Here is a 144179-nt window from a genome sequence, read left to right as displayed (position 1 = left end):
GTGTCCTGCAATTGGTTTGATTGCAATTGCAGTTATTATCGGGGAGGCAGGACTATATTTCTGTGGTCCTTTTATTTTACTAGAGTTTTGGGTGGTAACGATCAGATAAAAGTACGGTAATCAAAATCAGAACTAATACCCTAAAAATGGCCAAAAAACCTTCTTGCTATAAAAAACTACTACTATTGCCATCTAAAAGGTATCTATGTACGGCCTTCTAAAATTCATGCAATCGCAATCCCCCGGCAAAATTAAAAGGATATTTTCGCTAGTCAAACAAATGATTTCTGAGTTATTGAATCGACGCCCTTTGTATTATAGATTAAAAATGTCACCAAACGGAAGTATAATTTGTATTGTTGTTGAAATAATAATTAAGTCCTGATCAGTCAAGAGCTTAAAGCTGGATGAAACAATTTTTGTCGAAAAGAATTTTACTTTTTTTTTTTTTTTTTTTTTTTTTTTTTTTTTTTTTTTTTTTTTTTTTTTTTTTTTTTTTTTGTATCGCGCAGTGATGTTTTCTGATGTCTGGCGTTTAATTTTTATATTTAGATGTAAAGTTAAGATGTTAAGTTTAGATATATTTTTCAGAAAAAACTGATTTCTTTATGTCTAGCTTCTTTTTTTAATTATCAAATTGAAAACGCCGTAACTTTGATCGTTAAATATGAGTAAAACTGCAGCCAAGCCATCCAATATTTCTTGGCAATTTTTCACGAAAGCCTTTGGTCTTTCATTATTATTGATGCTTTTATTTTAGGCTTTAGATGCAACCCATCGTGCCGCAGTTGCCAATATGATTCATGAGCTATCAGGTGAAGCACAGTTTATTACAACTACTTTCAGACCAGAGCTCCTCCTACATGCTAACAAGTTTTATGGCGTTCGTTTCAGAAACAAGGTAAATCGTAGCTTTGGTTGGAACAGAAATTTTTCTGTTTCGAGGATTTCGAGAACCCCTCGTAAAGGACGCCACAGAAAAACTGACGTCATCTTTGAGAAGTTTCAGGCTCTTTTCTTAATTCCTGCAATTTCTTTTTCAAATTAACATTTTACTATTAATGCTAACGTAAATACCAATTACAATTCCTGGATCAGTTACAAATGGCAATTTTTCTCAGTAGACAGTCTTTTAAGGAACGTAATCTAAAATTTTTAGGGACTGCAGCTGTTTTGAGCCCTTTTAACCCCTTTAAGGGCTCAAAACGGAATTTTCCCCTGAAGCGATAATTGAGTTTGGAAAGAGCTTAAAAAAGATATCAAGTGACGTATTCATTTTCTTCCTAACTAAATTATATGAATACGTATATATTCACCAACAAAGCTTTCATACAATACATGGTGTTAATACTGACAAAAACGTGAATTTTTCTTTCTCCGCTCGTATTTCTTTTGACGTTTCGGATTTTTTTTTTTTTTTTTTTTTTTTGAGGATTTCGAGAACCCCTCGTAAAGGACGTTACAACACAACTAAGGTCATTTTTCAGGGATTTCAGGCTCTTTTTTAAAATTCCTGCAATTTTCTTTATCCAATTAACATTTTACTATTAATGGTAATGAAAAAACTAATTACCCTTCCTGGATCAGCTACAAATGGCAATATTTCCCAGTAGACAGTTTTTTTTGTTTTTTTTAAACACACTTTTAAACTTTTAGCGACTACAGCTGTTTTGAGCCCTTTTAACCCCTTTAAGGGCTCAAAACGGAATTTTATCCCGAAACGATCATTAAATTTGGAAATTAAATTTCATATTTGAATAGAACTTGTGTTTTTTTTGTTATGTAGAAAAATTTTTGCATGCAATATAATTTAAAAAAACAAGTCATTGATCATGAAATTTTATTTGTTTTCCTACAAAACTAGTGAAAGAACTGTATATAAGGAGTATAGACCTGTTTTGATAGTCATCAACGGCAATAATAAAAAAAAAGAGTATCATTAAGGAGAAAAAATGTTTTGCGTAAAAAAATGTTTCTGCTTTCTCTTTTTTTTGGGGGGGGGGGGCTCATATATGCCTTACAACCGTAGCAAAAAGATGAAGAAATTTACAAAACCGTTCTACAAGGGCAAAACCAGCTTTCTCATAGTTAGTCTAAGGTACTTTTGTTTTTAAGTATGCATTTTAAATTGGAACGTTTCAAAGCGCGGTTCAGTCGGTCTCGATATATATATATATATATATATATATATATATATATATATATATATATATATATATATATATATATATATATATATATATATATATATATATATATATATATATATATATATATGTATATATATATATATATATATATATATATATATATATATATATATATATATATATATATATATATATATATATATATATATATCTGACACCTGCCACGTGTTGCTGGGGATTTGATCTTATCATTATATAACAAGTGCTATGGTTTTCAAGAAGTTTTCACGAATGACTGCACGCAGACAGGTATATAGGGGACGGTTGTAGGGTGTAGCCCAATCTCTGAATAATTATGACTTTCACAATCTGTTCTATTCACTCCTTCTCCTAAATGTATTCTCTCCCTAGGCTTTTTCAATGATAAATGACGATAATTTAAAAAGACAAACAAAAAATACTTTGTCTATAGACGCGCAGCTGTTAGAACCTAAAAATACGCCCATAGTCAATTTTGTTTAGCACTGTGACATAGACGTGTTAAAGCATCTTCGTAAAGTGGTTTTACTCTATTCTGGTTTTAGAATAAAGGAGCTAGTTGATACACAGCATTTAATTGAGAGGATCAGTTGCATTTTCTAAGAAGAAAAAAAGCAACTAATTTTATCTGGTTCTTGATTGACTTTTCTCTTTAAATTTGTGCTTTTAGTATCTGCTTGATTTTTTTTCACAGCTTTACGACTCTTCTTGCCTGCCTCTTTTGTCTATTTGAAAGTCTTCCTCTTCCTCTCTTCCCTCCCACCCTCTCTCTCTCTCTCTCTCTCTCTCTCTCTTTCTCTCTCTCTCTCTCTCTCTCTCTCTCTCTCTCTCTCTCTCTCTCTCTCTCTTTCTCTCTGTCTCACTCACAATCCTTGGAAAGATTGGAATTGAAATCTTTTTTTATGATTTTGCCCTTTCAAGTTTCTTGGTTTTTATGCCTTTTTGATGTATTTTTCAGGTGAGCCACATCGACTGTGTAACACGAGAGGAGGCATATGATTTCGTCGAAGATGACCAAACTCATGGTTAATCTTCTATTTGGATTAAGTTTCTGTCTTTTTGTTTCTTTTTTTACAATTCTTTGATCTTTTTTTTTGTGCAGTTCTGAAATCGGTATAAATTTTGTACATGATGTATGACTTCTATTCAATACATGAATTTTTTATTATAGTAGTCTTGATATTTCATCTTAATAACAGTTCTTCGATTTTTCTGGGGGGGGAGGGGGTACCGAGGAGACGACTAATAGCACGTCAATGCGTAACCTTGCAACAACCAATGGGTTTGACAACTACAAAAGTCTAGTTTAAAAAAAAAAAGAATAAAACGACTAATGAAGAAACTTTAGTGCAAGATCCTAATAAAGTCAGCTTTCCCTTGCCTGTTTGTATGAATCCTTTGTTCTCTGTTGAAAATTGAAAAATTAAAGATGAATCCTTTGACCTCCATCTTCGAAACCATTCCAGGTTCCAGTAGCAATAGTAGTCAAAAATCTATCTTAGGAATCCCTGTAACGCGTCATGACAAAACCGGTTCGAATGAACCCCTCTGGTTCCTGCAAAAAAACTTTTATTTGTTAAACAGTAAAAGAACACAACTGGTAAAAGTTGTATTACTTCAACTTCATGCTACAAGACAGGACATATAATCTACTTTTAAAAAACCCATCAGCTTTGAAAAATATTCCAGTACAATTGTTCGTGGGCTTGGAGATCGATAGAACTCCTGCTATGGTAGATGATGAGAAATTATTCGCTACTTTATGTCGTAAAGACAGCAGCTTCTTAGAAATGTCTCTCTTACCGTTGTATACTACACCAATAGTCATTATGTGAAATGTTTTGAGTACGAACAAGCTGATGAAAACAGTCGTTAAAATTGAAAGTAAGAGCTCATGCAGTTCAAAAGCGTCTGTTCAGGACTCTGACTGGAGCGATACAGTAAAAGTATGGTGATGCAGGGTTTTCCAATGGTCCAAAAAGTTACTTCCTGGTTTGGTAGAATTTATTAGAACAAGATTTATCTGAGGTAGACGATCCGGCTTGATTTCGAGATTTGGTTTTCTTGTAGATATAATCGAAAAGCTTAATATCCTTAACTTTCAGCTTCAAGGCTAAGAATAGGTGGGGCCATTTCAGATATCTTATCAATCACATAAAAGCTAGAACTGTTGGGAAAACACTATCCAGTTAATACAAACACTTGGCTTGGTTGAAGCAGACACTTGACAAGAAAGGACCTTCACTGCGTTCTTATAGCAATAAAGAACATACTGCAATTCTTTCATACTTGAAGGAACTATTCAATCAGCGCCATCAAGACTTAAAAAAAATCGATTGTAGCACAGTTTGTGACATCTCCTTTTGGAGATATTTCTGCTGAAGAAATCCCTGCTTGTGTCGTGAAGTTTCTTTAAGAAATTGCTAGGTCTAAGCGATAATTTTAACGGATTAGTATTAAAGGGTGATTTGAGACTGACTAGTGTAGAATAAAATAGATTAATAAGCATGATTAGGCATTTGGAGAAAGTGGTGCCTACAAGATGATAGGCTATTAAAGGCAGTATACCATTTGGGATCTGGACCCTTGCCTTGCTATTGCAGCCATAACCGTAAGACTCTCCAAGCTTGAAATAAAACGAAGTCCAGCAGTAAAATCAGGAATAGACATTGATTGATACAAGCTGAATTATGATTTCGCTCTAAGTACTTTAGAGCGATACTGTACTTTTTTTTAATTTTAAAGGGAGGGCGTAGATTTTGCGGTTATCATGACCTATTTTTTTCATGGTTTTAAAATAGCCTATGAAACTTCGACTTTCTAACATATTTTGAACAAATTTCAATAACTTTTTTGTCTCTTAATGACTTTTTGCCCTGGTCTACAAATCAACGGCTTTTTTTCTTGTATCAGAAGAATCGAAGACTATTGTAAGCAAGGGCACCAGCAGAAAATTTTCCAGGGGGAGGTGGACAAACGCCAAAATATCAGTAGTGGTTGGGTGACAGGGAATATATTTCAGGAAATTTTTCGGTAGGAATAAGTTTATTTTTAAATAACTTTTACGAAAAAACTCCCCAAAAAAGGAGGTATTAAATTGCATGCAAAATGAAACAAAACACAGTAAATTTTAAACGACATGGATTCCTGCAAAGGGATCAATTTATTTCACCAATAACATATTTAATTATTATGCATTTATCTAAAAAAAAAAAAAATCAAACTCAAACCAAAATTGTAGAAAGAATTTTTACTTCCTTAGGTTATAACAGATGTAGACTTGTCTTTATATAATTTTCTATGCCTTAGAATAGTTTACAGAAGGAGTAGAGATACTCAAAAATAATCCTGCCTGCATAGATACCACGTTTTAATTTTATAACGGCCACGTAAAATATACATCCTTCAAAACAGGACAATTCCTCTCCCCTTTCGAATTTAAATCCCTTATATATTCAGATATTAAAAAAATAGAATAGCGAAAGAAAAACGAAGTTTAAACTTACCACCCGGCTGTCAAATTAACCCTCTTTGTTTTTATTGTCCTATTCAACTAAATAAAATGAAATGGTTTTAAAAAATCGTCAAAAGAGAATCTTATTAAATAGTTTGTGATAAAAAAAAAAATTTGAAGTAAAAAGTGACTTGGACCAATATTCACCAAAGCTAAAAACTAAATTCTCATGACAATAGCTACACCGGCAGTATTGGCTGTTTATGTTGATTCTAAATATATAGAATTCTTTCAGTTTATTGTTACCAATTGACTGCCTGAGAAAATTTATTTTAGGCTTCCCAGTTGTCAAAGAAGTAATGCCACACGGTGTCAGTACTAGATTCAACCAAGTTGTTCGCTTTATTTGTAATGAAATTAGGCAATGTTTGGTGATTGTAATTGCGTATCAGCTATAATAAGAGAGGGTGAATAATTTTTTAGATTAAGAGGGGTAGATTCCCAAGAAGCACATTTTAATGGACAAACTGCTTACTCTTTATGATGTTTCAGATAAATGTTGGAAGGGGTAGGGCAGGAGTAGGAATGAATTAAATTGCTTCTCTATACAGCTAAAATGTTACCTTCCCATATCTACCAGCACAGAGGTGGAAAAAGCAGGTCATCATCAGCTCCGCCAGAAAACTTCTTTGGGATGGTAAATACTGATAGTAACTTAGTTTTGATTAATTTAAAGTATGAGGTACTTTAATGTATTTAAAGAAATGTATGTAATGTATTTATCAATAAAAAAATCCTCTCGTAGACGTAGTGATGGCTTTAGTTATGCAGAAGAGCAAAAGTCTCACAGAATTTCCATCCGTATTAACAATAATACTCATTTCCATCTAACCGAAATTCTTTAGTAGAACGGAATTCTTTAGTTAACCAAAATTACTATTCGCCGCTAATTTTTTAAGTGCATTCCATTTTATCCAAAATTGATATTGCAAATCTAAATGTAGGACGGTTCTAATCAACGTACAATTACTGATTTACACATTTTAAAAGCAATTAATCAGGGATTTAAGGGAACGGTGCCTCAAACTATGTCTTGATTAGGCCTGGGTAGGATTTGGAAAACAATCAGAAATTAAATAAAAAAAGACCTTTTTAAATAAAAGCAAGGAACAAATTTGAAAGATATTTGAAAAGATTTTTCTTTATATGGAGGGGTTGGTCTCCTCTTTAGTTCCTAACGCTTTCTGTGACGTTTGGCTTTTTTCAAATTTTTTGGGAAAATTTGAAATGAAAGATTTTTCAAAGCACTAAAAGACTTTTGTGTAATGAGCAAGGTGTTGAGAAGGGGTCAGTCCCCCTTATACACAGGGTAATTTATATTTGTTCTAAGTTCTTAACTAGCTCTTTACTTTATATGAAAAACCTTTTCTATTTGTTTAATTTCATATAACGAATCTGTAAGGTTTTATGAATACAATACTTTTGGTTGCGCAGAAAAAACGATCAATATTTTAATAATCTCTGTTTGGATTTTGATGGGTAATCAAACAGTTCGTGGTAATCAAACAGTTCGTGGTAACGAAGTGTAGTAAGGAGCGAAGTCTTGCAGTAAATATCCAGCTGTCAAGCAGTGGTATGATATCAAAATCCACAACAAATTCTTTCCATGATTAGGGTATAACTGAGACTCCCATTTATCCTGCCCACCACGTCCACTCCAAGAAGTATCGCCTTCCCCCAATCAAATCAGAAAGAGATAGGTTCTCAATCAGATACCAGATTCCTCATACTGTTAATAAACTTAATTTAGCAGAAATGTCCTCAAGTTTCAAGATTGATTTTCTTTGAAAAACATATTTCAAAAATAGTTCTTTGTGTGGATTGATGAATAATAGATTTTAGTATGAATTTTGTTGTGGTGTTCTCGCTCTGAGGTGGCCTCCTCTGTTATCCCCTACCTTGTATGTTTTATTTCTTATCTTTTTTTGTTATTTTGACATTTTCATATCTCTGTTTTATGACAACAAATATAAATCACACACGTCAATAGTACAAAAGATCAAACAGTTGATCCTAAACAAATCTTAGCTTAACGTAACTACTGTTGGCTGTAAAACAACAACAAGATCATCGATGCGCATGATTAAAAAAAAAATATCAATTTAACAATAACATAAAATCCAGTCAAGAAGTCAAAACAAGGAGGGTCTTAATGAAAACACTTTGGATTCTCATCACCAGCCTGATGCCAGCAATGATTCAATAGCGAAAGAAAAACAAATTTTAAAGCTTATCCTAAACAATCCCAAGCTTAACAGAACAACTATTGGCTGTAACATAACAACATAATCACCGATGAGCAAGATACAAAAACAAATATAAATCTGACGTTAAGATCAAAAGCCAGTTAAGAATTCATAACAAGGAAAGTCCTAATGGCAATGCTTCAGATTGTCATCACCAGCCTGATACCAGCAATAGCTTAATTACGAAACAAAAACAAATCAAAGAGCTGATTCTTAAAAAATCAGAGCTTAACAGAACTACTGTTGGCTGTTGAAGAACTACATGTTCATTGATGAGCAAGATTCAAAAACAAATATCAATCTAACGATAAAATCGAAAGCTAGTCAAGAAGTCAAAACAAGGAGGGTCTTAATGACAACACTTCCTGTTCTCATAACCAAACTGATATCAGCAATGACCCGAAAGCGAAACAAAATCAAATTGATGAGCGAAAAACCTTGCATGGTTTTTAATTTTTGTTTGATATTTCGACATTTTCCTACCTCTGTTTCATTGTCGACACAACGAGCCCTGCTCCCCGTCGTCCGGTTTAGAAAATTTTTACTATGTAATTTGGTCAATAAATAGTTGATCTTAAACAAATCCAAGCTTAACAGAACTACTGTTTGTTGTAAAAGAACAATGTGATCATCGATGAGCAAGATTCAAAACAACTATCAATCTAACAATAAGATCAGAAGCCAGTCAAGAAGTCAAATAAAGGAGGTTCTTAATGAAAACACTTCAGATTCTCATGACCAGACTGATGCCAGCAATTACCCAAGAGCGAAACAAAAAAAATCGAAGAGCTGATCCAAAGCAATCCCGAGATTAACAGAACTACTGTTGGCTGTAGTAGAACTATATGAATATCGACGAGTAAGATTCAAAAACAAATATCAATCTAACTATAAAATCAAAAGCCAGTCAAGAAGTCAAAACAAGGAGGTTCTTAATGAAAAAACTTCGGATTCTCATCACCAGACTAGTGTCAGTAATTATCCGATAGCGAAAAAAAAATAAATCGAAGAGTTGATCATAAAAAAAACCCGAGCTTAACACAACTACTGTTGGCTGTAGAAGTACTACATGATCATCGAAGAGCAAGATTCAAAAACGAATATCAACCTAACTATAAAATCAAAAGCCAGTCAAGAAGTCAAAACAAGAGGGTTTTAATGAAAGAACTTCGGATTCTCATCACCAGTCTAATGTCAGTAATAACCCGATAGCGAAAAAAAAAACAAATCGAAGAGCTGATCTTAAACAAATCCGAGCTTAACAGAACTACTGTTTGCTGTAAAAGAACAACATGATCGTCCATGAGCAAGATTTAAAAACAAATATCAATCTAATGATAAGATAAGAAGCAAGTCAAGAAGTCAAATAAAGGAGGGTCTTAATGAAAACCCTTCGGATTCTCATCACCAGCCTGATGCCAGCAATTACCCAATAGCGAAACAAAAATGAATTGAAGACCTGATCTTAAGCAAACATAAGCTTAACAGAACTACTGCTGGCTTTAAGAACAACATGATCATCGGTGAGCAAAATTCAAAAAACAAATATCAATCTAATGATAAGATCGAAAGCCAGTGAAGAAGTCAAAACAAAGAGGTTCTTTATGAAAACACTACGGTGAAAAAGGTAAAAGCAAAAACCCCATCTTTGTTGGTTGATAAAATGGCGAAAGCAATGAAATCTTTGAATAAATGGTTTGCAGGTAACTATGTAGCTTCGAACTTCACTAAAACTGAATTTATGATTTTCAGATGGTCACACCAGGTGGTAAATAAAATTACCATAGATGAGTTAATTGTAAATCAAAGTAGGATAAAAAGTGTAAATTCATTTCGTTACCTTGGGATTATTCTCGATGAGCTTCTGGTTATTTGAAATTGAAACTTGCCCATAACTTAGGTTGTCTTCATAGGTTGAAACATGCGTTTCCTTTTTCCATCCTTAAAATATTATACCATTCTCTAATTGAATCATATCTTACTTATTGCCCTGTAATTTTTATCTCAAAACATTCATGGTCCATCTGCAACCTCTTCAGACAATTCAAAATAAGACAAATATAATTCTGGGTACTTTTGCTCATCACCCTTTGAGGCTTAAAAATCTGTCAGAATCCGAAACTCCGTGCATAAAGCAAAGTGGTATTATGATATACAAATCCTCATCAAATTATCTGAGGCCAACACACCTATATTTTATGAAGAAAATATCTGAAAATGTTTAAGGTATAGGATGAGTGATTCATTCACAACTTTCAGTCATGATTCATTGTTCAACCAGTTAAGACCATGGTGCTTGCTATTTCCTACTTTATGATTGACGCAATGAAATGAAATAAGTTTTTTATTGCTGAATTATCTGTATCCTGTGATACAATGCAGACTTTATATAAGCTGATAAAACACTATTTGAAAATACAACCGGTTTCCTAAACATAACTCAAGAACGGAAATCATTAGCTATTTTTCCTTCAAAGTGATTTAAAGCTGAAACTATTCAGGATACGGGATTAAAGCAACAGTGCAGAGGGAAAATGGAATAGTAGAAAAATAAGGACTGATAAAGGGCTGGGGAATTTCTTTTTTCCAGCAAGTCAATTTTAGCTATTCCAAAGTTAAGATGAGCAAGGAAAAAAACAAAAGGAGCCATCCAGATACTGATTCTACCGAGGGTGTTGCTAAAAGTATCCCAAATATGTCAGGAAATATGGATATTCAGAAGCCAGTGACAACTCAGGTTTCGTTACTGAGTCTTCCAGAGGACTTTCTAAAGATGACTGACATTATGCGATAAACTCGTAACTCAGTCCAATCAATTGAACAGCAATTTATTGTAGTAGAAATTAGAATACAAGCAATTTAATCGGAGCAAATAACCTTACGGTCAGAATTCTTCGGCATAAAGTCTTGTACATATGCTGTAGAAAATGACGTTTCTTTATTGAAAAATGATAATTTTAACATGTAGTCATAAGTGAGGTATTTTAAAGAAAAGACCATGTGTATGTCTGATAGGCTTATGGCTGAAGAGTAATCACCCTAACGAAAATAATGTGGTTGTATGGAATGCATTCTACGAGGGTGAATATCAAGCTAAACGTATAGTTACCGAGATATAAACGGATTATGTGAAGGAAGATACCCCATTTTCTTTGAGAGAGGCAAGAAAAAAAACTATATGTAAGAAGTTGTTTCTTAAAACGATGGGTTTCATTTCATAGGTATCAAACAAAGTTCATACTTATTTTCATTTTGAACGTCCGGGTGGTCTGAAAGTGAGATTTACGTGTGACGAACAGATTGAGGAACTAGCTCATAGCCCCCCCCCCCCATAGCCTCTAGAAGTGTTAGTAAATGAGCGTTTTATTGAATGTGTTTAGTTTAGTTGTTGATTAATTGTCTACTCTTTTTCTCCTGGTTTAATAAAATAAATACAGAAAAGCTGACAAAATGAATTTGAGATGTTTGGGTCAATGCTGTTTTTATTTGTAGGTAAATCATTTTGTATTTCTGTTAATGAAGAAAATCTGTGAGTGGGTGGTAGCTAACTGATGTCTTTTTGAATTGTTTTGCTTTGTGTCATGAAGCTTTCATTACTATATTTTTTTAAATTGAATGTCCGCTTTGACGAAATATATTTCGTTATTTTTTTTTTGTGTTTGTCTAAGTCTAGATATCTATTTAGTTGATAATGATTTTTGTTGCCACCACCACCCTATACTATCACATGCATTAACTTTTGTTGTTGCTTTTGTTTGGGGTTTGACGCGTTCGACCAATAGGTCATATGCGTCCGAAACACTCAGTTGTACAGTGTCTTCTGTAATCATTAGCTTGCTTAGGTGTCACTTCAGTCAATATTCACTGGACCAGAACAGTATCACTTAATTTTCTAATGAAGAGGGGTTATTCGACTGCAGCAACTGCCTGCGTTGAGAAACAGGAATCAAAATACTGAAACTATGCATTATGAAACAATAATTAAAATACATATACAACACAATTATAATAAATAATACCATTTTACACATTATAACCAGTCGCATAAAAAAAATTAAAAATTTAACTAGATAAAATATATCTAAAGTGATAAACAGGATAACTCAAAAGTCAACTATTAAATAGGTGGAAAAAAACTTGGAGGGAATGAACCAAACCATTAGTATCAACAAATCTACCTAAAAGCTTGTGCTTAGTCGTCTAGGCTAACAAGGAGACATGTGGTGTCCCCAAATAGAACGTATTGTGAATGCATCAAATACCATCTTACAGCAAATTCTTAGTACTTCTCTCACTTTTTCATATTTTCTACAGATAAAGAAGATGTGACGTATGTCTTCATACACTCCAAACAAGTTGCAGTTTGGAGATAGGGCCATTTTCTACTAGAATAGTGTTGACTTTTGGAGTTCTTTTCTTTTGGCTTGGTTGAATCCCTGGATATTTAATTGAAACGCTGAAATATTGGTTTCAGCGTTCCAATTGGAACGCTAGACATTGGTGTGTGAGGGGGCTAACCTGGGTCTCTGTAGCTTATTACCATTACCTTCTGGGCTAGATATAGCCTCCTTTTCTTTAGGTTTTCTTTCAACTTTGCCAGGGTTACTCGTTTAGGGAGGGTCATTACTGGTTTTAGGGCATGATTCAATTCTGTTCAGGTCTTCAGCAATGTTGGTCAGGCTGATGGCAGCGCTTTCAAGACCAGCTGGGAGTATCTTTGAGACCAGCTTGCAGAGCAATGTTATTATCTGGGTCAAATCAGAGATCTGTATTACCACATCTTCATACATGGTCATATACTTCTTGTTTAGGTCCTCAACTGGATGGAGGTTGGGTGTCAAAGGGGGGAAGGGGTCTTTATGGGCCATAGGGACATGTTTTATTTGTGTTGGAAGTCCCTTCTTCAAGGCCTCAGCAGCAGCCCTTATGGGGAGATTATTGGTGAAACAGTAAATTACAATTGCTTTCTTCTCCATGAAAACTGGGCACTCCTTGGCATTAGCATCATGCTTACCAATACAGTTAGGCACTTGAGAACCTGATCTTGCTTTACTATTTTGGATTGGGGACATTCATATGGGTGTGTTGTCCACTACGTTGTAGGTGTCTTCTGCCTCTGCGGCAATTTGAAGCCATGTGGCCAAAACCTTGGCAATTGAAAGCACTGTATTGCTCGGGGGATAAACTGCTTAACTGTATATCTTGCACCCCAAACAGAGATTTTCAGAGGGAACTGAACATCTAGATTAAAGGTGCAAACCGAAGAGATAACTCATGGGCTTGGGTTTTTAAAGGCCAATATCACTTGTTTTATTCTGTTGTCAACTTGGACCTTCTTGATAAAAATCATCCAGACGGGTGACCTCCTTAGATGGGATAGAAACAAAACCTTATCTATTTCTGATTGAAGCAGGGCGGAGCTAGGACTAAACACAATCTTTACTTTACATCCACCTACTGCTACATCTGAAATAGAAAGTATAGCAGTAGCTACTGATTGGTTTGCAGCTATTATGATAATGGAGCCAGCTGGTCCAAGTCTTTCTAACATTGAACCATAATGGCCCCTACACTCACGATTTTGGAGGTGTTCAAACAGTTTTCTTGCAATAACTGTTTTGCTACCTAATGTCAGCAACCTATTGGTCTCATTTGGATCTTCAACACCTAAAGCCAAAATCCTAACACTAGAGTTATTTGGATCAGGTGTGACAGGACTACTTACTGTCCTGTCAGTCATCACAAATAAAAAAAAAACTCAATGGGTTAAAAATAAACAGGTAAAACAACAAAACCAAATAACAAAAGGTAGTCAAATGTCAAATAAGCAAAACAAAAAGGTACACGCAGAGGGGGAGCCCTCAGTCAATAATAAATTAAGCGAGCAAAATAAATCAAAATCAGGCGCAGTACTAAAATTCCTAGCAGGGTGAAAAGGGGGTTTATAAGAACTCTCAAGCAATTTGGTAGATACAATATGCAGGAGTCTGGGAAAATTATGCATCAGGCAAAATACCAGTCAAAGCAAGCCAAAGGCCAAAAATGCACAACAAAACGAGTTTACTGGCGTCAAGGACCCCAAATGCAGAGCCCCTTGGTATTTAATCAACAAACCGTGGCACAGAGCTATCCCTACTTGAGAAATAGTAATTTTGAATATATTTCAACTATTTATTCTACGGCTTTTGTGATTCTGGGGTCATTCTTAATGAATTGGGACAAAATCTAAGCTTTAGTGTAAAGAGCGAGGATCTGACAAGGGGGCGAACCCCCTCATATATGTAATAAAAATATGAGAATACAAAAGTTCTTTACGTAAGCTAATTTATAAGATACGTAAATCTTTTACTAATAAAAATATTCGTAAAAAATTAAAAGTTCTAGTTGCCTTTTTAATTAACCAAAAAATCGGAGGGCAACTAGGCTTCCTCCCCCGCTCTTTTTTCTCAAAATCATTCGATCGAAATTATGAGAAAGCCATTTAGCCAAAAAAAAAAAAAATGCAAATTTCGTTTTAATTATTCCTCTGCGGAGAGCCAAAATCAAAACATGCATTGATTCAAAACGTTTAGAAATTAAATAAAAACAAATTAAATAAAAAAGTTTTTTTTAACTGAAAGTAAGGAGCGACATTAAAACTTAAAACGAACAGAAATTACTTTGTATATGAAAGAGGCTGCTTCCTCATCAACGCCCAGCTCTTTACGCTAAAGTTTTTTACTGTTTTAAAAAGAAGAATGGAGAGAAAGAGTCAAACTTTAGCGTAAAGAGCGGGGCGTTGATGAGGAAGCAGCCTCTTTCATATACGAAGTAATTTCTGTTCGTTTTAAGTTTTAATGTCGCTCCTTACTTTCAGTTAAAAAAACTTGTTTTTTTTTTATTTTAACTTTATGGACCTATTTGAAGAACAATGAATGAAACTCCCGAATAACTCTATGCCATGTTTTGTTATGTTTTATTATAAAGTCTTATTTCATTATGCCATGTTTAATATAAAGCCTTATAGATCAGCCATCTGCTAGCACTGAATTATAGAAGTTTTGTTTAATAGGTTTCATCCTTGCATGAATATCCCAAGAAGATTTACGGAAGTATCAGCTAAGCTTCTGGACAATATCCTTTCTTTGTGAGCTAGAGTCTTCCCAGGATCCTTATCATCGATCTATCTGACCACTTTAGAGTTTCAGCTAGCTTTAAAACTGCAACAAAGAAGGCTAAGGGCAAAAAATCCGGTGTTCCAGTGATCAACCAAAATTCAAACAAAAAATCAAACAAAATTAATATGAGGTTCTAGGCAAAGTTCAGGATGCAAATTCAAGGTTTTGTTTTATTTTATGAAGTGTCAGAGTCTTATAAGTCAAGAAGTCACATTAAAGCCGTTCAATAAACAACACTCGAGTAAAAAAGCTTGGATTAGTCCTGTGATTTTGAAGCAAATAAATGTAGATCAATTGCTTAGAACTCAAATAATTAATCCAAAACAAAAGATAACCAATTATATAAAATTTATCGAAATAGGTTAAAATTTTAAGAAATGAAAAAAAAAATATTTTGAGAAAAATTTTAAGGTGGAAGGACGCCCTAAAAAACCTGGGGATTAATAAGAGAATTAATTAGACTAAGAATAAATATTGTAGCTGATGATGTAATTAATGCAATGGGAGGGACTTTGAAGATTGAAAATGATATATGTTATGAAATTTAGAGTTATTTTTCGCGGTCCGAATCTAGCTATGTCAGTTGTACCTGATAGTAGCGATCCGGGGTTCGAGCCCTTCCTGAGGGACTCGATTGATGTATCTCTTCACCTTAGACTGTAACGGTTGATGAAATTCAATAAACTTATATATGGATTGCTTCGTAATTCATCTGGTAGCGATCACAATACTTTAAAACACTTAAATGTATTTGCCCTGTTACATCTGAAGTTTTATGTGGATTAATTAATGAGTGTTTTCGTCAAGGAGAATACCCAGATTGTTTTAAAGTTGCCCGTGTAACCCCAATTCATAAGGGTAGTATTCAAAACGACCCAGAAAACTATAGACTGGTATCTGTTAACGCATCATTTACCGTGTTTTAGAGTAAAGTTTGAACAAAAAAAACTAAAGTTTTTTTAGCATCAGAATGATGAATATTTTTGGAAGATCAAAAGTTACTGGTTTTGAGAAAAACCAGTATTAAAAAGTTACTGGTTACGGATCTCAATTTGAGATCCGTAGAAAAGGACAACGGAATAGGCGATGATTTATTTGGCAACTATTATTAATGGTATAAGAGATAATTTTTGCTACACAATAAACGAACTAAAGGTAAAGCCGACTTATGGAACAGTTTCACTTTTTGCTGATGACAAAACAGCCATTAGCACAAGCTAAGTTAGCGGAGTTGCTGCAGATTTCCATGAAGGAACCAGATAATAGAATTGTAATATGGCTGAGGGTAAATAAAATAAGAATTGATATGGCTAAGTTTAATTTTATTATTTTTTCGCGATTACTGGACTGATGAATTAGGAATTAGATATGGTTCAAGGACTTGGATATGTCCAATGGCGTAATAAAATGGACTGCGTCTTTGAGATACCTTGGGTTTGTAATAGATGAAACTTTATCTTTTAAGCAACATATAAATTTCACTAGAAAAATTCTGGTAAGAAATCTGGGTATGATGAAACTCCAACATTGTTTTCCTAAATCTGTCCTTCACCGTCTTTAGTTTTCTTTAAGACACCTGTGTATACTTTATTGTTCGAGTATTTGGTCCTCTACTTTTCCTTCTATCCTAAAAGCCAATAAGAGATCTACAAAATCATGCAGTAAGGATTTTAGTTGGCATATCTCCACGTAAGCCTGTTCGAGAAGTTCACCCAACTTTATAAATTTTGCCGACTACTGGCCTTCGTGAATTCTACGTATTGTGGTTTATTTTTGGACTGCAGCAGGATATTCAGCCTCATTGTTTTGGTTATTTATTGTCCATTAAGTCTACTGTTCATTCTCCCTATACAAGAGGCAATATTGACTTCTATGTACTTAGAGATATTTCTTCCCATTCATGTTTTTTTTTTTTTTTGTATAGAGGTACAAAGAAGTAGAATAGTTTAACTTGTGATATTGAGGATATTGGAATCCCCAATATATTTAGATAAACTATTAAGGAACTTATTTTTGCTGAATATGAGTTTTGATTGATTGATTGATTTATTGTGGGAGTTTAGTTAGTATGATGTTCCCGAAGAAAAAGCATAATATATGATATTCTGTTGTATTTATTGTTTAGTGTGATGGTATTAGTGGTGTCGGTGGTCAAGTGTTCTTTTTGTTTTAAGCATTTTATATTTCTACGTCCCCCACGGACAATACTTGCTTTTTAGGGGAAGTAGCAAAAATTTTTGTTTATATGTTTGGTCAATAGATCCTACTCTCTCTCTCTAAGAAAATGACACGAAATAAAACAAGAGAATACAACTACTACTAACAGTTCTCCGCAACACCAAGACGCCTGAGGCCAAAACTGCTACGTTTTATCAAGATCGTAGAATTTGAAAAGGGTCGATCGAGAAAAGTACGATTAATAATGAAAATGAAATAGAATTTGAATAGGATTGATCGGTAAAAGTGCCAAGAACAGAGAAATGAATGGCTTTCAAAAAACACTAAAAGCATTAATACTAACAAATCACCGTAACACCAATTCACCTAGAATAGGACAGATCTGTAAAAGTATTAAGAACAGAGAACCGAATGGTTTGCAAAAACACAAGAATAGTACTACTACTAACAACTCACCGCAGCTGCAAGTCACAGAGCTTAGTGTTATCCACAAAAACATCTGAAAATGTTTAAGGTATGCATGCTTGTGAAAACATGAAAATACTACTGTTACTACTAACAAGTCAATGCACTACCACTAAGCCAACTGAGGTCGACACAGCTGCGTTTTATTAAGGAAATATTTGAAAATGTTTAAGTTATATTATGAATGGTTTGCGAAAACACCAAATTGTACTACTATTGACAACTCACCACCAGTATGAATGGCTTGCAAAAAAACAAAAAAATTCTACTGCTAGTAAGAACTCAAAGCACCATGAAGCCACCTGAGGCCATCACAGTTACGCTTTACTAAGAAAATATCTGAAAATGTATAATGTATAGTAGGAATGGTTTGAAAAAAAAGGAAAATACTACTACTAGTAATTACTCACTGCACCACCAAGCCACCTAAGGTCGACATAGGTACATTTCTTATCAGGAAATATATAAAAGTGTTTAAGGTATTGTTTAAATGGCATACAAAAAATAAAATAAAAATACAACTATTACTAACAACTCACCGCTGAACCAAACTATCTGTGGCTAAAGCTACTGTTTTGTCAAAACAGTGGGATCTGAATAGGTTCGATCAAGAAAAGTACGAAGAATAATCAAATGAAATGGGACTAGAATAGGATTGATCGGTTAAAGTACCAAGAACAGAGAAATGATTGGCTTGCAAAAAATATAAAATGGTGTTACTACTAACAACTCACATAAGCACCGAGTCACCTGATGGCAACACAGCTAAGTTTTGTCAAGAAAAATATCTGAAAATGTTCAAGGTGTAGTTCATAGGGCTTGTAAAAAAAAGACACGAAAATACTACTAGTAACACCTCACAGTAGCACAAAGCCACACGAGTCCACAGCTACGTTTTAATAAGAAAATATCTGAAAATATTGAAGAAACAGTATGAATGGATTGCAAAACATGAAAGTGCCACTACTAGTAAAACCTCAGTCCACCACCAAGTCATCTGAGTTTGAAACAGCTGTGTTTTATTAAGAAAATATCTGAAAGTATTTAAAGTATAGTATGAATGAATTTTTATCTAAGGGTCGCTCTAAAAAAAAATTCTTACATATGACGTGACATTTTCCGTGGGCAGAGGGGCGAAAAATGTAGTCCGTCAGTCTCATTCACGTAACACATCAGTCTCGTTATTTTAGATCATCAGTCTCGACGACTAGTTTTTTTTTTTATATTGGTCCTTCATCTGTACAACACAGTCTAGTAATCGTAACCTTTATAAATTGAGCTAAAATTGATCGTAAAACCTTAAACAAAATTCTCATGGCGTTTCCTCTACACTTACAGTGAATTTCTCAGATTTTATGTAGACGATCCTCGATTGAATGACTTCATAGAGGAAACCACCCTTTTTACCTGTATAACATTGATTTCAGTGCCTTGGGAATAAAGTGTTTAACGTTTGTAAATTTATTTATTAATAATATCTGTACAATAAACGATTTTGGCTTGTTGTTTTATATTTTGGAAACAATCGTAAACATTTTAATAATAGTTTTACTATAAAATTTTGGAGTGACTGAGAAGGGAAATACCATTCAAATAAATGGGTTAAAAATCATTTTAAATTTGACCATCTATTTGACTGAAGCTATCCTGAACAAAAACACGTTATATGTACCCAATAAGATCATTAACACACTCTTGCGTAAGCCGAGCAACGGAAAAACCTACCTAGCTACTTGTATCCATGAGACTGTTGTGTGGCGAAGCGTAAAACCCTACAGAAAAACAAACCCTCGTGTAGACCAAGTAACGAGAAATATCCAGGGCTTGTATCCATGAGAATTCTTGAGCAAAAATAACCCTTGTGTAAGCCTTACCAAAACTAATGACGTTGAATCTAAGAACCCCTTGTTGTCAGAATACAAAGATTTTCGGAAGCAAAAGAAGTGTCAACCTGCCTGAGACTATAGGTAGGTATTCCTCTCCAAAACCTAACACACAAGTATTTGTCCGATTTGAGAGTTTTAGCTATTCCCACCGTTTGTCCATGCTGTTTACCGAAACATTTGGAAAACTATGGGTCTCCCCTTATGCCTACGAGTCCAGGGGATTTGTTGATAATGTTTAAATCCCAAGATAAAGTAGTCTCCAGGGCTCTGGGGGACCTTACTGGCACCCTCATTCGCATACCGTTCCTTTTTTACTCTTTTTTTAATTATACTTGTCAATTTGATTTCAAATTTTCTTTCATAGGCATATATTTTGGGGGTGATACCTGACGCGGGGATGCCATGGATATTCTGTGGTAGCCACAACACTGTGCTGGGTAGAGAATTTAGAGTGGCAAAACCCTATATAGGCCAGTGTATTCTCCTTATGAGCCCTTATGTTGGGTGTTGCCTCTGAATTATTTGTCTATATTATTTTTTCTATTGTTTGGTAAATGACGACTTATACTTATTGACGACATGACTGCCTGTCCATGGATTAATCTTTATGGTTGATTGTGTGTGGCTATGCTGTTTGACCTATGTGATTGTATGGATGAGTAGGGTTAAGGCCTCATTCAAGTGCTGGTCTATATTAATCACTAATTTAGAAAAACAGTCTTCTTTTTCTCCTTCTGTCTCTCTCTTTTTTTTTCTTTTTTTTTGTGTTTATGCTGTTGCATTGGTGATTTCATGATGTTATTATTCAGAAAAAGTACTATTGAATACTTGATTAAGATATATTTGATCAAGATGATTAAGATTGATTAAGATTGATTGAGTGGTAGAGAAAATGAAAAAGAATTGAGCCCTTTTTTTAATTTTTTTTTTAAATGATTGCTATTGTGCTTAGTTTTTTCTTTTTTTCCTTTTATTTTTTCCTTTTTTCAGTTTTTTCTTTTTTTAGTTTTTTCTTTTTTCTTTCTTTTTCTTAGCTTTTGTCTTTTTTACTTTTTTATTCTTTCTTTATTATTTTTTAAGTTTTTAGTTTTTTTTCTTTTTTAGTTTTTTTTCTTTTTAGTTTTTTCTTTTTTCTTTTTTTTAATTTTTTGATTTTTTTAGGTTTTTCAGTTTATCTTTTTTCTTTTTTTTTTCGTTTTTGTTTTTTTCTTTTTTAGATTTTTGCTGTTTTTTCAGTTTTTCTGTTATTTTAGTTTTTCTTTTTTTTCTTCTTTTTTAATTTGTTTTCTTTATTAGGTTTTTCCTTTTTTTTTTTTTTTTTTTTTTTTAATTTCTTTCTCATTTCATGGTTTTTCTCTTTTGTTTTCTCTTTTTTAGTTTTTTTCTTTTTTCTTTTTTTAGTTTCTTATTTTTTTAGTTTTCTTTTGTTAGTTTTTTCTTTTTAGTTTTTCTTTTTTTTCTATTTAGTTTTTTTTGCTTTTTCAGTTTTTTGTTTTTTGTCTAGTTTTTTTTTAGTTTTTTAACTTTTTTAGTTTTTTTTCTTTTTTTTCTTTTGTAACGGTAATAACGTGTAACGGTGTAACGTAAAGATAGTGTAACAGACGGACATACATACAACTCATTTTTATATATAGATAGACTAGCTGGGATCAGGCGACTTCACCGCCTAGTCCCATCTAGCGGCACGCGGCAGGCTTATATATATGGATTCTCATATGTATATACAACGGATATGTGCTAAATTGTAACTGCGTAAAACTTGTGGATATACAACATTTTTCGCTGTTCCATTGTCTGTGCATATACATAGATTGTCCGGTTTACTGACTTTTGAGCATGCAACATATAATTGTCCCTGGGAAAAACAATCCGTATTAAGATCTATACCGCATTTATCTAGTGATTGCCCTACAGCTTTGTTCATGGCGATTGCAAATGCTAATCCAAATGGGAATTGCAATCTTTTAAATTGAAAAGGCAGATCCGTTGGAATTATGAGAATGCGAAACATAAGAACAGCCTCACCCTCGGAAGGCTCTTTCAAAATTGTTGCCTCTATTACGTTTTACATTATTTTTTTTTTACGGCAAGTCGCGTGCCGTCGCAAAGGTTTGGTGGGTTAATATTTTGCAACAGTATTATTGGTTTGCCTATTTTTAGTTGTAGCATGTGTGGTGGAAACCCTGGGAGATCCAGGGAATTTAAAAATTCTGATGGATAGTTAACCGCTTCATTTGATTTCAGACCTGTGTCGATTGACTTGTAAATGACTACCTGGTCTCGAATCTTGGCCAGAATAATAATGTTGATTTCGTGGATGTCTTTGTTCTTGGCTGCCAGAATAGCTCGTTCACTTAGCCATTTATGATTTTTATAATTGGTTAGAATATTTGGAAATAACTTTTCAACCAAATCATTTTTTGACGTCACTAAATTACAGAATTCAGTAGGCAGTTGTATACGTCCTGAAATTGATACAACTGGGAGCTTTCCGTTTCCAATTGCTAGCAACTGATCTGAAAATATTTCACCAGAGTGATTGTTTTGTAATCGGACTCGCATATTTATAGTTAATTTTAATCTCTTTGCGTGTACCCATAAATTAAAATTTTTCAGGCAAGCATTCATTTCATCCGCAGGTGTAGATCTAGGAATAACAGGTAATGTTTGCCTGAAATCTCCCGCAAGCAATATTAATGTGCTGCCAAAGGGTTTGAAATTTCCTCAAAAATCTTGCAATGATCGGTAAAGCTTTCGAGCGAATTTTTGTGTGCCATTGTGCACTCGTCCCAAACAATAAGTTTGCATTGTTGCAATACATTATCCATCCCAGATGATTCGGAAATGTTTCACGTGGGAGTTTCTGTAGATTGCATATTCAGAGGCAATTTCAAAGCGGAATGAGCAATTCTACCACCAGGCAGCAACGTTGCGGCTATTCCGGACGATGCAAGGGCCAACACTGTGTCATTTTTGGATCGAATTGATGCCAGAATCAATCTTATTAGAAAAGTTTTGCCAGTACCTCTTGGCGCATCCAAGAAGAAAATCTTTCAGTTTTGTTTGTTTTTATATTATTTTAGTCTTTTTTTAGGTTTTTTTCTTATCATCGCTATCACTTTCAATTTGTTTGTTTTGTTTTACCTTGGCTTGTCTTTCGTCATTATGAAATACATATCGCCGAACCTTTGTTTTTTTTAACTGAAATCTGGTAGGCATTGATAACCTTATCCAAGTCTATGGCCCCAACCCAATCATCATCGCTATCATTTTCAGTTTTGATACGTTTTGATTCTTGCTGTCCAGGTTGATTTTCTTCTAACTGCACGGTTTTGTGTTGCTCCAGTGTTTCTTCCTGGTGTTCAATTTTTGGTAACATTTGAAATTTGACATTCGGTAACATTTGAAACTAATTGAAATTTGGACAAAATTTCTTTGTGTACCTGGCACTCTAAAGCTCAACAATTTCTTATAAACCTTGAACTTTTGGGTTTCTGTTTTAAGGTTTTCGAATTAATTTAATCCATTGTAAAAATATATAAGCCTCAATTTTTTTGAATAATTATTATTCAGAAAAAGTATTTTTGAATACTTGATTAAGATAAATTTGATCAAGATGATTAAGATTGATTAAGATTGATTGAGTGGCAGAGAAAATGAAAAAGAATTGAGCCCTTTTTTTAGTTTTTTTTTTAAATGATTACTATTGTGCTTAGTTTTTTCTTTTTTTCCTTTTTTCAATTTTTCTTTTTTTAGTTTTTCTTTCTTTTTCTTAGCTTTTGTCTTTTTTACTTTTTTATTCTTTCTTTATTATTTTTTAGGTTTTTAGTTTTTTTCTTTTTTAGTTTTTTTCCTTTTTAGTTTTTTTTTTTTAGTTTTTTGATTTTTTAGTTTTCTCAGTTTATCTTTTTTCTTTTTTTCGTTATTGTTTTTTTCTTTTTTTTAGATTTTTGCTGTTTTTCATTTTTTCTGTTATTTTAGTTTTTCTTCTTTTTTTATTTTCTTCTTTTTTAATTTGTATTCTTTTCTAGTTTTTTCCTCTATTTTTATTTTTTTTTTAATTTCTTTCTCATTTCTTGGTTTTTCTCTTTAGTTTTCTCTTTTTTAGTTTTTTTTCTTTTTTCTTTTTTTTTAGTTTCTTATTTTTTTAGTTTTCTGTTTTTAATTTTTTCTTTTTTAGTTTTTCTTTTTTTTTCTATTTAGTTATTTTTTTCTTTTTTAGTTTTTTCTTCTTTACACTGTTTTCTTTTTCAGCTTTTTCAGTTTTTTGTTTTTTCTTTTTAGTATTTTTTTTAGTTTTTTATCTTTTTTAGTTTTTTTTCTTTTTTCTTTTGTAACGGTAATAACATGTAACGGTGTAACGGTAAAGATAGTGTAACAGACGGACATACATACAACTTATTTTTATATATAGATAGACTAGCTGGGATCAGGCGACTTCGCCGCCTAGCCCCATCTAGCGGCACGTGGCAGGCTTCTATATATGGATTCTCTTATGTATATACAACGGATATGTGCTAATTTGTAACTGCGTAAAACTTGTGGATATACAACATTCTTAGCTGTTCCATTGTCTGTGCATATAAACAGATTTTCCGGTTTACCGACTCTTGAGCATGCAATATATAATTATCCCTGGGAAAAACAATCCGTATTAAGATGAATACCGCATTTATCTAGTGATTGCCCTTGAGCTTTGTTCATGGTGATTGCAAATGGTAATCCAAATGGGAATTGCAATCTTTTAAATTGAAAAGGCAGATCCGTTGGAATTATGAGAATGCGAAACATAAGAACAGCCTCACCCTCGGAAGGCTCTTTCAAAATTGTTGCCTCTATTACGTTTTACATTGTTTTTTTTTACGGCAAGTCGCGTGCCGTCGCAAAGATTGGGTGGGTTAATATTTAGCAACAGTATTATTGGTTTTGCAATCGGACTTATAGTTAATTTTAATGTCTTTGCGTGTACCCATAAATTAGAAATTTTCAGGCAAGCATTCATTTCATCCGTAGGTGTAGATCTAGGAATAACAGGTAATGTTTGCCAGAAATCTCCCACAAGCAATATTAATGTGCTGCCAAAGGGTTTGAAATTTCCTCACAAATCTTGCAATGATCGGTCAAGCTTTCGAGCGATTTTTTGTGTGCCATTGTGCACTCGTCCCAAACAATAAGTTTGCATTGCTGCAATACTTTACCCATCCCAGATGATTCGGAAATGTTTCACGTGGGAGTTTCTGTAGATTGCATATTCAGAGGCAATTTCAAAGCGGAATGAGCAGTTCTACCACCAGGCAGCAACTTTGCGGCTATCCTGGACGATGCAAGGGCCAACACTGTGTCATTTTTGGATCGAATTGATGCCAGAATCAATCTTATTAGAAAAGTTTTGCCAGTACCTCCTGGTGCATCCAAGAAGAACATTTCTCAATTTTGTTTGCTTTTATATTTTTTTAGTCTTTTTTGGATCATTGGATACTACAATATTCAGCGTGTTTATTTTTATTAATGTAACCCTTATTAGTTTCAGTTCGCATTCAGCAGTCAATGGATAAACTTGTCTGACTGCTTTTGCCCGGATACAACGGTTGCTATGCCATGTTGTAGACTTATGTGAATAATAGCGTGATAATTGCTTAAATTAATTGTTCCAATATAATCTTGGATATAAAGGAGTGAGTTCTACGTTCGAGCTAGTTCCTGAGGAATCCTGATGTGGTGTTAGCCGTGCCCTTTTAACGGTTTATGCAAATTGCACGCTGTAAACTAGCGTGGGTAAAAAATAAGTTTTTGTAAAGGTAGGTGACATATTATTTTGATAAAGTCAGGATGGGAAAGAAAGCCAGACCCAAACGCAACCGGATAGAAGCTGAGCTATCGGATCCGGTTATGAATTCTACTAGTAATTCGGATACGAGTGTTAATGCGGACTGCCAGAAAACGAATGCAGAGAATATCATTAAAATTTTGGAAATGGTCCAATCTATAAATGTGAACATGGAAACCCTAAAGCAGAGTGTATTTGAAATTCAGAACGATTTGGGTACAGTTAAAAGTCATGTTATGGTGCTTGAAAATAAAAGTAATGCAACGGACAATGAAATTGCAACAGTGAAGTCGGAATTTCTAACTCTACAAAGTATTGTAAAAGCCCAGTCACAGCTGATTAAGAAATGCAATGAGGAAATGAATGTGGTCGTGTCCCAGTCTCTTGTTGATGAAAATCGGGACAAGTTGCATAATTTGTTGTTTTGGGGCCTTAATGATGTACCCTTGAATGAGGCTGCATCTCGGGTTTCAGAGGTGATTGTAGCTGGTTTGTCACTCCCACCTGACAAGTTGCCACCATTCACTGTGGTTCACTGTTCCAAGAATTTTGTTAAAATTAGGGTGGAAAGTGTCTGTTAAAAAGGACAACCGTGTTATTAAAGTGCCTTGGTACAATGCTAAGAGTTTGTTGGATTCTTAATTTTTTTTAATTTTTCTTTTTTGCAGTTGTTAGAATTAGTGAGTGTTTATTTGTTATTGAAAAGAATAATTAAAAAAAAATAATAACAAAATTTAATAAAAAAAATAAAACTTACTATTTTGTCGCAATAATTATGGTTGTGTGATTGTAGGAATTAGTAGCCGTTGTATTTGGTAACTTGTACATTGGTTCGTTACGGGTTAACGAAATACGGCCTGTTTCTTTTTGTGTTTGTTTTTTTCTAAGATGGAAAGTGTCATTCTTTTGTTGTTTCTTATATTCTATTTTGTTCTTGTTTAGTTCTTTTTCTTTTCTTTTTTGTTTTGTTGTGGAGATGAGGCCAAATTACTTTGTTGTAAAACTGTATAAATATGGTTGATGATGATTGTGGCACCCTGGGCAACAGCCGTCTTAAAATTATGGACGCTTCATTTGTGGATTTTGGTAGTATGTTTACGGAGCAGCTCCACCGGAATTATGATATTGGGATTGCTGGTCAATATGTTTCTTGTAATTCAAAGTACTTATTTAAGGATGGTTTGAGGTCCGTGAATGGTGGTGGTGATTCTGAAGATCTCAGAGTTTTCCATCTTAACTGCCAAGGTTTGAACTCATCTTTTAATTTTATAAGCGAGATATGTGAACTTTCCATTTTAAGGTTATTGGTCTCACAGAAACATGGCTAAATGAGCATAACTCTGCTCTCTTGGATATTCCAGGGTATACATTTTATCATAGGAATCGTCAATTTCGTCAATATGGAGGTATTGGAGCTTATATACGGAGCGATATCGAGGTTTTGGTAAGAAGTGATCTAGTGCTGTTTCACGAGATGTTATTTGAGCCACTTATCCTTCAGCTCAGGCTTAAGCCAAAAGATGTTTATGTTGTTGTACTATATAGACCACCATCTGGGTCTATACCGGCCTTTTTTGATATTTTGGAGGAACAGTTGGATAAACTACCTACTGGTTCGCACCCATTCTTCATGCTCGGGGACTTTAATATTGACCTTAATGATATGAATTCGAATACTCCTATAGATTTCCTACAGCTTTGCATGTCATATAGTTTATTTCCCACTATCAATATTTGTACGCGTGTTACCACTTTAACGGCAAAGCTACTTGATAATATTCTTTCTAATTCTAAATTTTCAGATCCAGGGGTTACTGTTACTGATGTTTCTGACCATTTTGGGATTTCGGCAAGTTTTAAAGTTTGTTTTCCGAGGCTGCAAGGTTCTAGACTGAAAATGAGTATGTTACCTGTGCTCAACCAGGGTAACTTAGAAAAGTTTAAACAAGAGATTTCTAATGTTGATTGGAATAATAAAGTTGAAAATCTAGATGATATAAATATAAGTTTTCAAAGATTTTATGATACATTGATCTCTATTTTGAGTAAAACTTGTGTAGTGAATCGGACAAGGTCAAGGAAAAAGATGCCCAAAAAGCCGTGGGTGTCACCTAGTCTTCTGCGGTGCATAAATAAGAAAGACCAGTTATATAGGGATTCAATAAGGAATGAAAATGATCCAGTTTGCACAAGAATTTATAAAAATTATAAAAATGCTCTTAACAAACTTTTGAAAAACGCGAAGAAAAAATATTTTGAGTGTAAATTTAAAGATGCTAGTGGTAACCCAGCTAAAACTTGGAAAATTATTAAAAGTGTTATATCTTCAACAGATCCGGTTCTGCCTGACGAAGTTACTACAAGTGATGGGTTAAAATCGAATGAGCCTGCTGTAATCTGTAATGCCCTTTCGGAACATTTTGCAACTGTTGGGGCTCGATTTTCTCGTGCTACAGTAGCTTCTGATAATGATCCTCCGCTTGAGACTTTTATGGGTACTTCTGTCGATGTATCAATGTATCTGAGACCTGTCACTCATGATGAAGTTCGTAAAATTGTTTTTGAGATGAAAAGTTCTTCGGCTGGGAGTGATTCCATTAACCTTCTTGTTTTAAAATCCGTGTTTCCAAGCATTTCACATATATTAACGTCCCTTATTAATGCTTGCTTTAAGCAAGGGAAGTTCCCCAATTGTCTTAAAATTGCAAGAATAACGACTGTGTTTAAGGGTGGTAATAAGAATGATCCGGGGAATTATAGACCAATTTCATTATTACCTGTTGTTTCACGGGTTTTAGAAAAATGTATTTATATCAGAATTTATGAGCATTTGGAGCGTCATAAACTTCTACATACCAATCAATTTGGTTTCAGGAAGGGCAGAACAACTGAAATGGCGATTTCATTTATTACTACTATAATTAATGATGCTCTTGATAAAAAGCTTAGGGTAGCTGGTGTTTTTTTGGACTTAATTAAGGCGTTTGACACTGTTGACCATCGAGTATTATCAAAAAAATGTGAATTTTATGGATTAAGGGGTGCTACATTGAGTTTGCTGTGGAGTTATCTTCAAAGTAGACACCAGTATGTCAATTTACAAGGATTTTTGTCTAGTAAAAATGTTGTTAATTGGGGGGTTCCCCAAGGATCCGTACTGGGTCCGACTCTGTTTTTAATTTTTATTAATGATCTACCACATGTTGTGAAAGCTCTGCCCAGAATTGACGACTTTGTTGACAATGGTACGAGTAAGACCCAGCTTACTATGCCCTTACTTGCTGATGATACAACCTTGGTGTGTGTTGCCCCTACAGAAGAACTGCTCATGTCAACGATAAATGCAGCAATGAGCAGGATATGTACATGGCTTAAAATAAACCACCTTGACCTGAATATAGATAAGTCAAATTTTGTTATTTTCTCTCGATCTCCGAATTTTTACACTTGGTTTACGGAAATAATTTTGGAGCGGGGAATTATTAAACGAACAAGATTCACCAAATACCTCGGAATCAATGTTGATGAAACCCTATCATTTAAAGATCATGTGAAGTCAGTTTCGAAAATATTGTCACGTAACTTAGGTATGATGCGCAAATTAGAACATATTTTCCCCCCAAATGTTCTACGATTGTTATATTTTTCCCTGATTCACCCGTACATTTGTATTGCTCGTCGATTTGGCTTGGTACTTTCCCTTCGATAATTCATCCAATCCGTGTGATCCAGAATAATGCTGTCCGAGTTTTTTGTGGTGTTGGGAATCAGGAGTCTTTGAGGTCTATGTATAGTGATTTAAATATAATGCCCGCAGCTGGATTACGTGATTTTTATACGTTGATTTTTATATATAGGTATTACAGAGGTAGCCTTCCTGATTGTTTTACAGGAATATTTTGTGAGAGGTCTGATGTTCACCACCACAATACTCGGATACGAGGTAATACTGAGGTTCCTCGATTAGTTTCAAGTAGGTCTTCTTTTTCACTTATTTACAGAGCTTCAAAACTTTGGAATAAACTGAGTATAGATATCCAGGAAATAGGTAGCCTTGACCAGTTTAAGTCTGATTTACGTGTGGAGTTGCTCGGTAGGTATGCTTTTGAAACTGATTAACTAATATAAATTTTACATAGCTTATTCATTTGTAATATTTATGTGTTTTTTTTGTTTTTTTGCTGTTGTCTTGGGGTCACGCAAGGGAGTGTATTGTTTATGTTTTTTTTTGTTTTTTGTTGATCTCGGTATATGGTCTCATTCTCCTTAACTTCTTATTCTCCATATTGTCTCTTTTTTTTCTTTGAATTTAGCACAGCCTCGCAAGCTTCGCTTATGTTGTGCTATTGATTAAGAAATTTTTTTTTCTAATAAAATTGTTCTACTGCTACTACTGCTACTACTACTACTACTACTTACATTCTTACCCAATCTCTTCATAGACTTCACGTGCTACACAGTCAATTTCACTCTCATTTTATTAAATTTTTTCTTTCGGAAAACTCCATGTTAACCCTGATTCAAACCATTTTACAAGAAATATTTTTTCGAATCTACCATTAATCAAAGCACATCCATACCTGGATTTTTTCCTGCAATAATGCAATCTTATATATATAAAAATAAGTTGTATGTATGTCCGTGTGTTACACTATCTTTATCATTACACCGTTACACGTTATCTATATATATATATATATATATATATATATATATATATATATATATATATATATATATATATATATATATATATATATATATATATATATATATATATATATATATATATATATATATATATATATATATATATATATATATATATATATATATATATATATATATATATATATATATATATAAACTAGATGTTGGGGGGGGGGGGCGTTTCGCGCCACACCAACACCTAGTTGGTGGGGGCGTTTCGCAACCCCCCAGCCCCCCCCGTGCTTACGTCGTTACGCGCCATATTAGTTACGCGCCATTGTAGTTGTGTCCCTGTGTCCCACATGTGAATATAAATATATATATATATATATATATATATATATATATATATATATATATATATACATATATATATATATATATATATATATATATATATATATATATATATATATATATATATATATATATACATATATATATATATATATATATATATATATATATATATATATATATATATATATATATATATATATATATATATATATATATATATATATATATATATATATATATATATATATATATATATGTTTTTAACTATGAAAAAACTTGCAAATATACAACATTCTTCGCTGTCCCATTGTCTTTGCATATAAATAGATTGTCAGGTTTACCGACTCTTGAACATGCAACGTATAATTGTCCATGGGAAAACAATCCGTATTCAGATCTATACCTCATGATTCTAATGATTGCCCTTGAGCTTTGTTGATGGTGATTGCTAATCGACCATTCCCTGTGTCACCGTCGTCATCTATATATCTCCCTGTGCCCCCCGGCAACCCCGTTGCAGTTGTGTCCCTGTGTCCCGGTCGTCATTTATATTCCCTGTGTCCCGGTCGTCATTTGTGTCCCGGTGTCCCAGTCTGTATATACATTCGTTTTTGAATTGTTATATGACGAACTAAATTTTGTGTTTTTTCCCTTTTTTTTGGTTTTTACTTTTTTTTTAGTTTTTTTAGTTTTTTTTCTTTTTTCTTTTTAATTTTTTTTTAGTTTTTACCTTTTTAGTTTTTTTTATTTTTATTTTTATTTTTTTTTGGTTTTGTTTTTCTCCTTTATTTTTCAGTTTTTTTCTTTTTTTTATTTTTTTTCATTTTTTAGTTTTCTTAGTTTTTTTTTTAGCTTTTTTAGTATTTTTATTAGTTTTTAGTTTTTTTTTCTTTTTAGTTTTTTTTTGTAGTTTTTACCTTTTTTTTAGTTTTTTTAGTTTTTTTTTACTTATGTCCTGGTCATCATTTATGTTCCCTCTGTCCCGGTCGTCATTTATGTCCCGGTGCTTTGTTGATGGTGATTGCTAATCGAACATTCCTTGTGTCCCGGTCGCTTTCTCTTTGAGTGTCCCGGTCGTCATTTATATTCCCTACTAGCTGTTGGGGTGGCGCTTCGCGCCACCCCAACACCTAGTTGGTGGGGGCGCTTCAAACCCCCCCCCCAAGCCCCCCCGCGCGCATAACAACTTATTACAACGCGCATTACAACTTATTTTTATATATATAAGATTGCATTATTGCAGGAAAAAATCCAGGTATGGATGTGCTTTGATTAATGGTAGATTCGAAAAAATATTTCTTGTAAAATGGTTTGAATCAGGGTTAACATGGAGTTTTCCGAAAGAAAAAATTTAATAAAATGAGAGTGAAATTGACTGGGTAGCACGTGAAGTCTATGAAGAGATTGGGTAAAAATGTAAGTAGTAGTAGTAGTAGTAGTAGTAGTAGCAGTAGAACAATTTTATTAGAAAAAAACATTTCTTAATCAATAGCACAACATAAGCGAAGCTTGCGAGGCTGTGCTAAATTCAAAGAAAAAAAAGAGACAATATGGAGAATAAGAAGTTAAGGAGAATGAGACCATATACCGAGATCAACAAAAAACAAAAAAAAACATAAACAATACACTCCCTTGCGTGACCCCAAGACAACAGCAAAAAAACAAAAAAAAATACATAAATATTACAAATGAATAAGCTATGTAAAATTTATATTAGTTAATCAGTTTCAAAAGCATACCTACCGAGCAACTCCACACGTAAATCAGACTTAAACTGGTCAAGGCTACCTATTTCCTGGATATCTATACTCAGTTTATTCCAAAGTTTTGAAGCTCTGTAAATAAGTGAAGAAGAAGACCTACTTGAAACTAATCGAGGAACCTCAGTATTACCTCGTATCCGAGTATTGTGGTGGTGAACATCAGACTTCTCACAAAATATTCCTGTAAAACAATCGGGAAGGCTACCTCTGTAATACCTATATATAAAAATCAACGTATAAAAATCACGTAATCCAGCTGCGGGCATTATATTTAAATCACTATACATAGACCTCAAAGACTCCTGATTCCCAACACCACAAAAAACTCGGACAGCATTATTCTGGATCACACGGATTGGATGAACTATCGAAGGGAAAGTACCAAGCCAAATCGACGAGCAATACAAAATGTACGGGTGAATCAGGGAAAAATATAACAATCGTAGAACATTTGGGGGGAAAATATGTTCTAATTTGCGCATCATACCTAAGTTACGTGACAATATTTTCGAAACTGACTTCACATGATCTTTAAATGATAGGGTTTCATCAACATTGATTCCGAGGCATTTGGTGAATCTTGTTCGTTTAATAATTCCCCGCTCCGAAATTATTTCCGTAAACCAAGGGTAAAAATTCGGAGATCGAGAGAAAATAACAAAATTTGACTTATCTATATTCAGGTCAAGGTGGTTTATTTTAAGCCATGTACATATCCTGCTCATTGCTGCATTTATCGTTGACATGAGCAGTTCTTCTGTAGGGGCAACACACACCAAGGTTGTATCATCAGCAAATAAGGGCATAGTAAGCTGGGTCTTACTCGTACCATTGTCAACAAAGTCGTCAATTCTGGGCAGAGCTTTCACAACATGTGGTAGATCATTAATAAAAATTAAAAACAGAGTCGGACCCAGTACGGATCCTTGGGGAACCCCCCAATTAACAACATTTTTACTAGACAAAAATCCTTGTAAATTGACATACTGCTGTCTATTTTGAAGATAACTCCACAGCAAACTCAATGTAGCACCCCTTAATCCATAAAATTCACATTTTTTAAATAATATTCGATGGTCAACAGTGTCAAACGCCTTAATTAAGTCCAAAAAAACACCAGCTACCCTAAGCTTTTTATCCTGAGCATCATTAATTATAGTAGTAATAAATGAAATCGCCATTTCAGTTGTTCTGCCCTTCCTGAAACCAAATTGATTGGTATGTAGAAGTTTATGACGCTCCAAATGCTCATAAATTCTAATATTAATACATTTTTCTAAAACCCGTGAAACAACAGGTAATAATGAAATTGGTCTATAATTCCCCAGATCATTCTTATTACCACCCTTAAACACAGTAGTTATTCTTGCAATTTTAAGACAATTGGAGAACTTCCCTTGCTTAAAGCAAGCATTAATAAGGGACGTTAATATATGTGAAATGCTTGGAAACACGGATTTTAAAACAAGAAGGTTAATGGAATCACTCCCAGCCGAAGAACTTTTCATCTCAAAAATAATTTTACGAACTTCATCATGAGTGTCAGGTCTCAGATACATTGATACATCGACAGAAGTACCCATAAAAGTCTCAAGCGGAGGATCATTATCAGAAGCTACTGTAGCACGAGAAAATCGAGCCCCAACAGTTGCAAAATGTTCCGAAAGGGCATTACAGATTACAGTAGGCTCATTCGATTTTAACCCATCACTTGTAGTAACTTCGTCAGGCAGAACCGGATCTGTCGAAGATATAACACTTTTAATAATTTTCCAAGTTTTAGCTGGGTTACCACTAGCATCTTTAAATTTACACTCAAAATATTTTTTCTTCGCGTTTCTCAAAAGTTTATTAAGAGCATTTTTATAATCTTTTTAAATTCTTGTGCAAACTGGATCATTTTCATTCCTTATTGAATCCCTATATAACTGGTCTTTCTTATTTATGCACCGCAGAAGACTAGGTGACACCCACGGCTTTTTGGGCATCTTTTTCCTTGACCTTGTCCGATTCACTACACAAGTTTTACTCAAAATAGAGATCAATGTATCATAAAATCTTTGAAAACTTATATTTATATCATCTAGATTTTCAACTTTATTATTCCAATCAACATTAGAAATCTCTTGTTTAAACTTTTCTAAGTTACCCTGGTTGAGCACAGGTAACATACTCATTTTCAGTCTAGAACCTTGCAGCCTCGGAAAACAAACTTTAAAACTTGCCGAAATCCCAAAATGGTCAGAAACATCAGTAACAGTAACCCCTGGATCTGAAAATTTAGAATTGGAAAGAATATTATCAAGTAGCTTTGCCGTTAAAGTGGTAACACGCGTACAAATATTGATAGTGGGAAATAAACTATATGACATGCATAGCTGTAGGAAATCTATAGGAGTATTCGAATTCATATCATTAAGGTCAATATTAAAGTCCCCAAGCATGAAGAATGGGTGCAAACCAGTAGGTAGTTTATCCAACTGTTCCTCTAAAATATCAAAAAAGGCCGGTATAGACCCAGATGGTGGTCTATATAGTACAACAACATAAACATCTTTTGGCTTAAGCCTGAGCTGAAGGATAAGTGGCTCAAATAACATCTCGTGAAACAGCACTAGATCACTTCTTACCAAAACCTCGATATCGCTCCGTATATAAGCTCCAATACCTCCATGTTGACGAAATTGACGATTCCTATGATAAAATGTATAACCTGGAATATCCAAGAGAGCAGAGTCATGCTCATTTAGCCATGTTTCTGTGAAATGAGCGTGGGAGGGGGCCTAGGTGCCCTCCAGTTTTTGGGTTACTTAAAAAGGGCACTAGAACTTTTCATTTCCTTTAGAATGAGCCCTCATGCGACATTCTAGGACCACTTGGTCGATACGATGACCCCTGGGAAAAACAATACAAAAAACAAACAAATAAACACGCACCCGTGATTTGTCTTCTCTATTCACAGGTAGGACACAGGGACACAACTACAATGGCGTGTAACTAATATGGCGCGTAACGACTTACGCGCACGGGGGGGCTTGGGGGGGGGGGCGCGAAGCGCCCCACCAACTAGGTGTTATATAAAAATAAGCTGTTTGTCTGTGTGTCTGTCTACTGACGTCATGTTTGTGTGTCGACTGAAGTCATGTTTGTCCACTGACGTATCTATCTATATATATATATAAAAATAAGTTGTCAGTGTGTCTGTCGAGTGACGTCATGTTTGTGTGTCGACTGACGAAATTACAGACCGGGACGTCGGGACACAAATGACGACCGGGACACCGGCACATCTATCTATCTATCTATCTTCTATATATATAAAAATAAGTTGTCTGTCTGTGGATGGATCAGGTGACGTCACCTGAAAAAACTGGATCAGGTGACGTCAAAACTGAAAAAACTAAAAAAAAGGCAAAAACTACAAAAAAAACTAAAAACTAATAAAAAAATAAAAAAGCTAAAAAACTAAAAAAACTAAAAAAAGGCAAAAACTACAAAAAAAACTAAAAACTAATAAAAAAGCTAAAAAACTAAAAAAACTAAAAAAAGGCAAAAACTACAAAAAAAAATAAAAACTAATAAAAAAAATAAAAAAGCTAAAAAAAGAAAAACTAAAAAAACTAAAAAAAGGTAAAAAACTAAAAAAACTAAAAACTAAAAAAAACTAAAAAAAAAGGAAAAAACTGAAAAATAAGCTAAAATAAAGGTAAAAACCAATAAAAAACTAAAAAAAAAACTGAAAAAACTAAAAAAAGGCAAAAACTACAAAAAAAAAACTAAAAACTAATAAAAAAAGTAAAAAAGCTAAAAAACTAAAAAAACTAAAAAAAATAAAAAAAGGTAAAAAACTAAAAAAAATTAAAAATAAAAAAAAACTAAAAAAAAGGAAAAAACTGAAAAATAAGCTAAAATAAAGGTAAAAACCAATAAAAAACTAAAAAGAAAAAAAGGAAAAAACTAAAAAAAATTTTCATCTAAAAAACTAAAAAAAACTAAAAAAGGTAAAAACTAAAAGAACTAAAAAAGAAAAAAATAAATGACGAAACTCAAAGAGAAAGCGACCAGGACAAAAGGAATGTTCGATTAGCAATCAACAAAGCACCGGGACACAGGGAGTATAAATGACGACCAGGACATAAGTAAAAAAAAAACTATCTATATATATAAAAATAAGTTGTCTGTGGATCTGTGGATCGTGGATCAGGTGACGTCACCTGAAAAAACTGGATCAGGTGACGTCAAAACTGAAAAAACTAAAAAAAGGCAAAAACTACAAAAAAAACTAAAAACTAATAAAAAAAATAAAAAAGCTAAAAAACTAAAAAAACTAAAAAAAGGCAAAAACTACAAAAAAAAACTAAAAACTAATAAAAAAGCTAAAAAACTAAAAAAACTAAAAAAAAGGCAAAAACTACAAAAAAAACTAAAAACTAATAAAAAAAATAAAAAAGCTAAAAAACTAAAAAAACTAAAAAAACTAAAAAAAGGCAAAAAACTAAAAAAACTAAAAACTAAAAAAAAATAAAAAATAGGAAAAAACTGAAAAATAAGCTAAAATAAAGGTAAAAACCAATAAAAAACTAAAAAAAAAAACTGAAAAAACTAAAAAAAGGCAAAAACTACAAAAAAACTAAAAACTAATAAAAAAAGTAAAAAAGCTAAAAAACTAAAAAAACTAAAAAAACTAAAAAAACTAAAAAAAGGTAAAAAACTAAAAAAAAATAAAAAATAAAAAAAAACTAAAAAAAAGGAAAAACTGAAAAATAAGCTAACATAAAGGTAAAAACCAATAAAAAACTAAAAAGAAAAAAAGGAAAAAACTAAAAAAAATTTTCATCTAAAAAACTAAAAAAAAATAAAAAAGGTAAAAACTAAAAGAACTAAAAAAGAAAAAAATAAATGACGACACTCAAAGAGAAAGCGACCAGGACAAAAGGAATGTTCGATTAGCAATCAACAAAGCACCGGGACACAGGGAGTATAAATGACGACCAGGACATAAGTAAAAAAAAAAATTAACAAAACTAAAAAGAAGGTAAAAACTACAAAAAAACTAAAAAGAAAAAAAAACTAAAAACTAATAAAAAAACTAAAAAATCTAAAAATCTAAATAAACTAAAAAAGAAAAAAAAAGGAAAAAAATAAAGGAGAAAAACAAAACTAAAAAACGAATGTATATACAGACCGGTACACCGGGATACAAATGACGACCGGGACACAGGGAATATAAATGACGACCGGGACACAGGGACACAACTACAACGGGGACACCGGGGGAAACAGGGGGATATAAATGACGACCGGGACAAAAAAACTAAAAAGAAAAAAAAACTAAAAACTAATAAAAAAACTAAAAAATCTAAAAATCTAAATAAGCTAAAAAAGAAAAAAAAGGAAAAAAATAAAGGAGAAAAACAAAACTAAAAAACGAATGTATATACAGACCGGGACACCGGGATACAAATGATGACCGGGACCCGGGACACAGGGAATATAAATGACGACCGGGACACAGGGACACAACTACAACGGGGACACCGGGGGAAACAGGGGGATGTAAATGACGACCGGGACACCGGGACAGGGAATGGTCGATTAGCAATCACCATCAACAAAGCTCAAGGGCAATCATTAGAATCATGAGGTATAGATCTGAATACAGATTGTTTTCCCATGGACCATTATATGTTGCATGTTCAAGAGTCGGTAAACCTGACAATCTATTTATATGCAAAGACAATGGGACAGCAAAGAATGTTGTATATTCGCAAGTTTTACGTAGTTAAAACCATATATATATATATATATATATCTATATTCACAGGTGGGACATAGGGACACAACTACAATGGCGCGTAACTATTATGGCGCGTAACGACTTACGCGCGCGGGGGGGCTTGGGGGGGGGCGCGAAGCGCCCCCACCAACTAGGTGTTGGGGTGGCGCGAAGCGCCACCCCAACAGCTAGTCTATATATATAAAAATAAGTTGTCTGTCTGTGGATGGATGGATGGATGGGTCAGGTGACGTCACCTGAAAAAACTGGATCAGGTGACGTCAAAACTGAAAAAACTAAAAAAGGCAAAAACTACAAAAAAACTAAAAACTAATAAAAAAAAATAAAAAAGCTAAAAAACTAAAAAAACTAAAAAAAGGCAAAAACTACAAAAAAAACTAAAAAAAAAACTGAAAAAACTAAAATAAGGCAAAAACTACAAAAAAAAACTAAAAACTAATAAAAAAAGTAAAAAAGCTAAAAAACTAAAAAAACTAAAAAAACTAAAAAAAGGTAAAAAACTAAAAAAAATAAAAAATAAAAAAAAACTAAAAAAAGGAAAAAACTGAAAAATAAGCTAAAATAAAGGTAAAAACCAATAAAAAACTAAAAAGAAAAAAAGGAAAAAACTAATAAATGACGACACTCAAAGAGAAAGCGACCAGGACAAAAGGAATGTTCGATTAGCAATCAACAAAGCACCGGGACACAGGGAGTATAAATGACGACCAGGACATACTATATATATAAAAATAAGTTGTCTGTCTGTGGATGGATGGATCAGGTGACGTCACCTGAAAAAACTGGATCAGGTGACGTCAAAACTGAAAAAACTAAAAGAAGGCAAAAACTACAAAAAAAAACTAAAAACTAATAAAAAAAATAAAAAAGCTAACAAACTAAAAAAACTATAAAGGTAAAAACCAATAAAAAACTAAAAAAAAAACTGAAAAAAACTAAAATAAGGCAAAAACTACAAAAAAAAAACTAAAAAAAGTAAAAAAGCTAAAAAACTAAAAAAAACTAAAAAAACTAAAAAAAGGTAAAAAACTAAAAAAAATAAAAAATAAAAAAAAAAATAAAAAAAAGGAAAAAACTGAAAAATAAGCTAAAATAAAGGTAAAAAAACTAAAAAGAAAAAAAAACTAAAAACTAATAAAAAAACTAAAAAATCTAAAAATCTAAATAAGCTAAAAAAGAAAAAAAAAAGGAAAAAAATAAAGGAGAAAAACAAAACTAAAAAACGAATGTATATACAGACCGGGACACCGGGATACAAATGACGACCAGGACACAGGGAATATAAATGACGACCGGGACACAACTACAACGGGGACACCGGGGAAACAGGGGGATGTAAATGACGACCGGGACACCGGGACAGGGAATGGTCGATTAGCAATAACCATCAACAAAGCTCAAGGGCAATCATTAGAATCATGAAGTATAGATCTGAATACAGATTGTTTTCCCATGGACCATTATATGTTGCATGTTCAAGAGTCGGTAAACCTGACAATCTATTTATATGCAAAGACAATGGGACAGCAAAGAATGTTGTATATTCGCAAGTTTTACGTAGTTAAAACCATATATATATATCTATCTATATTCACAGGTGGGACATAGGGACACAACTACAATGGCGCGTAACTATTATGGCGCGTAACGACTTACGCGCGCGGGGGGGCTTGGGGGGGGGCGCGAAGCGCCCCCCACCAACTAGGTGTTTGGGGTGGCGCGAAGCGCCACCCCAACAGCTAGTTTATATATATATATATATATATATATATATATATATATGTATATTCACAGGTGGGACATAGGGACACAACTACAATGGCGCGTAGTTGTATATATATATATATATATATATACTAGCTGACCCCTGCCACGCGTATATGCGGAAATATGAGGAGGAACTATTGCAAAGACGGACAAGACGCATAATAGTTTCTATATCCAGTGTTTTATAGTCCATATGGTCAATATTTTCTTCTAATTTTCTTTGAAGAACCAGTTCACATTGTTTTATATCACAAGATGTACACATAGAAATGGAATCAAAACTGGCCAAAATTGTATCGTTTTTATATCAAGGTGTTTTAAATTTTCGACAAGGTGAACTGAATTTTTAATGTATGAAGTTTGTGTTTGCATAAGGGCGCGAAAAAGGGTTGACAACCATTTTCCCAATCTGGCAGTTGGAGAGCTATAAGAAGCCATAATTAGGCGTAGAGGAACGCCACCTTTGGGGATTTTCGAAAGAACGTAAAATATGTGTGACAACAAGCATCACAACGAATCAGAAATGAAAATGTCGACAATGAAATCATTGGTTGAAAGACAAGTGACAGCGAGGATCACATCGAATCACAAAGCAAATGACATGCAACGGGTGAGAATCACCAGGAATCGTAGACGAAAAACTGAATTTTGTGACGAAGTTATTAAAATTAAAATAATTAGTGGAGAAAACATTGGAAAAGAAGTCGCATTAAAAATTCTGTGAAGGATATATATATACATTGTCGTAATGTATTGTGGGATAGAGAACCACTAATTTGAAACGAAATGGCTGGCTAAAAAACAAAGCCAAAGTTTAAATCTCGTAAATCTTTTGTTTGAAAAGCTAACTAAAGGTGGGTACTACAATTTCCGCTTTCCAGGCAAAGTAAATCTAATCCTTTTTTTTAGTTTATCTTTCCGCTCGTTTTGGCGTGAACCCTTATGTAAACTAATTTTCCTCTCGTTTTTATGTTTCAAGTTTGGTCTTAAGTTTTCATGGAAACACATTTTTAATTAATTTACATGGCGCTTTGACACAGTTAAGCGTATTATGTTATTTTTTTTTCAAGGAAAAAAGAATCCTTTTGCCCATCATGCACAATGTTGAAGGATGCCCCAATGCAGTACATTACCTTAACCGAAGTTTTCGATTCTATGTCTGCAAATACATTTAATTCTTTTTCAGGACTGTTTACTATACATATGTGGCACAAAACTTGACTTGGTAAATGAAAACAAATATTTGAGGAGAGTGAAACAGCATAAAGCACAAGACTTTGCCTCGGGTAAGTCTTTTATGTTTTCGAGGAGGTTGTTTTACCAAGCGAAAAATTGTTTGTAATGAGAAATCAAAATCTGCTTAGTGAATTAAATTATTGATGTAATGAATTTCTTGTTATAGAGGTCTTTCAAAATGGAATATAATTTTGCTCTATAATTTATTTTGCTCTATAATTTTTGCTATAATTTACCCCTTTGCTGAGGGGTAACACTAAAGCCCCCGTACTAAATATTGCCTAGCTTTTTGTACGTAGACTTATGTAATGGTAAGTTGTTGTTTTAATTACGATTTTTTGTTTATAAAAGATGAGGTTGTAATAGCATATGGTGTATAGAATACTATTCAATGAGCATTCAATGGAAATAGTTGTCAGATCGATGAGTGGATGTGTTCAGTTCGAGACAGACCTAGAATGCTCTGTTAGCTCCAAAATTAGCTCAGGTAAGCTTCTGTGTTTCGAGTTACTTCCATAAATTACTTTTTGTATTTGGTGATGCCATTGGCATTACCATGTAATTCTTAGTTAGATATTTCTGTACCAACTTTGTATTTACCGCTAGATAGTACCGTCGGCCATATCTGTCAAGCCTCATAATAAAAGACCCAGAAACTTCCCTCCAGGAAAATGTGGATAAAAGCAGGATTTTTTATAAGGACTGGGAAATAGATAAATTCGCAGTGCATTGTGTCTTCTGTCAAGGTTGGGTAACGATCGAGAGCCTGGACATTGAACAGTTCCATAAAGAGCTCTACACTAAAATATTAGGAAGGTTTACTCTCAATGCATCTATAGATACTATCGAAGATGTGCTAGAGGAGTTGGAAACAACTTGAAACTGAAATCCGCAACGAGCCCAACGTTATGATGAAGCATATTAAAGGCAAGATGAAGTTGCTAAAGAGGGAAGTTGCTTCCAAGTGCGTGAAGTGCGATATCAAAAAGTGTTAGTTAAGAACTCGAGAAGCTGGACGAGAATATAGCGGATATTTTTGAGATTGCTACTCAGAGTGGAGCTGCTGAGGAACGAGCAGTCGACTTACTTACTGACTTTGCAAGCACAAAGAACAATTCGATGGTGTTTGGGATACTCAACAATTGATCTCGTGAAACGAAGCGCGATCAAAGTTAGTTTGATCTGAAGTTCATAAATTTTCCGCTTCAGTCTAAGGTATCAGTGAAGTCAACCTTTTTGGTCAGGATCATCGAATGGCGAAGTGAGTGGCTGCGTCCCGTATAACTAAATTTAGAAAAGGCAGTTAACATTGACATTGCATCACTCTACTTAACTGCCAAACGTGTAGAAATACAAGGCCAGTTCAAAAATTCCAGTTGCAGCATGATCAAATAGAACCAGAACTTCTATAGAAATAAAAATTGGACAAATTGAAGCAGAAAATAGCTGACAGAGCTGCAGTTTGAGACGGTGACCGGCATATTGGAAGCGGTAAGAAGGGCTTTGATATTGTGAGCAAGCAGTTCTTTCGGGCAAAAAAGAGACTCGCACCTCCATTGAGTGTTTTGTCATGTACACAAATGCACAATTTTCTGGCAATTAAACACGGTGAACTACAGAAAGTCATCCTATATCGAACCCAGCCATAGTAGTTGTGACTGAATTTTCAAAAATATCGTTTTCAAAAATATCGTATAACTGAAGTGTAAGCCTTCACAAACTGGTCGGATATAATGCTGCCTACTATGCCATTGGCAGGGGAATAGCAACATATATTTGTTTTGAGTTTAAGTATCAAGAGGTTGAGTTACTTGATACATATAAAGCAGTCTAAAGGCTGTGCGCTTACCCAGGCTTACTTACCTGGCTCTTCATCGGCTTTTCGAATTCGTTTTTTAGTTTGAAGTCCGTCGTCTTCTCTGAAAATTAATAAAAATGGCCTGTTGCTTAATGTGTCTAGACTAAATAGAAAAATTTCGATTGTGAGAGACCTTAGCTTATCTGGCATTGATTGGTCTTTTCCAGAACGTATTATGCAGTAATCTTCGATGCTAAATTCTTAGAAACCGTACAGGATAATTACCTGTTCCAGTATGCGGAAGAACCAACGTTGGGACGTGGAGGCCAATCGTACTTTATGCCTTAGACATGATAACCAAGAAACATTATTAAACCTCTGCACAAGAAAGATAAAAATTCAGAGTTTAAAAATTATAGAGTCATAGAAAATGCTTCTCTCCTTTGCAGAATTTTTAGGAAGATATTAGTAACCTGCGTTCAAAATTATTTTGAATCTAATAATATACTGAGTATTGCTCAACTCATACTTGTAAGAAAACATTCATTTAATAGTTACCATAGATTTTCAAAACAATGAATGACTTTCATAAAGTGGCAATATGGACTATTTTTTTATTGTACTTTTCTATAGCATTCGAAAAATACGCATAGAAATGTTGATTTGTTAGTGTGAGAAGCATAAAATTGGACCTTGAGCTCTATCGTGGATCCACGATTATCTTGCTGGAAGAAACCACTGAGTCATAGTAGGTAGTAATGTGTCACCACCGATTCAGGTAGAAAGTGCAGTTCCTCATGGGAGCTGGTTAGGTCCCATGCTGTTTGGTATTCAATATATGACCTTTTAGCTTTTATTAAACATTCAGCTATAAAGCCTTTCGCAGATGATGCTGAACTATATAGTCATGTACTGCACGAATGGCGTGTCAGAATTCAAAATTTGTGAACATCGAATAAACTGTGTTGTCACTTCATTTGAATATATGCGCAAGATTACACGCATAACACTTGGTTAAGAATGATTTATGCAGTAGTAATAGTGAAAGACCATTGTGTCTAATTTGACAATAGGCTAGAACTTGATCAATATAAAGTGCTTATATCAAAAAGCTTAAAGTCTTGTCTCTATGTTCTGGAAATTACATTTCACAGCTCAATTTGCTCAGCTTTAAAACATTATATAAAGCATTAGGGAGGTCTATTGAGATTTCCTGGGTGGTATCCGTAAAATCTCTCTGACTAGCAGTGAGTGGAATCTGCACAGAGGTGTGTGACAAGGTTAGCTCAACATCTGAAGCAATTATCTTATCAACTAGCCTTTGATCCAGGCTCATGTTTCAGCTTGATCATGGCAGCCTCTTAGATCACTACTACATAGCCTAGGCACTAACATCACCAATTAAACCACTAGATCAAATAAAAAAAACCCTCGGCTCTGGAAGTAATAAAAACAGCAGTATTGAGCAATGACACTTGTCAAATTTGCAAGGGCGCAAATTTTTGAAGATTAGAGTGTAGAAATGGGAAAACGCTTTGGAAATCTAAAGAAAAAGAGAAAATTCTTTCCAGAAAGTTATGATACGTTTTGGCAGAAAACTCTTGGGGACTTTAGAGGCAACGGACAAGTTTCGCCCATATATAAAAAAAAACTCCTAGTAAAATTTTCTAGTAAAAATCCTCGAGGTAAGAAGGCTCATCTCTTCAGTTTTTGGTAGGGTGGCTATGGCAAGTAAAAGTAAATTGAAAGTCAATTGCCGTTAAAAGCCCAAATTATTAACATTTTGAGCAATAAATGTCATCAGAAACAGTAAGAAGCAACAGAATGATGTAAATGTAGTAAGAAATTGCAAGCTCTTTAAATCGTTTTCTTATTTTATACCATCGACTTTGAATTCAACTGTGAGTGGATAGGCAGCGCTAACACACTTCCAGGAAAACGGTCGAAGGTGTGCTATAATCTGGAAAGGAAATGCATTAGGGAGAAGTAAAAAGTTAAAGAATGTTTTAAATACGTTAAAAAATAAGAAAAAAACCTCTTAAAATTTGTCTGATCGATGCAGTTTATCTGGTTTCCTAGGGATGTTAAGACATATTTTTCAAAATCCAGTGGGGGGGGGAGTTTGCTACAAAAAGGGTATTTTCATAATTCATGGAGGGGGGGGGTCAATTCAGGCGCAACAAAATCAAAATTTTCTTCCTGTGGAGTGGCGAAACATGTTCAGTGAACAGTAGAGAATGAAGCTGTGAGACAATTGATCATTTTGACTCAAAATCCAAAAAAAAAAACAATTCTTTGTATTTAAGGAATATAGGAAGGAAGTAATCTTGATACTAAGCCGTCGACTTTGAATTCAACTGTGGGCAGATATGCAAGGCTAAATCAAACACTTGCAGGAAAGCGGTCGAAGGTTTGCGATAATTTGGCAAGGAAAAGTCTTATGGAGAAGTAAAAAGTAAAAGAATGTTTAAAATACGTTACGAAATAAGAAAAAAACCTCTTAAATTTTAGTTAATCGATGCAGTTTATCTGGTTTTCCAGGGATGTTAAGACATATTTTTCAAAATCCAGTGGGGGGGGGGAGTTTGCTACAAAAAGGGTATTTTCATGATTCATGGAGGGGGGTCAATTCAGGCGCAACAAAATCGAAATTTTCTTCCTGTGGAGTGGCAAAACATGTTCAGTGAATAGTAGAGAATGAAGCTGTGAGACAATTGATCATTTTGACTCAAAATCCAAAAAATAATTTTTTGTATTTAAGGAATATAGGAAGGAGGTAATCGTGATACTAAGCCGTCGACTTTGAATTCAACTGTCGGCAGATATGCAAGGCTAGATCAAACACACTTGCAGGAAAGCGGTCAAAGGTTTGCGATAATTTGGCAAGGAAATGTCTTATGGAAAAGTAAAATGTAAAAGAATGTTTAAAATGCGTTACAAAATAAGTAAAAAACCTCTTGAATTTTATTTGATCGCTACAGTTTATCTGGTTTTCCAGGGATGTTAAGACATGTTTTTCAAAATTTAGTGGGGGGGGGCAAATTTACTACAAAAAGAGTATTTTGATAATTCAAATTCGAAATTTTCTTCCTGTGGAGTGGCGAAACATGTTCAGTGAATAGTAGAGAATGAAGCTGCGTGACAATTGATCATTTTGACTCAAAATCCAAAAACAATTTTTTGTATATAGAAAGGTGGTAATCTGGATACTTGCTTGATCATATCCAACATTGTGTATCAGAAATTGAATTGGCTCTAATATTTTAGTACTAGCTAATAATAGTTAATAGGCTGTACTAGTTACTGATATTTTTATTTCTACTCAATTAAAACAGCTAAAAGCCTCAAAGACTGACTACAAAAAGAAAAAAAAATTGAAGAAAAAAAAAAGGTCGTTCAGAATAAGTCTTACTGATCTAAAAAGTGGAAATTCTTTGTGACCAGCGAGCTTGGAAATGCCATTACCGTCAACAACGCTTTTTGTTAAGTGAATAACTCTACTTTTACAAGAAATCTAAGCCTTTCGTACGTTTCAACAACATTTTCTGTCTGTATAGCCTATTTGCTGTGGGCTTCTTAACGCTGTTTATTTTCAACTGTTGTTAATTATTGTAGACCAACAGATAGTCCTGTTTTTGATTATTTATTTTAATCTTGCCTTGAAGTTGACCTAGTATTTGTGGTTTACGCTAAGCTAGAGCCCTAAACTAGTAGACCAGTGGTTTCCAACCTATGGGGTGTTCCCCCCGGGGGGTGCGAGACTGTCGCAAGGGGGCATGCAACTATTTCAAAAAAATATCATTTTCTAATACAAATCGAAAAAGTCGAATAGGTGTCAAAAAATTGAATCAGCAGTATACGTAATCCACACGTTTTGGCTACGAGTAAGGGACGATTTTACCTACTTCGACAAACAAAGCTTCAGAAATTTTATTGCCATTTGTAACATCTTACCTATGTGAAAGTAGTCTTTCTACAGTACCTGTCTTAAAAACAAAGTATCGTTGCTTAATGATTGAAAAGGAACTGAGAACCATGATTTCTTCAATGATACCACGGTTTGAGAAAATTTGAGCTGAAAAACAAGCTCAACCGTCGCATTAAATTTTATGTTATAGTAGCATTAATTATATATTCTTTTTTTCTTTGTTATTATATTTCTTATAATAAGTATATTATATTCTTACACAATACTGTATATTATTTTGTAGCCCATTAAATAAATCATAATATCAGTTTATTACTTATGAAATTGGATCTAAAGATAAATTAACGGGACACAACAATTTTTTGTTAAAGGGGAGCGCACCAATTTTTTTTATAGGAGGGCGCCTTTACAAAAAGGTTGGAAACCACTGTAGTAACCTGAAGAAAGAATATATTTATTTGTCTTTCTTACGAGCTCTGTATTCTATAGTTTTTCTTTGCGGAAGGTTCTGTAGTGTTTTGACTCACTTGATGTTTCATCAGGCAATATTCTGTCCAAAGACACGGCGAAATTGTAGTTGAGTGGACGAATAGTCTAATGTCATCATTTCTAATAGTTGACTTACCTAATTTCATTTTGAGTGCTGTAAGAGCTATTTCTTCTAATTGGTTACCCTTTACCATCGCAGCTGAGGGATAGTCACTGCTGCCCCTACTAATGTCTCTTACAATGGTGCCTGTCTTGGTAAATTGTTTCCCAGAAGGAACCCAAAGAAAATAAGAACTTTACATTTTTCGCTTCTTTCATAAATCAATTGTTCATTCAAAGATTGTCCCTTTGTCTTCTCATTCATCTACCATAAAGTAGTTTGATCGTTTATAGTCTTGTTGTATACATGAGTCCTTCCTCCAGACTCATATCAGGCCTGTTGTACTTGGGTCCATAATGAGGGTCTCCAGAACAGCGTTGATGGTTTTTCTTTTAGTCCAATAACTGTCACTCGTTAAAGCATAGCACTTCTTTAGATTCGTACGTGGATAGTATTTCCAGCATTTTGAACTGGCTATTTTCTTTCCACCGTTCTATTACAATATTCTCCCTCACACTATTTTCTAAAAAAAAGAAACTAAAAAAAAAAAAAAATCGCAGCTACTGCAGTATCTCTGATGTTCTGCTGACGACTTCAGGGCCTGAGTAATATCTTGTAAAACTTTCCTCGAAACGCTTCTCCGCCGATTTTAAACTAAGCTTCTTCGAGTAACCCAACTTTCTTTTGACAAGCATCTTCATATTTTGCATGAGTCTCAAGATATGATTGTGGCCCCTTCGGAGCAGGTATCTCAGCTCGACAATTGTACCTTGGTCTTCTAGGGTTTTCTTTATTGTTCCAAGAAGATTCTTTGTAAGTTTCTGGATTGCATCAATTGCTAATATTTTAGCATGCGTTCCTTTTCTTGCTTCGACAACTCTTTGGGGGTATCTTGTTTAATTTCTGTAACATCGATCGTAAATTCTTCTTTTTCAGCAGAGGAGCCGTACGGGATGGTTTGCTATAATCTGTAAAACACTCTAGAATCTTCATCACCATTATAGGCTACCAAAATACGATAACCCGTGCATTTCTCTACAATTTGAAAACATTCATCGAGAATGCCTATCTCCATACATTAATTGTCGCATTTGCTTTTTTTCTACCTTTTTCTCCTTGGCAATTACTAGTGGCACAGAAGCTACAACTGGGAGATGACCAGAACATGGGAATATCAGAACATTAGCAGCACTAGATTTCAGGTACTTCGAACTAACAAAAATGTTATCTATTATAGCTTCTGAATGACTAATTATACGTGTCGAGACCCCAACAAGGGGAAATAAATCATTTGAAACCATCAAATTTAAAAATCAAGATTAATAGCATGTAAATCATACAAATCAAAATTAAAATCTCTCATACAAATAAAATCTAACTGGCTAGGTACCGCAGCTCTCATTAATATCTCAAATCCTTCCGTGAAATCCTCCAAACAAGCACTTGGTGGCTTATAAACCTCACTTGCAATAAATTTTTTTTGAATTAATAGCCAGTTCAAGAGTGAACGATTCAACCTTACCCTCTATCCAAATGTAATTAATAAATCTGGACGACCATGGAGACGAACATACGCAATAGCATCTTGAGCATATTCATGCATATGAAGGGGACAGCCAGCATGTGACGAATCGTTAATCTTCTAACGTTTGTGGTATTACCGTCATTTACAACTGAATCTCGCAAATGAATGTATTGTTCAGAGCTGAGCTTGGTCTGATTCAGACGGATAAATAGCAAACGTTCTGATTCAATTTTTGCATACATATCAAGGATGTATTGAAACAATTGACGGCATTTTTAAATATAGTTGTCTTCATCCTGCCGAATCATTAGTCAATAGGAATAATAATGCATTGCGCTGCATTTCTTATCCGTTTGTTTGTTAGTGGATGGATCTTGCAATTTATTATTAAAGTGATAGCCGTCGGCTCCATCCCAAATAATTATAGGATATTGTAGGGCATCCTAGCATCGATGAGTTTCAGCAATTCTTACCAACTGAGCGTTTCGCTTATGAAAAATAAAATCTCGAGGTAAAACTGATCACTAACCATAACGATTGCCACTTCGTCGATATTTGGAGCATTGTATCTACGCACATGTTGGCCAGTAGGCGTTTTGTCAGCGGAAATAACAATTTTATGCGTATCAGTAGGCATCAAATCGATGGCTGTTTTGAACAGACGCACTAAATTATTATTTTCGTGGAAAAGATTTTGCAATTGGGAAACAATAGTCCTTTCAACGTCGGGAGAAATTTTGCAACGTGCATTCAATTCAGAATTTCTATCACTGATGAAGTATAGTCGTAAAAATTTATGATTCTCGCCTGAGAATTGTAGAAGGGACCCTGCGCTATGATAAATTTGCCTCTTTAATTTGAAAGTAGGCATAATTTGATCTTGATTTTCGATTTGGGCACCAAACGATGTGATTTGGAAACATGAGTTATATTTTCTGATGTTTGACAAAAAACTCTTAGATTAGAACGCTGACTTAGTTCCAGTAAGCAAAGTCTTCAATGGCTCTGGTGGTGCAGCCAGTTGAGGAAGTTTAAAGTTTCCTGAGGTGCAACACATTCCCATTGTTTCACCATTAGATTTCAAGGCCTTGCAAAAGGGACAAATTTTTAGACAGGGTCCCGAGTTTAACACATCTACTCAAACTATAATCATCGACTCGGCTGTACCTGAATGCCAGGCGAAAATTTTCAGGTTGTTTTTGTGATTCCTCGGAACGCTTTGTTTTGGTGATTTCTCTTTGAGACGCAAGCCTGTTTTCACGCTGTTGTTGTGATTCCTCGGCACGCTTTCTTTTCATACTTTTTCTATTAGCCTGTGATTCCTCGGCACGCTTTTTTTTTCATACTTTCTCTATTAGCCTGTGATTCCTCGGCACGTTTTCTTTTCATACTTTTTCTATTAGCCGCAAGCCTTTTGGTATTGACTCTTTGAGCAGCTTCCTCGGCTGTTGCCATTGTAGGTTCTTCTGTCATTTTAACATATACATTAAAAATTTCCCTTTGAAAGGCCTTCTTAAATACTTATAATGACGTCATATATAAATCCTTTGACCCACAAAAATGTGGGTCAAATGTTTGACCACAAAAATAACGTGAGTCGAAGGACAACTTCATGACGGCATAATGCTCAATCCTTATAATGACGTCAGTCGATAAACATGCATGACGTCAGTCATATATATATATATAGCTGTTGTGGTGGCGCTTCGCGCCACCCCATCACCTAGTTGGTGGGGGCGCTTCGTGCCCCCTCCAAGCCCTCCGCGCGCGTAAGTCGTTACGTGCCATATTAGTTACGTGCCATTGTAGTAGTGTCCCTGTGTCCCACCTGTGAATATATATATATATATATATATATATATATACTAGCTGTTGGGGTGGCGCTTCGCGCCACCCCTACACCTATTTGGTGTAGGGACACAACTACAACTACGCGCCATTGTAGTTGTGTCCCTATGTCCCACCTGTGAATATACATATATATATATATATATATATATATATACTAGCTGTTGGGGTGGCGCTTCGCGCCACCCCAACACCTAGTTGGTGGGGGCGCTTCGCGCCCCCCCCCAAGCCCCCCCGCGCGCGTAAGTCGTTACGCGCCATAATAGTTACGCGCCATTGTAGTTGTGTCCCTATGTCCCACCTGTGAATATAGATAGATATATATATATGGTTTTAACTACGTAAAACTTGCGAATATACAACATTCTTTGCTGTCCCATTGTCTTTGCATATAAATAGATTGTCAGGTTTACCGACTCTTGAACATGCAACATATAATGGTCCATGGGAAAACAATCTGTATTCAGATCTATACCTCATGATTCTAATGATTGCCCTTGAGCTTTGTTGATGGTTATTGCTAATCGACCATTCCCTGTCCCGGTGTCCCGGTCGTCATTTACATCCCCCTGTTTCCCCCGGTGTCCCCGTTGTAGTTGTGTCCCGGTCGTCATTTATATTCCCTGTGTCCTGGTCGTCATTTGTATCCCGGTGTCCCGGTCTGTATATACATTCGTTTTTTAGTTTTGTTTTTCTCCTTTATTTTTTTCCTTTTTTTTTCTTTTTTAGCTTATTTAGATTTTTAGATTTTTTAGTTTTTTTATTAGTTTTTAGTTTTTTTTTCTTTTTAGTTTTTTTACCTTTATTTTAGCTTATTTTTCAGTTTTTTCCTTTTTTTTAGTTTTTTTTATTTTTTATTTTTTTTAGTTTTTTACCTTTTTTTAGTTTTTTTAGTTTTTTTTAGTTTTTTAGCTTTTTTACTTTTTTTAGTTTTTTTTTGTAGTTTTTGCCTTATTTTAGTTTTTTCAGTTTTTTTTTTAGTTTTTTATTGGTTTTTACCTTTATAGTTTTTTTAGTTTGTTAGCTTTTTTATTTTTTTTATTAGTTTTTAGTTTTTTTTTGTAGTTTTTGCCTTCTTTTAGTTTTTTCAGTTTTGACGTCACCTGATCCAGTTTTTTCAGGTGACGTCACCTGATCCATCCATCCACAGACAGACAACTTATTTTTATATATATAGTATGTCCTGGTCGTCATTTATACTCCCTGTGTCCCGGTGCTTTGTTGATTGCTAATCGAACATTCCTTTTGTCCTGGTCGCTTTCTCTTTGAGTGTCGTCATTTATTAGTTTTTTCCTTTTTTTCTTTTTAGTTTTTTATTGGTTTTTACCTTTATTTTAGCTTATTTTTCAGTTTTTTCCTTTTTTTAGTTTTTTTTTATTTTTTATTTTTTTTAGTTTTTTACCTTTTTTTAGTTTTTTTAGTTTTTTTAGTTTTTTAGCTTTTTTACTTTTTTTATTAGTTTTTAGTTTTTTTTTGTAGTTTTTGCCTTATTTTAGTTTTTTCAGTTTTTTTTTTAGTTTTTTTTGTAGTTTTTGCCTTTTTTTAGTTTTTTTAGTTTTTTAGCTTTTTTATTTTTTTTATTAGTTTTTAGTTTTTTTGTAGTTTTTGCCTTTTTTAGTTTTTTCAGTTTTGACGTCACCTGATCCAGTTTTTTCAGGTGACGTCACCTGACCCATCCATCCATCCATCCACAGACAGACAACTTATTTTTATATATATAGACTAGCTGTTGGGGTGGCGCTTCGCGCCACCCCAACACCTAGTTGGTGGGGGCGCTTCGCGCCCCCCCCAAGCCCCCCCGCGCGCGTAAGTCGTTACGCGCCATAATAGTTACGCGCCATTGTAGTTGTGTCCCTATGTCCCACCTGTGAATATAGATATATATATATATATATATGGTTTTAACTACGTAAAACTTGCGAATATACAACATTCTTTGCTGTCCCATTGTCTTTGCATATAAATAGATTGTCAGGTTTACCGACTCTTGAACATGCAACATATAATGGTCCATGGGAAAACAATCTGTATTCAGATCTATACCTCATGATTCTAATGATTGCCCTTGAGCTTTGTTGATGGTGATTGCTAATCGACCATTCCCTGTCCCGGTGTCCCGGTCGTCATTTACATCCCCCTGTTTCCCCCGGTGTCCCCGTTGTAGTTGTGTCCCTGTGTCCCGGTCGTCATTTATATTCCCTGTGTCCCGGGTCCCGGTCATCATTTGTATCCCGGTGTCCCGGTCTGTATATACATTCGTTTTTTAGTTTTGTTTTTCTCCTTTATTTTTTTCCTTTTTTTTTCTTTTTTAGCTTATTTAGATTTTTAGATTTTTTAGTTTTTTTTATTAGTTTTTAGTTTTTATTTCTTTTTAGTTTTTTTGTCCCGGTCGTCATTTATATCCCCCTGTTTCCCCCGGTGTCCCCGTTGTAGTTGTGTCCCTGTGTCCCGGTCGTTATTTATATTCCCTGTGTCCCGGTCGTCATTTGTATCCCGGTGTACCGGTCTGTATATACATTCGTTTTTTAGTTTTGTTTTTCTCCTTTATTTTTTTCCTTTTTTTTTCTTTTTTAGTTTATTTAGATTTTTAGATTTTTTAGTTTTTTTATTATTTTTTAGTTTTTTTTTCTTTTTAGTTTTTTTGTAGTTTTTACCTTCTTTTTAGTTTTGTTAATTTTTTTTTTTACTTGTGTCCTGGTCGTCATTTATACTCCCTGTGTCCCGGTGCTTTGTTGATTGCTAATCGAACATTCCTTTTGTCCTGGTCGCTTTCTCTTTGAGTGTCGTCATTTATTTTTTTCTTTTTTAGTTCTTTTAGTTTTTACCTTTTTTAGTTTTTTTTTAGTTTTTAGTTTTTTTAGTTTTTTACCTTTTTTTAGTTTTTTTAGTTTTTTTAGTTTTTTAGCTTTTGCAACATATAATTCTCAATGGGCAAAACAATCCGTATTCAGATTTATACCTCAAGATTCTAATGATTGCCCTTGAGCTTTGTTGATGGTGATTGCTAATCGAACATTCCCTATGTCCCCGTCGTCATTTATATATCCCACTGTGCCCCCCGGCGTCCCCGTTGTAGTTGTGTCCCTGTGTCCCGGTCGTCATTTATATTTTTTTTAGTTTTTTTTTGGTTTTTACTTTTTTTTAGTTTTTTTTCTTTTTTCTTCCCTGTGTCCCGGTCGTCATTTGTGTCCCGGTGTCCCAGTTTGTAATCTCTCTTTGAGTGTCCCGGTCGTCATCTATATTCCCTGTGTCCCGGTGTCCCGGTCTGTATATACATTAGTTTTTGAATTGGTCTTTTTTTTAGTTTTTAGTTTTTTACCTTTTTTTAGTTTTTTTTAGTTATACCTCATGATTCTAATGATTGCCCTTGAGCTTTGATGGTGAGTTGATGGTATAATTCTAAAATTGTAAGGTAATTTTCTATTTTGAAATAAAAACTAAAAATTATTGCTCAGACAACATAAATATTTTTCATATTTACATAATAGCTTTAGTGGTTCTGGACTGAAAACTAAATATGCTAATCAAATTGGGAATTGCAATCTTTTAGGTTGAAAAGGCAGATCCATTGGAATCATGAGAATGCGTGGAATAAGAAAAGCCTCACCCTCAAAAGGCCCTGTCAAGATTGTTGCCTCTATTACGTTATAACAGACATAACACGTCATTTGTGTCCCGGTGTCCCGGTCTGTAGTTTCGTTAGTCGACAAACATGACGTCAGACGACAAACAACTTCATGACGACATACAGCTCAATCCTTATAATGACGTCAGTCAACAAACATGACGTCAGTCGACACACAAACATGACGTCAGTCGACTGACAGACAAACAACTTATTTATATATATATGGAAGATATATATATATATATATATATATATATATATATATATATATATATATATATATATATATATATATATATATATATATATATATATATATATATATATATATATATATATATATATATATATATATATATATATATATATCTTCTATATATATAAAAATAAGTTGTCTGTCTGTCTGTGGATGGATCAGGTGACGTCACCTGAAAAAACTGGATCAGGTGACGTCAAAACTGAAAAAACTAAAAAAGGCAAAAACTACAAAAAAAAACTAAAAACTAATAAAAAAAATAAAAAAGCTAAAAAACTAAGAAAACTAAAAAAAGGCAAAAACTACAAAAAAAACTAAAAACTTTTTTTTTTTACTTATGTCCTGGTCGTCATTTATACTCCCTGTGTCCCGGTCGTCATTTGTGTCTCGGTGCTTTGTTGACTGCTAATTTATATTATATTTATATTTTTATTTTTTATATTTATTAATATTTTTTTAGTTTTCTTTTTCTCTTATTTTTCAGTTTTTTCCTTTTTTTTAGTTTTTTCTTTTTTAGTTTTTAGTTTTTTTTTGTTTTTTACCTTTTTTTAGTTTTTTTAGTTTTTTTAGTTTTTTAGCTTTTTTAGTTTTTTTATTAGTTTTTAGTTTTTTTTTAGTTTTTGCCTTTTTTTAGTTTTTTCAGTTTTTTTTAGTTTTTAGTTTTTTACCTTTTTTTAGTTTTTTTTAGTTTTTTAGCTTTTTTAGTTTTTTTTCTTTTTAGTTTTTTTTGTAGTTTTTACCTTTTTTAGTTTTTTTTCTTCTTTTGTATTAGTGTGAAATAATTCAGACGTCATATGCGGACAAACACGACGTCACTCGACAGACAGACAGACAGAGATAACCCACAAACAACTTATTTTTATATATATCTATTCATATTTTTTTAGTTTTCTTTTTCTCTTTTATTTTTCAGTTTTTTCTTTTTTTTGTAGTTTTTACCTTTTTTAGTTTTTTTCTTCTTTTGTATTAGTGTGAAATAATTCAGACGTCATATGCGAACAAACATGACGTCACCTGATCCACAGATCCACACACAGACAACTTATTTTTATATATATAGATATATAGATAGATAGATAGATATATAGATACAGTTTCTTTTTCAGTTTTTTTTCTTTTTTGGTTTTTTCTTTTCTTAGTTTTTTTCTTTTTTAGTTTTTTCTTTTTTTTAATTTCTTCTTTTTATTGATTTGTTTTCTTCAATTTGTCAATGTTCATTTTAACATTGACACTTGGAAAAATCTTTACATGCCAAGCAAGCTAAAGCTCCAACAATTTATATTAAACCTGAAAATTTGGGGTATCTGTTTTAAGGTTTTCGAATTACTTTAATCTATTGTCAAAATATATTGAAATATTTGTGCAATTCCCAGTTTTTTTAGTTTTTTGTTTTTTTTAGTTTTTAGCTTTTTTTGTTTTTTTTTTAGTTTTTTGTCTTTTTTATTTTTTTACGTTTTATCTTTTTAGGTTTTTTCTTTTTTTAATTTTTTCAATTTTTAGTTTTTTTTAGTTTTTTAGCTTTTTTAGTTTTTTTTTCTTTTTAGTTTTTTTTGTAGTTTTTACCTTTTTTAGTTTTTTTTCTTCTTTTGTATTAGTGTGAAATAATTCAGACGTCATATGCGGACAAACACGACGTCACTCGACAGACAGACAGACAGACATAACCCACAAACAACTTATTTTTATATATATCTATTCATATTTTTTTAGTTTTCTTTTTCTCTTTTATTTTTCAGTTTTTTCTTTTTTTTGTAGTTTTTACCTTTTTTAGTTTTTTTCTTCTTTTGTATTAGTGTGAAATAATTCAGACGTCATATGCGAACAAACATGACGTCACCTGATCCACAGATCCACACACAGACAACTTATTTTTATATATATAGATATATAGATAGATAGATAGATATATAGATACAGTTTCTTTTTCAGTTTTTTTTTCTTTTTTGGTTTTTTCTTTTCTTAGTTTTTTTCTTTTTTAGTTTTTTCTTTTTTTTAATTTCTTCTTTTTATTGATTTGTTTTCTTCAATTTGTCAATGTTCATTTTAACATTGACACTTGGAAAAATCTTTACATGCCAAGCAAGCTAAAGCTCCAACAATTTATATTAAACCTGAAAATTTGGGGTATCTGTTTTAAGGTTTTCGAATTACTTTAATCTATTGTCAAAATATATTGAAATATTTGTGCAATTCCCAGTTTTTTTAGTTTTTTCTTTTTTTTAGTTTTTAGCTTTTTTTGTTTTTTTTTTTAGTTTTTTGTCTTTTTTATTTTTTTACGTTTTATCTTTTTAGGTTTTTTCTTTTTTTAATTTTTTCAATTTTTAGTTTTTTTTAGTTTTTTAGCTTTTTTAGTTTTTTTTCTTTTTAGTTTTTTTGTAGTTTTTACCTTTTTTAGTTTTTTTTCTTCTTTTGCATTAATGTGAAATAATTCAGACGTCATATGCGGACAAACACGACGTCACTCGACAGACAGACAGACAGACATAACCCACAAACAACTTATTTTTATATATATCTATTCATATTTTTTTAGTTTTCTTTTTCTCTTTTATTTTTCAGTTTTTTCTTTTTTTTGTAGTTTTTACCTTTTTTAGTTTTTTTCTTCTTTTGTATTAGTGTGAAATAATTCAGACGTCATATGCGAACAAACATGACGTCACCTGACCCACAGATCCACACACAGACAACTTATTTTTATATATATAGATATATAGATAGATAGATAGATATATAGATACAGTTTTTTTTTCAGTTTTTTTTTCTTTTTTGGTTCTTTCTTTTCTTATTTTTTTTCTTTTTTAGTTTTTTCTTTTTTTTAATTTCTTCTTTTTATTGATTTGTTTTCTTCAATTTGTCAATGTTCATTTTAACATTGACACTTGGAAAAATCTTTACATGCCAAGCAAGCTAAAGCTCCAACAATTTATATTAAACCTGAAAATTTGGGGTATCTGTTTTAAGGTTTTCGAATTACTTTAATCTATTGTCAAAATATATTGAAATATTTGTGCAATTCTCAGTTTTTTTAGTTTTTTCTTTTTTTTAGTTTTTAGCTTTTTTTGTTTTTTTTTTAGTTTTTTGTCTTTTTTATTTTTTACGTTTTATCTTTTTAGGTTTTTTCTTTTTTTAATTTTTTCAATTTTTATTTTTTTTCAGTTTTTTCTTTTTAGTTTTTTTTAGTTTTTTACCATTTTTCTTTTTTCGAATTACTTTAATCTATTGTCAAAATATTTCGAAATATTTATGCAATTTCCAGTTTTTACATTCAAGTTTGTTTTCTTTTATTTATATAGAAGATATAATCTGGCGTAACGGACAGACAACTTATTTTTATATATATAGAAGATATATATATATATATATATATATATATATATATATATATCTTCTATTCTATCTATATATATAAAAATTAATTGTCTGTCTCTGTGTCTGTCTGTCAGGTGACGTCATGTTTCTGTGTCGACTGACGTCATGAAGTTAGATGTCGTCATTATTGCTATGACGGTGACGTCATTAAAGATATTTAATCATAAAGTTAGTTGTCGTTATTTTTGCTATGACGGTGACGTCATTAAAGATATTTAAGACATATATGTTCACGTAGAAATCTATTAATATTTAAGTTTAAAATGACTGATGAACTTACAATGGCAAAAGCCGATGAAGATGCTCAAAGAGTCTATGCCAAAAAACTTGCTGCTGTTAGAGAAAGTCAGAAGAGAAAGCGAGCCGAGGAATCAAAAGAACAGCAAGGAAACAGGCTTGAGGCTGATAGAGAATGAAAGAACAGAAAGCGTGCCGAGGAATCAAAAGAACAGCAAGGAAACAGGCTTGAGGCTGATAGAGAAAGAAAGAACAGAAAGCGTGCCGAGGAACTACCAGAGCAACGCGAAAGCAGACTTGCTGCTAAAAGAGAAAGTGAAAAAAGAAGGCGTGCCGAAGAATCACAAGAACAGCAAGAAATCAGGCTTGCTGCTGATAGAGAAAGTAAGAAAAGAAAGCGTGCCGAGGAATCACAAGAACAGCAAGAAATCAAGCTTGCTGCTGATAGAGAAAGTAAGAAAAGAAAGCGTGCCGAGGAATCAGAGCAACCTGAAAGTTATCACCTGGCATTCAGTTACAGCCCAGTCGATGATTATAGCTTGAGTAGATGTATTCAAATCGGGACAATGTCTAAAATTTGTCCCTATTGCAAGGCCTTGAAATTCAATGGTGAAACAATGGGAATGTGTTGCGCCTCAGGAAAAGTTAAACTTCCTCTATTGGCTGCACCACCAGAGCCATTGAAGACTTTCCTTACTGGAACTAAGTCAGAATCTAAGCGTTTTTTGTCAAAATTCAGAAATAACAACTCATGTTTCCAAATGACATCGTTTGGAGCCCAAATCGAAAATCCAGATCAATTTATGTCTACTTTCAAAGTAAAAGGGCAAATTTATCATAGAGCAGGGTCCCTTCTACAATTCTCAGGCGAGAATCATAAATTTTTACAATTGTACTTCATCAGTGATAGAAATTCTGAATTGAATGCACGTTGCGAAATTTCTCCCAACGTTGAAAGGACAATCGTTTCCCAATTGCAACATCTTTTCCACGAAAATAATAATTTAGTGCGTCTGTTCAAAACAGCCATCGATTTGATGCCTATTGATACGCATAAAATTGTTATTTCCGCTGACAAAACGCCTCCTTGCCAACATGTGCGTAGATACAATGCTCCAACTATCAACTAAGTGGCAATTGTTGTGGTCGGTGATCGGTTCTTACCTCGAGATAATAATCTTTATAGGCGAAACAATCAGTTGACAAGAATTGCTTAAACTCATCGATGCTACGATGCCCTACAATATCCTGACGAATAAAAATGACGCCCGGGACACTCAAATAGAAATCACAGACTGGGACACCGGGACACAAATGACGACGAGGACACAGGGAATATAAATGACGACCCGGACACAGGGACACAACTACAACGGGGACGCTGGGGGGCACAGGGGGATATATAAATGACGACGGCAAGAAAGGAAATGGTCGATTAGCAATCACCATCAACAAAGCTCAAGGGCAATCAATAGAATCATGAGGTATAGATCTGAATACGGATTGTTTTCCCATGGACCATTATGCGTTGCATGTTCAAGAGTCGGTAAACCTGACAATCTATTTATATGCACAGACGATGGGACAGCAAAGAATGTTGTATATTCGCAAGTTTTACGTAGTTAAAAACATATATATATATATATATATATATATATATATATATATATATATATATATATATATATATATTCACAGGTGGGACATAGGGACACAACTACAATGGCGCGTAACTAATATGGCGCGTAACCCCAAGCCCCCCCGCGCGCGTAAGTCGTTACGCACCATATTAGTTACGCGCCATTATAGTTGTGTCCCTGTTTCCCACCTGTGAATATAGATAGATTTATATATGTGTTTCAAACTACGTAAAACTTGCGAATATACAACATTCTTGGCTTTCCCATTGTCTTTGCATATACAAAGCCTTATGTACTATTAATGACGTCATATGCAAACGCTCTTTTTACAAACAAACAAATATGCATACACACAACTCGTTTTTATATAGATAGATAGATAGATAGATATAATACAAATTAACTGCGTAAAACTTGCGATTATACAACATTCTTCGCTGTCAAATTGTCGCTGCATATAAATAGATTGTCAGGTTTACCGAACCTCGAACATGCAACGTACAATTGTCCATGGGAAAAACAATCAGTATTAAGATCTAAATCACATTTTTCTAATGATTGACCTTGACCTTTGTTAATGGTGATTGCAAATGCTAATCGAATTGGGAATTGCAATCGTTTAAATTGAAAAGGCAGATCCGTTGGAATCATGGGAATGCGAGGAATAAGAACAGCCTCACCTTCAAAAGGCCCTGTCAAGATTGTGGCCTCTATTAGGTTTTCCATTGTTTTTTTTTACGGCAAGTCGCGTGCCATTGCAAAGCTTTGGTGGGTTGATATTTCTTAAAAGTATTATTGGTACGCCTGTTTTTAGTTGTAGCACGTGTGGTGGAAACCCTGAAAGATCCACGGAATTTAAAAATTTAGATGGATAATTAACTGCTTCATTTGGTTCCAAACTGTGTCGACTGACTTGTAAAGGACTGCCTGGTCTCGAATCTGGGTCAAAACAATATTGTTGATTTTGTGGACGTCTATATTTTTGGGTGCAAGAATCGCTCTTTCACTTAGCCATTAATTATTTTTTTAATTGTTTAAAATATTCGGAAATACTTTTTCAATCAATTCATTTTTGGACGTCACTAAATTACAGAAATCAGCAGGTAGTTGTATACGTCCTGAAATTGAGTCTACTGGGAGCTTTCCGTTTCCAATTGCCAGCAATTGATCTGAAAATGTTTGACCAGAGTCATCGTTTTGCAATCGGACACGCATATTTGTAGTTAATTTTAATGTTTTTACGTGTGCCCATAAATTAGAATTTTTCAGGCAAGCATTCATTTCGTCTGCAGGGGTTGATCTCGGTATTATAGGTAATGTTTGCCTGAAATCTCCCGCAAACAATATTATTGTGCTGCCAAAGGGTTTCGACTTCCCTCGCAAATCTTTCAAGCATTGATCCAGATTCTCGAGCAATTTTTTGTGTGCCATTGTGCACTCATCCCAAATAATAAGTTAGCATTGCTGCAATACTTTACCCATCCCAGATGATTTGGAAATGTTGCACGTGGGAGTTTCTGTAGAATGCAAATTCAGAGGCAATTTCAAAGCGGAATGAGCAGTTCTTCCACCAGGCAGCAATGTTCCGGCTATTCCGGACGACGCAATTGCCAACGCTATATCATTTTTTGATCGAATTGATGCCAGAATCAGTTTTATCACAAACGTTTCACCAGTACCTCCTGGCGCATCCAAAAAGAAAATTTCTCCAACGTTTTTATCAACACAATGCATTATCGTATCATAAATGTCTTTTTGTTCCGACGTTAACTTGGAAATTTTATTTTGTACATACGAAAATAGATCACTCGTACTGTAACTTTGCTCACGATCCAATTCTACACATGTCGAAACAGCAGCGATATGGTTAGGTGAAGGCATTCCCAAATCCTGAAGTTGGTTTGTTTGCCATACGTACGCACAAATCTTCTATAATAACTAAAGTGTAGTTATAAATTTCTGATGTAAAATCAAAAGTTATATCTGACGTCTCTAACTGTTTTCGATGGAGTATATCTTCGGACATTTTTTACTTATATTTTTCCCATAACTCTGTAGGAGCTGATGGAGAGCAAGTTGTTAAAATGATGCCAAACAATGCACGAATTTGACTTGGGGTTGACGTTTCGCACGCGTCATTGATGCAGTTATCCCAGTGTTGGTCATTCTCCAATAAATTCAGAGCTTGGCATGCACTACGGTAAGTGTCATGTATAGTACCGTTTACAGTTCTCAAATACTCAAAGGATGTCGGACCGGGCACATTCACCAAAAGCAGGCGTAGAAAGAAGCATTCATGTTGATTGGGGTGAACGGTGTAGAGTCTTCCTATCGTGGTATCTTTGAAGATGGTAGGTTGGCCGTCGACTGACTTACCCTGTTTTTGACGTTCAAATACTTTATTTTTAGTATTCCACGTGTAATACGAGGGCACTTCAGTATACAGCAGTTTTTTTTGCAAAAGAATCATTTTTGCAAAGCGAAAAGAAAGCGGTTAACTTTGTATCCGGTGGATTCAGGGCTCTTTGTTGCACGTTGGTTTCCGAGAAATAAACACGTTGACCATTCTGTAAATGTACCGCTAAGTGAACAACAGCTGGACTACGTTCATGTATCGGAAATGAAACAATTCGCCAAACAGCTTCATTACTGCTTATGTATCTTCCAGCCTGATATTGTACGATTTCGTCGATATCTTTGATTTCGGGCTGCAAGCCAAAAACTGCCATGTCACTGCCTTTGTTGACGTATTTACATATGTATTTGATTGCCTTTACGGAGTTACAGTATTCAACGTTTATGTGTGCATTAAATGTTTTTGATAATAATGGGGAATATGGAACAACCCACTGGTTATCTACTTCGATGGTGGTACCGTTACGCTTCTTTATTATTGCTCGTTTACCGCCATCTTCAGTAGATCTTCTTCTATATTGTGGGTAACCATCATTGCCAGTAATTGTGTTGGATACTAAAAGTCGAGGATATTGCTTTGTGCAGCTTCCTTTGGCCATGCATGGTGAATTTTCGTTCAGTGCACCGCAAGGTCCATGTATCATATTTTTTACAATAATATCATGTAACCCCTTATCGACATTTTCATCAGGTATTTCAGCGGAAATCACATCATCAATTTCGTTCGAAGTAATTTTTTTATGTAGCCAGATTAGTATATGTGCGTGTGGCAAACCTCGTTTTTGCCATTCCACTGAGTACATCCAGCATCGCACTGACCCAAACACTTCAAGTTTTACTATGTAGTTTATCAGTGAGTTCAACTTTTGCCGGAAGACACGGGCCGTAATGTCATGTCTATGAACCGCCGATTGTCCTTGAAGTAAAAGCTGCAGTATCTCGTCCCAAGATTGATTACATGTAAATGTAATAAATAAATCTGGACGACCATAGAGACGAACATACGCAATAGCATCTTGAGCATATTCATGCATATGACGGGGACTGCTAGCATATGACGAAGGTAAAATTGTTAATCGTCCAACGTTTGTGATATTACCGTCATTTATAACTGCATCTCGCAAATGAATGTATTGTTCAGAGCGGAGCTTGGTCTGATTCAGGCAGATATGTAGCAAACGTTCTGATTCAATTTTAGCATACACATCAACGACGAATTGGTGAAACAATTCACGGCATTTTAAAATATAATTTTCTTCATCCTGCCGAATCATTAGTCTATAGGAATAATAATGCATTGCACTGCATTTCTTATTCATTTCTTTGTTAGTGGCTAGATTCATCAATTTAATATTAAAATGATAGCCGTCGGCTCCATCCCAAAAAATGATAGGATATTGTAGGGCATCGTAGCATCGATGAGTTTCAGCAATTCTTAACAACTGAGCGTTTCGCTTATGAAGAATAATATCTCGAGGTAAAAACTGATCACCGACCATAACGATTGCCACTTCGTCAATAGTTGGAGCATTCATTGTATCTACGCACATGTTGGCCAGGAGGCGTTTTGTCAGCGGAAATAACAATTTTATGCGTATCAGTAGGCATCAAATCGATGGCTGTTCTGAACAGACGAACTAAATTATTATTTTCGTGGAAAAGATGTTGCAATTGGGAAACGATTGTCCTTTCAACTTTGGGAGAAATTTTGCAACGTGCATTCAATTCAGAATTTCTATCACTGATGAAGTACAATTGTAAAAATTTATGATTCTCGCCTGAGAATGGTAGAAGGGACCCTGCTCTATGATAAATTTGCCCTTTTACTTTGAAAGTAGACATAAATTGATCTGGATTTTCGATTTGGGCTCCAAACGACGTCATTTGGAAACATGAGTTATATTTTCTGATTTGTGACAAAAAACGCTTAGATTCTGACGTAGTTCCAGTAAGGAAAGTCTTCAATGGCTCTGATGGTGCAGCCAATAGAGGAAGTTTAACTTTTCCTGAGGCGCAACACATTCCCATTGTTTCACCATTGAATTTCGAGGCCTTGCAATAGGGACAAATTTTAGACATAGTCCCGATTTGAACACATCTACTCAAGCTATAATCATCGACTGGGCTGTACCTGAATGCCAGGCGATAATTTTGAGGTTGCTCTGATTCCTCGGCACGCTTTCTTTTGGCATTATCTTTTGAAGCCGCAAGCCTGTTGTCACGTTGCTCTTGTGATTCCTCGGCACGCCTTCTTTTTTCACTTTCTCTTTTAGCAGCAAGTCTGGTTTCGCGTTGCTCTGGTAGTTCCTCGACACGCCTTCGTTGACGGAAATTGAAAATTCCTAATCTGACATTATCTCTTGAAGCCGCAAGCCTGTTTTAACGTTGCTCTTGTGATTCCTCGGCACGCTTTCTGTTCTTACCTTCTCTATCAGCCGCAAGCCTGTTTTCTTGCTGTTCTTGTGATTCCTCGGTACGCTTTCTTTTCTTATTTTCTCTATCAGCCGCAGGCCTATTTTCACACTGTTGTTGTGGTTCCTCGTCACGCTTTCTTTTCTTACTTTCTCTATCAGCCGCAAGCCTATTTTCTTCCTGTTCTTGTGATTCCTCGGCACGCTTTCTTCTCTTACTTTCTCTATCAGCCGCAAGCCTGTTTTCTTGCTGTTCTTGTTATTCCTCGGCACGCTTTCTTTTCTTACTTTCTCTATCAGCCGCAAGTTTTTTGGCATAGACTCTTTGAGCAGCTCTTTGAGCACTTTCGACATAATTATTCCAAGTAGACATCTTATAATTTTTACTAATTCGTGACGAGTTGAAATCACGCGTTGAATAGCAGGAACCTAACAAAAAACAAAACTAATTCTAAAATAATCAGGTAATTTTCTATTTTGAAATAAAAACTAAAAATTATTGCTCAGACAACATAAATATTTTTGAATTTTACATAATAGCTTTATTGGTTCTGGACTGGCTGTTTCTTCAGCCATTGTAGGATTTGTGTCCCGGTGTCCCAGTCTGTAACGTCATAAAGTCTTCAATGGCTCTGGTGGTGCACCCAGTTTTCCCGGTGTCTCGGTCGTCATTTGTGTCCTGGTTTCCCAGTCTGTAACGTCATAAAGTCTTCAATGGCTCTGGTGGTGCAGCCACTTGAGGAAGTTTAACTTTTCCTGAGGCGCAACACACATTCCCATTGTTTCACCATTAAATTTCAAGGCCTTGCAATAGGGACAAATTTTAGACATAGTCCCGATTTGAACACATCTACTCAAGCTATAATCATCGACTGGGCTGTACCTGAATGCCAGGCAATAATTTTCATGTTGCTCTAGTGATTCTTCGGCACGCTTTCTTTTGGTAATTTCTCTTTGAGACGCAGGCCTGTTTTCACGCTGTTGTTGTGATTCCTCGGCACGCTTTCCTTTCTTACTTTCTCTATTAACCGCAAGCCTTTTAATATTAACTCTTTGAGCAGCTTCTTCGGCTGTTTCTTCTGCCATTGTAGGATTTATACTAAAATTTCTCTTTGAATTAACTCTTTGAGCAGCTTCCTCGGCACGCTTTCTTCGGTAATTTCTCTTTGAGACGCAAGCCTGTTTTCACGCTGTTGTTGCATGAATTCATAATGCTCAATCCTTATAATGACGTCAGTCGACAAACATGACAAAATGCTCAATCCTTATAATGACGTCAGTCGACAAACATGACGTCAGTCAACACTCAAACATGACGTCAGTCAACAAACAAACAACTTATTTTTATATAACGTATAAAACTGAAAATGATAGCAATGATGATTGGGTTTGGGACATAGACTTGGATAAGATCATCAATACCTACCGGATTTCAGTTAAAAAAAAACAAAGGTTCGGCGATATGTATTTCATAATGACGAAAGACAAGCCGAGGTAAAACAAAGCAAACAAATTGAAAGTGAGAGCGATGATCCAAAAAACTAAAAAAAGAATAAAAAAAATAGAAATACAAACAAAATTCAGAAATTTTCTTCTTGGATGCGCCAGGAGTAGTGTTGTACCAAGTACTTTTTTTTTACTTAAGTACAAGTACCAAGTACTCAGCGAAATTTTTACTTAAGTACAAGCATTAAGTACTTCTCTAAAAATCTACTTAAGTAATAAGTACTTTTGAAAAAGTACTTCAGTACTCAAGTATTTCGATTTTACTTCAATATTCAGTATTTTACTCAAGTACAAAATACACACAAAATACTTCTTTAATATCCATTTCCTTTCCAAGTAGACAAGATAAGCAAGATTCTGCCGAGAAATCGACCGCTTTTCAGAAAAAAACGATAGTTTTCATGAAAAAAATTAATTGGTTTCGTGGAAAATCGAATTTTACTTCAGTTAAGATACAAAAAGAAAAGAATTTACAAGATTCATTCATTACAGCTTCATCATAACTTAACTTAATTTCTTAGTTGCTCCTTTCAACGGCAGAAGCTTTTCAAACATACCATCTCCGAGCATGTTTCTGTTTGGAGTAAAAATTTCACCACCTACCGAAACAATTCGTTCTGCGGATGGAGACAAAGGGATGACACAGTTGTACTTCCTGAAAACTTTCATCACCCTTGGGTACACTTTGAGCACATATAATTCCTTTCGCTTCTCATTCAAATATGATGAAACCTCCACCTTCACAGAATTGGTTTCACGACCACGGTTGCCAGAATTATCATGAGTTGTTTCCTTATCACTAAGATCAAAGTATTCATCTTCAGACACTAAGTTTTCCGAGTCTTTGGTTAACCAAACACTTGGAAAACTATAGGTTCTATCACTATCTCAAGTCTATGACTATCTACCTTAGTTCTACTGCCCTAGCAATGACGCATGGACGGATAATAGATAGACACATCTATTAACAAATGAACTAACAACATTTTTATACAATCCGAATGAGGGGGAGGCGGATTAATGCCAGGTTTGCTTCTCACTCTAGTGACAACATAGTTCGACTATGTGTCTTGGCCTTTTCTACAATTAGCCATGACTTGATGCCCACAACTATTACATTTTAATTCAAAAACCAACAACAATGAGAAGAATGAGAGGCAAACAATCGTTTAAAATCAGAATGAGGCCATTCTGCATTGAGTGTCAGGCAAGGCAATTGATTCAATTTATAAACTTAGACTTTTGTACTAATAAAAAAAGTTAATTTAATGTTAGTTGAACAGCAAGTTGACTGAAATTGCAAGGGGAATAAGCGTCCAAAGCCTACAAGGGCCTCCTATCTGGCTCGAATGTTATGCAAGTGAACCCAATTATAAGCTAAGACAGTTGGGCTAACAAAAACTGAACTGTCTGTGCTTATGTCTTGGGTTTGTCTGTCTAGGCTTTTTCACAAGCTAATTACCAAGGACTAGGCAGCCGAGGAAAGAAAAAAAAAGCAAAAATTTTCATTAATTAAAATTAAAATTTGTAACCGAAACCCCTGCCGATAATCCACAAACTTTATATCAGGGGATCACTATAGATACTGCACCATCCTTCTGAATTTTCCTTTTATCACGAAAAATTTTACGTTCAATATATATGGTAGTTCCACCATGATAGCGTCCTTTTTTGAAATTTTTCACCAGGCTGGAAGCCGCTGTTCTCAAAGACCAAAATCCACTCACCCACCAACATATAGGCAGTTCAATTCGTCGCATCAGCCCTGCATTATGCTGGTATAATTTTTCTGTACCAAGATGAAAGTACATGAGTACTTAAATACCCTTAAGTACTTCAATTTTTTACTTAATTATAAGTATTAAGTACTTTAGAAATTTTTTACTTAAGTAGAGTACAAGTACTCAGAATTTTTACTTAAGTAATTACTTAAGTACTTTTACTTAAGTATTTCCCAACACTGGCCAGGAGGTAAACTTTTCTAATAAGATTGATTCTGGCATCAATTCGGTCCAAAAATGACAGCGCGTTGGCCTTTGCATCGTCCGGAATAGCCGCAACGTTGCTGCCTGGTGGTAGAACTGCTTATTCCACTTTGAAATTGCCTCTGAAACTCCCACGTGAAAAATTTCCAAATCATCTGGGATGGGTAAAGTTTTGCAGCAATGCAAACTTATTGTTTGGGACGAGTTAACAATGGCACACAAAAAATCGCTCGAGAGCTTGACCGATCATTACAAGATTTGTGAGGAAATTTCAAACCCTTTGGCAGTACATTAATATTGCTTGCGGGAGATTTCAGGCAAACATTACCTGTTATTCCTAGATCTAAACCTGCGGATGAAATGAATGCTTGCCTGTAAAATTCTAATTTATGGGTACACGCAAATACATTAAAATTAATTATAAATGTGCGAGTCCGATTACAAAATGATCACTCTGTTGAAATATTTTCAGATCAGTTTCTGGCAATTGAAAACGGAAACCTCCCAGTTGACTCAATTTCAGGACGTATACAGCTGCCTCCTGAATTCTGTAATTTAGTGACGTCAAAAAATGATTTGGTTGAAAACGTATTTCCAAATATTCTAACCAATTATTCAAATCATAAATGGCTAAGTGAACGAGCTATTCTGGCAGCCAAGAACAAAGACGTCCATGAAATCAACATTATTATTCTGGCCAAGATTCGAGACCAGACAGTCATTTACAAGTCAGTCAACACAGTTCTGAAATCAAATGAAGCGGTTAACTATCCATCAGAATTTTTAAATTCCCTGGATATCCCAGGGTTTCTACCACACATGCTACAACTAAAAATAGGCGTACCAATAATACTGTTGCGAAATATTACCCCACCAAACCTTTGCAACTGCACGCGACTTAACGTAAACAAAAACAACGGAAAACATAATAGAGACAACAATTTTGAAACGGCCATCCGAGGGTGAGACTGTTCTTATTTTTCGCATTCTCATAATTCCAACGGATCCGCCTTTTCAATTTAAAAGATTATAATTCCCAATTCGATTAGCATTTGCAATCACCATGAACAAAGCTCAAGGGCAATCATTAGAAAAATGCAGTACAGATCTTAATACGGATTGTTTTTCCCACGTACAGTTATATGTTGCATGCTCAAGAGTCGGTAAACTGGACAATCTGTTTATATGCACAGACAATGGAACAGCGAAGAATGTTGTATATCCGCAAGTTTTACGCAGTTAAAAATTAGCACATATCCGTTGTATATACATATGAGAATCCATATATAGAAGCCTGCCACGTGCCACTAGATGGGGCCAGACGGCTTCGCCTGACGGCTTTCCAAAGATATCTTTCGAACAAATTTTTAGAAGAGGGATTTTCCTGTATCCTCTCTTAGGGTTGGGAATGCTTATACTTGATTGCAGTCCCAAAATGCTTCATCATCATCAATTTACACCATGGAATTTACATTTACTTTGCTTAAGACCATCAATTTCACACTTAAAATCAGAAAGGTATAAATGCTAGAAAACTTTCAGATGTAAATTCAAAACTCTCACTTCAAATTAACAAGGTTTTGGTCTTTAAGAGCAAATGTTAAACACACGATTTGTAAGCTGGGAGAGACTTATTTATAGTATCTTTATAGCCATGATACTAATGTAAGTTACTTAATCCATAGTTATTGTTGACTACACTAATCCTTTTATAGTAAAAACTAGATGTTGGGGTGGCGCTTCGTGCCACCCCAACACCTAGTTGGTGTTGCCCTTCCGCGCGACATAAGCTCTTCCGCGCGCTTAAGTCGATCCGCGCCATATTAATTACGCGCCATTGTAGTTGTGTCCCTGTGTCCCACCTGTGAATATAGATAGATATATATATATGTTTTTAACTATGTAAAACTTGCGAATATACAACATTCTTTGCTGTCCCATTGTCTGTGCATCTAAATATGTCAGGTTAAACAAACATGCATAACTACAACTTATTTTTATGTATATATAGATATAGTTTATTTTTAATTTGTCTTTTTTAGTTTTCCTTATTTTTAGGTTTGCAGCTTTTTTAGTTTTTTAGCTTTTTTTCTTTTTAGTTTTATTACCTTTGTTTTTTTCCTTTTTTTAAAGTTTTTTCTTTTTAGGTTTTTCTTTTTTTTAGCTTTTTTCGCATATAATTGTCCATGGGAAAAACAATCTGTATTCAGATCTATACCTCATTATGCTAATGATTGCCCTTGAGCTTTGTTGATGATGATTGCTAATCGAACATTCCCTGTGTCCCGGTCGTCATTTATATTCCCTGTGTCCCGGTCGTTATTTGTGTCCCGGTGTCCCGGTCTGTAATTTCTCTTTGAGTGACCCGGTCGTCATTTACATTCCCTGTGTCCCGGTCGTCATTTGTGTCCCGGTGTCCGGGTCTGTAATTTCGTCAGTCGAAAAACATGACGTCAGTCGACAAACATCTTCATGACCGGCATAATGCTCAATCCATATAATGACGTCAGTCGACAAACATGACGTCAGTCGACACACAAACATGACGTTAGTCAACAGACACACACAAACAAACAACTTATTTTTATATATACTAGCTGTTGGGGTGGCGCTTCGCGCCACCCCAACACCTAGTTGGTGGGGGCGCTTCGCGCCCCCCCAAGCCCCCCCCGCGCGCGTAAGTCGTTACGCGCCATATTAGTTACGCGCCATTGTAGTTGTGTCCCTATGTCCCACCTGTGAATATATATATATATATATATATATATATATTTATATATATATATATATATATATATATATATATATATATATATATATATATATATATATATATATGTTTTTAACTACGTAAAACTTGCGAATATACAACATTCTTTGCTGTCCCATTGTCTGTGCATATAAATAGATTTTCAGGTTTACCGACTCTTGAACATGCAACATATAATGGTCCATGGGAAAACAATCCGTATTCAGATCTATACCTCATGATTCTAATGATTGCCCTTGAGCTTTGTTGATGGTGATTGCTAATCGACCATTCCCTGAGTCGCCATCGTCATTTATATATCCCCCTGTGCACCCTGCGTCCCCTTTGTAGTTATGTCCCTGTGTCCCGGTCGTCATTTATATTCCCTGTGTCCCGGTCGTCATTTGTGTCCCGGTGTTCCAGTCTGTGATTTCTCTTTGAGTGTCCCGGGCGTCATTTATATTCCTTGTGTCCCGGTGTCCCGGTCGTCATTTATATCCCCTGTGCCCCCCGGCGTCCCCATTGTAGTTGTGTCCCTGTGTCCCGGTCGTCATTTATATTCCCTGTGTCCCGGTCGTCATTTGTATCCCGGTGTCCCGGTCTGTATATACATTCGTTTTTTAGTTTTGTTTTTCTCCTTTATTTTTTTCCTTTTTTCTTTTTTTTTTGTTTTTTAGTTTATTTAGATTTTTAGATTTTTTAGTTTTTTTATTAGTTTTTAGTTTTTTTGTAGTTTTTACCATTTTTTTAGTTTTTTTAGTTTTTTTTTACTTATGTCCTGGTCGTCATTTATACTCCCTGTGTCCCGGTCGTCATTTGTGTCTCGGTGCTTTGTTGATTGCTAATTTATATTATATTTATATTTATATTTTTTATATTTATTAATATTTTTTTAGTTTTCTTTTTCTCTTATTTTTCAGTTTTTTCCTTTTTTTAGTTTTTTCTTTTTTAGTTTTTAGTTTTTTTTGTTTTTTACCTTTTTTTTAGTTTTTTTTAGTTTTTTTAGTTTTTTAGCTTTTTTAGTTTTTTTATTAGTTTTGGTTTTTTTTTAGTTTTTGCCTTTTTTAAGTTTTTTCAGTTTTTTTTAGTTTTTAGTTTTTTACCTTTTTTTAGTTTTTTTTAGTTTTTTAGCTTTTTTAGTTTTTTCTTTTTAGTTTTTTTTGTAGTTTTTACCTTTTTTAGTTTTTTTTCTTCTTTTGTATTAGTGTGAAATAATTCAGACGTCATATGCGGACAAACACGACGTCACTCGACAGACAGACAGACAGACATAACCCACAAACAAGTTATTTTTATATATATTTATTCATATTTTTTTAGTTTTCTTTTTCTCTTTTATTTTTCAGTTTTTTCCTTTTTTTTAGTTTTTTTCTTTTTTAGTTTTTAGTTTTTTTTAGTTTTTTACCTTTTTTTAGTTTTTTTTTAGTTTTTTTAGTTTTTTAGCTTTTTTAGTTTTTTTATAAATGACGACCAGGACATAAGTAAAAAAAAAAAACTAAAAAAACTAAAAAAAATGGTAAAAACTACAAAAAAACTAAAAACTAATAAAAAAACTAAAAAATCTAAAAATCTAAATAAACTAAAAAAGAAAAAAAAGAAAAAAGGAAAAAAATAAAGGAGAAAAACAAAACTAAAAAACGAATGTATATACAGACCGGGACACCGGGATACAAATGACGACCGGGACACAGGGAATATAAATGACGACCGGGACACAGGGACACAACTACAATGGGGACGCCGGGGGGCACAGGGGGATATAAATGACGACCGGGACACCGGGACACAAGGAATATAAATGACGCCCGGGACACTCAAAGAGAAATCACAGACTGGAACACCGGGACACAAATGACGACCGGGACACAGGGAATATAAATGACGACCGGGACACAGGGACATAACTACAAAGGGGACGCCGGGGTGCACAGGGGGATATATAAATGACGATGGCGACTCAGGGAATGGTCGATTAGCAATCACCATCAACAAAGCTCAAGGGCAATCATTAGAATCATGAGGTATAGATCTGAATACGGATTGTTTTCCCATGGACCATTATATGTTGCATGTTCAAGAGTCGGTAAACCTGACAATCTATTTATATGCACAGACAATGGGACGGCAAAGAATGTTGTATATTCGCAAGTTTTACGTAGTTAAAAACATATATATATATATATATATATATATATATATATATATAATATATATATATATATATATATATATATATATATATATATATATATATATATATATATATATATATATATATATATATATATATATATATATATATATTCACAGGTGGGACATAGGGACACAACTACAATGGCGCGTAACTAATATGGCGCGTAACGACTTACGCGCGCGGGGGGGCTTGGGGGGTCGCTTCTCACGTGGGACATAGGGACACAACTACAATGGCGCGTAACTAATATGGCGCGTAACGACTTACGCGCGCGGGGGGGCTTGGGGGGGGGCGCGAAGCGCCCCCACCAACTAGGTGTTGGGGTGGCGCGAAGCGCCACCCCAACAGCTAGTATATATATATATATATATATATATATATATATATATATATATATATATATATATATATATATATATATATATATATATATATATTAACTACGTAAAACTTGCGAATATACAATATTCTTTGCTGTCCTATTGTCTGTCCATATAAATAGATTGTCAGGTTTACCAACTCTTGAACATGCAACATAATAATTGTCCATGGGAAAACAATCCTTATTCATATCTATACCGCATTTTTCTTACGATTGCCCTTGAGCTTTGTTGATGGTGATTGCTAATCGAACATTCCCTGTGTCCCCGTCGTCATTTATATATCCCCCTGTGCCCCCGGCGTCCCCGTTGTAGTTGTGTTCCTGTGTCCAGGTCGTCATTTATATTCCCTGTCCCGGTCGTCATTTTTGTCCCGGTATCCCAGTCTGTAATTTCTCTTTGAGTGTCCCGGTCGTCATTTATATAGATATATAGGTACAGTTTCATTTCAGTTTTTTTTCTTTTTTAGTTTTTTCTTTTCTTATTTTTTTTCTTTTTTAAGTTTCTTCTTTTTATTGATTTGTTTTCTTCAATTTGTCAATGTTCATTCTAACATTGACACTTGGAAAAATCTTTACGTGCCAAGCAAGCTAAAGCTCCAACAATTTATAATAAACCTCAAAATTTGTGGTATCTGTTTTAAGGTTTTCGAATTACCTGAATCTTTGTCAAAATATATTGAAATATTTGTGCAATTCCCAGTTTTTTTTTAGTTTTTTCTTTTTTAGTTGTTTAGCTTTTTTTAGTTTTTTTTTCTTTTTAGTTTTTTACCTTTTTATTTTTTTATTTTTTTTTTTACATTTTTTCTTTTCAAGTTTTTTCTTTTTTTCTTTTTTTTTATTTTTTAGTTTTTTCTTTTTAGTTTTTTTTTTAGTTTTTTACCATTTTTCTTTTTTCAGTTTTCTTTTTCTTCTTTATTTTTCAGACGTCATATGCAAACCCTCAATACAAAAATACATACAACTTATTTTTATTTATAGATAAGATATAATCTGGCGTAACAGACATAGTGTAACAGACATAAAAGACAGACAACTTATTTTTATATATATAGGTTTTTATATATATAGATACAGTTTCTTCTTTAGTTTTTTTTCTTTTTTAGTTTTTTCTTTTTTTAGTTTCTTCTTTTTATTGATTTGTTCTCTTCAATTTGTCAATGTTCATTCTAACATTGACACTTGAAAAAATCTTTATGTGTCAAGCATGCTAAAGCTCCAACAATTTATATTAAACCTCAAAATTTGGGGTATCTGTTTTAAGGTTTTCGAATTACTTTAATCTATTGTCAAAATATATTGAAATATTTGTGCAATTCCCAGTTTTTTTTAGTTTTTTTTAGTTTTTTAGCTTTTTTAGTTTTTTTTTTAGTTTTTTATCTTTTTTATTTTTTTACGTTTTTTCTTTTTACAGTTTTCTTTTTTTAATTTTTTAAATTTTAAATTTTTTTTTTAGTTTTTTCTTTTTTAGTTTTTTCTTTTTATTTTTTTTTAGTTTTTTACCATTTTTCTTTTTTCGAATTACTTTAATCTATTGTCAAAATATTTTGAAATATTTATGCAATTTCCAGTTTTTACAATCTAGTTTGTTTTCTTTTATATATATAGAAGATATAATCTGGCGTAACGGACAGACAACTTATTTTTATATATATATATAGAAGATATATAGATAGATATACTGATGTCATTACAGCTAACATCATAATATTGCATTCACTTCTCACTCATATGAGAATTCACTCCTCACTCATATCTCACTACGATTATAACATTATCCATCAATCTTGTGCATATAAACTCAGTTTTTTTCTGTAAAAATATTGATTGCATTTTAAACAGATTTTTTTTTCGTTACAGAAGTCACCAGATGTGGAAACTTCCTTCAAAATGAGTCATTTAAAAGCACTCTATTATGGTTCAGTGTCCAGCTATCCTGAAAAAGTCAATTATAAGGTAAACAATATTAGATGTACAATTTTGCTTCTCATCAGTACTTGTTAATATCAACAATACTTTCACAAGGCCTACAAAACCCATCCACAAACTAGTCCATCTTTAAAGAAACACCAATAATACCATATCTTCAAGTAAAAAAGGAAGGAGACAAGAAGAGGAAAAGTCGGGAAAAAAGAACTCGATATAAGATATTAGACACTTCCGTCAGATTGTAAAATAATTTAACTGAAATAATGTTACTGTAAAGAAAACCTCAATTCAAAATCTCTAAAATTATTTTATAAAATGCAAAATTACTTCCATTGTCTCAGCAACAATTCTACTTTTTGAATTGACACTACAAAAATACCAGAAAAATTAGAATAAATTATAAATTAAATCACTTTAAGACCATTTTCTTAGAGGTATCAGGGTTTTTACTATTCCAAGCGAACTGATGTTCAAAGGAATACTAAGCAGTATAATATTGCCTATGAATTGCCTATTGAACTATGATTCAAAGCCATGATAAATTTTCGGATTTTGACGCCCAAAAAATTAGATCATGGCTAGATCATACATCTACGGTGAATGATAAAAATTGGACACCATTGGTGCATCAATTGCTCGAATGTATGTTAACTTTCACAAATCTAGGCTCTAAACTTGGATATCAAGAGATAACTGAAACCCCAGGGGAAATAATCATGGATGCAATAAAAGCGAATCTTTTACTTATCTATAAGTTAAAATGTAATATGTATCAAAGATCAATCTTAAAAGAGAATGAAGATTCTGTAAAAATAGCTAACCAAAAACAAAAGCAATCCAAACATAAACTAAATCAATCTATAATAAAAAAAATCATTGACGATGAGACTGAAAGTGTCAAATGTGCAACGGTAGATGAAAAAAAAGGAAAAACATGTAACTCAAAATGAAAAAACAATAAAGCAGGATAAAGACAAAAATGAAAATCTACGTAAAAAGGAAAAAGACACAGAAGTTGAAAATAATGCTATAAAAGATGTTAAAGATCCAACAAAAAAAGGAGCAAAGAAAACAAAAAGTGCAAATGGAAAGGGAATAGAAAATGACCACATAAAAGGTGCAACAAATGAATTGAAAAGAACAAAAAGCAAAAAGACAACTGGTTCAAAACACAAGAGAAAAGAAAGCTCAAAAAATCTTTTTGAGTTATCATCTTATTTTTATAATGGAGAAGAGACCACAAGCGAAAAGTCTACAAATACTGGAACAAAAAAAATGTTAAAAAGAAACCAGGAAGAAGAACAGAAGAAAAGCAAGAGGAGTCAAGAAACCTAATCCTTTTATAGTAAAAATATACTGAAGTCATAATAGCTAACATCATAATATTGCATTCACTCCTCACTCATATATGGTTATAACCTACGATTATGACATTATTCATCAATCTTGTGCATAAAAACGCAGTTTTTTTCTGTAAGAATATTGATTGCATTTTAAACAGATTTTTTTTCCGTTACAAAAGTCACCAGATGTGGAAACTTCCTTCAAAATGAGTCATTCAAAGGCTCTCTACGATGGTTGAGTGTCCAGCTATCCTGAAAAAGTCAATTATAAGGTAAACAGTAATAGATGTACAATTTTGGTTCTCATCAGTGCTTGTTAATATCAACAATACTTTCACGAGGCCTACACAACCCATCCACAAGCTAGTCCATCTTTAAAGAAACATCAATGATACCATTTCTTCAAATAAAAAGGAAGGAGAAACGAAGAGGAAGAGTCAGGAAAAAAGAAAGCAATATAAGATATCAGGAAAAAAGAAAGCAATATAAGATATTAGACACTTCCGTCAGATTGTAAAATAATTCAACTAAAATAATTTTACTCTAAAGAAAATCTCAATTCAAAATCTCTAAAATTATTTTATAAAATGCAAAATTATTTCCACTGTCTCAGCCACAATTCTACTTTTTGAATTGAAACTACAAAAATGCCAGAAAAATTAAAATAAATTATAAATTAAATCACTTTAAGACCATTTGCTTAGAAGTATCAGGTTTTAACTATTCAAAGCGAACTGATGTTCCAAGGCACAAAGCAGTATAATGTTGCCCGAAAGAACTATGATTCAAAGCCATGATGGCTTTTTGGATATTGAAAAAAAAATTAGATCATGGCTAGATATTATATCTATGGTGAACGCTGTAAATCGGACACCACTGGTGCAGCAATTGCTCGAATGTACGTTAACACTCACAAATCTAGCCTCTAAACTTGGATATCAAGAAATAACTGAAACCCCAGGGGAAATAATCATGGATGCAATAAAAGCGAACATTAGGCTTATCTATAAACTAAAATGTAATATGTATGACAGATCAATCTTAAAAGAGATTGAAGATTCTGTAAAAACAGCTAACCAAATACAAAAGCAATCCAACCATAAACTAAATCAATCTATAATAAAAAAAATTATTGACGATGACACTGAAAGCGACAAATGTGCAACGGTAGATCAAAAAAAGAAAAAGCGTGTACCACAAAATGGAAAAACAATAAAGCAGGATAAAGACAAAAATGAAAATCTACGTAAAAAGGAAAAAGACACAGAAGTTAAAAATAATGCTGTAAAAGATGTTGAAGATCCAGCAAAAAAAGGAGCAAAGAAAACAAAAAGTGCAAATGGAAAGGGAATAGAAAATGTAAAAGATGCAACAAATGAATTGAAATTGAAAAGAACAAAAAGCAAAAAGACAACTGGTTCAAAACACAAGAGAAAAGAAAGCTCAAAAAGTTTTTTTGGAGCTATATCATCTTATTTTTCTAATGGAGAAGAGACCACAAGCGAAAAGTCTACAAATACTGGAACAAAAAAAAATGTTAAAAAGAAACCAGGAAGAAGAACAGAAAAAAATCGAGAGGAGTCAAGAAACCACCAACCGGAAGCAGTTTCAAAAAAAGAAAGGAGGCGCAATTCAACCAGTCTTAGCGAATCAGCAGCATCTTATTTTTCAAATGGAGAAAAAACCAAAAATAAAAAGTCTACAAAGACAGAAACGAAAAAAAAACATGAAGCTAAATCAGGAAGTAAAGCAGAAGACAAAAATAAAAATCTACGTAAAAAGGAAAAAGACACGGAAGATCAAAATGATCCTATAAGAGATGTTACCACAAGCAAAAAGTCTAAAATGACAGGAACCGAAAAAAATAATAAAAAGAAATCAGGACGCGGAACAGAAAAAAATCAAAACAAGTCAGAAAACAACCGGCCAGAAGCTATTTCAAAAAACGATAAGAGGCGAGATTCAACAAGTCTAAGTGAATCGAAAGCACCAACACAAAAAAAACATAAAGTTAAACCAGAAAATAAAGCAGCAACAAAACAAAAAAAGTCAAGAAACGGAGAATCAGAAGCTGGTTCTAAAAAAGAAACGAGTTTTTTTGAAGCAGTTAAATCTTATTTTTCAAAAAAAGAAGAGACTACAAGTAAAAAGTCGAAAAAGACAGACACGAAAAAACCACTAAAACTAAATCAGAAAGTAAAAAAGAAACAAATAAAGATAAATCAAGAAACAACAAGTCAGAAGCTGGTTCAAAAAGAAAAAATTCTGAAAAGACAAAAATTAAAAAAGGATCTGAAATTAAATCGGAAAGTAAGCCAAAAACAAAACAAAAAGGGTCAAGAAGGTCTGAAGCTGGTTCAAATAAAAAAAAGAGTCCACAATGAAAAAGCCAAAAAATCTGATAAGGAAAAGGCAGAAATAAAAAGTCAGAGAAAACAGAATCCAACAAAGAAGAAATAGCCAAAGGATAAGGAAAATATTACTCCAACTACTGCGAAAAAACCAAGTAATTGGTTTGAAAATCCGATAGCTCGATTTACAAGACATAAAAAAGTAAGAAGATTAAGAAAAAATAAGTTTAAATTTTTAGAACTGACTAAGAGACATATTTGCTACTACTAGTGCTATGACCACTACCGAAATTAAGGAACTAAGGCTTCCAGGAAATTTCCAGGGGGTTGTTGAACTAAATCAAAACACTATGTGCATGCACGTCATCAAAAAGGCGTGTCAACAATATCTTAGGAACAGCTTAGAGAATTAAGTTTGAACTTTCTGGGAATGTCAAGGGAGATGTTAACCAGCCAAAAAGCATAATGTAGTTACTACTGCTACTACTTTTATTGAGACTACTACCACTGCAATGGAAGCTAGCTGGTTTTAAAGCGTAAAATACTGTAAATCATCATCAAAAAATAAATGAAACACATATTCCAATTTAAATGTATCCAAAATAATAAAGACTTTCTGGAAGAATATCAGTGTATAACATTCAATCTACATACATTTTTTTTTATTTCCAGCAATATTTTATTAGGTTGATTGTCTCTCTTTTTTTATGTTATGAGAAATGGCTTGAAATGGAGATTTTTTTTTTCCAGTTCAATGAAAATCACGATTTAACCTTAGAAGACTCAAAGAGTGTTAGCTTAACTGCTCTCCGTTCCTTTGAGAATTTTTTTTTCATATGTACCATTTTTAAAGTCTTAGGGGGGGGGGGGTCATTACTATGGTATTCAATTATAGAAACAAAACTCAGTTCTAACAATGGTTGAATTAAATATATATCGAATTAGTAATATAAAATTAACGCGTTGCTTGGGAGACGCTCCTGTGGGATAATTTGATATGGGTAAGTTCTTAAAAAGAACCCTATAGAGAAACTATATTATTTACAAAAAAACTTTTTTGAGCGTTTTTTTTACCCTATCTCTTCTACTCTCAGTAGTATCTTTAAATTTCAAAACTAGAAACTAAATCTATGCGCTACCTATGCGTAAAAGCAAACAAATTACAAATTTTTAACCATATTAATTAATTTTTAAGTTGGAACAGCGTGTTATTTTCCTACTATACTAAAGTTTTAACATAACAGCGGATAACGGAGATTGTGCTATCCCTCCATAACTGAGACTGAATTCTATAAATAATTACCACTATCTTTACTAAGAAGACAAGAGCTAAGAGCTCATATGGCACTTGTGACGAGGCAAGAAGAGCTAAGAGCCAAGAGCTCATATGGTATGAGCTCTAACAAAATTCTAAGAATCAATAGACTGATTTAAAAGGAAAATCAGAGGTTTAATGCCGGTCAGGATTTAAAATAACAGCCGTGAGTCACGATGTCCTTCTAAATATCAAAATTCATAAAGATCCGATCATCCAGTCGTAAGTTATAAATACCTCATTTTTTCTAATTTTTCCTCTCCCTTTAGCCCCCCCCCCAGATGATCGAATCTGGGAAAACGACTTTATCAAGTCAATTTGTGCACCTCCCTGATACGCTTACCAATTTTCATCGTCCTAGCACGTCCAGAAGCACCAAACTTGCCAAATCACTGAAACCCTCCCCCAGACTCCCCCAAAGAGAGCGAATCCAGTACAGTTACGTCAATCACGTATCAAGGACATTTGATTATTCTATCCGCCAAGCTTCATCCCGATTCCTCTACTCCAAGTGTTTTCCAAGATTTCCCCCTCCAACTCCCCCCAGTGTCAAAAGATCTGGTCCGGATTTGAAATAAGAGCTCTGAGACATGAATTCCTTCTAAATATCAAATTTCATTAAGGTCTGATCCAACTCCCCCAATGTCACGGGATCTGGTCGGAATTTAAAATTAGAGCTTTAAAGCACAAGATCCTTCTAAATATCAAATTTAATTAAGATCTGGTCACACTTTCGTAAGTTACAAATACCTTCCCGACCTCAACTCCAGCAAAGAGAGCAGATCCGGTCCGGTTATGTCAGTCAATTATCTTAGACAGGTTTTTATTCTTCCCACCCAGTTTCATCCTGATCTCTCCACTTTAAGTATTTTCTAAGATTTCCGCCCCCCCCCCCCCCAATGATGCTGGATCAGGTTGAGATTTAAAATAAGAGATCTGAGTTACAAGGTCCCTTTAAATATAAAGTTTCATGAAGATCCGATCACTCCTTCGTAAGTTAAAACGTCATATTTTTTTATTTTTCAGAATTTACCCCCCCCCCCCCAATAGAGCGTATCCGTTCCAATTATGTAAATCACGTATCTAATACTTCCGCTTATTTTTCCCACCAGGTTTCGTCCCGATCCCTCCAATATAACCATTTTCCATGATTTTAGGTTCCCCCCAAAACTCCACCCAATGTCACCAGATCCGGTCGTGATTTAAAATAAGAGCTTTGAGACGCGATATCCTTCTAAATATCGAATTTCATTGAGATCTGATCACCCGTTCGTAAGTTAAAAATACCTCATTTTTTCTAATTTTTCAGAATTACCCCCCCCCCCCAACTACCCCAAAGAGAGCGGATCCGTTCCGGTTATGTCAATCCTGTATCTAGGACTTGTGCTTATTTTTCCCATCAAGTTTCATCCCGATACCTCCACTCTAAGTCTTTTCCAAGATTTTAGGTTTCCCCCTCCCAACCCCCCCCCCAATGTTACCAGATCCGGTTGGGATTTAGAATAACAGCTCTGAGACACGATATCCTTCCAAACATCAAATTTCATTAAGATCTGATCAACCGTTCGTAAGTTAAAAATACTTCATTTTTTTCTATTGTTTCCGAATTAACGGCCCCCACCCCCCACCCCCCAGAGATGGTCAAATCGGGAAAATTTCTAATTTAATCTGGTCCAGTCCGTGATACCTGGCCTGATCCTAGCTTACCTGGAAGTGCCTAAAGTAGCAAAACCGGGACCGACAGACCAACAGAATTTGCGATTGCTATATGTCACTTGGTTAATACCAAGTGCCATAAAAAAAAACAATCTTAAGAAAAATGTCATGTCATGTATAGCTGTTAAACGTTCCTTAGGTCAGACCCCCCCCCCTTGGACGGTTTAAGGTTAATCGATATTTTTAATTGTATTTTATATCTTGTCAATATAGTTTGTGCATTTACTGTATTTAGATGGGTTGCAATAATTATATAACTCTATGGGTGTTTGTACATGCTAACAGTTTTTTTTTTCAATTGTTTATGGATTTTTTTTAGTCCCTTGATTGTTTTATTAAGAAAAATTATCACGTATTTTAGCGACAGAGGCTCGCTAGAGCTTAGTAACTATTTTCTGTATTTTGTTCCTTGATTTTACCGCTAATAATTTACTTGTTTCTTCTTCTACTTTTAGAAAAAATTTAGAGACCTGGAAAAGAATATCTACTTCAAATTATGTCGGTTTTTTATTGTCATTCAACATAAAGATTTGGTCAAAGAAATGGGCTTTGTTAGTGATGGTTCTACCTTATTTTTCATGAGATTTACTGAGGGATCCATTTTGGAGACATTTTAGCAAATTCATTTTACAAGGTAGTAGATAGTATGTTAAAAAGCTAGTTATGTTGTAAAGAGGCGCTTAATAACGTTTTAGAGACGATTATGGGACCCTGAGGTCAGGGGTTCGAGTCCTGGTGTCGCTGGTTATTTGGTTTGGGACGGGTGTCAATGGTGTGACTCTGTAAGCTCAGCCAGAGTCAACCCAGCTCTGAATGGGTACCTGGAGAAATCTAGGAAAAAAACAGGAAGCGTTGGATAATTTGCCCCCAGCCACGCATTGCACTCCCCACCGAAGGCATCGAATCAGGAGATTGGTACCTGCGCAACGCAGACCATTGATCAGCATGCGAAAAAAAGTATGGAACTGTGCACCATGTTTTTACAATATAGGTTCTGGCAAATAAACATAGCCAGGCCAGGAAAAGTCAGCTGTATGCAAGGCTTGTGAACTTAATTAAAGGTGTGTCTTCGAATAGTGTTTGCTGTTACTTTAGTGGAAATCAATAGGGCAACAAAATTAGTGGGTAGGGTTGGTAGGAATTTGCGTAGGATAGTACAATATGAGACAGGAGTGAAGCACGGATATAGATATCTCTCAAGTTATTTAGTATTTATTAGAATAGTGTGGAATAAATCATCTGGGAGTAATCAATCCGGACTTGTCCCAGTTAAAGATAGGAACGGGCAACAATTAGTGGTAAGGAAAGAGTTAAAGAGAGATGGGCAGAACATTTTGGGAATGTGCTAAACCGCGATAGAGTCACAGGAAAAGATATAGATGAAAATGGAAAAATTTGCGATACCTTGGATGTGAAGAAAGACTTGTTTTGCGAGGAAGAGTTAGCGACAATACTAACAGGATTAAAAAATAATGAGGCTCCAGGTGCTGATGGTGTGGTAAATGAGTTTCTTAAATACGCTAGTTCTGAGGTTAGAAATACGTTACTGAAGATCTATGTATATAAATTATAAATAAGATTTTCAAAAAAGGGGAAGTACCAAACGATTTTAGGAAAACCTTAATTAAACCACTGTATAAAAAAGGTGATAAGAGTGCGTGTGGTAATTATCGAGTCATTAGTATGGTCTCTGTAGGTGGCAAATTACTTAGTAATATGATACTTTTTAGACTTAGAGATTCTGTAGATAAATTTTTAAGAGAAGAACAGTGCGGTTTTAGAAAAGGTATGAGGATGTGTCGACCAAATTTTCACTTATGTAAATAATTGAGAAGTGCCTGAGTTGTCAAACACCTTTGGTCCTCAGTTTTATATATTATGAGCAAGCGTTCGATTCTGCTAATAGAACAGCTTTATCAAATGTATACCAGGTATACCAGACAAATACATTAAAGTGATTAGTGATATGTACGAGAATAACACTCCTGTGGTTAAGGAAGGAAATGAAATTAGCAGCTGGTTTTGTATTAAATCAGGCAGGTTAAATCAGCAGGGTTGTGTTCTATCCATTTCGTGTTCTATCTCTTTATATAGATCAATTGTATGAACTTTGTGTTAAAGAGCACAGGAAAGGCAATGGGAGACCACGGAATCAAATGGGGAGGAAAAACTCTCTTAGGCTTAGATTATGCTGACGATTTAAGCATCCTAGATGAAAGTGCGGAATAAATGAATGAACTTTTAGAGGTTTTGTGAGTTCAGGATGCTAGAATAGGTTTGAAAATTAATATTAACAAGACCAAGTCACTAAGGCTAGTAATAAATGAAGATGAAAAGGTGACGTTGGGTAACGAAAAGATTGATCAGGTTGACAGCTTCACTTACCTTGGTTGTATTATTAGTAAAGACAGTGGGAGTAGTGAAGAAATTAAAAGTAGAACATGGAAGGCTCAGGCTATTTTTCTTTAGTTAAAAAAAAGTTGGAAGAATATGAAGATAAGTACGCAAACCAAGATTAGAATATTGGAAGCTTCACTGATGACAGTGGTCAAATATGGCTCTGAAGCATGGACGCTCCGAAAAGCGGATGAAGATTTGCTAGATGTTTTCCAGAGAAATTGCCTACGGATTGTTCTGAGCACCTGGCTTACTGACCGTAATTCAAACAGTAGGCTGTACGAAAAATGTGGTTCAATCCCGCTTTCTAGGGCTATAATGAAAGAAATGTTGAGATGGCTAGGGCACGTTCAACGGATGATTGATTGCCAAAGATTGTCCTTTTCGGCCAACTGTCTAAGGCTAAGCGGAAAGCAGGTCGTCCTCGTCTGGGTAGGGAGCTTCCCTGGAGGGTGGAAAGAGAGAGGCTTTGAATAGATTGGGATGGAGGAGCGTGCGCAGCTGTGTTGGCCTCAGGCGACTTGGTGCTGCGGTGAGTTGTTAGTAGTAGTTGTAGTATGGGAGTCACAACGTTGACACTGGATGTATCTAGGATGTGCGTGGTTATTTCGCAGACGATATAGTTTTGATTTTAGATTGAGGTCAGAAGCTACAGAAGACTATGTGTTTGTTACAAGAATATCTGTTAAAGGTTACAGTGATCTGAATTCAGGAAGAGCGGAAACATTAAATTAAAAGAGCGACTTTTAATGGAATTAAATAAAAAAAACAAGTTTTTTTAACTGAAAGTAAGGAGCGACATTAAAACTTAAAACGCACAGAAATTACTTCGTATATGAAAGAGGCTGCTTCCTCATCAACGCCCCGCTCTTTACGCTAAAGTTTGACTCTTTCTCTCAATTCTTCTTTTTAAAACAGTAAAAAACTTTAGCGTAAAGAGCGGGGCGTTGATGAGGAAGCAGCCTCTTTCATATACGAAGTAATTTCTGTGCGTTTTAAGTTTTAATGTCGCTCCTTACTTTCAGTTAAAAAAACTTGTTTTTTTATTTAATTTCTGAACGTGTTTGAATCAATGCATGTTTTGATTTTGGCTCTCCGCAGAGGAATAATCAAAACGAAATTTGCATATTTTTTTTTTTGGCTCAATGGCTTTCTCATAATTTTGATCGAATGATTTTGAGAAAAAAAGAGCGGGGGACGAAGCCTAGTTGCCCCCCGATTTTTTGGTTAATTAAAAAGGCAACTAGAACTTTTAATTTTTTACGAATCTTTTTATTGGTAAAAGATTTACGTAACTTATAAATTAGCTTTGTTTCGAATTTTGTGCGAATAACTTTTCTCAGGTTTCTCCAGTCTAGACAACGTATATATTTGGAGTTTCCATAAAAATCCCAGCTCTTATTTTCAAAATTTTTGCATCGCTGTTTACCACACGTTCACTGACATGACCACCATAGTTTATCTAGAGTAGAGTTATTTACAAAATAAGGTACGGCCACACGTCCCTATAAGAACTTTTGTATTCTCATGTTTTTATTACATATATGAGGGGATTCGCCCCATCGTCAGTACCTCGCTCTTTACACTAAAGCTTAAATTTTATCCCAATTCATTAAGAATGACCCCCTGAATCACAAAAGCCGTAGAATAAGTAGTTGAAATTACTGAAAATACTTTAGCGTAAAGAGCGAGGTATTAGAAGGAGGTGAGCCCCTCATATGGGTAATAATTTCTGTTTGTTTTAAGTTTTATTGCTGTTCCTTGCTTCCAGCTGAACAAGCTTTTTCACTTTTATTTTTTAATTGTTTTTTTTTAAATAATGCTAGTAAATCCTGCTCTCCCTTCATGGAAATTTTCTTCTCCCATTACAAATTCTCGAAAGAAAGTTCCCCCAGCACATCCCCCTCTTCTCAACCCCACCCCCCAAACAAAAAAAAATCCTCCTGAAAACGCCTGTATACTTCCCAATAACCATTACTATATGTAAGCACAGGTCAAAGCTTGTAACTTGTTGCCCCTCCCACGGGGACTGTGGGGGAGTAAGTCGTCCCCAAAGACATAGTTATAAGGTTTTTCGACTATGCTGAATAAAATGGCTATCTCAGAATTTTGATCCGTTGACTTTGGGAAAATAATTAGCGTGGGAGGGGGCCTAGGTGCCCTCCAATTTTTTTGGTCACTTAAAAAGGGCACTAGAACTTTTCATCTCCATTAGAATGAGCCCTCTTGCAACATTCTAGGACAACTGGGTCGATACGATCACCCCTGGGAAAAGGAAAAAAAAACAACAAAAAAAACAAATAAACACGCATCCGTGATCTGCCTTCTGGCAAAAAATGCAAAATTCCACATTTTTGTAGATAGGAGCTCGAAACTTCTACAGTAGGGTTCTCTGATACGCTGAATCTGATGGTGTGATTTTCGTTAAGATTCTATGACTACGCAAATTTTCTCAGGCCCGTAACTTTTGATGGGTAAGACTAAACTTGATGAAACTTATATATTTAAAACCAGCATTAAAATGCGATTCTTTTGATGTATCAAATTGGTATTGGTATCAAAATTCCATTTTTTAGAGTTTTGGTTACTATTGAGCCGGGTCGCTCCTTACTACAGTTCGTTACCACGAACTGTTTGATATTTCTTGTTTTATCATTATTAATTTTTCACTTATTTTTTTTTCATGATTTCCGATTTGAATCACATTTATACAATTCGTTTTGATAAGATTCTGATGCTGCCTTTCTGAGAGCAAGAGTTCCCCAATTTTTATGTTTAAAAAAAAATGCAATATTAATTTAATTTGGATTCTGCTTCTCCATCTTATACAATCTACTTTATTTTTCTTTTTTGCTCATTAAAAGGCTTTGAGTACCCCATGGCTTACAATGTAAATAATTACTTTTTCTTAATACCAGGGAAAAACTTAGTCAAATATTTGGTTAAACTTGCTATGCCCTTCGTAATAAACGCCTAATTGTACGTAATTACCCACTAAATTTAGGGAAGGATTTGTCTGAAGTGCTTGAACCAAAATTTGATTTTTTTTTTTTTTACTTTTGTTGATCTAAACAATGAAAAAACTTCTTTTCAACGCATATTCTAAGTGTTTAAATTATGAGGCGTGGGCCTACCACTGAACATCAGGGTTAAAGCATGTTTTCTATGATATAATCGTCTTTCCCCAAGTTATTTTCTAATGCATATTATTTCTTACAAATAACCCGAAAGATAATATAGTAATAGATACAGAATCAGTAGAAAGACTAGATCTTTGCACATGTTGAACGAAAAAATATATAAGGAATGATATTTTAATAAAAATTGATAATTTGGAAGTTAGTCCAAGAAAAATAAATCTCTAACAAAGCTGCAAAATTCGCTTTTCTCATTTTTCCTTCATTTTGGCCACAATAAAACAAAACAACTCAAGTTTTTTTTTGTAAAACAAAAGCGTATCGATCTCGGTGCGTAGCAGGTTAGAGTACTTATTGTTATTATTGTTTTTTTCGTTGATTTTTTTCGTCAACAAAATTTCGTTCTGAGACGTCTAACTTCATCTGTTCTTCATTACAGAAATATCTTTATACAAAACGAACATTCTGGTTCTAACCTACTATACCTTGAGTTTGGATTAATAATATAATCAATTTCTGACAACAAAAATAACAAACAAATAAAATTATTAGTGAAAAAAATTTGTCGTTAAAATTTTGTCGTGCAATACCAAAATTTATTAACGAACAGTGATAACTCACCAAAACTGCTCTAATAAAATATAGGTTTAAAGATTATTAATTCGATAGGAGGTTCTGAAATGATTTATTGTTAAAAGAAAGCAGAGCAAAAACAAATAAAAATCACAGATGCAATGAGGTATATGGTAAAAACTTTCACAGAAAACAAAACTTAAGCCATCACTAAGTCAATTTAGCCAGCAGGGACAGCCAACACAGCTTGATCCATAAGGACTTGTCTTTTCGTGAAGGATAATAGAGTCACTCAGCTCGAAGTTTGATGGCCGAGCACCAAAATCAGCAATAATCGTCTCGAAGAGAGCATCTAAATAAAAAGAATTGTTGCTAGTAGTAGCAGTAGAAGTTATAGGTCAATTAAGGCAAGCCATTAGACCAACCAAGACGACGTTTTAGTTGTGAAAAAATGTTTATTCGTCTCTTTAACGGGCATTGCACTAAATGTAAGCTAAACAAAAATACAGGTAAAGCCATGCTAACATTGCGTGAACAATTAATGTTAGTTTCTGTAGCTTTAATCTTACCACTTTTATTTGAAAAATGTTTTAACATGGAGCAATGAATCAATTTGACTTTTATTGCAACTGGTCAACATTAAACGAATAAAAGTGTCAATGTGTTATTAGGCGCGTATGATTTCCATGATGGGATGGAAGTCTATTCCATGATGGGATGTTTTGTCAAAACCCGAAAGGAGACAAATTATAAGGGAACACGAGATGGCAAATTTATACTTTTAGAAAGTATAAAAATCGCTTCTGGGCAAATTTTATTTTGAACCCTTAAAGGTACCCCAAAAGATAACTTATTGTATTTTCTATAGTTTTTGAAATATGGTGTAAAATTAAAAACTGGTTAAAAACTAATTAGATATAAAATTAGCTTTTAACTGAGCTCTTAAACAACTCTCTGTGATATTTCAGAAACATGCTAGCAAGAACAAAAAAGACGAAAAACAGGACACATCAATAATGCTACCAATGCAAAAATGCGATTTTTCTTGTTGTTCAAGGGTGGGGATGTAGGTTTCCTGTTTCCAGTTTTCTGCAATGATGATTTCAATGTTGTACCTTTTGTTTTGCTGAGACACCGTTTTCGAAGGGTTTCGAGCTCTTTTTAAAAAGTTTTGACAATTTATTTTCAAAATAACATTTTACTATTAAGCAGTGATGATTCTGGCCTCTCTTGCCTCATGGGGTAAAATATTGAATAGCCCCCTCCCTCCCCCCTGTGTAACCCAAACATTTTTGGACCAAATTTTAACCGAATTTTCATTAAAAAAAAAAAAATTTTGCCTACTGCACCCTCGACTTCATTTTAATAAAAATTAATTTCAAAAACTAAAATATGGTTATAGCCGTTAGATTATTTATTTAAAATTATTAACCCCAAAAAATTATGCCCTCGGTGCAAGTGCCTCTGCTTCCCTAAAACCACCACCTCTGCTATTAAGATTAATCAAAATAAAAAATTATCATTCCTGAATCAGATTCAAATGACACTTTTTTCTCATTAGACAGTTTTTTCAGAAACATATTTTTAATCTTTTCATAACTATGGACTGTTTTGAGCCCATTTTAAAGGCTAAAAAAAATTTGCCCAGAACTGACCATAATATTTGGAAAAGACACAAAAAAGGCCATCAAGCGATGTATTCAATTTCTTCCTTGCTAAATTATATGAAAAAGTACAATTTACAGATGGGAAAATGTGGGGGACCGGTAACGGAAAATACCATTTTTGGGTATTGTCATGATTAAAAAAACCACCCCTGAAATTAATACATGCTTTTGTGTCTGAAAAAATCTTTACTTCCCTTCATTTTCGTGAATTGGATAGTCCTTGGCAACGCTCAAAAATCATTAATAGAGAGACTAGTCCGAGCTCTCTGCCTAGCTGGGAAGCAGGCGACCGTTGAAGCCTGACCCACTCCTATTACATCTCTCTATCATCCCGATGCACAAATACACCCTTAAAGAAAAACAGGAAACAAAGGCCAGAGGCTTCTAAAAATATGTAACTATGATTGACAAAACACTTAGACATTGCAATTTAAATAATTTCAAACGCTGAATTAGTTCTTTTTTTGGATTTTTGTTCAATGCTACTCTTCAGCTTGTTTTGCCACCCCCGCCCAGACATGCCACCCGGGGCAATTGTGCCCTCTTGCTACCCCTTAGATCTGAATAGTAGCAGTAGTAGTAGGAGCAGCAGTTGTAGCAGTAGTAAAAGCAGTGGTAATACTAGAAGTACCACACATAGGCTTTTGGTTAGTTCATCATCCCGCAAAAAAATACCCTATAAGTTTCAAAATAGTATTCCAGGCCGTTCCTGAGATATTTTTGATACACCTTTTTAACAGCCTGCAAGCACATAGTGTGTTTTGATTTAGTTCAACGTCTCTGTCCACATTCCCTGAAAGTTTCAGCCTTAAATCCTTAGCCTTAGTAGTAGTAACATTAGTGGTAATACTAGTAGTAACAGTAGTATTAGTACTAGCAGTAACAGTAGTAGTAGTGGTAGTAGTAGTAAAAGTAATAGTAGTGGTAGTAGCAGTAGTATGCACATAGTATCTTTCATTAGTTCAAAATCCATCTCAACATATTTTGATTTAGTTCATCATCCTCTACACATTTATTGAAGGTTTCATCTTAATGCGATTAGCCTTTGAAATTATTAATAGAAGCAGTAGTATTAGTAGCAGTGAGAGTAGTATTAATAGCAGTAGTACACAAATAGTGGCTTTTGGCTGGTTCAACATCCCCTCAACATGCTCTAAAAGTTTCAACTTAATATTCTAAGCCGTTCCTGAGATATTGCTGATATGCCTTTTTGACAACCTGCAAGAACATGGTGTGATTTAATTTATTTCAACGTCTCCGTCCCCATTCCCTAAAATTTTTAGCCATATAATCTAAGCCTTAGTAGCAGAAATAGTAGTATTAGTTGCAGCAGTAGTAGTTGTAGAAGTAGCATTACAAGTAGTAGTAGTAAACGCAAGGGTAAGCAAATAATACGTTTTTGTTTAGTTGAGCATCCCCCTTAAGATACCCTAAAAGTTTCAAATTGATACCCCAAACCGTTCCTGGGATATTGCTCATACGACCTTTTGACAAACTTTTTGAAAATAATGTGTATCGATTTAGTTCAACATCCCCTGAAATTTACTTTAACACCCTTAGCCTTAGGAGAAGTGGTAGTAGCAGCAGCAGTAACAATTTCCTAAAATTTACTTTAACACCCTTAGCCTTAAGAGAGGTGGTAGTAGCAGCAGCAGTAACAATTTCCTAAAATTTACTTTAACACCCTTAGCCTTAGGAGAAGTGGTAGTAGCAGCAGCAGTAGCAATATCAGTAATAGTAGTATGCATATAGTGCCTTTTGTTTCGCTCAACATCCCCTTCAACAAGCCCTAAGAGTTTTAATGCCCTATGCCATTCTTCAGAAATTGCTAATGCGCCTTTTTGAGGCCTTGCATGCACATAGTAAGCTATGATTTAGCTCGACATCCTCCAAACGTCCCTTAAAAGTTTCACCCTTATAACCTTAGAAGTAACAGTAGCAGTTGTAATGTTATGCAAATAGTACCTTTTGGTTAGTCCACCTCCCCCACCCGTCAACATGCCCTGAAAGTATCAACTTAATACTCCAAGCCATTCTTAAGACATTGCTGATACGCCAATTTAATAATCTGTATCCATATAGTGTGTTTTGACTTAGTTCAACATCTCCCTCAACCTTCCCTGAAAGTTCCACCTAAATACCCTTTGCCACAGTGTTAGCATTAGAATTAGTAGTAGTAACAGTAGTATGAAAATAGTGCAATCTGGTTGGTTCCACATCCCATCAACAAACCCTGAAAGTTCCAACTTAATAACCTAAGCCATTCCTGAGATATTGCAGATACAACCAATTGACAACTTGCATCTTGACATACCCCTCAACATTCCCTGAAAGTTTCAACCTTATAACCAAATCCTTAGTAGTAATAGTATTAATGGTAGTAGTAGTAGTATCAGGATGCACCAATTGCCTTTTGGTTTGTCCCCCCCCCCCCTCTCGAAATGCCAGAAAGTTCCAACTTGGAACTCTAGGATGTTCCTGAGATTTTGATAATATGCGGCTTTGACAACCCACATGCACATAGTGTGTTTTGATTCAGTCCCACTCTCCCCTAGGCATTTCATGGAAGCTTCAGCTTAATACCCTAAGGATTTTGGAGACCCAGGATCAAACATGCACCCTTTCCCGCTAACAATTCCCATATCAAAACAATTGGCAAACTGCATAATTTAGAGCCCTTGCCCCAAGGCACCAAGGGAGGGTACCAAAAAGGAGCGTGGGAGGGGGACTAGTTTCCCTCCAATCACTTTTGACTCTCAAATAAGGGTACTGGACCTTTCATTTTCCAAATGAATGAGCACTTTCTGAAGTTTCTACGATAACTCTCTACATACAAAGTGATGTGATGAAAAATACAATGATTGAAAATTGAAAGCAGCCTACATTTGCATTGAGGTAGTTTCTATTTAAGATTAGGCCCAGAGAAAGATCTATTAACATCAATCATAGACTGAAATATCGTATAAAATATTGATTATGGCCGTGTCAGTATCAATTCAAATTTCAACATTTTCACCAAATTTAGCTGAGCGTGTTTAATAATGGTTGCCCGGATATTATTCTTTATCACATACGTTATTTTTACCACACTAATATCTGTTCAAAACTAATAATAAACCTAATAAAATCATTGAATTCTATGGAATAATCATGAAAATACCAAGTTTTCTCAGGTTTTGTGACGTGTATCGGCATTTTTACAGCCAAAATATGGTTTCATTTGATTTATTTCAACGTCTGATGTGGAAAATCGAACAGTCGAGAGTCTTGACGAAATCTTTTAATCGCTGTTTAAAATCAAACCCCTTTATACAAAAGATAAGAGCGAATTTGGCGAAAAGTGCTTCTTTTTAAATTAAAAGTAATTGTAGAATCAGATGTATTTTAGCCCTTTGATTTCTTATTTCTGACCGCAAATTCTACTGACGATATGTTTTCGCTTTCAAAATTTTCAGGGGAGGGGGGTTCAAACCCCGTAAATTCCCTGGATACGGCCTTGGCTCTAGTCTTGGTTTCTGTAGTCTGTTCTAGTCTTTGCTGACCTTTGACACCAGAAAAGTCATCATCAGCAATAAGCGTAATAGACGAAGTCAATTTCGGAAGACCCCTTACTAGGTGTTTTTTGATTTTCTGTTTTCCCAGTAAGTTTACGAGTTACAGGTGTGAAACCTGTTTTGCAAGAACTACAAAAGACTAAAAGGAGTGAAAATGAAAATCAGCATGTTCCTTGAGGAAGGGAAATTCACAATGTATCTCTTAGCCTTTAATCTAGCAGCCAGGGGGAGGGCTTTACTTCTTCCTTTGTCTTTATTGAAAGTTAAGAGATAAGTGTACAGAATACAGGGTTGGAGGAAATCTTAGAAATTTTTATATTATCAGAAAGTGGCAATGCTCAGTATCGCCTGGATTGTCACCTCCAAGTTTCAGTTATTTTAATGTCAGTTGAAACTATTTTAAATGACAGCATTAAGGTTGCACTTAGAAGAGACCATGGTAAACTAACCGAATGAAAACGACATCAACTAGAAGATAAATTTCCTTACCAACATTCTCCCCCGTCTTGCTAGAAGTTTCAAAATAAGTCGCTCCAATACCTGAAAATAGAGAAAAATACGTCTCTGAAAAAGAGGGTATACACTGTTTGTTAAAGGTAACTACAAAAATACACAGGTCAGCTAAACATCTATCGTTTGATATATCATTCCCCCCGAAGTAGATAAATATTACAAGAATAGTTTGTAACCTGAGGTAATTGACATTTGAGATACTAAACTGTCTTGGTTTGCGGTGAATACTCTGTATACCATTGCATACAAAATAAAATGGCGTATTTTATGCTTTTCTTATAACCTGAGCTAGAAGCGATAATATTTATATAATCATTAGAGGTATATTCTCACTTTCTATCTTATTATTGTAAATACATTACAATCCAGTTCTCAAACTGTGGTACGCGTACCCATTGGGGGGGGGGGGCACACAAATTTTTAGGGGGAACGCGGCAGATCAAAACAAAGTAAAACAACCCTTGAACTCTAGGACTGGCCATTCTATTTATATTTTAGCTATAGTTTATTTAGTACCAGTGACTGAGAAATAGTATCCAAAATGTTTAGTGGGTAAAAAGGGGTCAGTGTCTAAATAAATTTGAGAGCCACTAGTCTACTGTATGATGACGCACTGTGCACTTACGAATACATGCCTACCTCTTAGGAGGAATGACAAACAGGCGAAGATTGGGAAAACAATGCTTTTGCAACTAGAGCTCTGACGAGCAGGTATGTTAGGGAACCTTTAGCCCTGTCCCCTTAAAAAGATCATGGTATTTATTATTTGCATTATCATTTTGCAAAGCCCTGAAATTCTAGAAAAAAAAGCAATTACGAGTGCATAAAATGAGCTGCAGTTGATACACAAGCAATTACGAGTGCATAAAATGAGCTGCAGTTGATACACAGCAGAAAATCAGCCCACTGTGCTATCAAAAGTAAGGCCTTTGAGACTGGGATGCCACATAAATACGCTTTTCATATCTCTTAGAAATTTTATACGACGGAGCGAGGATTTTTAGTAATAAAATGCTATGAGGTCATTTCTTGTGGCGTAATCTCTTTTATTATTTGAAAAAAGTGTTCTAGCTCTATAAATAATCACTAGAATGAAGCTTCTTATAGTAATCCATAACTAAGGGCTTTGAATTGTCACTAGCATAGCCCTTTTTCTAGGAAAAGTAAATATTTTCGTATTTTGTCGCTTTCGGGTCTCATACATGTCGACTATATAATTTCCTAACTTCATAATTTCCATCAAGACAGCATATTCTTTCGGGGAAGCATTTCAACAACAATTCTAATTTTCATGTGCTACTGCCTTTACGATAACTTTAAAATTGATAGAGTTTAGAATCAATCAGTTCGTAGTAACGAACTGTAATAAGGAGCGATTCGGCTCAATAGTAAACGAAAATCTAAAAAACGGAATTTCGATGCTAATAGATACATTAAAAGAATCGGATTTTCATATTGATTTCAAATATAGAAGTTTCATCAAATTTTGTCTTACCCATCATAAGATACGAGCCTGAGAAAATTTGCCTTATTTTGGAAAATAGGGGGAATATCCCCTAAAAGCAATAGTATCTTAATGAAAATCATTCTATCGCATTCAGCGTATCGGAGAACCCCACTGTAGAAATTTGAAGCTCCTATCTACAAAAATGTGAAACTTCGCATTTTTTGCCAGAAGACCGATCACGGTCTTTTAGATTTTTCTTTCTTTTTCCCAGGGGTGATCGTATCGACCCAGTGATCCTAGAATGTCGCGAGAGGGCTAATTCTAACGGAAATGAAAAGTTCTACAACCCTTTTTAAGTGACCAAAAAAATTTGAGGACACCTAGGCTCCCACGGTCATTTCTTCCCCGAAGTCAACGGATCAAAATTTTGAGATAGCCATTTTGTTCAACATAGTCGAAAAATATAATAAGATGTCTTTGGGGACGATTTACTCCCCCATAGTCCCGGGGGAGGGGCTACAAGTTACAAACTTTGACCAGTGTTTACATGCAGCAATGGTTATTGGGAAGTGTACAGACATTTTCAGGGGAATTTCTTGGTTAAGGGAGGGGGAGGGGGTTGAGGGGAGGGAGCTTAGGGAAAAGAATCTTTATTTGGAGGAGTTTGCCATGGGGAAAGAAAAATTCCATGAAGGGGGCACAGGATTTTCTAGCATTATTTAAAAAATAAATAAATAAATATGAATTAATAAAGTTTTTCAACTGAAAGTAAGGAGCAACATTTAAACTTAAAACAAACAGAAATTATTCTGTATATGAAAGGGGTTGTCCCCTCCTCAACGTCCCGCTCTTTACGCCAAAGTTTGACTGTTTGTCACAACTCCACTTTAAAAAAAAAAAAAAAACTTTATCCTAAAGAGCGGGAAGTTGAAGAGGGGATAACCCCTTTCATATACGGAATAATTCCTGTTCGTTTTAAGTTTTAATGTCGCTCCTTACTTGTAGTTAAAAAAAAACTTTTTTTTATTTAATTATATTTAGAACCAGCAGAAGTAATAGATCTTGATGTTATACATACTTTAATCAAAGCTTTGCTTCCTAGCATTTCGGGTCGCTCTTCCCTTACAGTTTGTTACCACAAACCGTCTGGTCCCTGACTGTGTTGAGAGACAACTAAATGTAAGAGAGGATACTATTCCCTTCTCCAACCACGCTTTTTACAATCAAGTCAACATTCGCATAATCATGCTTCCAGAATCAAACAGCCCATCAGAAACATCCCCTCCATATAATTGTTATCCCCTTAGGGGCAACTTAGGTAAAAGCGAATCATAGATCATAGTAACCGGAAATTTAAGACGTTTTTTGAGAAAAAAACCTGTCAAGTGAGGAAGAAGCGAGGAGGTATGTAATATGAAAAATGGATATAGGGGTTGTCATTTCCATAATTTTCAATTTAAGTTCTGCAAAGAAAACTTTCGTCATAGGAATGTCTCCCATGGACGCTGGAAGGGAGGCCAAGAAACAATGGCCCAAGGGAAGCAAGATTGAATTAAAATGTGTATGAATAGAAAAACGAATCACGTTCCCGTTTAGATTTTGGTAAAAACAAAGCTTCTTTTGGAACTTATCCCTCTCTCCGTCCTTGTGAGAAATTTCCTGGTAAACTTCATAATTTTTCCCTCACCAACACTCCACTTTTGTGCCGGTAAGCAAACGAATGTAGTCTATTATATAACACATAAATTTTTGTTCTGCAGTAAGAGGGGGATATTACCCCACAGCCACCTTATCACAGGCTTCATAAAAAAAAACCTGGAAATTAGTTCTTCCCCCCTCACCAACCTCTGTATATATTCACGTGAAAACTCACAGAGAGTTAAAAATATCAGCCCAAAATTTCACTGTTTTAGTTTTCGGGCACACTTCCCCAACCCACCAACTGACCCTCCTCCATAATGATGCATAATTATATATCACTGTATATAAATGTGTCAAGCCTAAAATGAATCAACTTGGTTAAACGTCTAAAATAAACGCGTACGTTGCTATTTTTACCTAAAACAGAAACAGTAAAAAACGGCAATTAAAAAACGGAACAGAACCAGAAACGGAGAGATAATGGAACTCTGTTTCTTTTTTACCTTTTTTTTTGAGAAACAGAAAACAGCCTAAAGAAACCGCAGAGTGCTATAACAATGTACGCAAAGATACGAGTTTTGAGGTCATTGGGGGGGGGGGTGTCGATGGGATAGGAATGGGCTCTGCCACATAATAGGAAATACTGGATGTCTTAAGAATAAGCTCATGTTGAAAAACAATTACGAAAACTAAATTGGCAATCAGAGCCGTATGAATGGATACGCAGACAGAAATCTTACAACAGAACCCAGAGGAATCACAAAAAAAACGACAGCTCACAGAGACATGTCCCTGAACAGTTTCTAGTGGACTAAAGCAGTTTATGCCGGGGTTTGGAATAAGCGCAGCAAGGGTCATGACTACACAGTCAAAGGATGTATAGCCGTAATTATTGATATTTTCACGAAGAAATTATTTTATATGGGAATAAAAATAAATATTGTTGCAAGTACTTCAGCGAAGAAGAAGGGAGAAAATCTACTCAGTCATATATGCTTCATGCAGCATAAGGGTCCGTCTAGATGTATGGAGATAGGCATTCTCGATGAATGTTTTCACATTTGTAGAGAAATGCACGGGTTATGGTATTTTGGTAGCCTATAATGGTGATGAAGATTCTAGAGTGTTTTACAGATTATAGCAGACCATCCCGTACGGCTCCTCTGCTGAAAAAGAAGAATTTACGATCGATGTTACAGAAATTAAACAAGATACTTCCAAAGAGTTGTCGAAGCAAGAAAAGGAATGCATGCTAAAATATTAGCAAATGATGCAATTCAGAAACTTACAAAGAATCTTCTTGGAACAATAAAGAAAACCCTAGAAGACCAAGGTACAATTGTCGAGCTGAGATACCTGCTCCGAAGGGGCCACAATCATATCTTGAGAATCATGCAAAATATGAAGATGCTTGTCAAAAGAAAGTTGGGTTACTCGAAGAAGCTTAGTTGAAAATCGGCGGAGAAGCGTTTCGAGGAAAGTTTTACAAGATATTAATCAGGCCCTGAAGTCGTCAGCAGAACATCAGAGATACTGCAGTAGCTGCGATTTTTTGTTTTTAGTTTCTTTTTTTTAGAAAATAGTGTGAGGGAGAATATTGTAATAGAACGGTGGAAAGAAAATAGCCAGTTCAAAATGCTGGAAAAACTATCCACGGACGAATCTAAAAAAGTGCTATGCTTTAACGAGTGACAGTTATTAGACTAAAAGAAAAACCATCAACGCTGCTCTGGAGACCCTCATTATGGACCCAAGTACAACAGGCCTGATATGAGTCTGGAGGAAGGACTCATGTATACAACAAGACTATAAACGATAAAACTGCTTTATGGTAGATGAATGAGAAGACAAAGGGACAATTTTTGAATGAACAATTGATTTATGAAAGAAGCGAAAAATGTAAAGTTCTTATTTTCTTTGGGTTCCTTCTGGGAAACAATTTACCAAGACGGGCACCATTGTAAGAGACATTAGTAGGGGCAGCAGCGACTATCCCTCAGCTGCGATGGTAAAGGGTAACCAATTAGAAGAAATAGCTCTTACAGCACACAAAATGAAATTAGGTAAGTCAACTATTAGAAATGATGACATTAGACTATTCGTCCACTCAACTACAATCTCGCTGTGTCTTTGGACAGAATATTGCCTGATGAAACATCAAGTGAGTCAAAACACTACAGAACCTTCCGCAAAGAAAAACTATAGAATACAGAGCTCGTAAGAAAGACAAATAAATATATTCTTTCTTCAGGTTACTACAGTGGTTTCCAAACTTTTTGTAAAGGCGCCCTCCTTTAAAAAAAATTGGTGCGCTACCCTTTAACAAAAATTGTTGCGTCCCGTTAATTTATCTATAGATCCAATTTCATAAGTAATAAACTGATATTATGATTTATTTAATGGGCTACAAAATAATATACAGTATTGTGTAAGAATATAATATACTTATTATAAGAAATATGATAACAAAACAAAAAAGAATATATAATTAATGCTACTATAACATAAAAATTTAATGCGACGGTTGAGCTTGTTTTTCAGCTCAAATTTTCTCAAACCGTGGTATCATTGAAGAAATCATGGTTCTCAGTTCCTTTTCAATCATTAAGCAACGATACTTTGTTTTTAAGACAGCTACTGTAGAAAGACTACTTTCACATAGGTAAGATGTTACAAATGGCAATAAAATTTCTGAAGCTTTGTTTGTCGAAGTAGGTAAAATCGTCCCTTACTCGTAGCCAAAACGTGTGGATTACGTATACTGCTGATTCAATTTTTTGACACCTATTCGACTTTTTCGATTTGTATTCGAAAATGATATTTTTTTGAAACAGTTGCATGCCCCCTTGCGACAGTCTCGCACCCCCCGGGGGGAACACCCCATAGGTTGGAAACCACTGGTCTACTAGTTTAGGGCTCTAGCTTAGCGTAAACCACAAATACTAGGTCAACTTCAAGGCAAGATTAAAATAAATAATCAAAAACAGGACTATCTGTTGGTCTACAATAATTAACAACAGTTGAAAATAAACAGCGTTAAGAAGCCCACAGCAAATAGGCTATACAGACAGAAAATGTTGTTGAAACGTACGAAAGGCTTAGATTCCTTGTAAAAGTAGAGTTATTCACTTAACAAAAAGCGTTGTTGACGGTAATGGCATTTCCAAGCTCGCTGGTCACAAAGAATTTCCACATTTTAGATCAGTAAAACTTATTCTGACCAACCTTTTTTTTTTCTTCTAATTTTTTTCTTTTTGTAGTCAGTCTTTGAGGCTTTTAGCTGTTTTAATTGATTAGAAATAAAAATATCAGTAACTAGTACAGCCTATTAACTATTATTAGCTAGTACTAAAATATTAGAGCCAATTCAATTTCTGATACACAATGTTGGATACGATCAAGCAAGTATCCAGATTACCACCTTTCTATATACAAAAAATTGTTTTTGGATTTTGAGTCAAAATGATCAATTGTCACGCAGCTTCATTCTCTACTATTCACTGAACATGTTTCGCCACTCCACAGGAAGAAAATTTCGAATTTGAATTATCAAAATACTCTTTTTGTAGTAAATTTGCCCCCCCCCCCCACTAAATTTTGAAAAACATGTCTTAACATCCCTGGAAAACCAGATAAACTGTAGCGATCAAATAAAATTCAAGAGGTTTTTTACTTATTTTGTAACGCATTTTAAACATTCTTTTACATTTTACTTTTCCATAAGACATTTCCTTGCCAAATTATCGCAAACCTTTGACCGCTTTCCTGCAAGTGTGTTTGATTTAGCCTTGCATATCTGCCGACAGTTGAATTCAAAGTCGACGGCTTAGTATCACGATTACCTCCTTCCTATATTCCTTAAATACAAAAAATTATTTTTTGGATTTTGAGTCAAAATGATCAATTGTCTCACAGCTTCATTCTCTACTATTCACTGAACATGTTTTGCCACTCCACAGGAAGAAAATTTCGATTTTGTTGCGCCTGAATTGACCCCCCTCCATGAATCATGAAAATACCCTTTTTGTAGCAAACTCCCCCCCCCCCACTGGATTTTGAAAAATATGTCTTAACATCCCTGGAAAACCAGATAAACTGCATCGATTAACTAAAATTTAAGAGGTTTTTTTCTTATTTCGTAACGTATTTTAAACATTCTTTTACTTTTTACTTCTCCATAAGACTTTTCCTTGCCAAATTATCGCAAACCTTCGACCGCTTTCCTGCAAGTGTTTGATTTAGCCTTGCATATCTGCCCACAGTTGAATTCAAAGTCGACGGCTTAGTATCAAGATTATCTCCTTCCTATTTTCCTTAAATACAAAGAATTGTTTTTTTTTTGGATTTTGAGTCAAAATGATCAATTGTCTCACAGCTTCATTCTCTACTGTTCACTGAACATGTTTCGCCACTCCACAGGAAGAAAATTTTGATTTTGTTGCGCCTGAATTGACCCCCCCCCCCTCCATGAATTATGAAAATACCCTTTTTGTAGCAAAATCCCCCCCCCCACTGGATTTTGAAAAATATGTCTTAACATCCCTGGGAAACCAGATAAACTGCATCGATCAGACAAATTTTAAGAGGTTTTTTTCTTATTTTTTAACGTATTTAAAACATTCTTTAACTTTTTACTTCTCCCTAATGCATTTCCTTTCCAGATTATAGCACACCTTCGACCGTTTTCCTGGAAGTGTGTTAGCGCTGCCTATCCACTCACAGTTGAATTCAAAGTCGATGGTATTAAATAAGAAAACGATTTAAAGAGCTTGCAATTTCTTACTACATTTACATCATTCTGTTGCTTCTTACTGTTTCTGATGACATTTATTGCTCAAAATGTTAATAATTTGGGCTTTTAACGGCAATTGACTTTCAATTTACTTTTACTTGCCATAGCCGCCCTACCAAAAACTGGAGAGATGAGCCTTCTTTCCTCGAGGATTTTTACTAGAAAATTTTACTAGGAGTTTTTTTTTATATTTGGGCGAAACTTGTCCGTTGCCTCTAAAGTCCCCAAGAGTTTTCTGCCAAAACGTATCATAACTTTCTGGAAAGAATTTTCTCTTTTTCTTTAGATTTCCAAAGCGTTTTCCCATTTCTAAACTCTAATCTTCAAAAATTTGCGCCCTTGCAAATTTGACAAGTGTCATTGCTCAATACTGCTGTTTTTATTACTTCCAGAGCCGAGGGTTTTTGTTATTTGATCTAGTGGTTTAATTGGTGATGTTAGTGCCTAGGCTATGTAGTAGTGATCTAAGAGGCTGCCATGATCAAGCTGAAACATGAGCCTGGATCAAAGGCTAGTTGATAAGATAATTGCTTCAGATGTTGAGCTAACCTTGTCACACACCTCTGTGCAGATTCCACTCACTGCTAGTCAGAGAGATTTTACGGATACCACCCAGGAAATCTCAATAGACCTCCCTAATGCTTTATATAATGTTTTAAAGCTGAGCAAATTGAGCTGTGAAATGTAAGTTCCAGAACATAGAGACAAGACTTTAAGCTTTTTGATATAAGCACTTTATATTGATCAAGTTCTAGCCTATTGTCAAATTAGACACAATGGTCTTTCACTATTACTACTGCATAAATCATTCTTAACCAAGTGTTATGCGTGTAATCTTGCGCATATATTCAAATGTAGTGACAACACAGTTTATTCGATGTTCACAAATTTTGAATTCTGACACGCCATTCGTGCAGTACATGACTATATAGTTCAGCATCATCTGCGAAAGGCTTTATAGCTGAATGTTTAATAAAAGCTAAAAGGTCATATATTGAATACCAAACAGCATGGGACCGAACCAGCTCCCATGAGGAACTGCACTTTCTACCTGAATCGGTGGTGACACATTACTACCTACTATGACTCAGTGGTTTCTTCCAGCAAGATAATCGTGGATCCACGATAGAGCTCAAGGTCCAATTTTATGCTTCTCACACTAACAAATCAACATTTCTATGCGTATTTTTCGAATGCTATAGAAAAGTACAATAAAAAATAGTCCATATTGCCACTTTATGAAAGTCATTCATTGTTTTGAAAATCTATGGTAACTATTAAATGAATGTTTTCTTACAAGTATGAGTTGAGCAATACTCAGTATATTATTAGATTCAAAATAATTTTGAACGCAGGTTACTAATATCTTCCTAAAAATTCTGCAAAGGAGAGAAGCATTTTCTATGACTCTATAATTTTTAAACTCTGAATTTTTATCTTTCTTGTGCAGAGGTTTAATAATGTTTCTTGGTTATCATGTCTAAGGCATAAAGTACGATTGGCCTCCACGTCCCAACGTTGGTTCTTCCGCATACTGGAACAGGTAATTATCCTGTACGGTTTCTAAGAATTTAGCATCGAAGATTTACTGCATAATACATTCTGGAAAAGACCAATCAATGCCAGATAAGCTAAGGTCTCTCACAATCAAAATTTTTCTATTTAGTCTAGACACATTAAGCAACAGGCCATTTTTATTAATTTTCAGAGAAGACGACGGACTTCAAAATAAAAAACGAATTCGAAAAGCCGATGAAGAGCCAGGTAAGTAAGCCTGGGTAAGCGCACAGCCTTTAGACTGCTTTATATGTATCAAGTAACTCAACCTCTTGATACTTAAATTCAAAACAAATATATGTTGCTATTCCCCTGCCCATGGAATAGTAGGCAGCATTATATCCGACCAGTTTCTGAAGGCTTACACTTCAGTTATACGATATTTTTGGAAATGGTTCAGTCACAACTACTATGGCTGGGTTCGATATAGGATGACTTTCTGTAGTTCACCGTGTTTAATTGCCAGAAAATTGTTCATTTGTGTACATGACAAAACACTCAATGGAGGTACGAGTCTTTTTTTTGCCCGAAAGAACTGCTTGCTCACAATATCAAAGCCCTTCTTACCGCTTCCGATATGCCGGTCACCGTCTCAAACTGCAGCTCTGTCAGCTATTTTCTGCTTCAATTTGTCGAATTTTTATTTCTATAAAAGTTCTGGTTCTATTCGATCATGCTGTAACTGGAATTTTTGAACTGGCCTTGTATTTCTACACGTTTGGCAGTTAAGTAGAGTGATGCAATGTCAATGTCAACTGCCTTTTCTAAATTTAGTTATACGGGACGCAGCCACTCACTTCGCCATTCGATGATCCTGACCAAAAAGGTTGACTTCACTGATACCTTAAACAGAAGCGGAAAATTTATGAAGTTCAGATCAAACTAACTTTGATCGCGCTTCGTTTCACGAGATCGATTGTTGAGTATCCCAAACACCATCGAATTGTTCTTTGTGCTTGCAAAGTCAGCAAGTAAGTCGACTGCTCGTTCCTCAGCAGCTCCACTCTGAGTAGCAATCTCAAAAATATCCGCTATATTCTCGTCCAGCTTCTCGAGTTCTTTACTAACACTTTTTGATATCGCACTTCGCGCACTTGGAAGCAACTTCCCTCTTTAGTGACTTCATCTTGCCCTTAATATGCTTCATCATAACGTTGGGCTCGTTGCGGATTTCAGTTTCAAGTTCTGTTTCCAACTCCTCTAGCACATCTTTCAGTACATCTTCGATAGTATCTATAGATGCATTGAGAGTAAACCTTCCTAATATTTTAGTGTAGAACTCTTTATGCAACTGTTCAATGTCCAGACTCTCGATCGTTTCCCAACCTTGACAGAAGACACAATGCACTACGAATTTATCTATTTCCAAGTCCTTATAAAAAATCCTGCATTTATCCACATTTTTCTGGAGGGAAGTTTCTGGGTCTTTTATTATGAGGCTTGACAGATATGGCCGACGGTACTATCTAGCGGTAAATACAAAGTTGGTACAGAAATATCTAAATAAGAATTACATGGTAATGCCAATGGCATCACCAAATACAAAAAGTAATTTATGGAAGTAACTCGAAACACAGAAGCTTACCTGAGCTAATTTTGGAGCTAACAGAGCATTCTAGGTCTGTCTCGAACTGAACATATCCACTCATCGATCTGACAACTATTTCCATTGAATGCTCATTGAATAGTATTCTATACACCATATGCTATTACAACCTCATCTTTTTTAAACAAAAAATCATAATTAAAACAACAACTTACCATTACATAAGTCTACGCACAAAAAGCTAGGCAATTATTAGTACGGGGGCTTTAGTGTTACCCCTCCTTGAAACTTTAGTATGATCAAATATTTTCCTACATAAAAAAAAAACTAATCCTGTTTTTTGTGCATGTTGTCTTGAATTTACTGAAGTTATACAGTTCTAATAGTTTATATAGTCCCAATGCAGATATAAGAGTCATCCCCTTGCAAAGCCGTGCTAAGACCCAAAGGCAATAGGTTATTTGGGTCTGTTCTTCTAAAAGTGAATCTGACCAATTTGGAAGTGTGAACCCCTTCAATGGAGCAAAATTATATTTCATTTTGAAAGACCTCTATAACAAGAAATTCATTACATCAATAACTTAATTCACTAAGCAGATTTTGATTTCTCATTACAAACAATTTTTTCGCTTGGTAAAACAACCCCCTCTACTAGCTTCCTCGAAAACATAAGAGACTTACCCGAGGCAAAGTCTTGTGCTTTATGCTGTTTCACTCTCCTCAAATATTTGTTTTCATTTACCAAGTCAAGTTTTGTGCCACATATGTATAGTAAACAGTCCTGAAAAAGAAATAAATGTATTTGCATACATAGAATCGAAAACTTTGGTTAAGGTAATGAACTGCATTGGGGCATCCTTCAACATTGTGCATGATGGGCAAAAGGATTCTTTTTTCCTTGAAAAAAAAAAAATAACATAATACGCTTAACCGTGTCAAAGCGCTATGTAAATTAGTTAAAAATGTGTTTCCATGAAAACTTAAGACCAAACTTGAAACATAAAAACGAGAGAAAAATTAGTTTACATTAGGGTTCACGCCAAAACGAGCGGAAAGATAAACTTAAAAAAAAAGGATTAGATTTACTTTGCCTGGAAAGCGGAAATTGTAGTACCCACCTTTAGTTAGCTTTTCAAACAAAAGATTTACGAGATTAAAACTTTGGCTTTGTTTTTTAGCCAGCCATTTCGTATCAAATCGGAATGTTCGATTAGCAATCACCATCAACAAAGCTCAAGGGCAATCATTAGAATAGATCTGAATCCGGATTGTTTTTCCCATGGACAATTATATGTTGCATGTCCAAGAGTCGGTAAACCTGACAATCTATTTATATGCACAGACAATGGGACAGCGAAGAATGTTGTATATTCGCAAATTTTACGTAGTTAAAAACATATATACATATATCTATCTATATTCACAAGTGGGACACAGGGATACAACTACAATCGCGCGTGACTAATATGGCGCGTAACGACTTACGGCGCGGGGAGGCTTGGGGGCGCGAACCGCTCCCACCAACTAGGTGTTGGGGTGGCGCGAAGCGCCACCCTAACAGCTAGTTATATATTTTCAAGGTTACAACATATAAACTAATCGAATTATCTTTTCACATTGTTCATGATCTGAGCTAGCTACTGCTTTGAATTAAATGTGCTGTTACGAAGTAACTTGCAATTACTGAAATAAGTTTTGCAAATTGGGACTGAAATTTTTTGGAGGATTATTCATTTTGGAATTGGCAAATTGTGGGCCTTCTTTGGAAGGTGCACTGCTCACTGATACGAAGGAAAGTCTTTTAGGCCGACTTTATACAGGTTAGATTTGAATCCACTTGGACGCAATAGGGAGGCTCGGCCCTCACATAAAGATAAGTCTTTTTGCTCTGTATATCAATTTCTAAAAATAAGATACTGTTAAAGATGCAGCGTTTTTAGAATAGAATAGAATATGATTTATTGGCTAAAATAGCACACAAGCTAGCATAAGCACGTCAGAACAATTATAATTACAATGATAAAATAAATATTAAGGGATAAACATAGTTACAAAGTTAAATCAATTATTAAAATGCGAAACAAAATAGGGAACGAAAGAGTTTTTGTACCTCATTGTCAACATTTGGGGACACAAGTGAAGTTGAGTATTTGGAGCTCTACGAGCATTAAGTCTTGTATTGGGAAGGATTGGGGGGTTTTCTTTAAAGGGGGGAAGAAGACGTCGATGATAGTCAGAACTAAGGCACTTGTGCCCGAAGTTCATGGTAAGGAAGTGACGTCGTGATTCCAATGTAGTGAGTTCAAGTCTAGCCAAACCTTCATCATAAGTAGTATAGGACGTCCCCAGTAAAATTTTTACAGCTCTTTTTTGAATGCTTTCAAACAGTTTGATGTTGCGCTAGCTAAATTCAAGAACTACCCCCTCTGGCCTGTGAGAATTTTGCAAATAGGAAAGGATTCGTACGGAAAGCCCACTTATCTGGTCTTTTGTTACGGTAGTCATGATGAATTTAGGCTAATAGAAGCGAATCTTCACGAATATAACCCTAAAACGATAGATTCATCCACACTTGCTGTCAAAAAAGCAATTGTTGAACTTGATAATACCCCTGAAGTTTATAAAACTCTTTCTAAGACTTATTTACCCCTGAAAGCAAGTGATAAATTAGGGTCTAACTCAGTTTCTTCAAGTATTGCCCCAATTTATGACAAATTAGTTGCAACTGAAGCCCAACTAGAGAAGACAAGAAGTGATCTGCTGGATAATATAACAAAGAAAGTGACTGAAAAGTTTAAAGACCCAAGGTCACTGAAAGAGGCTACTGAACTGATAGTCAGCCAGGTTTTTGACTCAGTAACACTCGAGTTTAATCCAAAGTTTGTAAAAATTGAGCAGACTCTAAGTAGTCTGAGAAATCAAATTGAAAATTTGGAGGAGAGGATTAGTAGAATAGAAAAAAAGCTTGATGATTATGATCAAGAATCCTTACTCGATAGTCTTGTTTTTCATGGGGTAAAGCAGTTACCTGGTGTAGACACTCGTACGACAATATCTCGCATTATAAATAGCAAAATGTCTGTGACAGACGTCTCCTCTTCTGATTTGATTAATGTATACCGTCTCCGATTGAATAATCCGACTACACAGCATGAAGAAAGGTCTATTAGAGTTGCTCCGATCGTTGTTAAATTTTCTCGCAAAGATGTGGCCCGTAGAGTGTTTAAAGCAAAAGCTAAACTTGCTTCAACTGGTGTTTTTGTATCGGAGTCTCTAACTAAACGTCGCCGGGACATTTTGAACGCAGCGAAAGACAAGTATGGTCAACGAAATGCCTGGTCAGATCAGGGTCAAATTTTGGCAAAGCCTAGTGCAGGGTCAACAGTCATGAAAATCCGTTCTATTACCGACTGTATTTAGTTACTTTGTTTCATATGTTATGATTAGTGTTTTTTTTACATTTTTTTATTTTTTTGTAAGGTTTTTTATGTGTATTTTTTCTTTCTTGCTTTTTTTCCATTTAGAGCGATTTGTTTTGGTATGAGATTTCATTTACTCTCGCTGCGTCTATACTGAATGATTTAATGAGCCGACCTTTTCTCCTTGAACAGGTTTTGTCGGCACAAATAGCAAATGATATTGAACCTTGTATGAACCAAGTTAAATTTAAACAGTTGAGAAACAGTGTTTATGTTCAATGTTCGCAGATAAACCCTGTGGAATCTGATTTACTGAGTTTATGTGCCTGGAATTGCCACCTAACCACGTGTTATGAGGATGTGTTGCAATTTCTCTCGGATTCTCAAGGTAAAGTTAGTTTTATTGGTATTTGCGAAAGTTTTTTGAGTCAGGAACACTCTGTCTCATTGTATTCTTTTCCAGATTATAATTTGGAGATTAAAAACCGGACGTCACTTTATAGAGGGGGAATTGCGTGTTTGATTTCTAAGTCGTTGACATACCATGTTAGAAATGATATTGATGTTTGGATAGAGGGTAAATTTGGAAGTTTTAGCCTGGAATTAGATATGGGAAGTAGTAAATTTTTGATTAGTGTTGTGTATAAGCCACCAAGTGCTAGCTGGGAAGAGTTTGAACGTGGGTTTGATCAGCTTGCTTGTGAGGTGTCTCGGACAGGTTTAGATTTCATTTGTATGGGTGATTTCAACTTTGATCTGCTTACATTGAATGGAGCGAATTTTGATTTTCTTAATTTGATGGTTGCTCATGATCTTTTCCCCATAGTAAATATTTCAACACGTGTTACGAGTCATTCAGCCACTCTTATTGATAATATTTTTGTTGGTTCTAAGTATCTGGACCGTAGTTATGCCGATGTGGTTCTATACCCTTGTTCGGAACATTTCCCAGTTGTTGGAGCGGTACCTTGTGGTCGAATAAAAAGAAATAAAATAAAAAAAAGTAATGACTAGGTCATTGAAAAAGGTGAATTTACAGAGGTTTGGTGAAGAGTTGAGTACCATTGATTTTAGTGAGATTATGGTTATGAAAGATAACGCTTCTGGTGCATTTGATGGTATGATGGGGGTCGTACAGCCAATTTATGATAAGACCTGCCCAGTGAAATTCTTGAAACCCCGTAAGCGTGAACCCAGGAAGCCCTGGATAACTATTGAAATTCTTAAAGTGTCAGATTTGAGAAATCAAGCGTATGTTGAATATTTAAATAGTGGATGTGCCATTAAACTGGAAAAATTCAAAATAATACGCAACAAAGTAAACTCTATGAGAAGAAAGGCTAAAAAAGAATACTTTGCAAACCAATTGAGTTTAAATAAGGATAATACTAAAAGAATTTGGAAAGTTATTAATGACCTACTGGGAGGGGAGAAAGAAGCTCCACCTAATTCGCTACTGATTCAAGGTGAATTTGTTAATGATGAAATAAGTATCACGACTAAATTTGCTGAGTTTTTTTTAAGTGTTGGGCAAAACGTACAGGCGCAAGGGTTGGTGAACTTTAAATAATGATTTAATGAAAGATGAATTTGTGGATGATAGAGGAATCGGAAATGAAATTGAATTTCAGCCTTGTACTGGAGATGAAATTCTGAAGGTTGTGAAAACAATCAAATCGAATTCAGCAGGGATTGATGGCATTAATCTGAAAACTTTTAAGTCAGTGATGTGTTATTTAATGCCATGTCTAGTCCATATCATCAATCTTTCCCTCCAAACCGGTATATTCCCTGATGCGCTTAAAAGGGCAAAAGTAATCCCCCTTCACAAAGGTGGCTCTAAGCTAGAAATTGAAAATTATAGACCCATATCAACCCTACCCTTGTTTTCGAAAATATTTGAAAAAATTGTGCATAAAAGGCTTTATGATCACCTTATGAAAATGGGGATGTTAAATGAAAACCAGTTTGGCTTTAGGAAAGGTCACTCGACGTCGGATGCCGTGCATTCCCTTTGTGATACTGTAAATAAATGCTTTGAACGTGGTGAAATCCCTTTGACCGTTTTCATCGATTTTAGAAAAGCATTCAATACAGTGGATTTTAATATACTACTCAAACGTCTACAATCACTTGGAGTTCGTGGTAATTGTTTAAAGTGGTTTAATAGTTTCTTAAGTGGTAGATCTATTCAAGTTGTATTAAATGATGTGTTTTCTTCTCCTTTTCAAGTGAGGTGTGGTGTACCTCAGGGGTCTGTTTTGGGACCACTTCTGTACCTTGTGTATGTTGACTCAATGCGTTTCTACTTACCTGAGTGTTGTATTACGACTTTTGCGGATGATATAGCTTTAACTATGTCTAGTCAATCTGTCGATGATTTGTTGTTGAAAGTTAATAGGGTATTAAAGGCATTTTTTGTATTTACAAGTTTGAGCCTTTTGTCAGTAAACGTTAATAAAACTAATTTTATGATTTATAGGAGAGTTGGTAAGCCTCCATGTGTTGATAAAAAGATATTTTTTAACGGCAGGCCTCTGTCACAACTGCATGAAGTGCGTTATTTGGGGTTCCAGCTTGATTGTAATCTATCTTGGAAGAACCATAGTGATCTTGTTGCAGCTAAAGTTGCTAGAGGTTTGGGAATTTTGCGTCGATTAAAGCATGTTTTACCATTACCAGTTCTTTTATTATTATACCACAACATTGTTGCGCCTTATATTTCTTATGGTTGTGTCCTTTGGTCTAGTAATTTCTATGCAAATTTTAAAAGAGTGCAGATCCTACAAAATAAAACAGTACGTCTTCTTGGTAATTATGTAGAAAATGTGAATGATACCGCGTCATGTTTTAAGAAATTACGAGTGCTTAACATTGGTCAGATTCGAGATTATCAAGCTGCTGTTTTTGCGTATCGATGTTGCAATGATGTATGTCCTCCAGTTTTTACCAGTTTTTTTCGAGTAAATCGTTCACTCCATGGGTATAGAACTAGAGAGGCAGATAATTTTATTGTTGAGTACCGAGACACCACACGTGCAGCTTTCGGAATTAGGTATTTAGCTCCGGCTATTTGGAATGATATCCCAACTGGCATTAGGGAGGCGGAACATATTGGGTTGTTTAAAAGTAAATTTAAAAAAACATTTATTGGAAGTGGGGAGATAATTCTTTTTTTTCTTTTTCTTCTTTTTTTTTAATTATTGTTAGCTTTTATTTATTTATATTCTGGTATTAAGGAGTAATTGAGTGAGAGTGTTTTGTTCTTCTTTAGTTTCCGTTTTTTTAGTTTCTGTTTTTTTTTTTTTTTATTAATTTAGGTTGAGAATCAGAGGATTGCAGCCGTCCAACATCAGGCTCTTTGAGCCTTCCCCAGGGCGGTTGTGTGTATTTATAGTTTTTGTAATTAGTAGTTAATAAAGAGAGTTCTTAAAAGAGAAAATATATATATATATATATATATATATATATATATATATATATATATATATATATATATATATATATATAATAATATATATATAAGTTGTTTGTCTGTTGACTGACGTCATGCATGTTTGTCGACTGACGTCATTATAATGATTCAGCATTACGCCGTCATGAAGTTGTTTGTCGACTCACGTTCGATTGTCGACCGGGACACAGGGAATATAAATGACGACCGGGACACTCAAAGAGAAATTACAGACTGGGACACCGGGACACAAATAACGACCAGGACAAGGAGAATATAAATGACGACCGGGACACAGGGACACAACTACAACGGGGACGCCGGGGGCACAGGGGGGATATATAAATGAGACGACCGGGACACAGGGAATGTTCGATTAGCAATCACCATCAACAAAGCTCAAGGGCAAACATTAGAATAATGAGGTATAGATCTGAATACGGATTGTTTTTCCCATGGACAACCGGGACACAAATGACGACCGGGACACTCAAAGAGGATACTCAAAGAGAAATTACAGACCGGGACACCAGCACACAAATGACGACCGGGACACAGGGAATATAAATGACGACCGGGACACTCAAAGAGAAATTACAGACTGGGACACCGGGACACAAATAACGACCGGGACACAGGGAATATAAATGACGACCGGGACACAGGGAAACAACTACAACGGGGACGCCAGGGGCCAAAGGAGGGATATATAAATGACGACCGAGATGACGATGTTCGATTAGCAATCACCATCAACAAAGCTCGAGGGCAATCATTAGAATAATGAGGTATAGATCTGAATACGGATTGTTTTTCCCATGGACAACCGGGACACAAATGACGACCGGGACACAGGGAATATAAATGACGACCGGGACAATCAAAGATAAATTACAGACCGGGACACAGGGAATATAAATGACGACCTGGATACTCAAAGAGAAATTACAAACTGGGACACCGGGACAGAAATGACGACCGGGACACAGGGAATATAAATGACGACCGGGACACAGGGACACAACTACAACGGGGACGCCGGGGGGCACGGGGGGGATATATAAATGACGACGGGGACACAGGGAATGTTCGATTAGCAATCACCATCAACAAAGCTCAAGGGCAATCATTAGAATAATGAGGTATAGATCTGAATACGGATTGTTTTTCCCATGGACAATTATATGTTGCATGTTCAAGAGTCGGTAAGCCCGACAATCTATTTATATGCACAGACAATGGGACAGAGAAGAATGTTGTATATTCGCAAGTTTTACGTAGTTAAAAACATATATATATATATCTATATATATAAAAATAAGTTGTCTGTGTGTGGATCTGTGGATGGATCAGGTGACGTCATGTTTCGGCTGACGTCATGAAATTAGTTGCCATCATTTTTGCTTTGAAGGTGACGTCATTCAAGTTATATAAGACATATGTTCGCGTAGAATTCTATTAATGTTTAAGTTTACAATGACTGATGAAGATGCTCAAAGAGTCTATGCCAAAAAACTTGCTGCTGATAGAGAAAGTCAGAAAAGAAAGCGTGCCGAGGAATCAAAAGAACAGCAAGGAAACAGGCTTGAGGCTAAAGAACGCAAAACCGCGCAGTTAGATGAAGATCCACCTGGACAGCGAGAGTCAAAACATATTAAAACTGAAAATGATAGCGATGATGATTGGGTTTGGGATTTTGACTTGGAAAAGGTCATCAATGACTACCAGATTTTAGTTAAAAAAACAAAGGTTCGGCGATATGTATTTCATAGTGAAGCTGAAAAATAAAGAAGAAAAAGAAAACTGAAAAAAGAAAAAAGAGAAATTACAGACTGGGATACCGGGACACAAATGACGACCAGGACACAGGGAATACAAATGACGACCAGGACACAGGTATTTAAGAATATCGTTCAAAGACAAATTTTTAATTGTAAGAAGACCGTTGAAAGAGAAATTTCTAATTGTAAAATGACTGAAAAACCTACAATGGCAACGGTACCACCATCGAAGTAGATAACCAGTGGGTTTACGGCCAACCTACCATCTTCAAAGATACCACGATAGGAAGACTCTACACCGTTCACCCCAATCAACATGAATGCTTCTTTCTACGCCTGCTTTTGGTGAATGTACCCGGACCGACATCCTTTGAGTATTTGAGAACTGTAAACAGTACTATACATGACACTTACCGTAGTGCATGCCAAGCTCTGAATTTATTGGAGAATGACCAACACTGGGATAACTGCATCAATGACGCATGCGAAACGTCAACCCCAAGTCAAATTCGTACACTTGCTCTCCATCAGCTCCTACAGAGTTATGGGAAAAATATAAGTCAAAAATGTCCGAAGATATACTCCATCGAAAACAGTTAGAGACGTCAGAAATGACTTTTGATTTTACATCAGAAATTTATAACGACACTTTAGTTATTATAGAAGATTTGTGCGTACGTATGGCAAACAAACCTCTTCAGGATTTGGGAATGCCTTCACCTAACCGTATCGCTGCTGTTTCGACATGTGTAGAATTGGATCGTGAACAAAGTTACAGTACGAGTGATCTATTGTCGTATGTACAAAATAACATTTACAAGTTAACGTCGGAACAAAAAGACATTTATGATACGATAGACTCAATTTCAGGACGTATACAACTACCTGCTGATATCTGTAGTTTAGTGACGTCCAAAAATGAATTGATTGAAAAAGTATTTCCGAATATTCTAAAAAATTATAAAAATAATAAATGGCTTTTAGTTATTATAGAAGATTTGTGCGTACGTATGGCAAACAAACCTCTTCAGGATTTGGGAATGCCTTCACCTAACCGTATCGCTGCTGTTTCTACATGTGTAGAATTGGATCGTGAACAAAGTTACAGTACGAGTGATCTATTGTCGTATGTACAAAATAACATTTACAAGTTAACGTCGGAACAAAAAGACATTTATGATACGATAGACTCAATTTCAGGACGTATACAACTACCTGCTGATTTCTGTAGTTTAGTGACGTCCAAAAATGAATTGATTGAAAAAGTATTTCCGAATATTCTAAAAAATTATAAAAATAATAAATGGCTAAGTGAAAGAGCGATTCTCGCACCCAAAAATATAGACGTCCACGAAATCAACAATATTGTTTTGACCAAGATTCGAGACCAGGCAGTCCTTTGCAAGTCAGTCGACACAGTTTTGGAACCAAATGAAGCGGTTAATTATCCATCTGAATTTTTAAATTCCATATAATTTTCAGGGTTTCCACCAGACGTGCTACAACTAAAAATAGGCGACCCACCAAAGCTTTGCAATGGCACGCGACTTGCCGTAAAAAAAACAATGGAAAGCCTAATAAAGGCGACAATCTTGACAGGGCATTTTGAGGGTAAGGCTGTTCTTATTCCTCGCATTCCCATGATTCCAACGGATCTGCCTTTTCAATTTAAAAGATTGCAATTCCCAATTCGATTAGCATTTGCAATCACCATTAACAAAGCTCAAGGTCAATCATTAGAAAAATGTGGTATAGATCTTAATACTGATTGTTTTTCCCATGGACAATTGTACGTTGCATGTTCGAGGGTCGGTAAACCTGACAATCTATTTATATGCAGCGACAATTGGACAGCGAAGAATGTTGTATATTTGCAAGTTTTACGCAGTTAATTTGTATTGTATCCATCTATCTATCTATCTATATAAAAACGAGTTGTGTGTATGCATGTTTGTTTGTTTGTAAAAAGAGCGTTTGCATATGACGTCATTATTAGTGCATACGGCTTTGTATATGCACAGACAATGGGAAAGCCAAGAATGTTGTATATTCGCAATTTTTACGTAGTTTAACTCCTGCAGACGAAATGAATGCTTGCCTGAAAAATTCTAATTTATGGGCACACGTAAAAATATTAAAATTAACTACAAATATGCGTGTCCGATTGCAAAACGATGATTCTGGTCAAACATTTTCAGATCAATTGCTGGCAATTGGAAACGGAAAGCTTCCAGTAGTGGGAAAGCCAAAAATGTTGTATATTCGCAATTTTTACGTAGTTTGAAACATATATATAAATCTATCTATAATCACAGGTGGGACACAGGGACACAACTACAATGGCGCGTAACTAATATGGCGCGTAACGACTTACGCGCGCGGGGGGGGCTTGGGGGGGCGCGAAGCACCCCACCAACTAGGTGTTGGGGTGGCGCGAAGCGCCACCCCAACAGCTAGTATATATATATATATATATATATATATATATATATATATATATATATATATATATATATATATATATATATATATATATATATATATATATCTATATTCACAGGTGGGACACAGGGACACAACTACAATGGCGCGTAACTAATATGACGCGTAACGACTTACGCGCGCGGGGGGGCTTGGGGGGCGCGAAGCACCCCCACCAACTAGGTGTTGGGGTGGCACGAAGCGCCATATATATATATATATATATATATATATATATATATATATATATATATATATATATATATATATATATATATATATATATATATATATATATATATATATATATATATATATATATATATATATATATATATATATATAAGTTGTCTGTGTGTCTGTCGAGTGACGTCATGTTTGTGTGTCGACTGACGTCATGTTTGTCTGACGAAATTACAGACCGGGACATCGGGACACAAGTGACGACTGGGACACCGGGACATAGGGAATATGAATGACGACCGGGACACTCAAAGAGAAAGCGACCGGGACACAAGGAATGTTCGATTAGAAATCACCATCAACAAAGCACCGGGACACAAATGACGACCGGGACACAGGGAATATAAATGACGAACGGGACACTCAAAGAGAAATTACAGACCGGGACACCGGAACACAAATGACGACCGGGACACCGGGACACAGGGAATATAAATGACGACCGCGACACTCAAAGAGAAATTACAGACTGGGACACCGGGACACAAAGGACGACCGGGACACAGGGAAACAACTACAACGGGGACGCCGGGGGGCACAGGGGGATACATAAATGACGACAGGAACACAGGGAATGTTCGATTAGCAATCACCATCAACAAAGCTCAAAGGTAATCATTAGAACAGTGAGGTATAGATCTGAATACAGATTGTTTTTCCCATGGACAATTATATGTTGCATGTTAAAGAGTCGGTAAACCTGACAATATTTATATGCACAGACAATGGGACATCGAAGAATATTGTATATTCGCAAGTTTTACGTAGTTAAAAACATATATATATATATATATATATATATATATATATATATATATATATATATATATATATATATATATATATATATATATATATATATATATATATATATATATATATATATATATATATATATATATATATATATATATATCTATATTCACAGGTGGGACACAGGGACACAACTACAATGGCACGTAACTAATATGGCGCGTAACGACTTACGCATGCGGGGGGGCTTGGGGGGCGCGAAGCGCCCCCACCAACTAGGTGTTGGGGTGGCGCTAAGCGCCACCCCAACAGCTAGCATATATATATGTATATATATATATATATATATATATATATATATATATATATATATATATATATATATATATATATATATATATATATATATATATATATATATATATGAGTGTGTCCAACTTTTTTCCACGGATGTTTCCTATGTTTCACCCTTTCCATCAAGATATTGAAGAAAAAAAGTCTTACCCTTTCATGTGCCCTCAGCTCTAGAATCCACTCCTTAGCTTTATCCCAAGATTCTCCATCTGTCAAATCATAGCAAACAATCGCGGCTTTGGCAGAGCGGTAGAAAATTCTATTCATCGATTCATATCTGATGCTTCCTGACGTATCCCATAGACATATCTTTATTGGATGATCCTTGTAGCACACTTGCTTTGCAGAAAACGTTCCACCTATCGTCTTAAAAAGGTAAAACTTAAGATATGTGTTTCAGTATTCATAAGTCTCTTTTTTTATTATCCGTATTTTGAACACTGAGGTTCCAGATTTTAACAATTCTTTAACAGTTAACATAGAGCCCAAATATCTCTTTTACTTCTTAATTCTTGGTATGTGTATCCTGTTTTCTTGTAGCATGCGTACATTACGCCAGAGAGTATATTTATATACAATTCATCTACTCTCTTTAGACAAATAATAATTGTATAATATATGTATCTATTGGCTGTATTTTCTCTCAAAAATGGCACAGTATTTTTTTTTTTTGAAAATGAAGAAATTATCATTTTCTGGCCTGAAAAAACGACCTAGATAGGTCATGACTTAGAAAAAATTCCTTTAGAGCCTTTTCTTTGAGAAATTCATACTAATGACGTCACATTTGTATGCATTTAATAAGCAGCTTAAATAATTTTTTTTCAGGTATGGTCGTACCGTTTTGGGTATCTATGACGTCAAGCGAAATTATACAAGATGGCGAATGGCAAGAACTAGAAGATGGGAAACAACAACATCACAACTAAACACAAATGAAATCACATAATATTATAATATGATGAACAAGAAATATTGCAATCACAGTGACATTGGACTGAACGAGCACGCCCTAGATTTGAGCAGAAAAAACTAAATTACAACAACAAAAAATGAAGACATAATTTATGAGCCGCAAAGACGTCCACGCTAGTCCCCAGAGCTGCGCTAAAAACCGAAGGCACATGTTTTTAAATTAAAACGCGTTTCGACTAGCCCTGATGTTCCTCGAATAACTTCTTTATAAATGTTTTCTTCTTTTGGTTGAAAAAATACATGTAAAATCTTCATAAAACTTCTAAGGTCAATAGCATTCAGCCCAGTGGCCCATACTCACAGCTAAAATCGACTAACGGACTAGGATGCAATTTTTATTATATTACTTCTAAGTGGGAGGATTCAATCGTGAGACAGTGAGAAACAAGTCACTGTAGCGTAGAGAGTGAGATGTTGAGAAGCATCAACCCCCTGAACAAATTCAATATATATATATATATATATGTATATACATATATATATATATATATATATATATATATATATATATATATATATAAGTTGTCTGTCTGTGGATCAGGTGACGTCATGTTTCTGTGTCGACTGACGTCATGAAATTAGTTGTCGTCATTTTTGCTTTGACGGTGACGTCATTAATGGTATTTAAGACATGCGTTCACGGAAAGCTGATAGAGAAAGTAAGAAAAGAAATCGTGCCGAGGAATCACAAGAACAGCAAGAAAACAGGCTTGCAGCTGATAGAGAAAGTAAGAAAAGAAAGCGTGCCGAGGAATTACAAGAACAGCAAGAAAACAGGCTTGCGGCTAAAGAACGCAAAACCACGCAGTCAGATGAAAATCCACCTGGAAAGCGAGAGTCAAAACTGAAAATGATAGCGATGATGATTGGGTTTGGGATTTTGACTTGGATAAGGTCATCAATGACTACCAGATTTAAGTTAAAAAACAAAGGTTCGGCGATATGTACTTCATAGTGACGCTGAAAAATAAAGAAGAAAAAAAAACTGAAAAAATGTAAAAAACTAAAAAAAACTAAAAAGAAAAAACACTCAAAGATAAATTACAGACCGGGACACAAATGACGACCGACACAGAGGGAATATAAATGACGACCAGGAACCTCAAAGAAAAATTACAGACTGGGACACCCGGACACAAATCACGACCGGGAATATAAATGACGACCGGGGGGCAGGGACACAACTACAACGGGGACGCCGGGGGCACAGGCGGGATATATAATTGACGACCGAGACACAGGGATTGTTTAAATAGAAATTACAGACCGGGACACCGGGACACAAATGACGACCGGGACACTGGGACAGAGGGAATATAAATGACGACCGGGACACTCAAAGAGAAAATACAAACTGGGACACCAGGACACAAATGACGACCGGGACACAGGGAATATAAATGCTATTTATATGCACAGAATGTTGTACATTCGCATGTTTTACGTAGTTAAAAATATATATTTATATCTATCTCTATTCACAGGTGGGACACAGGGACACAGCTACAATGGCGCGTAACGACTTACGCGCGCGGGGGGGCTTGGGGGGGCGCGAAGCGCCCCACCAACTAGGTGTTGGGGTGGCGCGAAGCGCCACCCCAACAGCTAGTATATATATATAGATATATATATATATATATGTATATATATATATATATATATATATATATATATATATATATATATATATATATATATATATATATATATATATATATATATATGTATATACATATATATATATTGAATTTGTCTGAAATTCTTTTCATAGTATGTTTCTGAAAAATGGAATATATATATATATATATATATATATATATATATATATATATATATATATATATATATATATATATATATATATATATATATATATATATATATATATATATATATATATATATATATATATATATATATATATATATATATATATATATATATATATATATATACATATATACTATGCTTTCAGAATTTGTCTGCTATTTGTACAACTATCTTAATGATTGTAGCCGCAATTCTTTAGGCTAAAGCCTCAGAAGTGCTCGTATCCCTGGCCGTGGAGCCATTCGCGGGGGAAGAAGAGTATTGTATTTCCATTTTGTATTTATTGGTGAATAAAACTCTGAGCTCTGAAATCAGGCCTAAATCCCTGGACCCTAAGAACTCTTGCTCAAAAGGAATTCCGAAAATAACTCATACCAAATCAGCTTTTGGAACTTTTAAAAAGCAAGCAAAAAAATTCTAAAAATAGAACAAAAGCCGATACATTGGCTACAAACCGCCGATCAGTTTTCGGCGGGGTGCCGCCACTCAGCATAACTGCGTCCACCACCGCCGAATTTAATTCCGGCACGGCTTCTGGCACTACTTTGCACATCCATAATAAAACTAAAAAAAAAGGAGAAACAAACGGCCACAACAGTAAGAACTGACTATAAGAGGAGGAGAATAGACTATGGAATTACGAGGCCACGGTCAATTTGAAAAGAAGACATAGTGTCGAAAAGACGAAACACTATATTGATGACATCACTTACGGTACTTCACTGTCTGCTAAATGCTCTGAGGCAACAAAATATGGCACACCGCCAATTCTCATCGATTTAGTAAAACGATACACGCTCATTAACAAGTATGGTGATCCGTGTAAGATTGGTTCCCAGGATCGACTACAAAATCATTCAACTTATATAATACCCCTTGCCTACCTTCCAAACCAGATATACCAACAACAGTCATGGAGTCACAAAGATCTGAAGAATAGAAGGACTATAGAGAATCTGTAAGATCATATCTGCACTTACACAAAGAATGTACAGTGCAAGCTTGAAGACAAGACAAACTAGAGAGCAACAAGAAGGCTGCCAGGGCTTACAGAAGAAGACAAATGGTTACATTCCTAACCTAGAAAAAACTAGTTGAATTAAAAAGCACCCATCCATTTAAGCATAGAAAATTCAAAGAAGACACTAGAGAGAAAATTTTGCTTTAAAAAAAATACAGCAAGCCGAGACGCAAATTATTTTACGACTATAAATGAGCCAAATTGTCAAATGCCAATAGGAAACAACATGATCAACGATAACAAAGACTCAAAACAAACGATAAGATCATAAGCTAGTCAAGAAAGGAGAAACAAGGTGGCTCTTATTGACAGCACTTTGGATTCTAAACACCAGCCTGATGGCAACAATGACCTAGCGATAGCGCAACTAAAACAGATAGAAGAGACAATAGTAAACAAAAGCAAACTTAACAGAACTACTGATGACTATAACAGACAAATAAAACCGAAGCTCAAAGAAATATATTGCGTTCATAAACGTCTTCAAAGATGTTGTCAATTACATTTAGTCAAAGAGGATCTACTACAAGCGATACTGACTCAAAGGTTCAGGAGAGAGAACCACTACCAATGATAATAAGGATTAATGACAACAATAAAGCTGGAGAAGAATATTTAAAGGAATATGTTAGAGTTAGGGAAGCATTTGATCTGACATTATCGCAAATAGTGACGACAAATTACAAAAATTGTGTACAATAGTTAATTTATCAACAAAATACAAACAGATCAACTTTTATGCTACAAAATCACTTCAAGCAGAAGTTACCGATTATTCTTAGTTCTGAATATTTTTCGGGTAAGCCCGCCACCCATGATGACTGGTCATGGTCTCCCTCAAAAGGATCTTTCAAATTTCGTTCGAATGAGCTTCTCTTGATTTTCACAACCACTATTTCATTTTGATTCCTCAAAGGGGCAAGCAGACAAATAAACATACATGAGTTACTAAGTTTATCGAAAAAATTGTAAAACTTATTGTTTTCCCATACAGGTATTATATTAATTACCACATAAGTGTCATTGAACATGCTGAAAATGTTAGTGCAAATTCATCGAGATAGAACCATATTTACGAGGTGTTTTCTTCCATTTTCTACATTACGAAAATTATCTTAGGCTTGTAACTGCTCATGGATGACTTTAAGTCTAATAAACTTTATAAAATTAAATATATATATATATATATATATATATATATATATATATATATATATATATATATATATATATATATATATATATATATATATATATATATATATATATACATATATATGTATATACATATATATATATATATATATAGAATTTTAGAATTTGTCTGAAATTCTTTTCATAGTATGTTTCTGAAAAATGAAATATATATATATATATATATATATATATATATATATATATATATATATATATATATATATATATATATATATATATATATATATATATATATATACTATGCTTTCAGAATTTGTCTGCTATTTGTACAACTATCTTAATGATTGTAGCCACAATTCTTCAGGCTAAATCCTCAGAAGTGCTCGTATCCCTGGCCGTGGAGCCATTCGCGGGGGAAGAAGAGTATTGTATTTCCATTTTGTATTTATTGGTGAATAAAACTCTGAGCTCTGAAATCAGGCCTAAATCCTTAAACTTCCAGTGATCCACTGACAGGGGGAGAGGCTAGAATTTTCTCAGTTTGACCTGAGGAGTATCTTTAACTAAGCCAACAAGTTGAATGCATCCGTATTATAGCTCCCTTCTTACTGCGGAAATATTTAGATTGTGTAATAAAATAATATATTCACATGTGTACTTGCAAAGGAAGGGAAGACTTGAGAAGAAGCTATTTCCTAAGAGAAAATTGTCCAAATATCCTCCTTCCACCTCCCAAAGAAAAGAGTAAAAGTGGTGACCTATAAATTGAGTGTTGAAATTTCAGACACCCTTCCCCCAATATATGTATAACAATTAAGCTTGAACATAAACAGTAGAGATAAAACAGGATGCCTCTTTATATTCTGAGATTTCATGATCAAACAGTTGGTGATGATGAACAGTGGGAAAAGAAATTCTTTTGTCAGTAGAACTTAAACTATACTTAACGAAATTTGCTCACAACGTGTTCATTTAAATGATATACTTTCTATGGTGACCTTAATGATACAAAATTGGTTCATTTTAAATTTAGTCATCAATGGTTATCTTCATAATGATGGTTTGATAATTTTGTAGAAAGAGGAACATTCCCAAAAATTGGGAGCAATCCTAATGAAAAATTTAAAGTAAAATCCAGCATGTCTGAGAACCTCACAAGGAGGTTTGAAGATGCTATCAACCAAAATACCAAATTTGTATTTTTCCTGAGAAGGAAGAATATGAGTGCGTGTTTATTTGCTCTTTCCTTCTTTTTTTTCAGGGTTGATTTTTTGAACAACTGGTATTAGGTTACTGACAGAGAAATCACTAAAAACGAAGTTTCCAGCTGCAGTTCCTTTCCTGAATAAAAATGTAGCAACGCCACGACAAATGTTATTTACTTTAATTTGATATTTTAAGAATGGCCATTTAGACTCATTGTGTGCCTTTGGTGCTAAGGCCATGTAAAAACACCTCTCATTTTGGAAACGAGGTATTTAACAGGAAATGTTAGTTTTAAAATCCCACAACGTTGCAATAAAAACATTTCACAATTATAAAGAGTGGGGCTTAACGGGTTGCAGCCTCCGTCTTATTTAGGAACATTTTATTTTTTATAAGGATCTACACCTTAAATGAACCCTTTTATCCTAGAACTGTTATATAAAAACAAATATTAGTTTAAAGAACAGCCTTATATTTAGCAGAACCCTAAACGGGTAGAAAAAAGAAATTAATATACAAGGCAATTTCAGACAAGATTGAAGAGAGGAAATGTTTGATTAATGAAAAAAAGAAATTAAGTTAAAAAGGATAGTCAAGAAGGATTGTGGCAAATAACTTTATATAAAGCGCACTAAGCCACCTGAGACCAACAGAGCTACACACGCTCCTCCTCCCTTCCAATCTATTTAAAGTCTCCCTCTTTATACCCTCCCAAGAAGTTCCAATTTTCTTTGAATCTTTCCTTAAGACCTCCTCTGTTACAATCAGGGGACAACCTGCTTTATGTTTGGCCAAAAAGGACAATCTTTGTCAATCCTAGACATCTTAACCTTTCATTCATTAGAGTCCTAGATACAGGATAGAACCATTTTGATCGTACAGCTTACTGTTTGAAATACAGTCAGTCAGATGGGTACCCAAAAAAATCAGTAGACAATTCCTCTGGAAAAAAATCTAATAAATTCTCCTGTGTCTTTTGGAGCACCCAGGCTTCACAACCATACTTGACCACTGTCATCAATGTAGCTTCCGTCAGTCAGCTGGGTATCCAAAAGAATCAGTAGACAATTCCTCTGGAAAATATCTTATAAATTCTACAGTGTCTTTTGGAGCACCCACACTTCACAAACATACTTGACCACTGTCATCACTTTAGTTTCCAAAATTTTAATCTTGATTTGCAGGTTAATCTTCCTTTTCTTCTCAACTCTTTTTGAACTGTGACAACCACCATGGACCTTGGCTATTCTACTTTTAAAACTTACACTTCATTCACAAGTTTTACAAATAGTAATACGAAGGTCAGGGTAACTATCCAACTGATCAATCTTCTGATTACCCAACATCTCCTCTTTACCTTCATTGATTCCTACTCCAAAGGCCTTTCCAGGCGATGTTGTTGATAAACAATTAACTCTGGCTGGACATCATTGATAAACAGTCGTGATCTAGTAACCAACAAAGGTTTTGTTGATCAAGAATGTGGATGAAAACGACCCATAATTGAAATCGTTGTTTGCCCATTTTTGGTCAAATTTAAGTGGGAAATTTCAAGAATGGATGTCATGGGGGATTTTATTTCTACAGTTTAGACAAGAAAAAACAATTAGATTACCATAAAGGTTTTTCATATATTGTTAACTTGATCTCTTGCCTAAAATGAGAGATGAGAAGGAACTTTCTTTTGAATTACCTATCCTTTTTCCCTCAAAAGGGAAGTGAAGAAATCTTGTAGTGTTTTATGGAAAAATTCATAATTTGATTTGACACTGAAAAGGTTTATAAACAGTAAAAATTGAAAGAGTAAACATGAGCTTAATTGATAATAGTAAAATAATTTTCAGTTGAATTTGAAAATACTGCAACTTATTTCCAACAATAATAACAATTTATGTTCTAATAAAAATTATTATTGATCAACAATTCTCAATAAACAAATCTGTTTTCGCGATTGCTGATCAACAATTTGTTTGCAAGCAAAGGCATTAAGCAACTTAGTCTTCTTAACATTAATTTTCAAGCTTACTCTTGCACCCTGAACTCACAAAATTTCAACAACAAAAGAATCATTCATTTTGCTAACATTTTTATGTAGGATAATCAAATCATCAGCATAATCAAAGTCAAGGAGGGTTTTATTTTTCCATTTGATTCCAAGCTTTCCAAAACCTTTGCTCTGTTCCTTAGGACAAAGGTCATCAAAATATCTATATAAATGAGGATTGAACGCAACCCTGCTTAACTAATAGCATTACCCGAGCTTTGCTTCAGGTTTTGTTGGTAATAAACCCTTCTTCTAAAAAAAAAAAGTCACTTTAATGTACTTATCTGATATATCATATAAGGAAAGGACCTTCATTAAAGCTATTCTCTCGGCAGAATCAAATGCTTGCTGATAATATGTATAACTGAAAACTAAAGAAGTCTGATGATCTAATCAATAGTCATCAGACAGGAAAGTTTCTACATACTCAAACTTTTCCTTGAATAAAGGTGGGACTGCCCTGGAGATGCATTTTCAAAGTTCAACTATTGGTTTTACCCCTTCTTTGAGAACAATCTTTATCTATTCACCTATTACTTTTCTGATGCCACCACAGAGGTCTTGAAATTTAGTAAACAACTTGTCTGATGATTCATTGGTAGTGAATATACATTTTACATTTTTACAGCTTGCAAGGAGTCCCAATATTGGGGTTGGGGCCACATCTACTATAGAAATTTTAATGATTAAGTGCTCCCATTGCTGTGAGAGTAAATGAGCTGGCATGCACTAAGTACTGGGATTTTTTGGCGACATAAGCTAGTAAGACTTTGACAGGTAGAATAGAGTGGTGGACTGGGCTTGATTTTATCGAACAAGAACTTTGCTAGGATATTAGCTTAAGCTCAAAATCTGTCTTAAATATGACATCAAGTTGCTGGTTAATTTTAAGAATGGATTAGCACTGGTTTTTTTGCATTTATAGTTTTCTTTTTACTTCTGCAAACCTTGGCAAATTGATTTAATTTGTTGTAGTTGCTGCAGATTTTTCCTTATGCTGGACACTTAACCATGGAAGAACATTCCCCACCATCTTACCATCTTGCTATATTGGGTTTTGGAGATTTTTTGGGCGGTTTGCTAAGTTGTACTATGTTTTGGGTTCTTTACTTTGCTATACTATGTCAACTTCTTGCTTGAAAGGTACTTTGTGGCTTGATTTTGATCAAGCTGACATTGATTTAAGATATGCCTTGGTTTCTGTATGTACTTGAGCAGTGGTAATTGCTTGGACAAGAGTTAGTGTTGATCCAACCTACAGTAGTTTTTGATGTTTCTTTTGTGAGTTTATTTTATAGGCTAATCTGTCTTGCACCATTTCATTACATATTCCTACACTATTTTCAATCACATATCTAAAGTTCCAACTTGGTCAAGTATGTTCCACAGTTTCAACTTTGTCCTAATTATGTTTGCAGAAAACGCAATATCAGAAGATGGGATTTGGGGATGGACTAAAATATTTGTCCAACTTCATTATGTATACTGCAAAGTGGCTCTTTTCAGTCTCAGTGAGAGACCAATAGCTAAAAACATTGGGAGATTGGGACCAACCAACACAAGTAGAAATGTGCACTGAATGCTTCTCTGTTCTTCCAGTCAATTGGCTTTTTAACATTAAATTTGTATAACTTTTGAATCTATTCGAAGCTTCTAGAAGTATTTCTGCTTTCCAATTAAGCTTCAAGTAATAGGTAATTGACCCATCATTCTGACAGCATGTAAAAATTATCATCCTCTCAATGATTAAACAGTATAATTGAAACCCAGGCACAACATTCTGTAATACAAAGAAAATCGTGGGCAATGTATAAACAACATTCATTTTGTAGGATATGCGGATACAGGAACATAAAACACCATCAATCTCCAGAAAGCATTTGACCTTGTTATTCACAATGTATTGATTGAGAAACATTTCACTGAATATAATTCAGATTTTTGCCTTGTAACTGTCTGCTTGTTTCTTATAAACCAGATAATAAATAGTCAAATATCAGAATGCTTATTCCAAGCTCCTTCCTATCCACAATGGAATATCTGAAGATTCTTTCCTAAGTTACCTTCATTTTTCTGTTAGGGTTAACAGCCTTGCTGAGGAATTTCCCAATCGCTACAAATTTTTCCATGACCAAACAGTCACTGAATTCTGGTATAAGACTGAACAAGCACCCCTACGAGAATACTGAACAACATTGCATGTGATGGTTTCAACTTAGACAAAAAAGTCAAACTTTTTGAATCTACAATATTTCCAATGTGTTTTCTTAAATCCTCGCCCTTTTTCTTGATCCTACCCTTCCTTAAATTTCTATATCCTCCTTGAAATTACTTCGCATCACAATTTCTACTTTAAAATGCGTTATCCTTGTTAACAACACACATTGTACATATTTGCCTCTTCCACCATTTACAACACAATTGTATCTATTTGCCTATTTAATCAATGATTAATTTTGGTAAATTACCTCTTTAATCAAAGTGCCTATTTGCCTCTTTAATCACAGTGGAGTTCTTCTTCTCATTTTTAAAAATCCATTTATCCTTTGTTTGCCTTTTAATTGAATATGTTTGTCTTGTTTCTCACAGTGGCATTGTTTGGGAGTCAGAGAAATTTGAATAAACCAAAAACAGAGCCTTCCAATTAAATTTTCAAGAGGGTAATCTTCTATACTCTTTATTACTAAAAAAAAGCTAGGATAAAAAGTGCTTCAGTGGAGGAAAGTTATGCTGTGCCTCTATTATTTAAAAAATGCAACACTAAGCCCTCACACAGAAAACATTTTTCTTAAAAGACACTGCCTATCCATATTCTGCACATCATTGCTATTTCTTGACTTGAGCCCATCTTGTCCCCTATTCACTGCCTTAATCCTACCCTTCCTTAAATTTCTATATCCTCCTTGAAATTACTTCGCATTACAATTTCTACTTTAAAATGCGTTTTCCTTGTTAACAACACACATTGTATATATTTGCCTCTTCCACCATTTACAACACAATTGTATCTATTTGCCTATTTAATCAATGATTAATTTTGGTAAATTACCCCTTTAATCAAAGTACCTATTTGCCTCTTTAATCAAAGTGGAGTTTTTCTTCTCATTTTTAAAAATCCATTTTATCCTTTGTTTGCCTTTTAATTGAATATGTTTGTCTTGTTTCTCACAGTGGCATTGTTTGGGAGTCAGAGAAATTTGAATAAACCAAAAACAGAGCCTTCCAATTAAATTTTCAAGAGGGTAATCTTCTATACTCTTTACTACTAAAAAAAAGCTAGGATAAAAAGTGCTTCAGCGGAGGAAAGTTATGCTGTGCCTCTACTATTTAAAAAATGCAACACTAAGCCCTTACACAGAAAACATTTTTCTTAAAAGACACTGCCTATCCATATTCTGCACATCATTGCTATTTCTTGACTTGAGCCCATCTTGTCCCCTATTCACTGCCTTAATGCAATATGTGAAAAAACATATGTTCTATGCATTAACAAAAATAAACGTCAGTCATTCTTAAATTTTCCCTCTTCCTTCCAATTTATAGAATTTCTATGAGTGATCCTTATTTGTATTTTTATTTATCATACTGGTTTAATTTCTTTATAAACTTCACTTCTTTTAATATTTTGATCTTTAACGCATGTTACTTATGCCTTGATTTTTTTTTTTTTTTTTTTTTTTTGATTATTTATCCATCTTGTTATACTTGCTTTTTACTGTGTTTGTTTTAAGTTTGATGCTAATGAGGGAATTAGGGCAATCTGGGCTTGTTTTAATCATTTCCTAAATAAATTTTACCAAGACAGAGCCAGAAGAATGAGACATTCTAGGACTGGTTCAAATATTAAATCCAGAGGATCTCTGAAGTTTCAGTCACAGAGCTCACCTACTTTGTTTTAAATATTCAATAAAAAATTGCCTAGGAACTTGTTGCCTGCCATAAGTCTTGGCAGTCAAAACCATTCCATTCTGGTGGATATTAGAGGTAATTGTACTAAGGTATTTGTACAGAACTAATGTCCAAAAAAGCAATGACATACTGTTGTAAACTCAATGTACTCAATGAAGCCTAACTGTACTCAATGAAACCTAGCATGTAGGATAGGTGTAAAGATATAAGCTAGAAAACACTTATTAGGGCTCTAATTTGTGCACGCGATCTATTTCTGAAAGTTTCATTTATAACTTTTAGTATGGACAAGATTTCCCCTAGCCTATTGTTATGTTTTCTTTAGCCTAGACACAACATAACAAGGAGTTGAGAAGTTTGCACATTGGCATGTGTAGAGAATTTAGACTTTAACATCTCCCCCCTCCCATAGGACAAAATGGGGAAGATTTTTGGGTCAAAAAAATATGGAAAACTGCAACTTATATTGTAGGGCACAAGTCAGATATACAATTTAACATAGCATTTGATTTTCTATTCAACTTCCTAAATATAGATTTCAATTTCATCGTAAGTGTGTCCCAGCTGTTCTTCCTTACAGGGTTGGATATAGCCCTGTGCTCTATAGGGTAAAACTTGTTAGCACTTAGACAGTATCAGATATCCAACAAATATTGTGAATAAAATGTATTTTAATACTTTTATTGCATTTGATAGCTTTAAGGTCATAATCTTTCCTGAACACAGACAGCAAACTCCTAATCTTCAGCTTAATATTGTAGTTTTAAATGGTTGTGACCAGGCTATTTGAGATTGGATAAAATAAAATCACAGAAAACTTCTTTTTTTAACATTTAAACTAAAGAAAAAGTTACCCTTATAGCCTAGCCTGTTTCAATGCAATTATTCTTCTTCACAAGACTTGTCAGCAATTGAATATATCCATGACCAAGTGTGTCTGTGATTGAGATGCTTTGTTCCAACTCCTAAGATCCTGTGTCTAGGGATGGGTAGTATTTTCTGAGATAAGGCTCAAGCTAAATAATATACAGTTGGGATTAGGCTCTACTACTAACTATCAATATAGGCTACTTAAAATAGCTATCATTGTATAAGGCTAAAATATTCAAACTATTATCATACTTATTAAAAAGATTTCAACAAATGTAATGTGAAAAACCAAAATTTCCATGTGGTATAGCGACAGTACATTACAGGGCTGAGAAAAACAAGGAAAAAAATACGCCATTAGATTGTCTATTCAATGTTCTGTCCCTGCATAATGGTTACTTCTGTTAAAATTAAATCCCAGTCCCCTCTTGCCCCCTCCTCCCAAAGTAACCAGATATATCACTGGGCTATGCACATTATTTGGTTCATTTTGTGGAATCTCTATTATCTTTTGTGCTTATTCCTCATCAACAGTTGGTTCTAATTGCCATATTAAGCCAATTCAAAGAAAGTGTTGCAAACGTTTGTATAAGGTGTATCTTAGGACTATAATATAGTCTTGTCTTACTACAAGGGGGGTGAGTAAATGTAATGGTAGCTATTAGGCTTTTGTATTTGGTAAAAGCACTGAATTGGCAATCTAATGACGGCTTGTATTTACTTTCTTCTTTACTGTTTTCTGTCCTATAATTTTCCCTCCCCCTTTGCCAGTGCTATAAGCTAATATAATTGTTATGATGATTCAACTGCTGAGATGGTGATTGACTGTCCAGCTCCTGGGTATCTAACAATAGGCAACAGGTTTCTATATTTGGAAACAATACTGAATTGAAGAGTAATTTAATTTGAAGTACTTCATTAAAGAGTAAGTTATATTCCCTTTTCTTCCCTAACTAACCACCAATTTCTGTATTGGGTAAAGGTCTAGCATAGCAGCTCTCTAGAAGGAGACATGCAAGAACAAAAAAGAGAGATACTTTTAGATTGCTAATTTTATGTTCATTTTTATGGTTATGTTTACATTTTCGACAATTCATCTCTAGCCTCCCTCAGATCCAGATCAAGATTTTTTAAGGTGGGGGGGGGATTAAATGTAGACTTTGCTGCCCCCTTCGGCACCATCAATACTGTTAACACTGCAAGTTTGTTTAGAGTGAATGTGGAATGTGTTTCACAAGAATGAAAGATGGTTACCATCTTTCATAATGGTATGAAAGATGAATGATATTACTGATTAAAAAGAAAATCCCTCTCTCAAATACAGCCTAAGTCTAGTAAAATAGTAGTTGGTTAGATTAGTTGAATCTAAAACTTAGCATTCATGAAATGTATATTCACCTAGTATAAAGACAAAATAGTTTGTAGTAACAAACTGTAAGTGAGGAGCAGCTGGGACCCAATAGTGACCATAATTTTACAAAAATAGAATTATGAAAACAATAGATATATCAAAAGAATTGAATGTTTATGATCCTAAATGTATAATTCTTGACAGCCCTTGCATTCTGGTACTAGAGGACATTCAATGAAGACATTATTCAAGAGGACATTATGCCCAATAAGGCATTTCACGAGTAGACATAGAAGTCATTTCTTCAGCCAAAGAGTCATCAATCTGTGGAACCAACTGTCTCAGGGAACAGTTTCTGCAACTTCAGCCCACACGTTCAAGTTCCACCTTGATAAGGAATGGCTCTGCCAGGAGTTCCTTTAGAACTGAGAAGCTGCAGAGTCCTCCACAAGAGTCTAGATCAACAACCACAACCCACACCAAACGAATTTTTTTCGTCATTGGAGCATCACAAGGATGGAAAATCCTTATATTGCTCCAAGCTGTGATTTAAGGTAATTTAATATTAGTTATTAAAAACAACAATACTAGGAAAAGTTGCCTGATTTGTGAACAAGGAGGAAGCACTTCAAAAAATACAAGGGACTCTAACAAAAACCACCTCATCAGATTCAGCATATTAGAAAGCCTGATTGTTGAAGTTCCAGACCCCATCTGCAAAAATGTAAAATTAGGCTATTTATTCCAAACGAAAGATTATGGATGCATGTTTTTTTTTTCTTTACCAGGGGTGATGGTATCAAACCACTGGTCATAGAAGATCAGGAGAGGGCTTGTTCAAATGGAAATTAAAAGTTCTAGTGACTTTTTTAAGTGACCAAAAATATTGTTGGAAAAATTGCCCCCTTCTAAACTCCTTTTTCTCAAAAGAAATCAAAAAATTTTTTTAGAGAGAAATATTGTTCAGCATAGTTTAAAAACCCAACAACTATGCCTCTGGGGGTGTCATACCCCTCACAGACCCTCGGAAAAGGGCAAATGAAATTTTACTATTGTTTACATATAAAGTTTTGTTATTGGAAAATATAGACATTTTTTGGGGGGTGGGTGATATTCAGCAGGGGCAATTTTCAATGGAGAAAATTTATCATTGGGAGGGAATCTTCCAGGGGATTTTTGAAGGGAAAATTTTAAATATAGGTAATTTACCAGAATTCATACCTGGAATTTGTTTTATTGTCTTACTTTCTCTTTGGTAACTCAATTTTCCAAATAGACATGTTCTACATGTCCAGAGGAAATTTTCTGCAGGGTTGGAATTGTCAGGGGGGATTTTCTACAGGAGAAATACTTTATTCAGGTGCCCCTGAAATTATTAAAAGGAGGGGTTACCTAGTATATCTATCTAGCTGAGCAAAAGACAGCCATTGAAGTCTTGTCCATGCCCATTACATTACTCCTTTATTCAATGCACAAATGAACCCTTAGAGCAAAACATGAGACAAAGGCCAAGCACTACTAAAAATGATTAATTATGCTTAAAAATCAATATGGTATTGTAACTTAGATAGTTTCAAATATTGAATTACTCCTTCTTCTGGGGAGTTTTCCTCTTTAACTTGTTCTTTAGCTTGTTTTGCAGCTCCTCCCCAAGTGTACCACCCAGGGTGCTTACTCCTCTAGCCCCTCCCCTAGATCCAGCCCTTGCCCTTTCTAATGGTCCAGTGCAGCAACAGGCTACATAAACTTACCAAAAATATGGGATTCTTACAGTATTATATGTAGCAAGTATTAATAAATCATATTTCATTGTTTTTTTTTTTATCTTGAATCAGTTTTGATCAATAATTATGCTATTTTTTTCATATAGTCTAGGACTACATGAGACCATCAAAGAAGGTTTGGGTATAAATTATCCCCAAACCTTAATTTGTTCTTTAGCTTGTTTTGCAGTTCCTCCCCATGGCGGTTACCCCCCTCCCCTAGATCCAGCCTTTGCTCCTTCTAATGGTCTAATGCAGCAACAGGCTATATAAACTGATCAAAAATACAGAATTCTTACTTTATTATGTGTAGCAAGTATTAATAGATTATGTTTCTTTGGGGTTTTTTTTCATCTTCATGTGTTATCATCAATAATTATGTTAGTTTTTTTATATAGCCTAGAACTACATGAGACCATCAAAGGAGGTTTGAAGATAAATTATCCAAAAACAGAAAAATGAACAGTAAAATTCAAGTTTAGCTAATTGTTGCTATCTTGGAAAGGGGTTAGGTTAGGAAAACAAAACTTTCAGGAGTGGGTTTACAAACTTAAGTAGGTCCTGGTAAGGTATTTTGAACTACCTACCTGCACTCCTTCTCTCTCTAGAGGGCAGTGACCTTTAAAATCTTTGTTTTATGGAAGAGAAACCTTGCAAAACAGATATTCTGCTTAAATAAAGCACAAGAAAGCTGTTTTCAACTTCACAACCTTGCTCCATCCCAATTTATGAGGTTTCAAAGATAAATTTCCTAAATTTAGAAGAAAACCTATTGGTATTGCTGAAAATTCTACTCACATAACAGGTATTGCATTTTCAAACAGAAACCAGAGAAAAAGAAACTGATAACTAAAAATTAAATTAAAATGTTGTTTTGTCAACAGTTGAATATGTAGCCTAGAGACTTGTCAAGCAGGCAAATTTTTAAGACTTAGAAAGCAGAAGGGGGTTAACATAGAAGCTTGGCAATACCTTCCCAGAGTATTTTGGGCCCTGAATTCATTGCTGAAAGTTTCATTTTTTTAACCAAACTGCTTTCCAAGTTAGCTAAACTGGAATTTTCATCTAGTTTGAGATCATTTAGATATCTTACAGTATCTCTCCTATTGTTCTAGCAAGTTTCCTTCAGGACAGGAATTTACCAGATTACAATAATTTCTAGCTTTAAAAAAACAATATCTTTAAAACTTGGACTTAATCACTTTTCCTTATCATAGGCTAATTCATCTTTAAAAAAGAACAATAGGGCATCAGGACAATTCAAAGGCAGCCAATTGGGCAAAGTAACTCGTCATGACTGGGAGGTGGTGGAACAACATTTTTTGGTATAAGTTTTTTAAAGCAAGTTTTAGTCATTGGCTAGTTTATAAACTAGGCCTATCTCCTTTTTGGAAAAAGGGGACACAGCTAACCTAATTTTATACCAGTATATACTTATCCTAGGAGTATCCCTGGCAATATACCTTAAATTACAGCTAGAAGCAATCTCAGGATTTTTGGTCAATGTTGGTATTACCTGAACAATTGTTTTGGGTCATGAAACTATTGTTAACAGATGCATTTTGACTTTTGGAACATCTTTTCTCTCTTGCAAAACTACTGCAAACTCACCATTATGGAGTTATTATAGATTTGCACATTAGAGGCAGGGGGGGTAAAGCATAACATATATTAAATGCGTAAGCTAACCATTGCTGTATTTAATATATGCTATGCTTTACCCCACCCCCCCTAATGTGCAAATCTATAATAACTCCATAACAGTGAGTTTGCAGTAGTTTTGCAAGAGAGAAAAGATGTTCAAACAGTCAAAATACATCTATTAACAATAATTTCATGCCCCAAAACAATTGTTCAGGTAATACCAACATTGACCAGATTTTCTTTCTTGTAGAGCTCCAGAATGATGAATGATGGCTTGAATTGTATACAAAGTTATTTAGTGACCAGGTGATGTTCCATGATCAGTAGCATTCCAACTGAGTTTACAGTCTCTGAAAGACCACTTAGCATCTAGCCTTCATCTGAAAACATCAATGGATTCAGCAGTAACTGTTTCACTAGATAGTTTGTTCTAACTTTTTAAAATTTGTGATGAAAAGAATTGATTGTTTGGACTCAAGATATTGTAGACTGCATGACAAGTTTCAGGTGATGACCTCTAATTGTTGAGTTGGTACCAGCAGTAGGGAATAATGCTGGGAGAGTATTAACCTTCAATAACTTGTAGGCTAAATTTGTATCCTCTCTATTTCTCCTGTAAAAAAGTATAGGGAAATTTGGGTTTGATAGTCCTACAGGGTAGGAAAGCTCCTGCACGCCAGATATCACTTTGGTGGTATGTCTCTGCATATCTTCAAGGATTTTAATGTCTTTTTTTTAAATGCAGAGAGGCAAGAGACATAATACATACCTTATACCTTAGATATCATGGTGCAAGCTTTTTAAATACCCCATTTTTATACCCCTCCATGGCTTGGTTAACAACCAAGATATTTTATAGAGTTGTTTGGCAGTTATTAAACTATATTCTTTTGAAGGGGAGGGGGGGGGGCAATACTAGACTAAATTTGGACCAGCCACTAAAAATTCTAGAAAATCACTAATGGACATCTCTAGGCTTCCAATAATCATTAGAAAACTTTTCTGAATTTAAACAGCCAACCATTAGGGCTAGGCTGTTGAAAATCAGTGATCTCCAACAACAGAACTCACAGGTTCATACTGACGTTTCAAAAATCTGTTGGAAATGTATCTTTCTGCCATACAAGTCTTTCCAGTACCCTCTTTGCCAAGAAAAACGACTTTTAAGTCAATAGTCCTCAATTTTGATGAGTCCATAATGCACATGTAAAATTAATTTGAATTTTGTGCCAGCGTTACGATACATTTAACAAACTCTAATAAACTAATAAGTCCACTTTTTTCGCTCTTAGCGTTTCATTTGCCCAAAAGTGAACTGAGAAATTTGTCCAGGCTTATGCAGAAAGAATGGACAGTTTGGCAGAAAATTCGAAGTTTCATTAACTTGAGCCGTACAAAAAATTAGGAACATGCCATGGGGTTCAAGAAGTGAGACCTTAAACAATCAAAAGAATGAAGTAAGCCAAAATCATCTAGACTAACAAGAAGTCGACCAGTTGTGAAAATTTTACACTTTCTATAACCTTTAACAAAAAGAAAAGTAGGCTCCAGCATCAAAAATGCAGTCACTGAACGAACTATCTCAATAAACAGTTCCATCATTCAGCCTAGGATACTTTAAATGAATCATCATATTGGCAAGAGGCTAGTCATTTACTATGTTCTGTTTCACCAAGGTGCGTTACCATCCTGAACGTTTGGGATGGGGGCCAATAAATCTTACCGACTGACTGGTATATTTCTAACAACTTAATAATATTATATAATAAAATAATATTTTATAAGTAAATAATAATATTTCCTTACTAATAAACGTGATATCAGTTTCTTTCATATGTTATGCAGAAAAACCGCTTCTTATAATGATTCTGCTGTAAGAAACTTACATACCGTTAGTTGGGAGTTTCAGATACTATTAATAGTTGTCGTTCTTTGATTACAATTTGTTGCTACAACCTGTTTGATTAGTTTCTACTCCCTCCCCCTAAATTTTTTATTTTTATCTGAGTGCTCTCTGAAATTAAAAAAGAAACCTTGGTGTTAAAATACATTATTAAGGCTTCAGACACATTCCCCTCCTCTGTCTATACAAAGATGCACCAGAATATCTCATTATTAGCAGATTTGGTATATCATAGCATTAGCATCAAGTCTTTAATGAATCAACTTATTCAAATGAAGGTCTAAAATAAGTGAATATATTAACAGTTCAATTTTTATGGACTACTTTCATCTTTAGGAACGAATATTACCTGACATTGCTAAGTCTGAAAATGGAAAGCTCAAAATTAATTATATATATATATATATATATATATATATATATATATATATATATATATATATATATATATATATATATATATATATATATATATATATATATATATATATATATATATATATATATATATATATATATATCTTAATTCAACGGGTTTTTCAGTATTTCTTCTCGATACCTTTATGACCACCTTTTTGCCAAAATTGATGTTTTTGGCAGAAAATGCTGCCTTTCTGTAGCACAATTTTATTAAATTCACTTGAAATTCCAATTCCCATTCTAAAAAGCTGTTTTCCCAAAGTGTAAACTACAAGGTTGACACGATTAGTTTTAACAAACAAAAACTGCTGGAGTAGAAAAGAAGAGTCACCTAATTGATTGAAAAATAGCGGGTGCTCAGAGTGTCACGCCTTGATTCTTCTCATTGGCTTGTTTCATTTCAGCTCTAACACTGTGCACTGTCTGCCAAACAGAGAACAGAGTTGATTTTTAGAGAGTACGTTTTGTGATCTTATTTGCAATGTAAAAATATTTTCACCTTTGGTTTTTTTACCTATGTCTTTCTTATATCATTTATTTGGCTAGGTGATGGGCTTGCCAGGAAGAGTGAGAGAGAAAGAATAAAAAGTTTTTGGGGTATAGAAAAGGGTTTCAATTTTTTTTAGATACCGTTCCCGAGGGAAAGTAAAATTCTAGGAAGAAGAATTTCGGACTTGAGACTGAAAATAATTTCTGAGACCACACTGGCCAATCATGACAAAATGTAATGTCGCGAAAAAAGGAAGAAAACTACGACAACAACCCTCGAGAACAGTTACTTTTTCACCGTTACTAATAAAGGGTCACGCTACTTTAGTTTTGTGTTTTGTTTTCAGGTTTAGTTTTTTTATATTTTTATCAGTTTTAACCTGCACTGAGGACGGTCAAGCAGAGGTCTTGAACGACATATTTCCATGGTATTTCAAACTTTTTCACTGGCTGTTTATTGTCTTCGTTTCTATTCTTTCTTCGAGATTTTATGCTTTAGCCTTAGACCGTAGACCCCATCTTTTGGAATTTACTCTCACTGAGACTATATTTGTCGTACCCGTCCCGTTTATAACTGTGACAAGCCCACACCACAAATACCAGTGGGGTAGAACTCGTAGAACCTTTTAACCGTCACGGCTGTATTGTCTTAAACTAGTTGCATCAGTGCTGGCACTGGTGGTGCTAGAAAACTTCTACTGGTGCCAGAGTTCGCCCCATTTCTTTCACTGGTGACAGCGACAATAGCAGCACTATCAAAATACTGATAGTGAATCGAACATATGTTTTGAAAATACGACCTAATCTAACCTGTATAGTAGCCTAAGTAAATAACGAAGTGAAATACTGGATCAATAAACCATCTTGGTAATTGAAAGTTTGACGAGCTTTGCTCTAGCTTGGAAAAACGCACTATATCACAAAAGACACCATTGATGAAAGAGGGCTTGGCCGCAGCCTCATGAAAAACAGAATGTATATATTCTAATAAAATATATATATATATATATATATATATATATATATATATATATATATATATATATATGAAAAACACGTAAAACAGAATATATATAAACACAAAACAGAATGTAAAAAATTGACAGTCTTCGCCAGAACAATGAGACAATTTTGAGATTTGAAGAAAAAAGGAAATAAAGTCGAAGTAATTGCTGAATTCTATTAGGTTTGAGTTAAGATTCCAGTAGGAATCTCTCTATTAGAAATTAGATTTTGGAGTTTAAGAAAGGACAACAGAAAGTAAAAGTTGGATCATAGCTCGAGCGGATTTAGTGGACTTCTATATAATCTTCAGTGTCAAAGGATATAAAATAATCGGTGCGGCAAATTAGCGAAAATTTATCCGTTTGGCTATAGGAAGGTAAAATAAGCTTGTCCTTTCTGGCGTAATCTCCCTAGGTGGCATTATATTTAGCAAACTAGTGTAATTTGTATTTGGATTGACCAGTATTTGGTGCGGATGTTTAGTTTTTGTCACAGGGTTATGTTCTCTGTGTGATTTTAGGTCTAGCTAGCCCATCAGAAGAAATTCGAGTGGTTTGTTTGATTTACATTCTTGTCCACTGAGACCTCTGTAATTTTACTTTTTGGTGGTTTGTTTCATTCGTCTATGATTTGTTTGTAGCGATTTCAATTGTTATTTGCTAATTAAGTGTGAATAATCTTGGCTATTTAAGAGATTATTCAAGTATCACATTATGTGTCACTGATAATAATAGTATTTGCATATCGTCATTCAATAGCGACTAATATCGTGCTTCACGATTTTGATAATATTTTTTAACGAAGATAATGCCATTTGGGCATGAAAATCAACTTTCGGATTCACAGAAATAAATTACTTCTAGGGGTGGTAACTCCCTCTCCGGCCGTAATTAACGAAAATAAAGCTTCGAAAAGCTTATACAGGAAATAAAAAAAAAGAATGGAGGCAGATGAAAGAGAAATAGAAGCCCGTAGAGAAACAGACAATAGTTATAGAGAGGAAGACGGAAGGGGTAGAGAGACCCTTAGAGATGAACACGGAAGGGGTAGAGAGGCGGACAAGACATAGCACCGGACATATGGAAAAAATACTGGTTGAGATGGATCAAATTGAAATAAATAGTGAGGCCTGAGAGGGAGATCACCAGGAAGTATAAAAGCCATATAAGGTCCAATAAAACCTTACATCTGTAAACTTTACGTTTGATGTTATTACTTAGCTAGTAACAAACTGCTCTGAAGCTATACAGCAAGGTAGATAGCGCTCCTTTCGGCTTAAATTAAATGAATTTTTTTTTTTAAACTGAAAGTAAGGAGCGACATTAAAACTTAAAACGAACTGAAATTACTTCGTATATGAAAGAGGCTGCTTCCTTATCAACGTTCTACTCTTTACGCTAAAGTTTGGCTCTTTCTCTCAACTCTACTTTCTAAAACAGTAAAAAACTTTAGCGTAAAAAGCAGGACGTTGATAAGGAAGCAGCCCCTTTCATATACGAAGTAATTTCTGTTCGTTTTAAGTTTTAATGTCGCTCCTTACTTTCAGTTAAAAAAACATGTTTTTTTTATTTAATTTCTGAACGTTTTTGAATCAATGCATCTTTTGATTTTGGCTCTCCGCAGAGGAAAAATTAAAACCAAATTTGCATTTTTTTTTTTTTTTGGCTAAATGGCTTTCTCATAGTTTTAATCGAATGATTTCGAGAAAAAAAGGAGTGGGGGAGGAAGCCTAGTTTCCCTCTGATTTTTTAACTTAAAATGGAAACTTGAACTTTTAATTTTTTGCGAATTTTTTGTTAGTAAAAGATATATGTAACTTATAAATTAGCTTACGTAACGAACTTTTGTATTCTCATGTTTTTATTACATATATGAGGGGGTTCACCCCCTCGTCAGTCCCTCGCTCTTTACACTAAAGCTTAAATTTCGTCCCAATTCATTAAGAATGACCCCTGAATCACAAAAGCCGTTGAATAAATAGTTGAAATTACTAGAAATACTTTAGTGTAAAGAGCGAAGTATTAAGAGGAGGTAAGCCCCTCAAATGCGTAATAATTTCTGTTCGTTTTAAGTTTTAATGCTGCTCCTTACTTCCAGTTGAAAAAACTCTTTCATATTTATTTTTTCGTTGTGTTTTTTTAAATAATGGTAGAAAGTCCTGCGCTCCATTCATGGAAATTTTCTTCCCCATGACAAATTCCTCGATGGAAAGTTCCCCAAACAAATCCCCCAACATATCCCCCTCTTCTCAACCCCTCCCCCCAAACGAAAAATCCCCCTGAAAACGTCTGAACACTTCCCAATAACCATTACTATATGTAAGCACTGGTCAAAGTTTGTAACTTGTAGCCCCTCTCACGGGGACTGTGGGGGAGTAAGTGGTCCCCAAAGACATAGTTATAAGGTTTTTTGACTACGTTGAATAAAATGGCTATCTCAGAATTTTGATCCGTTGACTTTGGGAAAATAAATTAGCGTGGGAGGGGGCCTAGGTGCCCTCCAATTTTTTTTGGTCACTTAAAATGGGCACTAGAACTTTTCATTTCCGTTAGAATGAGCCCTCTCGCAATATTCTAGGACCACTGGATCGATACGATCACCCCTGGGAAAAAAAACAACAAACAAACAAATAAACACGCATCCGTGATCTGCCTTCTGGCAAAAAATACAAAATTCCACATTTTTTTTAGATAGGAGCTTGAAACTTCTACACTAGGGTTCTCTGATACGCTGAATCTTAAGAATCGTTAAGATTCTATGACTTTTAGGTCCGGGTGTTTCCCCCTATTTTCTAAAATAAGGCAAATTTTCTCAGGCTCGTAACTTTTGATGGGTAAGACTAAACTTGATGAAACTTATATATATAAAATCAGCATTAAAATGCAATTCTTTTGATGTAGCTATTGGTATCAATATTCCATTTTTTAGAGTTTTGGTTACTATTGAGCCGGGTCGCTGCTTACTACAGTTCGTTATCACGAACTGTTTGATTCGTTACCACGAACTGTTTGATTTGCTGAAAAGGCTTATCTCGAACAATCCTCTTGTGAATGTTTATTGGTTGGTTATGAGCACCTATCTATTAGCAAGCTCATCTTTGTGCCAACGTAATGTTATAATTACCAGCAATACAGTCCTGCCTTGAAGCTGAGCAGGAATCCTCTTAAATATTTAAGATGCATAGTAGTGATTTGATATGCTTACAAGAACATTTTCTTTCAAAAGAGGGACTTTGTTCCATTCAGCTGAATGGCTGGACAAAAATATTTCGATCTCCCGGGACTAGGAGTGGAAGAGGCCGGCTATCTGGTGGTGTCACACTTTAAGCATGATCTGACTTCATGCCTAAATTATTTGCCTCCAAGGACATATTTTTTGCTGTGAAAATCAATTGCACAATTGTTTATTCTGTATGCTTGCTAACTGATTACAAATATGAAAAGTCTGACAGAAAATTCAGCACGGCATATGGCAAACTTGCTAAACCAATCTGAGGCACTTTTAGCTCTAGATGCAGCTTAAATCAAAGTGGGGATCTTAACTGTAATGTTAAAAATGAATCCAGCACTGAAGCTTAAATACATCTGTCTTCGTGTATGGCTCCGGAGCATGTAAAAAATGACTTCGTGTAAATCCAAAGCTTGGGGTGAAACCCTTGTCTAGACTTCTTTATGATTTCTATGCAAACTAGAGCTAAAGCAATCACTAAAGTGAACACGTCTGACCATCGGCCAATTATCAATGCATTCAAGTTTTGTAACTTTTTTCGTACCCATGTCGAGAAAAAATGCGGTTTTATAGGTGTGAGTGAGATAAAAGTAATCTTAACTTGTGTCAGTAAGTTTGTAATGACATGCTTGACTAAATTACTTAATTGCTATTTAAATTAAGTTGCTATTTCAGTTAAGGAAAAAACCGTCATTACCTTCGTCAGAGAAGCAGGTTCTGCCACATATTTCTTCAAGTTAGCTGATTCACGCAATGTGCTGTGCAGAAAAAGGGCTTTTCAGAAGTCCCTAGTGGGTACGAAAAGACTGAGTTAGTATTGGCTTGTCGTGCTTCCGGGTTTGGGTATTCCTTATGCTAAGCTCCATTACGAAGCTAAGCTTCCAAATTAGGCTGAGTGATTCTCCTGTAAAATATTTGAGTTTCCACCCCCAGACCGATAAATCGAAATACAGGATAAATCAGAGCTCGACACCGCATTTGAGATTACGGTCCATTTTATTAGTTTACTTGCGTCTGTGTCAATGGTTAAAAAGCTACGAGGAAGCTAAAGAAAAACATTCAAGAGGTATTGATGAAATGTTTGGCATGCATATATTTTATGGTAGTGCTAAGTTCATGAAACACCTAGCTTTACTTCATCAGATGACTTTTTGCTGTGGATCAGTGTCTGATGCTTGTTCAATAGGTATAGTTACCCCGGTTCTAAAAAAGGTAAAGAGCCAGAACAATGTGCCTCATATCGTCCATTTACTGTTGCCCATGTTTTGTGTAAATTAATAGAGCTGCTTAAAATTCATAGTGCAAATAGTTCATCTTTCACTCCTGATTGTCAGTTTGGCTTTAAAGTAGGCCTGTACAGCTGTTGATTGATTGTGATGAAAATGGGGAAAACCTCATATTGGTTGTGCATGAGGTTAGGATAGCTTTTGACTCTAGAATACATGGGTGGCTGCTTTGAAAGCGCGCTCATCAGTGTGGTCTGTCTAAGTCTATATTCGCAAAGCTTAGATATCTCTGGCATAAGATAAAAGTAAAGATTGTCCTGGTTTTGTGTAATTAACGAAGCTGCATAAATGATAATGTAAATAGTACGTCTTCCAATCCTGACGGTCAGTTTGGCTTTAAACTAGGCATGTAGAACTGTTGATTGATTATGACGGAAAGGGGGGAAACCTTACATTGGCTGTGCATGAGGTTAAGATAGCCTTCGACTCTGGAATACATGGGTGGCAACTTCAAAGCGCTCGTCCGCGTGATGTGTCTAAGTCTGCTTTTGTAAAACTTAGATATTTGTGCCATAAGTTAAAAGTAAAGATAAAATTTCTCAGGTTGTCTACTCCGACTAATAGGCCTGTAGTATTGATTCCTGTTTGTTAAGGTATTAGGCAGGGAGATCTTAGCTCCCCT

General features: G+C 34.7%; 3 protein-coding genes and 2 long non-coding RNA genes across 5 annotated transcripts in view; 3 read left to right on the top strand and 2 right to left on the bottom strand.

Moving 5' to 3' along the window:
* Positions 1-3357, top strand: part of LOC136025057 (structural maintenance of chromosomes protein 3-like) — a 94233-nt gene extending 90876 nt beyond the window's left edge. Inside the window, exons 23-24 of the mRNA XM_065700738.1 lie at positions 761-901; positions 3148-3357. Coding sequence (XP_065556810.1) covers positions 761-901; positions 3148-3219 — 213 coding nt within the window. The 3' untranslated portion in view covers positions 3220-3357. The remainder of the gene's footprint in view (positions 1-760; positions 902-3147) is intronic.
* Positions 3358-25162: 21805 nt separating this feature from the next.
* On the top strand, positions 25163-76354 carry LOC136025056 (uncharacterized). The gene is made up of 3 exons (XR_010617006.1): positions 25163-25433; positions 40986-41085; positions 75353-76354. It is a non-coding gene; the product is annotated as an uncharacterized LOC136025056 (long non-coding RNA).
* LOC136025055 (uncharacterized) lies at positions 55017-57695 on the bottom strand. The gene is made up of 2 exons (XR_010617004.1): positions 56370-57695; positions 55017-56170 (listed from the first exon to the last, which is right to left on the bottom strand). It is a non-coding gene; the product is annotated as an uncharacterized LOC136025055 (long non-coding RNA).
* A 1172-nt stretch (positions 76355-77526) lies between the features above and the next one.
* LOC136025503 (micronuclear linker histone polyprotein-like) lies at positions 77527-79224 on the top strand. The gene has a single exon (XM_065701533.1). The coding sequence runs from the start codon at positions 77527-77529 to the stop codon at positions 79222-79224; it is 1698 nt and encodes a 565-aa protein (XP_065557605.1).
* A 9125-nt stretch (positions 79225-88349) lies between these two features.
* On the bottom strand, positions 88350-136455 carry LOC136025054 (ras-related protein Rab-24-like). Its single transcript, XM_065700737.1, has 5 exons — positions 136298-136455; positions 117606-117821; positions 105652-105751; positions 93964-94014; positions 88350-88605 (listed from the first exon to the last, which is right to left on the bottom strand). The coding sequence occupies exons 1-5, from the start codon at positions 136430-136432 to the stop codon at positions 88469-88471; spliced, it is 639 nt and encodes a 212-aa protein (XP_065556809.1). The 5' UTR covers positions 136433-136455; the 3' UTR covers positions 88350-88468.
* Positions 136456-144179: the final 7724 nt, after the last annotated feature.

The sequence above is a fragment of the Artemia franciscana genome, chromosome 3, assembly GCF_032884065.1.
Source record: "Artemia franciscana chromosome 3, ASM3288406v1, whole genome shotgun sequence".
Taxonomy (NCBI): domain Eukaryota; kingdom Metazoa; phylum Arthropoda; class Branchiopoda; order Anostraca; family Artemiidae; genus Artemia; species Artemia franciscana.
The sequence above is the reverse complement of the archived record's forward strand: the minus strand, read 5'-3'. Positions and strand labels throughout refer to the sequence as shown.

Excerpts from the sequence above, each read along its gene's own strand:
- LOC136025503 (XM_065701533.1), top strand. The coding sequence starts at position 77,527 with ATGTTGCCCGAAAGAACTATGATTCAAAGCCATGATGGCTTTTTGGAT.
- LOC136025054 (XM_065700737.1), bottom strand. The coding sequence starts at position 136,432 with ATGTGCATTATGGACTCATCAAAATTGAGGACTATTGACTTAAAAGTC. Across the intron at positions 94,015-105,651 it reads AGCACAAGACTTTGCCTCGG|GTATTGGAGCGACTTATTTT; the intron begins GTAAGTCTCTTA and ends CTCTATTTTCAG. Across the intron at positions 88,606-93,963 it reads CAAGACGGGGGAGAATGTTG|ATGCTCTCTTCGAGACGATT; the intron begins GTAAGGAAATTT and ends CTTTTTATTTAG.